Consider the following 144,179-nt stretch of genomic DNA (forward strand, 5'->3'; position numbering starts at 1 on the left):
TTACACAGTAACGTTAACTCTGTGCAATAGTTGATACGCGTTAGATATGATATGTGAACAAAGGTAATTTACTTCCCGTTATCAGAAATAAACTACTCTAAAAGGACTCTGTTGTTATTGATTTGATGTGGAAGTCTACCGGAAGTGTGTGTGTGTGTGTGAGAGAGAGAGGTTGGAGGCTTTTTGAAGTCGAATGTTTTTCATCTTTGGTATGGATGTGTGATGCATGTAAAGACCTGTCTGCTTCTGTTTTAAAATGATAACACCGCTGCACATCTCGTGCACTGATGCTGTTACCCATTACTTGCTTTGGGTTGCTTTAACATGGCTTTCGACTCACCTACCCCTTTAAATAGCCTCCATTGCTTTTATTGCTAGCTACCCACCGTTGCTTTCTGTAAAAGTTTCAGCATGATTGTAATGTAAATTATTTGACATGCAGGTCACTTTGGTTCTTTTTTATTGTTCTCTCTGTTTTTCTGTGTGAGGGGTTTGTTGGGTATTGTTAAATTATACAAAGCATGTCTGTAATTAATAGATGCACAATCTTTTGTGTTAATGCTTTCTAATAATGAATATTTGGAGCACATGGAGCTTCTCAATAATTATATTCTTTAATAAAAAGTTCTTTCCATTTATCATCGCAAAGGCCTTGAGATTAGACTGACGAAATATGAGTTCAGTTTCTGGTTACATCTCTATCAGCAGTATATCACAGTTTAAAACATGTCACTTACTGCTGCCAGCAGGTGGCGCGATGACTGTAACTGAATATTGGCATGTTTAATGTGTCAGGACTCCTATAAAAAATGCAGGGGCAGGTCAGACATTGTAAGCCTTAATAAGAACAACTTCCTGTTTCATGGCGAAATGCGAAATTTGTCAGGCCGCCTCCACGAAAAGTCAAGATCTCCGCAAATTAGCATCGTAAGATGACACTGACCAAATATGATGATGATATAATTAAATCTCTAGGAGGAGTTTGTCAAAGTACAAAGCTTGGAAATGTCAAAAAATTTGAGGGAAAATTCAAAATGGCTGACTTCGTTAGAGCTTAGATCCAAGAGACTTTTTTGTAGGTCCTGGGGGAGAGATGATCCTACCAAATTTCTATATGGTTAACCTAACCTGTTTCTTTGAATTTTTTGTAGGTGGCACTTTGTGCCAGCCGGTGACCTATTTTTCGAGGGCGCACGATGGGAAGCTCGTCACAATATGTATTTAGCCGTCATGTGTGTGGCTCGTCATGTCAAAATATGTGGTTGGTGCGTCATGTGAGGCATGTGGATCAATGCAAAATGTCAAATAAGTGCCTGCTGCACACGCATCTAAAGGGTTTATGATAAAAGTGATGCTCGCGTTTTCCAGATACTCACTTAATCTCCTGTGTAATCAGAGTTTAGTGTTAAGCGAGTATTTTGTCTTTTATCATAAATCCTTTAGACGTGTGTCCAGTAGGCAAGTATTTTGAAACGACACATTATGCACATGGATCACATGACACAACGAACACATATTTTGAAATGACGAGCAACACACATGACACTCCCAACACTTATTTTGATTTTGCGCCCCTTGGTAAAGCAGTCACCAGCTGCCATTGGTGGTGCTATAGAGCCATTTTTACACGCCCAATTCTGAAACTTATACCACATTTTTTTTACCAAATTTTTAACACGTGTGCAACGTTTAATGTTTTTCCTTTTTTTTCTAATTTTTAATTTTTGAAGTTCTCCTCATTTCTTTCCTTATAAATCACTTTTGTGTCTTGCATTATGGAGCCAATATCATGGGAAATTTGCACAAATCGAATATGGTTTAAGCATTCTGTATTATTTATGTGTAAGAGTCGTTTACCTCATTACCACTCATTCACATTCATTTATTCATAAATGCTCATTATGAGTGACAGAGCAGAGATGTGTTAAACAGTATGGTTGTGGATATCAAAGAGAGTTTCTCTCTCTCCTGCTCTCTCTCTCTCTCTCTCTCTCTCTCTCTCTCTCTCGTCTCTCTCTCTCTCTCCATGCTACAAATTATAATGAAGAACCACTGCTGTCTGATGTGCACACTTCACCTGGCAGAAAACTCTGAATCTGCTTTTAGGTATTAACATGCTAACTTTTTTAATTGCCGTAGTCTTCCCATTTATGGCCTATACACAATATTCAGTACATTATTTTGTAAATGAATCATAAAATGAATGATATGAATTATTTCAGCTGTTGTAAGCATTCTCAATTTCTTTTTTGTCTTGTTTGTCCTGAGGTGCTCATTTCGTCTATTTTGGACCACTTCTTCAATTCTTCACAAACGCCTTCTTTTTGGAACAACATGAGTGTTAATAAATAATGCAAAAGTTTCATTGGATGAGCTATCCCTTTAATAAATCCATGTGTGATGTACTAAAAGTTATATATTGTTGTGGTCTTAAAACCGTTGAACAAATTGCACAGACAAAACTCAATTTGGCGAGTCTCACAGGATCTCAGATGCTTTTTAATGACTTTTGCTCCTGGGATTTTTTTAGCTGAACTCCAGTATTTTTGTTCAGAGTAAAGGAGCAGGACTTCCCTCCGTCGTGCTTTTTGAAGCACTCCAGAGTTCTCAGACGAGAGATGAGACAGAAACAGAAATGATGAGGTTGAATTCAGAAACGAGGGTAGGTGAAGTTCGAAGGGAAAAGAACAGAGAGTTGTCGGGGTGGGAGGAGAACAGCGTGTCTGCTCTGTCTTTTGGCTTTGATGATGGACACTCTGCACTCTGTGAACGTACGGCCGCTTTCTAAACAAGCTGTCAAAAGCACAACATAGCTAGTGTAAGTTTGTTGTTAATAATCTTATTTTCTCATTGTGCAAGTGGAGATCTTGTGCACAAGATGGTTCAAGATACTTTTTGGAAATCTATTTGTATTTGTGTCAATGGAGTTATTGGCTGTGGAGGCACCCAGGGAAATTAAAGTGATACTTCACCCAAAATTAATAATCCTGTTATCATTTACTCCCCCTTCTGTTGTTCCAAACCTGTATGAGCTTCTTCTGTTGAACACCAAAGAAGATATTTTGATAAATAATGATAAGCACACACACAGTTGACGGTGCTCTTTGACTTCCATAGTAGGAAAACAAATTGTGATTATTTTTTATTTTGCATGAAATATCTCTTTGACATCCATGACTTTTACTTGTGGATGTTCAGTTCAGCTGCAAGGTTTTTTAGTGGCATTTACTCTGGAAGAAAATTACATCACTTCCACGATGTTGCTGATTGGCTAATGGCTCCTCAATAATATGTGCAATCACCTAGCAACTGCTATGATGTGTTACAATTTTAATAGTCCAAAAAAATCAGCACTAGTAAAACTATAAAATATTTATATATAAAACAGATAAAATATAAACATCTATCTATAATTATTTAGTCAGATTAGGCCATATTTTATCTAAATGGCCATCAGTTAAAGTGCACTTATTTCTTTGTTAAAAGTAACGTTATTTTGTGTATTTTGAGTAATACAATGCGTTTGCGTGGTTAATGGTTAAAAAACCACATACCGTATATTTGTTGTAGCTCAAAAAATCCCTGTCTTCCTTAAACGCACAGATTTTGTACAAACCTCATCCATCTGAAAAGCGCTCTGTTCCTGATTGGTGAGCTAATCTGTACGTTGTGATTGGCCTGAACACCTCTGAAGTCAGCAGGAAATGTGACGCTCCTTACCATGTTTGAAAGATTTAGTTGCTAACAGCATAATTTACAGGCTACGAGTCCGAAGCGGGAGGAACAATGATAATGTCGGCCTTGTCCACGTCAACAGGCCCTGGAAGTATTATTGTAGTCCAAGTAAAGAGATTCACGTTGGAGACGATAACTCACATCATCGTTAACTTTAGGGTTTGTACCTTTTGCATATCGTTAACATGTACTAATACACACTTAAACACCAAATGAAATGTAAAAACATTGAATCGGACCATTGGTGCTTTTTAATGCTAACCAGCCAAACTCTGAAAAGCCCTGTCCTTACTATTTCAGGGCAGTACCCTTTTAAAAAATACACATTTGCCCCTAAAGAGTTTATTTTAATACCTTAGGGATGCATATTGGTACCACAAAGTGAATATTATTGTCTCAAAGGTACATATTGGTACCAAATGTATACACATACAGTATATACCTAAATGGTACATACTAGGACTTTTCTAAAGCGTACTGCCCCAGTGTTAGCTCACCCTTACCCTAAACCCAACCACTTCTCAACCATATAAAACACAACACGCAAGTAAAAGTACATTCGCAGGTTTTTATTGCAGTATAAAAGTATTACAAACCATTCGCGTTGCAAACCTTGTGAACTGAAGCCATACGATTACTTTATATGAAGAACTCTGTGATCAAAACCCATAGTCAGATCTCATTTGACCTCAGTACACTTGGTATATTTTAAGTATATTTTTAAAAAATGTGACTGGTTTCGTATGCTGTGTTTATATCATATAATAAATAAATGGGTACGTTATTTGCCCTATACATGCCTGAATAGTGTAATGTGTAATAATGATGGCAGTTTAAATAGAAAATCGTATTCTAGTACATGTCATCATAGCAAAATTATACCCCAAAATATCATTTTATACCCTAATATATTTAGTTTCACCTGCTGCCGGTAGATCTGCTAATTAAGTAAAAGCATCTATTGGTCGTATTTGGTGAAATGGACAAACGACCAAAGCAATCGTATGGTTTGGAGAATAGGTTGGATAAAAAAATTAGTTCACGCATACTATTCTGATGACAAAGTTGTACGTGGACCCTCATGTATGCTTAAAAATGTAACTATATGTCTAGCTTTACTCAGGACCCCGCTTAGTGGAACGACTCAGCTTCTGCTTTTTTCCTTTTAAACTTATTGCTTTCTTTAGTGTAGCCCACACTGTTCAGTTTGACTCACCAATATTCTGAGTGCAGGATCTAATAAATCTGAAACGTCACATGACAATAAGCCATATGGCTATATTTCCCATTTTTCTCCAAATCCAACAATCTTTGGGGTTATTTAGTGAGACTAATATTATAAACATGAAAGTGGTTGGAAAAATTTCCCTATGGAGTTGTGGGGTCTGATGGCCGATTCCCGTTTCCGAGGAGCACAGACGGTGCTATGCTATGGTAGAAATCCTTTGGAAAGCCCTTTGAAGCCAAAATAAATTAGAGACGCACTCAAAAAGATTGATCTGGCTCATACAGACTTTACGAGAAACCATACGTCACTAGAGTTTCATTGCAGACACCTGCATTTTGAATTCTGACTTTTATCATTTGCAATGTTTCTAGTTGCATCTTTAGGGATTTTGCAAGAAGATTTTTTTAGAAGTGCCAGCCTGAACAAAGAGAATTTGTAGCATACATATTTTACGAGTTGGCTAATTCGTATAAATTCGTATTACGGTTATCGTTCAAAAATGTACGATGATTATAGATGGATTTCAGTCATGTGACCTTTTACATCATGCCGCCATCTTGAGGACCTACCAAGTACCATTAGGCTATTGACAAGCACTGGCTACCTTGCTACGATTTACGGATTTCTTATCTTTTACTGTCTATGATTCTTACGGATACAGTAAAGGGCTACGAAAGACAACATGTCACATCTCGACTGTCATGAAAATAAACGCTACTTTAAAAAAATCTATCTTGGTTAGGGTGTGATGCCTACTCGATCCCTGATGCGTTCTTCCAGCCGCCATCCGCTGCTACCGAACTTCCCCTATTTTAAAACATAAGAAGGCGCGACACAACATGAAACTTTGCTCGAAGTATCACCTGGAGCTCTACACATGAACGCGAGCATTGAGAACATTGTTTGTGTACACAGAGTTTTCTAAAAATAAAGGTTTTGTACAACTGACGTTGGCTGTTATGGTGTCAGCTCGTCATCTCTGAGAGACGTAAATAATGAATTTCCGAATGCGAAAGAATGAATCTCATATGAGGCTCCTTTTTCAACTAGAACAGGGATTCCCAAAGTGTGGTGCGCGCACCCCCAGGGGTACGCGAGCTGCCACCAGGGGGTGCGTGAGAGGAAAAATGTAATGGCGGTCTGTTTCTTTAAGTGGGATTTTTCCATACAATAAATAAATAAAAAAATGAACAGTAAACATTTCCTTTGTAATCGCTTTTATTTTAAATAAAAAACTATAATTAATTCGTTTTTGGTAGAAACGTAGAAGACAGCTGCTGTCTTTTTCTACGCACTGCTCTTCTGTTATGCACTGCAGCCGCTAAATGCGTGCCAACTCGTTTCATTCATTCCATATATATTATAAATATGCTTAACTGGCTGAAATCAGGGAAACTGTCAAGTGTGGGAGGTCTTATGATAAAGTTGTTATTCACGAAGGAGGAGAGGGACCAAGAGAGAGAGAGACTTTTTATGGCAAAAATAGAAATAATGAAATATGACGAGACATGGGCACGTCTAATGCACAGGATACGCGAGCAATGTGTTTTCATGCATGGTAAAAATACATAAATACTTACAAAGACACTGTAGAGAACTTATTAAAAGCTTTCATTTAATTTTGTTTTAAACTTGAGCTGTTATAATGAATCTGCAAACTATTATACACCTTTTGTGCGAACAGTAAAGGCTTTCGTGAATGATGGGTCTGCAAGTTACGCACGCATCTAGAAGGAGAGCGCACTGGTAAACATGAGGAAACTCTCATATATCATCTATAAGCTGACGGCAGTAAGTGTACGTTTTTTACCATAGTAAACTCGAATGGCATCTAAATATCACAGTGGTTAAACGCATACACGGGGAGCGCATCATCTACGCTGAGTTTTATTTTAGTTATTTTTCACAATGTCAGACCAGACGTAGCTAAGCTCAACACCCAACTTCTTAACGTCTGGCTGTTGCAACCGGCCCCTGGTTATTTGCGCATGATTAAACATGAGTCTAAAATCTTTGTAGCGTTTGTTTTTTTTTTTTTGTTTTTTGAAGTGGGGATTGGGGGTGCGCCAACCCGGTTGGGACATAGAAGGGGGTGCGCAGGAAAAAAGTTTGGGAACCCCTGAACTAGAAGATCAATATTGTTTTTCACTTGCGACAAAACAACGACTTATCCGTGCATTTTTATGGAACTATGCTTTAGGAGATATCAATCTTTACTCTCCTTCATCCTTTCTTCGCAATTGGAGATCGATACATCTTGACTGGGAAGAAGGCGGCGAGCGGACGCCAAATCATCCAAAGTCAGTTGTTCAAAACCTTCTTTTTAGTTAACTCTGTGTGGTCACAAACAATGTTCTCAATGCTCGAGTTCACGTGTAGAGACACAGGCGATACTTCGAGCAAAATATCATGTTGTGTTGAGCCTTCTTAGTGTTGTTAAAATAGCGATTTTGAGGCTCACAGGAAGGCATAGCTTCTAGTTCTTTTGCGACCACTTCAGGTCCTCAAAATGGCGGAAGACAAATGAGTGACGTCCATGACATCCATGTATACAAGACGATAACGAACCCCCACCTTAACCCCAACATCACAAGGCAAAAGCAAATTGTAAAAATTTTTATGAATGTGGTTGTACGAATTAATTAGCCACTTCATAAAATACGTACGAATTGGTATGAGATAGAGTTGGAAGTGCCTAAAAAGCTTGTATGAACTTTTTTAGCGAAAAAAGTTAAATATGTTAATATTTCAATTACTGACTACTAACCTTTTCAATGCCATTAAAGTTAAATTACTGAACCTAAAATTTAAATGCTCATTTACAAGAAGAGAGTTTTGCATCTGAACTTTTCATATACTGACCAAACCACAGCATTGTCATTGAAATGTAACATATTATCAGCAAATCATTTTGAATTTAGTAAAGAATATGCTGCTGCAAAACCACATAGTTTCTCTTTTGGACACAAGAAGGAATTGAATTGAAATATGGCACTTTTTCCCACAACGAATAGTGTTATAGCACTCTAAAGTGCACAAACAGCAATATATATAATGCAAGAGTCAGACGTGCACTTCTCTGATCAATAAAAGATTCATTTGTGGAGTGAATTCGAATGCGTAAGTGAACGTTCGACCGTTCTGTGTGCCGGCTAATCAGATCAACAGACAGCAAGATAAACAGTCTTACAAAGAGATATTGATTGAACTAATTAAACTCAATAAAAGTGTTTGTGATTGGAATCATAACCGAAAGTCAGTCGAGCCACGCATGTCTATGAATGAGACTTTCCAGAGTATTGAACATTCTGCGGCGCCAAATGAATCCAATTCGGCTCTAAACGATGTGTGCTTTAAAAAGCCACTTAAGACTTCAGTTAACAAAGAGGGATTTGATGAATTATGTGATTATGTGCTTGATAAATTGACTAATCATTGCAGACTTACAAATTGACATAACTTGAGTTAATTTGAATAGTATCATGCAATAACTACTGAAAACAGTAACCCAAAACTGCATACATTTTCTGTTCAGTGCATCTTTTGGATGAATGTTGTCAATGTTTCATGTCTACTGAAGAGGAAGAGCTCTGTATGACAAAAAAACACACATGCAAAAAGTTAAATGTATTAATTAAAGATGCACAGATGATCATTTTTCCACTAATATCGATAGCCGATTATTCAGACTTATATCTGCCGATACCAATGCCAATACCGATAGTTGGTGGTTATATTAACTTACATTAACTAAATTCTGAAGATTGAATTTTCTGAGTATTATTTATTCAGATTCATAGCATTTTCCCATTTTCTTTTGATTGTCAGGATATATCGGCCATGACTATTGGCTGCTTTTATCGACCGATACCAATTATTTACCGATATATCGGTGCATGTCTAGCATTAATGTAAGAATTATATACAGTCATGCATTATATGCCACATAAGTTCGCAGTTTACCGTTTACTCGTAGTGCTCTGCGCCAAGTGGACTCAAATCCTTTTTTATTAGTATGTATTAAAAGCACGCAAGCACAGATGAATTGTTTAACGTCATTATCATGTTTCATAAACTCTGTCTTTAATTAATCTGCATGGTTGAACTAGAAGTTTCGAGGTGATTATATTGCCTTCCTCTTGTGTTTATGCACAATTTGTTGTAGCAAATGAGAAGGAAAGAGATTTATTTTCTCACTTTTATTGCCTGTGTGCAATGGCAGTGCTGTTCCTTAGAGTAAATATCCTTTAAGGCGAGCTGATATAAAGTCTGGGCTTTTGTTGACCTCAATACGCTGAGTTTGTGCTTCTAAGAAGCAGTCTGTGAGTATTGCTCATAACCAGAATGGGAGCAATTATTCAGGAAAAATGTGCTGTGGAGGCAAAACCGGCAAATATACAGTAGCAAGACCTAGATACAAACTTTTTTGTGTGTCTTTGGTTGCATGATTCTTATTGGGGTCTCTTGAATTAATATGCACATCATTCCAAGCCTTTGTCAATATTTAATGCTCCTCATTTATGTGACAGTGATGCATTGCATCGAAACAAAGGTCTTTCCACGCTGTGCGTGCAACATTAATACCAGCCATCTAAAAAGTGTACGTGATAACACCAAAGTAGATAAACCTTAAAAGTTTATCAGCTTTCCAACGGCTGTGTAAAAAATGTAACATCATAAGTAGTTCCAGCGTTATGGATGTGACACTACAATGCTTTGCCCCTGTGAAGTTGGGGTTAGGGGTGTGCTTTCATGAATGTTTTTATGATAATCATACGCTTTTGCATGATTAACTTTGTCGTAATTCATACAAATTAGCCAACTCGTAAAATATGTACAAATTCCCTTAAGATCAGGACATTTGCAGTCAAAACTCGAAATGTAAATTTTCAGACAATGTATTTAATTTATTTGGCTAATTTGTATTAATTCGCATGACCACACCAATTTGCCCCCGTGCCATTGGGGTTAGGGGTGTGGTTTCGTTAATGTTTTTATGATAATCGTACGTTTTTGCATGATTAACTTCGTCCTAATTCATATAAATTAGCCAACTTGTAAAAATATGTAAAAATTTTCTTAAGATCAAGCTGGACATTTGCAGTCAAAACTTGAATTGTACATTTTCCAACAATTTATTTAATTTATTTGGCCAATTTGTATTCACTCATATAACCACATTCGTACATTTTTGAACAATTTGCCTTAACCCTTGTGATGTTAGGTAGGGGTGTGGTTTCGTTATTGTTTTTATGATAGTCATACGTTTTTGCATGATTAACTTCGTACTAATTCATACAAATTAGGCAACTCGTAAAATACGTACAAATTCTCTGAAGATCAGCCTGGACATTTGCAATCAAACTCGAAATTAAAATTTTCCGACAACGTATTTAATTTATTTGGCTAATTTGTATTATTTCGTATGACCACACGACTTTGCCCCTGTGACGTTGGGGTTTGGGGTGTGGTTTCGTTAATGTTTTTTAAGATATTTGTACGTTTTTGCATGATTAACTTCGTACTAATTCATACGAATTAGCCAACTCGTAAAATATGTGCAAATTGTCTTAAGATCAGGCTGGAAATTTGCAGCCAAAACTTTAAATGTACATTTCCGACAATGTTATTTAATTTATTTGGCCAATTCATATTTATACGTAAGACCACATTCGTACATTTTTGAACAATTTCCCTTGACCCCTGTGACGTTAGGTAGAGGTGTAGTTTCGTCATTGTTTTTATGATAGTCGTACGTTTTTGCATAATTAAGCAATACGGTACGAGAGGCTGTGCTGTATCGTGAATAAGTAACGCCTGAAGGGCGTTGTTAGGCACACCGCGAAGCGTACGTACGTTGCTTACGTACGAAGTTAATCATGCAAAAACGTACGACTATCATAAAAACAATGACGTTTTTATGATAGTCGTATGTTTAACAAACCACACCTCTACCTAATGTCAAGGGAAATTTTTCAAAAATGTACGAATGTGGTCGTACGAATAAATATGAATTTAAAAAAATTTGCAAGCCATCATTTTTCATGATTTTCACAAAAGTTTAATGCCTTCCAGAAAATGTTCTTCTTTAAATATATAAACAAACATATATCAGATGAAAGAGCAGACCCTCTGCTTTAAAAAAAAACTAACTGTTTCATCCTACCTTCATTAGTTCTCTTGTAATCACCTCTCAAACATGGGTAGGTTTCTTCAAAAACAGTTGGTGGATAATAGCGGTATTGTGGAAAGACGGAAAATCTCGTCATTGGCGGGGAAGCGTTTTCTCTTAATTGACGAGATATCTCGTCAATGGCGGTGAAAGAGTTACTGTCTAGTGACATATCAGGGCCATTTTATGATTAATTGATATACATTTCTTACATACTGTTACTTTAAATGACCAATTTGTAGATTTTTATCGCCTAGAGGTGAAATTGTGAATTGCAACCAACGGTTCAGTCCACAGCTCACCCCTCCCTTTTAAAACACATAGAGAAGCTACGGTAGCCCCTAGAGGACAAACATGTAATTGTCTGAGACAACATAGTCACAAAACACGCTCCAAAAAGCAATTTGTCCATTTAGGGCTACTGTAGAAACATGACGGCGACTTCAATGAAAGTAGACCCCCAGTATACGTAAATAAAAACAGATCATTCTAAGGTATAAAAACAAAACAGTTCATTATGTCAGGTTTTATACACCACTAATAATATAATTATGTATATTATATTGCATTTCTGGCAAGAGATCCTCCAAAAGGTAAGTGCACCTTTACCCATTGTACCCAAGAGATCTTTTAAAAGTTACACAATACACCTTTAAGCCAACAAATATTAACATCCAACCTATGTGGCCTAAAGTTTTCAGTTTTACGACAGTTTGAACGTTTCTTTAAAACATCTTAATGCTCCAACAACAAGATTGATTATTCTTGGTAGATGTCTTCAAATCCTCTAGATGCTACATGGCGTCCCCCTGAGCATCAGTACTTGTGTCTGGTGCATCTGTCAGGATCTGTATTCCCTATTCTGTGAAGGACAAATTAATTAACTGGTGCAAATGTTGGCAGATGGTTTTGAAGGACACATGCTCTGCCTCAGGTGAAACTACTTACTCGCAGCGATTCCCAGATAAATTCACGTACATTTCCCCCATCGCATATCTCACCCACCCCACGCACAGAAGCCCTGAAGTGTGCTCTCTAAAAAAAGACCTGCTGCCGTCTGGGTGTTTTGTGATTGAATTTCTAAAACAAAACCTCACATTTAGACTATTTTTAAGCGAATAAGATTTATTCAGGGAGCTTGTGATTTCAGGGATTTGAAACGCGAACCGGCGCTCTCCAGAGCGGCCGCCTTTCGCTTCCAAGTGCAATTACAAATAATCAGTCCAATCAGTATGCTAATCTCTCGCGTTTAAAAGCACAATTCATCAAAGTCGCTAATTCGGTGGCTGTCTCGGGTCTTTTTTTTGCCCTCTTTTCTGCGAACGCGATAACCGGTTAACATTATCTGCGCTTTATCAGGCCAGGCCTGGAACAATGGTAACAGTCCAAGATTGAATGAGCTGAAAAGGTGGCGTAAAAGACAACCATTGTGATTTTTGTCACAATGTGTTTGACGCATAAGAGGCCTATCATTTATGGCTTCCTCAGTTTAAATTTAATGAGGGGAACGACATGGATGTGCAGCTCTGGTTTAGGAGGAAATACAAAGGCGGCCGTGCTTAGTACACAGTGCATTGGAAACAAAGCAAAACAAAAGCATGCACAAGTGTTTAAGGGTTTGTATTCGAGCACAGACGGATACAGAAAAGCCTTTGGAGATGTTAAAGAGAAACAAAAGATCTAAGCGGCATGCTAAGCTAACAGCGCAACTTTATGAAAAAATTTCATGACAACATCAGCGTTTTCTTATCTGTTTTTAATCTGTCTATAATTGCCATAGTTCCTAAGAGTCCCAGTGCCAAACTATGATTTGTTTATCCAACGCTGGCAATTCGTAGACTGTAAAAAATGCAGCATTAAGTTAAAACAACTTTTTTTTGTCAATTCAACATACTATTTTAAGTTTGGGCTTATGATAAGTTGACATAACTTATAAAATCAAGTTCAAATTTTTTAACTTAAAGTAACATAAAAATATCTGTTGATGTGACAAAATACTGCATATTTTTTACAATATACGTATTTTACGAAGTGGACATTTTTGTACAATTTGCCCCAGTGATGTTGGGGTTAAAGGTGGGGTTTCATTATTGGTTTTTATGATAATAATCGTACATTTTTTCGTACAATTCACTTTGTACCGAATAAGCCAACTCGTAAAATACATACGAGTCCTCGTGAAATCAGGGTGGTTTATCAGCAGAAATGCAAAGGAGGAAAAATTCAAGAGCTTATGCAAAATCCTCTGACATGTTTTCTTGTAAATTAGCATTTTAAAATGTTAATATTTCTGAATAACCTGAGGCCGGTTTTATGCAGATTTAAAGTAATGAACAAACTCCATCGCACACCTGTAGTGAATAGGTGCGTAGGAAAAAAGACCAACAATAGGTCGTATCAGAAAGGAAAAAAACGCCCGCACACTATCATATACTTGCAATTTAAAAAAAAAAAATATTCACAACAACGTTTCGGTCTCACGACCTTGGTGAGGTATACCTGATGAAGGTCGTGAGACCGAAACGTTGTTGTGAATAAATATTTTTTTAAATTGCAAGTATATGATAGTGTGCGGGAGTTTTTTTCCATGCAGATTTAAAGTGAAAGTATTTGATGAAGTGCCGAGAGCATTCGGTTAATATCATTATCTCATTTTTGACAGAGGTGGCGTTTAGCGGCTTTTACATCTGAGCTTCTCAATTATTCTCATTGTGATTAGATTCATTTCCAAGAATCGTCTTGCACAGATTGCAACAAATAAATGTAAATGTAAAGCCAACAAGTGAATGATTACTCCTTTCTAATTGGAGATGTTCATTTGAGACGACATCTTGTATGTGGAAGAGCGGGTGGGGGGGATGCTTTATTGACACGGGTCTATGCACAAATCAAAGGTGCGAATACGCAATTGAAGCCATTTAGGAGTCAAGCACAGGTGACAAATATTCCTCTGCATTAGAAGATGCGGTGACGGGTGCATTTTTTGAATCGGAAAGTGACAGTTTAATTACCTTTGCCTTACATGAAGATGGACTGGGTCACTATGTTAGCAGATACACATTTTGCTGCTTTTCCTTTTAAACGATCCTATGAATCAGAGAAACGCTTACCACAGCAATTTTTAAACATGCTCGGCACTCACACAAACACAGAGCTGAAATCAGACGTCATTATATGTCTTTATTTTCGTAAACCCATTTACTTACTTACTGAGGTTGAATTATGTTGCTTTTACCAAAGAGCATTTGGGGTTTTATTGCTTTAAAAAAAACAGATAATTTATAGCGTATAAAACAGGGGTCTCCAACTTTTTGTGAGCAAGGGCTACCACAATGGATAAAACAAAACTTGTTGATTTTATTTAAGTTGTTGATATGTTTATCATTGTTTAAAATGTTTACATAAAAAAGCCAAGCTAATATTAAAATATGTAATAAAAAAAAATTAAAATTGAGGCTATTAATAGAATGTGCTTTGGTGGGCAACTTACAGACTCTGTGCGAGCAACCTTGTTGGAGACCATTTGTATAAAACACATACAATATGTTATACCCAGGTTTAAACAGTCAATGGCAATGTGAGTGTGAAAGTTTTTGTATGATTTGTTTTTGGCCCAGTGACATTGGGATTAAAGGTGGGGTTTCGTTATTGTTATTTTATGATAATCGTTTTTTGTACGATTCACTTTGTACGAATTCATAGGAATTAGCCAACTCATAAAATACCTACGAATCCTTGTGAAATCAGGGTGGTTTATCAATGCAAAGGAAGAAAAATTAAAAAGCTCAGATGCGCAAAGTGCGTATGACGTGTTTTCTTGTAAATTTGCATTTTTAATTAGACCCTATATATTCATGGAGCTTGATCTTTACTTAATATCCTAATGAGTTTTGGTATAAAAAAAATTATAATTTTGATCCATACAATCAGCAGATGACCCTGGGCCAGATCCAGGCCGAAGTCGGCAGCTCTGGTGCGGATCCGGCCCAGAGTCATCTCTGCTGTCTATTTTTTGCTATTGTTACAAATATACCTGTGTGACTTTGCTTATGACTGATTTTGTGGTCCAGGGTCACGTATAAATTCAAGACATTTCAAGTTTCTTATCGTGTTTGACCAGCCATTGGAAGAAAGGGGATTTGTATGACACATTTTGCAAGCAGTAATTAATTTTTTACCCTTTTGGTGACAGTATTATTACGCGCAAACAAGCCATCATTTTACCATCTAGGTTAGACCCAAATATAGTCTACGAGTAACCCACTTCTAGCAGAAATCAACTGGAATTTGGTTACATGTCGTGGCGAACGTTGGGGTAAAGGTGGGGTTTCTTTATTGTTTTTTATAATAATCGTTTTTCGTATGATTCACTTTGTACGAATTCATAGGAATTAGCCAACTCGTAAAATACATACCTTGTGAATCCTCGTGAAATTCGGGTGGTTTATCAATGCAAAGGAGGAAAAAATAAAGAGCTCAGATGCAAAACCCTCTAAGTGCGTCTGACTTTTTTTATTGTAAATTAACATTTTTAATCAGACCCTGTTCATGGAACATGATCTTTACTTAATATCCTAATGATTTTTGGTATTTAAAAAATCAATCATTTTGATCCATACAATCAGATGGCTCTGGGCCAGATCCGTGCCAAAGTCGGCAGCTCTGGTGCGGATCCGGCCCAGAGTCATCTCTGCTGTAGTGTTAATTTTGTCACCTATTTTTAATTGAGTCTTAGTCTTGTGCTAAATGTCCTTGTTAGTTTTAGTTTAAGTCAACTAAAAGTCTCATCATTTTAGTCTTTAATCAAAACACAACTCAAGGTATCTTAGTCAAGTTTTAGTCAACTAAAAATCTCGTCATTTTAGTCTTCAATCAAAACACAACTCAAGGTATCTTAGTCAAGTTTTAGTCAACTAAAAGTCTTGTCATTTTAGTCTAGTTTTAGTCAAAAGAAAACTCAATAGTCAAGTTTTAGTTAAAACATTTTTGTCTTTTTTTAAATAAATAATTTCTGATATTTCTAGTAGAGACGATTGTAGACAAAAATTAGGAGAGATTTTATCTTCATCAACAATAATGTATGTTAATTTAGTTTTAGTTAGCGTTTTGGGACATCTGTGCAGTCTCGTCATAGTCTCATCTTAGTCATGGAAAAAAAGGTTGTTGACGAACATATTCTTGTCTCGTCTGACGAAATTAACACTACTCTGCTGTCTATTTTTGCTATTGTTACAAATATACCTGTGTGACTTATGACTAGTTTTGTGGTCCAGGGTCACATATAAATTCAAGACTTTTCAAGTTTCTTATCGTGTTTGACCAGCCAATGGAAGAAAGGGGATTTGTATGAAACATATTTGCAAGCAATAATTCATTTTTTTTACCCATTTGGTGACAGTATTGTTACGCCCAAGCAACCATTTTCCATCTAGGACAGACCCAAATATAGTTTACGAGTAACCCACTTCTAGCAGAAACCAACTTGAATTTTGTTACATGTTGTTTTTGCCAAATTGAGATGTTTGATATTTCATCATGTAAGCAAAGTCAACAGTGATTGTATATATTTAATTTACTTTTGGGCTATGGTTAGACGTCTATAACATTTTCACTGAGTCCAAATTTTGCCTTGTTTTAGCCTAGACGTCTGGGCTGTGTTCAGAGACGGCTATTAGAGTTCTTTTAAACGCAAAATTGCTTGATGGGCAAAATACCCATGAACCCGTGAAGGCAAAACCACAACTCAGCATGCACTTAATATTTTAGCCCCTTATATATACACTTTTACATTCGTATAAGTTTTAGCCCAAAATGTAACAATGACAAAAAGTTCATAATCATGTTAGTTGTTTTGAAATTGTCCTCTTCTCATAGTTGTAATATAAGCAAAGACAGTCACAAAGTCAAAAGGTGAAAGTTATATAACCTGTCAGACCTCAGCTTGAATCAGACCAAAACCACAGTGAAGATGATGTTTCACAGTCGCTCACAGCATCCATAAAAACCTCTCCTCTTTCTTTTCAGCAATAAATATCATTCTTATACGTTAAGGGACATTTCAACTGATCTGCAGTGACAAAGCAACCAGAAGATAAGAACCAGACATGACATTTTGTTTTTCTCTTTGTTTTTATGGCCCCTCTCACAGTGAAACTGAATTAATTTGGAAATATTCAGATTCACTTTCAGCGTGGACAGACAGTTGGATTCATGTCACATCATTCCTGATTCCTGATCAAAACATGAAGACAAATTCCAGTGTCAGATAGGATCATTGTGTGTTTTTATCTTCAATATGATCAATACAACCAGCACGTTTGATACAATCAACACAAACCCTATTCATGTGATCAAACGCCGTCTTGTGCTTTAATGTGAGGCTGAAGTGATCAAATCTAAACATAAACGCGTATATTCCCATCAGCACCACAAGGATCTTTTAATGAAACATAGATTTCATATTTTACAGGGTAGTTGTGTTAAATGACATACATTTTCATCACTGTGAGGACATTTTTGAAGCCCACATGTAGATTTTTTCACTGCCATGGATTTCATCATCATCTCCCCACACAGACTTTAACTGGGAAATGAATTCAAACTGAATCAATACGGCACGGTGAAACGGACTTGAGCGTAAATTGGGACACTTGGGAGACAGTAAACCTAAGCTACATCAACCAAGAGGCAGGAAATGTCTATTTAGGTCACCATAAACACATACATTTATATATACATTTGTATAGGCTTATTTGCTTGAAAAGGTTTGAAGTCTTGGGCTGCGTCTGAATACTGTGACTAACATGGATAGTATGAATTTGGACGTACTACATCCGTGTTGATACATCACGTGACATACATCGTCATAACTAAAAGTTAGTCGTTAACTGAAATGACGTTAAACAAGTGCAATTTAACCACAAGGGACAGCTGTTAAATATATTTATTTGGGTGATTCTCGCGAAATTAGACTTATGAGGTGTCATGAAACATTTTGATAATAAAAGTAAATGCTATCAAAATAAGAAGCATACAGTTATAAACATCTCTTCATGTTCTATTTTGCACATGATTTCAAATGACATCATACAAACCAATTTTGTTGTTTTTTCCACATTTAAGGGGAAAATTTTCATTACCGCAACGTGTCCATGAAAAGCTTCAGTGCATGTTATACTATAAACATTTACAGTAAAGAAACATGTGGTATTTGGTGATCATTGGTAAATGTAGAGACAATAATAAGGAATATAAATGTGTCCAAGACCAATTTTCTCATCCGCCGCAACCATTTTCAATCATTGTTTAAGCCCTTAAGGAACTAACATTTTTTTTTAAATAGTTGGAAGGGACATAATTGACTGTGACACTCAAGATGGATACCAGGTAAGCAGTTCTTATTTTTTTTCTCCAGATAAAAGTTGAAATTTTGTTTGTCATAGTACCTAGACAAATTTTTAGTTCTCATTACCAAAACATGAGTTTGTAAATGCATACATTTAATTTAATATCATGTTGCGGTAATGATAATTTTTGATAATGATAATCTAAAAAATTTAAATAATTCGATAGGAAAAGTTTTTTAAATCCACAAAAAATAATGGTTATAGTAAGTTCAGACCTTAATCTTATATGTGCAAAAAAAATTGGCTTAAAGGGCTTTTTAAAAATTCTGATGCTGGACACCTTCTAACTGCGGGTTCACACCAGATGCAAGTTTAGATAACATACAACGTCAATGTGCAAAGACGCGATCAGATGCGTCCTCGCGTGGGGCGATGCGAAAGACGCGATATGGGCGGCGCATTTGCCAGAAAGCATGCACTATTCGCCTCAAACGCGTCTTCGCCCGATTTGATTTCGTGAGAATCACCCATTTGCAATTGAGCCGAGTTTGATGCGTAAAATATGCGCCTACAGCGTCTAGTTTGCCACTTGAACATTTTAAGTTTACTCGCTTCATTTACACGTGAAAGATGCGCGTGAAATTCTAGTTATCGAGACTTTCACGAGGAAATTCGCATCATGGTAGGCCTTCTGCCACTCTGCTCGCTTTCTGTAATCACGTCGCTACTAGAGAAAGCTCCTGATTGGTTAACGCGGCACATTTTTCCGCCAAAGTTCAAATTTTTCAACTTGCGCATTTCCCGTGGCAACGCTCAATTCTACCACGCCAAACGCCTCATTCGCGCCGCCAGAACTCCAAACGCGCATCAACACGTCTTTAAATTGACTTAACATTGAAATCACTCGCGCTTGACACCTCTACCGTGGCTGGTCTGAACGCAGCATTACCGCATTTGGGCATTTTTTTATAACAATAATGCCCCTCTGGTGCTCACAGGATAGAAAGTGTCCATCGAATGAACACTTCGGGATCTTGCCGGAAGTAGTAGGTCATCCGGGTCCTTTTCGCCTACTGTTTTTCGAATACTATGATGGTGAAATAATAGTACATTTACTAAGTGTAATTAAATATAGACGGTTTCAGCAGTAACAACATAAACAAGCGGCGTTCGTGGTCAACACGTAACTTCCGGTAAACTCGGCTAAGAATAAATAACAACAAAGTCCTTTTAAAGTAGCTTATTTATATAACAAGCAAAATAAACAACTCCAAACATTTGTGATTTTCGACGAGGTATTTGTTCAAGAGTTCAAAAAACCAGAAACCGAAAGTAAAGTTATGACGTGTAATCGCGTCACTGCACGTGCGTCTGATGAAACCGTCTGGACTTTTGTTTCACCTTGGCTTTGCACTTTTATACAAATGCATTTCTCTCAACACCAAACAGTTTAGTGCATAATAAAAGGTGATCGAAAAGTGTGATAGATGCATTATGTTGATGCCGGTACAAAAATGCTTCTCTAAGCTTCACGGTGTGAAGCAGCCGCTACATACCGGCGGTCTGCCAAACTGAATACAAATGCATATATAAACAACCGAGAAAAGAAGCAAGCATCATTTATTTCTCCTCTGTACCCGTTTCACAGATTCCTCTTGGCCGTTGATTAGACACCACACATTGGCTGGGTTTACACTTCCTGCAGACTTGGACCCCTCCGATCGGCCACACAATAGGATGGTTCACGTGCCAGGTAATTGGCGTCTGTGGGGGACAGGTGCTCCCACAATGCACTGGGGCTTTCTGCCGAGTCTCCTTTCACATGGCTATAATTACCTAATTGAAAAGCTCACTGGGGGGAAATAGGAGAGAGAGAGATAAGGTCTCTTTCTCCAAACCGCAGGCTGCTTTTTTGTTGACTCGAAAAACATCTATTTGTTCCCACTTGAGGTAAATATTGTCCGAGGGAGAAATGATGGGATGGGAAGGGAAGCAAAGATAGGGTGTCTATTGTAAACGAGGGGCTGAGTCAATGTCTAATGGATGGCATACAGATGAGGACACGTACAATAGGCCTGAAGGTTTTTTTGTTTTTGTTTTGGGATGTTCATTTTAAACCGAAGCTATTGATAGTTGACTTGGATGCATGAATATGATTGCACATTATGATAGAAGAAGCTCACAAATGGCCTTTTATGAAAACATTTATAGGATAACACACTATGAAATCAATCTCTTTGAGTAATTTGTCAAGTCATTATGACCACAAAGTAAAGGTTGCCAATGCTTAAACAAGAAATAATTCATGATCAGTGAACTTCACAAAGTGCCCTAAGTGATCGTGGATTGAATGCTGGCATATAAATTGCATACTCATTATTTACTTTAACACGTACCCTACTGCATGTTTGTTTAATTAGTACTTTGCCTTATAATTTAGTTGCTTATATGGAGTATTCCCAACTGCTCACATTTTCCATGTTTAAATCCATTCTGCACATTTTCCTCAAAGTATCAGCGCAGAAAGTCCACATATTTATCTAGACCTGCTAAAATGCTCAGATATGAATAATGTTGGGAAAAAATCCATTATTTTTCTTGCTTGTATCACAGAATAAGGCTCAAAAACATTAGGAAAAAACTTATGGCCAGAACAATGCTGCACCCTGGTGGATGTAACTACATATTTTTTTTATCTGTTTGATCAATTTAGATCAGAGGTTTTTCACTTTTTTTAGGGCAATGATGAACCTTTATTGGATAGAGAAAATCAGATAAAGACAAAGATATATGACAAAGATATTAAAATAATCATTTTTGGTATACACATTCATACTCATATGCTGGTAAAGGTAGGGCGGGACTTGAAGTCGGCCATTGAGAACTGATTGGATCTTTGGAAGTTGGGTCGTGTTGCTACTTGCTAATAGGCTTGTTCCACTTCATACGGCTCTGCTAGAAATGATAGGCGGATGACGTGGTACCGCGAGAGCGAGACGAAAATAGACTTCGTATGAGTTCTCTAATCGCTCTCGCGATACTTTGACGTCATCGGGCTGTCTGTTCTTGTGGCACCACATGAAGTCGAACAAGCCTAATCGCTGCGATCTTTTCCTAGGCCCCGCCCACCTGCCGTTCCTCGTGGCCGGAAGTTAAAAAAGATCGCTTCAGGAAGGGGGGAGTTTTGTGTTTTTGAAAAAAGATTATAAGGGCATATTAATTTTTAACAAACAATGAAGCTCACAGATTTGTAAAAAAAATACCCCTATATTTCATATAAAATGTACATTTTTAATTTTAATTTAATGGCGATTTTAATAGATTTAATGTGAAATCCTTCATTTTAATTAAGTTTGAATTTCTTATTATTAGCCTATTAATGCATTTTGTATAATTTCTGATTTAAATAAATATAATTCTAACAATATTTAGAAGACCTCCAGTAATACCAATACAGACTCCATGGGACCCCAGACCCCCTGTTGAAGACCCATGATCTCGATTCTATATGGTCTTGGTGTCAAGGGTGTAATTTTGTTTTGAACAGTGGAAGAGCTGTAAATGTTTTTATAAAATATTGTATAAATAGTTCTTGTAATATTGTAATTGCTGGTTTCAATTACTTGGATTTACCTCACACCCATGGTTGGGTACAATATGGACAAACCCAACCACTAATTTAAATGAACGTACACTTTAAAAATTAAACACAGCATTGGGTCAAAAAGGGACGAGCACAGCAGCTGGGTTGAAATTATCCCAGAAAATGTTTATATTTGACCCAACAATGTGTTAAAACAACCCAGCATTTTGGGTTGAAACAACCCAGCAGGTTGGGCTTGTCCAATTTTGACCCAAATCCAGCATTTTTAGAGTGTAGAAAATATCCATATTCAACCCAACTATGGCTTGAAACAACACAGCATTTGGGTCTTTATGCCAGTGATAAATATGGTTGCAATATTTTGTTTGGTATTCATGTCAAGCTTTTGAGCTATTTTGTAACAACAGTATATTTATTCCTTTTACCATCTGTCACTCCTAATTATAAAGTCCCACAAAAATTGGCTCATCACAAGACTGAAAAATGCCCTGTGGGGACATAAGCCGGTGTTTCAAGTCCAACTGCAACGATATGCAAAATATGAAGCTTGGCGTGTCAAACAATCAGAGAGGCACTGAAGAATTTAATGAAACAAATATCAAAGTTGGGTAATGTGCATAGCAAACATGCACTTGGTTTGGCTTTATTCTGGTATGCGCCCCAGTTTTCTTTGTTGTCGAATATCTAGACTTGGAAATGTCACTTTATAGAAGTAAAATGGGCCGTGAATGACAATTACTTCACTTTCTTGGCCTCCAGCTAAAGTGATATTCCTTTTGCCTCGGCACTGAAAAAAGTCTTCACAAGAAGTGTAAATGAGTAACAAAGTCATGAAGTCAAATATGTTGATAGTTTTACTTTACATGAATATCATCATTTAAAGGTCCAGTATGTAGATTTTAAGCAGCATCTAGAGGTGAGATTGTGAATTGCAACCAACAGCTTAGTGCAGTGGTTCTCAAACTTTTTCCTTTGCGGCCCCCCCTTGTGTACGGTGCATTCCTTTGCGGCCCCCCCAAAGATCATTTATGACAAAAAACTGTTCTGAAATGAATGTATTTTATAAAATGTCATAAAACTGGGGCCCCCCTGGCACCTTCTCGCGGCCCCCTGGGGGCCCCGGACCCCAGTTTGAGAACCACTGGCTTAGTGCACAGTTTACCCCTCACTTTCGAAACGCATAGAGCTACGGTAGCCGCCACAGGACAAAAACCTCATCGCCTGAGACAACAAAGTGACAAAACGCACATTATAAAGTAGTTTGTCCGTTTAGGGCTACTGTAGAAAAATGGCGGTGCGAAATGGTGACTTACATGTAAGGGGACCCACAGTGTATGTAGATAAAAACGGCTCATTCTTTTTTAGTTAAAGGCGGGGTGCATGATTTTTGAAAAACACTTTGGAAAAGGGAGTCGGGCCGAGTACCAAAACTAACCTACATCATTGCATGGGTTGTTTATGTGTGGGGCGGGTCTATCAAAAGAAGGTCCAGATTCTATTGGGGTATCAACATTGGCTTTCAGAGATCATGCACCCCACCTTTAAAAGGGACCGGGGAATTGGATCCATGCATAACGGTGAGTAAATGAGAGAATTTTTTTATTTTTGGGCAAAAACTAAATATTTTACACAAACACATAATTACATTGTCAAGTATGTCCCACATTATGTCTGCAATACATTCAATAACGGTTTAACAGTATAAATAAATTTAAAGCAAATACCGCCCCTTACGAAAATTAACCATGTTTTTTGTGTAGTAACCATGTTTTTTTTTTTTGGTGTATTGATTACTATTAGCAAGACCATTGTTTTACTACACTAACCATGGTTTAACTATAGTTTTGAAAACCATGGGTATTTTGTGGTAACCATGGTTTTACTACAATAACCAGGTTTTTGGGTTTTAACTGTAGTAAAACCATGGTTATTTTTCGTAAGGGACTTTAAAACGTATCAGTAGAAATGCACATTTCATTTTTACTTTGTGTGTAAACATCAACCCATTAAAACTTCAACTAAGGCCACCATCCAGTCTTAAGTCCAGTAAATCTGCCCCAGCAAGCATCAGCCATCATTTCACTGTTTAGGTTAACTATAAACCAGGTATAGTCTGGCTATAAGGAAAACACATCTAGATAAAATAAACTTGAATTTGGTCGTTTATGCAAAAATATCTTGCAGGATGTGTCTATTAGGTTTTCACAGACAGCCCAAATTTTGCCTTGTTTTAACCTAGACATATGTGCTGTGTTTGACGCCTATTTTAAATGCAAAATTGCTCCCCGGGGCACTGCCAGGATTTTAAGCCTAGATCTGACTGCCCAGACACGACTGGTACAGCAGTTGTGCTTTTATCCAGTTTCTGCGAATTCATTCCCGCTTTTATTCAGCCACTTCTCAGCGTCGCTCTTATCCACCCGGTGCCGTCGCTCTCCGAATCCTCCTGACAGACTTTCCGAGCCCTCTGGTAAAAAAAGAACTCACTTTTCCACAGTACGTGTGCGTGGTTGTGTTCAGCTCTATTTCCAGGGGTAACAAGAATGACCTCAGAAGATCCTCTCCAAATATGTACTGCCAGAAAAAAAGAGGGAGTCCAGATGTAAACGTTGCAAAAGTTACAACTGGAAGTTTGGCAGGTAACTTACCTGTTTGAAAGCTTGATACACAGCTTTGAAGGCTGGCTGTTTGTCGTTGTGAAACACTCCTCTGTTGCCGTGTAGGGTGACCACGCCCTCCTCCTCAGCCGGGATGCAGTTGCTACCGTAGATACAGTGGTCGGGACGATAATTCCAATGGCAAGGAAAAACAAACAGCATCTCTGTTCGGACACACACACGCATCTGTTACTTAAATATGGAAAGCCATAAAGCTACGCAAATTTTGTTTGATGTAGGAAAAAGGCGTACCTGGATTGTAATGAAAGATGATGTTAATGAGGTCTTGGTCACCCCAGGTTATATTAAGCTTATATTTCTGTAGTAAAGGCATTAGTAGCTCATCCCAGTGAAGACCAACAGAAGTCATGTCATTCTGTTTATAAAGACGGACGAAAATACACAAACAAAGGGTTAAAGTATGTAAACTTTATAGTTTTTTTTACTCTCAAGCTAAGTAAAAGATTGTAAGGAGAGCTTTGGCATCCTCTTCTGGACTAAAATTGAAATACAAGTGTACAAAATGAACAAGCAAAAGGCATGTAAGATGCACAAAGCTGTCTTTGTTTGTGGGCCTCACCTTGAACTGTGCCATTCGCATCCGGGTCAAATTCATCAGCATTACGCCTGAGTTGATGCCTGTTTTTCCGTAATACGGATGACGGGAAAAGCGACTGTACCAGGCAATCCGAGGTTCCTCGTGTTCTGGTGCCATAGCTACCAACTGAGCGGAGTTAAAACGTGCCAACGTGTCCCAGATGAACTCTACAGGCCGTAGGAAGAGGACATCGGTGTCCACATACAGTAAAGAGTCCACATTTCTCAGGATCATCTGTACAGAAGATGGAAAACGCGCATTTTTCCCAACAACTTGTGATGGATTGCAATATTAGTGAGTGGATATAAAAAAGGCCCTTATGTTAATAAGAAAGTGTTATATTTATGGCTTGTTTTATGTAAATGAGGCTGCCGCTGCCCCCTCATTTACTCATAAACCATACAGTAATACTCACTGGTAGGAAGAGTCTCTGGGATGCACACGGCTTGAAAAGCTGACTCCACTCTTCGTGGTGGTCATTCGGGAATGAAATGGGGTGAACAACATAGCTGAATTTCAAAGAAATGAAAGCTGGCCAGGAATCCAACTGTATAAGAGGAAAATGGGTTAATTTTTTCTCTCGTTACAGTTTCTCAGTGACTTTAAAGGTGCCAAAGAATGCATTGAAATAATATTTTAATTTGGCTTTATTAAGTGCAGAAATTATCCAGAGATGGTTTTACATGTCCATTTACAACCCTAGGATTTGCCTTTAGAATGAAATAGTCTGCTATTGCCTTATTTGGAAGGGTCATGAATAATAATGTTGAGCTCTGCTCTTATTGGCTGTTTCACAGAGCAGCTCTTTCAGTAGCTCTGTTTGTGTGTAAACAGACCTTATGTTTGATCCCTGTATTAGAAAAAGTAAGTTTCAGTGTTTTTTTTTTATTTGTACCGGCAAAATGTAACGTAAATTCAATAGTAGAACTTCAGGCTAAACGCTAGCATATAGCATTAACTAGCATTTAGCGCTAACTCAGCAGTCACAACTTTGCTTTTAGCATTGTAACAACATTGTACTTAATTTAATGTGTCATTTAATTTTGGGGGCGTACATCTTGACTGTAATTTCACAGTCTGTGTTATGTTGAGATTGTTTTTTTTTCCAGCTGTCTTTTGCATGCACAAGGTTTACATAAGAATGAGGAACAATCGCGATTGACAATCACGATATGTCATTACCATGTATTATTTATCTACGCCTGGGTAAATACAGTATTACATTCTACGGCACCTTTAAAAACTTCTGTGTTTTAATGCTGTAGCATTAAAGCTCTCTTAGTTTGTTTTAAATATACATTTCAGCATATAGTGAGAATTTCATAAACATTAGAATCATACTGACCGTTGCCTTAATGCTAGCGTGCAACTGATCCTCTGCAAAGATGTGAAATCTCATGGCTCGGCTGCTTAGCATGGCTGCCGTCTTGAGCATGTTGACCGCTTCTCTTCGTCTTTGTCCGCAGGCCACCACTGCAAGGTGCATCGTTGTCGCATGCTGTCCAGCAGCATTCACTTTGTGTTTAACATCCCTGCAAACAGGTCATCAGATTAAGGATTAATCCTCATAAACAGGTTACTATAAAGATAGATGGATTAATACTTCCCCCCAAATTATATCAATTCTTTGGGTAATATTTGAAGTCAAATCCAGCTGCCCAGCTATGAGCACACTTATGCAGGGTTCACACCAGACGCGGTAGAGGTGGCAAACGCGAGTGATTTACATGTTAAGTCAATGCAAAGATACGATTAGGCATCCTGTGGAGCAGATGACGCGTTCCGCGTGAATTGAGCGTTGCTGGGGGAAACGCGCAAGTTGAAAAATCTGAACTTTGGCGGATTGCCGCACCGTGTTAACCAATCAGGACCTTGCTGTAGTAGTGACGTGATTGCCAGAAGCGAGCGGAGTTTCAGCGGAGTCTTAGAAGCCACTCCCATAACGCGAATTTCCGCGTGAATGTCTCGAATGACTAGAATTTTACGTGTGAATGAAGCAAGTAAACTCAAATGTTAAAGCGTCCAACTACGCACGAATAGCGCGTGTTTGCCGCTTTCTACTGGCGGCTGGTTTGAATGCAACATTATGGCGCACGTGAAATTCTAGTCATTTGAGACATTCACATGGAAATTCGCGTCATGGGAGGGGCTTCTGCGACTCCTCTGAGACTCCGCTCGCTTCCTGTAATCACGTCACTACTACAGCAAGGTCCTGATTGGTTAACGCGGCGCGGAAATCCGCCGAAGTTCAGATTTTTCAACTCGCGCATTTCCCGCGGCAACGCTTAATTCGCGGGGAACGCACCATCAGCGCCACGTCATCTGCGCCGCAGAATGCCTAAACGCCTCTTTGCATTGACTTAACATGTAAATCACTCGCGCTTGCCGCCTCTACCACGTCTGGTTGGAACCCTGCATTAGGCCTGGTATTTTTTGGGGGGTAAGACAACTCAAGCATGCATTTTAATCTGGATCTAAGTATAAGCCTTGTTTGTAAAACTGGGCCTTAGTGTTTCAACACTCTCAGAAAAGAATGTACAAAAGTTGTACCTTTTTGTCACTGGGACAGTACCTTTTCAAAAATGTCCCATTTAAGTACAGATATGAACCTTTGAGGTCCCAGCATGTACCTTAGGAACCAATGCGCTTCTTAGGTACAAAAGTGTACTTTTTGAAAAGGTACCACCCCAGTTACAACTTTTGTACCTTCATGTACCTTTTTTCTCAGAGTGAATCAAATCAAACTCGGATCTTATTATATTTAGTTTTGCATTTAACATTACATCATTATTGCATAGACCAACATGACTTTGTTCTGCTGAACACAAAGGAAGATATTTGTAATAAAGCAGGAAACAAAAGCACCATTGACTTTCACAGTAGGAAGAAATACTACTAAATAAATGAAAACAGGTTTCAACAACATGTGGGTGCAGTAAATGCTGACAGAATTTTTATCCCTTAAAATCCTACTGGAATAAGACCAAAAACACACATCAAAATAAAAAAAATTGTTGTAATTGTAAACAGCGGATGGTTCATGTTGTTTGTAATGTAAACTTTTATTTGTATTGTTTTTCAGCAGCGATATATTATTTTTGTCCACAGTGTTACCTAACCCTAACCGCAAGTATAAATCACCTGAAACACAGGTGTGTGCGCGCGAGAGGTGTGATCTATTTCGTCAGTACCCTCCATCTACAACTCTTTCGACACTTGAAACTGCCAGCCCAGGGCACATCTATTAAAAGTACACAGGTAGGTGTGAGCACTTTCATCTACAAAAAGTTTCACAAGTCAGTGTGGAATTACACGCGCTGTTATCACGTGCGTTTCACAAGCGTCCGACATTTCCGGTTCTCGTGACCCCGTAAATAATGCATTCGAATATCCCGTTTTCATACATAATTATAAGTGACCAATTTCATAAAGAAATGACTTATTTCAGTCTGTACACAAAAAAGGCCCCTTGCAAAATGAACAGTGTTAACTATAGCAAGAATAGATTTTGTTTTGGTTTTTACCATAGTAAAACTATGGTAATCGCACATTTACCATGGTCTCACTAAGTTACAGTAACCATAGTTTAACCATGACGTTTGTAACATTAGTTAAACCTTGGTAACTATAGTCAACGTTATCAAAAACATGCTTACTTTTTACTTTCACCATGGTGAATTTCCTAAAGGAAACGCGTAACATCAACGCTAAAACTGCTACAAAAATCACTGTGGTGAAACCGTCTTTTAAACAAGCTAATTCATGCAAGATATCGAGATGAGTAAGCCAATGAATAAAATAAATCCGATTACCCGAATCTGTGTGACCCTGCTGCAGTCGCGGGTCGTCGTTTTGCTTTTGCTCTTGCTCTGTTGAAGTTCCCCACGGGCATCTTAACTTCCTTTAATCCGGCTGGATAAGTTTCTGGATCGTGTTTACTGAACACAAATATTAAAGAGAGAAGGGCGATAGCCATGCACAAGAAAAATGTACGAACATACATCCGCATTATAAACTAAGTTACACAGATCGTGTTTTCACTTGAAATGTGTACGGCGTGATTTGTGTATGAACTCGCCCACTGACGACCACCACCATCCCCCACAAACAAGATCTTCCCCATAGATCCATTGGGAGGACCAAACCTTTCTGTATGTTTTGCTATATTTTGTTTATCCCTGTTATAAATACAGTAAGAAATGTTAGTACTCTTTGCTAAAAAAAAACAACAATAGACATTTTTATGGTTTTCATTATAAACTATCTGCTGTTTGCCATTAAAACCATTACAAATGTCTTAAATTGTGTGTTTTGGGTCTTATTCCAGTAGGATTTTATGGTGATTGGTTCCCATCCACCAGATAACATCCCACAAATAAAACCCAACAGATTACCAGTATAAACTCACAAAGATCATTATAGTTTTTATTAAAACCCAATACAATTCTCATTATAACCATTAAAGGTCCCCAGTGCTTCTATTAAAGGATTACTCCACTTTCATAAAAATAAAATCCTGATAATTTACTCACCCCATGTCTTATCTAGTGAAACAATTTTTGATAATAATAATACAAAATAAGCACTTTTAAACCACAACTTCTCATCTTGCACTAGCAGTGTGATGCACCAGCGCTTTTGCATAAGCATGTCGAAAGGTCACGCGTCAATATGTGAAACGCACATTTGCGGATCCATTTTAAACAATAAACTGACCCAAAGACATTAATTAGTAACATTCCACATACAACAACATCAAAACGGTCCTCTTTCTCTACACTTGTAAACGCTAGTTTTGCATACGTCATTCGACATGCTTACGCAATTACGTAAGGTCACGCTTGCGCGTCACACGGCTAGTGCAAGACGAGAAGTTGTGCCCTATTTTTTATTTTTCTTGCCGAAAATGACAAACGTTTTGCTAGGTAAGACCCTTATGCCTCGTTTGGGATCGTTTAGAGTCCTTTGTAGTTGCATTAAAACTGTTGAGGTCCAATAAAGTCTATTAAATTGAGAAAAATCCTGGAATGGTTTCCACAAAAAACTAAATTCTTCTCAACTGAACAAAGAAAGAAATCAACATTTTGGATGACATGGGGTGAGGCAGTTTTCCTTTAAACTACTTGTAAAGGACTTTTAATGCTTATTTTAATAGTATTCAATTACATTACTACGTGATTTCTTTTTTATGAAAGTGGAGGAATCCTTTAATCTAGAAAATGGGAAAAGATCAACCCAGTAACTTAGATTTGGTAAACCATTCTCTGGAAGCATGTGAAAAATAGGTCATTGAAATTTGGCTCCCCTTGTGATGTCAGAGGGGGATAATACTGCCCCTTAATCTACAATATCCAACCGGCACTGGCATTTAGTGCAGATATCAGCTCATTTGCATTTAAAAGGTCACACCTACAAAGTGGCAATTTTAACATGTTATAATAAATCATCTATGGGCTAGAACTTCATATACACACTCTGGGGACATCAAAGATTTATTTAACATTTAAAAATCTTATGAAATGTCCCCTTTAAATGCATTAGAATAACTGGTTTCCAAGTTTTTTCAACAGGGATGTACTTTAAAAATATAAATGAATAAAAAAAGTTGCAAAAGCTTCCATTGCAAATACCATTATGAACCATATGCTGTTTGCCATTAAAACTATTACAAGATTCCTTTATGTATAGTGTTTTGGGTCATATTCGTATAGTCATGGCCTATTGGTTCCCATCATCCCACTAAATAAAACACATTACCAGCAGACCATCATAGTTTACATTAAAACCAATACAATTCTCATTATAAACATTAAATGCATGAGATGTTTGAGATGGTTTCTTTTGTTTTTTTTCTTCAGCAGAGATGTAATTTTAAAATAGTATATTTAAAATAGTTGCAAATGTTGTAAGGGCTAGCCATTTCAATGTCACAGTATTATGAATATTCAAAATATTTATTACTTGATATCTTTAGATATCCCCGGCCTTTCTGTTCTTGTCTACCAGCCAAGCAGGTTTTCTATATCAAGTTTCAGTAAAGAACAAATCATTAAATATTTCCTGGTGTACAAAACATTTGCGCTGCTAATGCAATGTTCAACCACTGAGCAATACAGAAACACTGTACAGGAAAACAATGTTTTGTTAGAAACAGTAAGACACTACTGTTAGCTTTAAAGAAACAAAGCATACCTTTGTGTTTAAATGAACTCAAATGTCCAGTATTGCAACACAGTCTCTCAATGTTTAAAGGTCCACCGTAAATAGTTTCATGCATGCTACAGAGAACTGAAACTGACAATGATGTTCATCAGACGACCTCAATCTGATGATCACGTCTTTAAGATCCCCTGAAATGAATTTGTTTCGTTGACAACGGGGGTCTAAACCTTAAATTTTATTAAGAGATATTTCCTATACTGCAATATATTTATATACCACCGTTCGTCATAAAGGCAATGAGTCAACATCTTACAAATACATTTTACAATTTTAGTCATAAATGTAATTTTTTTTTTTAGAATGAACAGAATTATATCAAGACATTTGAACACAAATCAATGCTGGTAGAACAACTAGCCGCACACGTGATGCGATCTACCGTGAAAAGTGACGAAAATATGAAATGAACAAAAACAGATAATCAAACTTTGCTTAAAACCATACCAAGTACCAGCTGGTGCTAAAAACAATCAATAAAGGAAGTTTCGTTTCGGTCACAGTTATTATTAGGCGGCTTAACCTTCGCCTTATAATGAATATTAAAGTTACAATATGCAACCGCTGCAACGGAAACGGCATTAATGCCGAAGGAAATTCATTCGCAAAAACGTTCCAGTTAATTCGACACATTTAAACACAAAAACCTTTTCAGCTTCAAGCCTAATTCTTGGGATGTAAATTACAAAACTATGCCACAAAAGTAAAGAGAAGGCCGCGCGTCAATGTCTAAATCCAAACAAACAACACTAATCTGATTCGTAATACTAATACATTATGTCGGTGCTATACAGAAATTAAAAATTTTCAATTGATTTCTTCTATTTGTTCAGTAATCATCAAAGTTTCTTACAAAATCTACAATTTCGCCAACCCGTATCCTGGGAAATCTCATGTATTATTGTGGTAGTAGTGAGAAATGGCTTATATTGCTGGGTTAAGTCTGTGTCTTCGTAAGTCTTGGCATACATAAATTCGCTCCTGTGTCTGTCCAGGATAAAATGTATATATTGAGCGCAGGACACTGGAAGTAGCGTTCATAATCCTAGGTTTCCTAGTGAGACTCCCCGTTGATCGAGGAGCCTTCTCCTCGTGGGGATGAAGATCTGGAGATCTCCTTTTCCGTGTTATCCGAGTTGGATCCGCTCTGGCTGTGGTGGTCTCCAGATGTCGCGATAGAGGAAGAACTGGAGGAGGGTTTTGTTTTCTCCTTAAAGTCTGTTATGATAACCGTCAGATCTCCCACTGTCACTTCCAGATGCTGAGCGCTGCTCCGGTCCACATTTTTTAACCTGGGCCTGTGGGGCGGAGAGGAATCAGATTAGACGGAGTGATCCTGCGTTAAAGTTCTTAAAATTATACAGATACACCTCATCACCTCATTTTCTTGTGGCTATTCTTTTTCAGCATCGGCTCCTTCTCGTTCTTGTCTTTCTCAGTCCTTTCCTTTTTTTCTTTCTTGGGCTGTGTGGGTGAAGCAAACTGCTGTGGGACTTGCTGGGCTACCAGCTGGGAAACGGGACGAGGCTTCCTGTGGAGAAAAATGATGAGAGAAAAATAGGCAAGAATGAGAGGCGAGAAAGCGAGATGTGAGAAAGGACTATGTGGGAAAGAGCAAGTTAAAACAGGCGAGCTTGGAAGCGGGTTGAGAAATCTTGCCTGCATAGAGTAATGCGACAAGAATGTGCTGAGAAACTGGTTGCTTTTCCTCTCAACAGCAGGAAGACGCAAACACTGGGAATTCAAAGAGTATCAATGCAGAACTATTAGCTTATTGTTTAAAAATGCAAACCGATTGTCTGTGTCGCTTGCTAGGGGGAACATCACTATTCCTGTTGCTCAGGGTTTGTTCAATGACAAATGCTTCTGCATTATGGGTGGTTTTCCGCATTTTGTTGCTTAATTGGTTTACTTTATATTTGGTAGACGCTTTTATCCAGAGCAACTAATACATTTTTCAGCATGTGTTCCCTGGGATTGAACCCGCAACCTTTTACGCTGCTAATGCAATACTCCACCACTGAACAGGAACAGTTACAGGTTAGTAATATGTTAATATGTTGTTGATAGGGTTTCCTTTCTAATAGTGATGCACCAAAAAAAAAAATCTGGGCCGAAACTGAAAATTCTGGATGCACTTGGCCGAAAACTGAAACGACTAAAGTTTCAAAGTTTTTGTATAAGTAGATTAATATTGTTATTAATAAGTTAATTTAATGTGTTCATTCAATTCATTCGTTTTTCAGTCCCTCCAGAAAAACGCGATTATGCGATCGCATTATTCAATGCATAATGAGCCAAAGTCCACATAATCCGCGGGGGCCGCATTTTTTAAATACGCCGCACTTTCGCATCAATCAAAAGCTGCAAACAGTTTTTGCAAGTTCACACAGTTTTTGCAAGTTCATGCAATTTTGGCAAGGTCCCGCTATTTCATGGCATAAAATTGCATAAATATCCCACATATTCCATCGCATTTTATAAGAAAACGTGCCGCAAGATCAATGATTTTTGCCCGCAACAATCACAAAAAAAACCTCCACGTTTTTCTGGAAGGACTGGCTATTGGAAAAAAATAGTGCCTTAATTTTTTTTAAGTTGCCTGTCAGCATTTTTTGAGATTTTCACTAAAGTTTCACAAAATGCCTTCCTATACATATATTAACACACAAATATATCAAATGAAAGAACAGACCCTCTGCTTTCAAACAAATAAAACGCGGAATATGTAATAGCGGAATTACATATTACCGTAAAAACTCATGAGGAAAGCATCATTAGCAGGGAAATGTTTTCTCTTATTTGACGAGAAAACTCATCAATGGCGGGGAAAGAGTTAAGTAAGCAGACATATGTGCAACATTAGAGAAAATTTGAGTGGGTCCAATCTCATTGGTCTTAAAAAGTGTGAGTCTTTAAAATAGCATAAAAAATATATGTTGACACAGTAATAACATAATATATGTTACCAAGCAACATCTGTGGTATTACTTCATATACGCTATATCGGGCATTGGTTTCGGCTGATCATGAAGACAACAAATCTGTACTCTGTGTCGGCTACAAAAATCCCTAGTAAAAATATTAACTTGCCCTGCCAATATTTCACTGGCCCCACCACAAAAAATAGCAACAAAATAAAATGGGCCTGGTTATTGTTTATATTGTTTTTAAACTATTTTTGGCACCCAGATGCGTTCTCTGGTATCGAAATTTGGCACAGCTTGATTTAATGCAAATTGATACTCTGTAGTACCATCATAATCAGGTAAAAGTATATAGTACAGTAACCCACCCAAAAGTCTAGTTACAAAGCATCTAACGCATCCAAAACTATATTTTTTCCATTGCTGCTCTCTGCTTTGGCGACACGCAAACACTCTGATTTGACGAATAGCTTCCCAGTATCTATAGTGCTGGTGCAACGTTTATGTTTTCATCCATTACCCTTGGAAGCTTTGGGAATAGCTAATGAAGTTACACATTGTGAAATTAGGGCATCAACAGCCTTAAAGTAAAGCAGCCAAGAACCGGTCATTAGCATTGATCCTAAGCCCAAGTGAAAACTCTCATTATTAGATGTTGGCCTTTTGCATGTCAAAACCCCGCAGCCGGTTGTTGATGCCTAACACCCATCATGCTTGCTGCTGTTCAGAGAAAATCAATCAATGATTTTTGTAATACATTTCCTCTCTGCTGGAAAAATAACATTAATGCTAATCCTGCTGATTTCTCAAGCCCCTTTAATAGGGAGAAAGAGATTTTGTGAAACTACTTGCTCACATGTTGCGACTAAGCTCTGTATAATCCTAGCTATTATTTCTGCCATTGCAACTTTGCGCTATAAGTAAGAGATAATGTACAGGTGGTCGGTGACTGTACATTACCCTACTTATTATATGGCTACTTACAAATAAATATATATAAATGGTCATGAAACATTGATATTACATTACGTTATGTGAGAACAAAGACAGCAGATAAATACAAAGCACACATCTAACGGAGCAATGTAGGAAAGATTTGCTTGGGAGAATGGTCAATTACAGTCATGTTGTTATTATACTATTGGTCAACCGATATGGGGTTTTTAATGGCTGATGCAATATTAAGAAAGCAATTTGGCCAATATAACACAAATGTAATAATAGTAAATGAGAGACAAACAGAAAATTGGTGATGCTCAATAAATATTTGTTATGCATAATATATAAATATACCCATTTTAAGTACTTGAAAAATATTTACAAAGACATATGCATGTACAATGAATCCAATACCTCACAGTACTGTCTGAAAAAGACGTAACGTCACATTAAAAAGTAAATAATCATTGGCAATTTGACTGTCAGACTTTGGTTTTACGGTTTTAATTACATACATTTTAATTAAGAACAACAAACTTAGGAACAAAAAGATTTATTGGCAGATGGCAATACATTCGTCTTATCCACTGCGCCATCACCACCCCATAACATCTTTATAATATATCGGCCGATGGCAATACATTTTTGTCAAATATCGGCTGCTATATCGGTCTATCACTATCTTTATAATCGGATGATAAATCTTTAGGAACAGAAAGATTAGTTGGTTGATTATAAAAGATTTATTGGCCGATGAGGATACATTTTTGTGGCCGATATACCGGTCTATCAACATCTTTATAATCGGATAATAAATCTTTAGGAACAGAAAGATTTATTGGCCGATGGCAATATTTTTTTTTTTTGCCAAATATCGTCTGCTATATTGTTTTATCACTATCTTTATAATCGGATGATAAATCTTTAGGAACAGAAAGATTAATTGGTCGTTTATAAAGATTTATCGGCCGATGAGGATAATTTTTTTTACCGGTCGATATATCGGTCTATCAACATCTTTATAATCGGATAATAAATCTTTAGGAACAGAAAGATTTTTGTGGCAGATGGCAATACATTTTTCCCCAAATATCGTCTGCTATATCAGTCTATCACTATCTTTATAATCGGATGATAAATCTTTAGGAACAGAAAGATTAATTGGTCGATTATAAAGATTTATCGGCTGATGAGGCTACATTTTGGCGGGCGATATATCGGTCTATCAACATCTTTATAATCGGATAATAAATCTTTTGGAACAGAAAGATTTATTGGTCGATTATAAAGATTTATCAGCCGATGGCAATAAATTTTTGCCAAATATCGGCTGCTATATCGGTCCATCACTATCTTTATAATCTGATGATAAATCTTTAGAAACAGAAAGATTTATCGGCCGATGAGGCTACATTTTTGCGGGCGATATATCGGTCTATCAACATCTTTATAATCGGATAATAAATCTTTAGGAACAGAAAGATTAATTGGTCGATTATAAAGATTTATCGGCCGATGAGGATACATTCTTGTGGACGATATATCGGCCTATCAACATCTTTATAATAGGATAATAAATCTTTAGGAACAGAAAGATTTATCGGCCGATTATAAAGATTTATCGGCCGATGCCGTTAAAAGTTTTGGCAAATTTTAGCCGATATATCGGCCTATCAACATCTTTATAATCGGATGATAAATCTTTAGGAACAGAAAGATTATTTGGTCGATTATAAAGATTTATCGGCCGATGGCAATACTTTTTTTGCCAAATATCTGTCTGTCACTATATTATATATTAATATTTAACTTCAAAATACATATCAGGGACTTTTTTCTAGCAGGGGGATGGTGCTTAATAACTTTAACCGTCCTCCTAAGAGTGTTTTATAAGGCCACGCTATACTGTAATTTGTAAAACAAGTCAATGTCAGCTTTTATCTCATTTACAATCAATCACATGCATCTCAAGATGTCTACAAAGACCATTTCTGTTACAGAAGTTCTCAGCTTTCCCACATTACTCTTTCACCCCAGCCAAGAGTCTCTTAGATGTGTTCATATGTGCATGTTTGTAAAATGGTGTAATGACTGTACTGGGAAGAGTTGTGTACTCATGGGTTTAAATGATGGGAGGGGACATCATGATTAATGCGCTACACTGTGTGAACATGCAGTCTCCATACTGCTCCTTCCATCGCTCCACTGCCAAGCCCCTCGTTTGACAGATGGCCCTTTGCCTCCCACCGTCCCAGATCTCCCTTCCATACTGATTTCTGCCCGTTTTTCCAAGCTTTTGCTTTTCCGCTACCTTCTCTTAAAATCCAGCACTGCAGTTCTGCATTGCATCCCTCTGGCTTTAGTTTCCAGGTCCCTTCTGCTTTCATCAAGGGCCCAGAACGGTTTCTGAATCGAAATGAGGTCACTTGTTTCTAATAGTACACACAGAAATAGCAAAGTTTATGCAAAAATGTGTCTACTGAATAATAACAGACTCTTGTAATTACTCCTTAAGGTGGCCTTTTTATGTGCCTTTGGGTTAATTTAGCAAAGGCATGCCGGGAAGGCTTTCTCAGACTGCATTAGTTTCGCCTTTTTGGGCAAAGAGATGAGCGATCGCAGTGCTGCACTTGGGAATTCTGCAAACATGCAATTAAAGTGAATTTCACACGCTGCTTTGCCTTCCTTTAAACCGCACAATGTGATAGGTCATAATGGTCGACTAGTTAATTTCTGTTTATATTTTTTATATATATTTTATAGAAGTGGTGCTTCAATTGGGATACTGATGGCATGCTGTGCAAGGTAAAACATCTTTGAATTTATTATGGTGCGCGCGGCAAAAATTACGTCAACTGGGAGTGTGCGGTCGTGCGCATTGGGTACGGCAATTTTTGTAGATGCGAGCACGGCTCTGCATCTGAAAATGACCGACCTTGAGGCGATTCTGGCCGAACAGGCAAGCCTGTGAGACGTATCTCTTTTATCAATTCATGCACAACATTGCATAAACTATTTATCTGACACTCTTAAAGTCTGGAAACCTTACCAATAAAAACAACTTCTTTACGTATGATTAAGAACTACTGGCTTATATACACTGGATGAAGAATAAAATATAAACCTTGAGATTTCTGTACTGTTTGTTCAGTAAAACTTTAATGAAATGATAATGTTTAATAAAGACATATTTAAGATTAGCATTTTATTCATGTTCTTATATTTATACAGTGAACGACTTCTATCCTCTTCTTTGTGATTGTTTTTGACTCGATTGCTTGCGTCGCCCCCTGTCGTTTCAAAGAAAAGTGCAACAGCGAGCATGTCAACTATTAACGCCTCGTCCGTTTATTGAGACGTGTGCGAGATGAGTGAAGGCTCGCGTTGCGGACCAAAGTGCGAGTATGAACAAAGCTTCAAATAGTCTTCTTTATTTTGATCATCTTTCATTTGAATGTTTTCTGTATTTTTCATTATTTATGTTACTTTTCGGTTCATATTGAAATGGCTGAACAGAAGAGGGCGATGTTCTTGTGTTTTTATGGCATGCAAGTGTCAAGACCACATTATTTATAATCTACTCATTGAAAATTTGTTTACCATGCTTACCTCGCTGTAGCGTTAATATATTGCGTTTTGATTGTGATGTAAAAAATGGCCTCCGAGTGAAAAGACTTTCAAAGTTTATTAAAACTATGATATTTGTACGGTTTTTAATTTCACATTCATATAGCCAATTCCAGTGTTAATTTATTACTCCATACATGTGTTTATAGTCGGGGTACCCTTTAAAAGCATGTCTTGAGACCCCTACAATCTGTGGTGCTCATTTGAACAATTTTTCCAAACAAGAATTCGTCTTATGCGAACACTGGCTAAGAAATGCATTCCCCAGGGGTAAGTAAACCCAAAACTAGTCAAATAATACAGGGGATTCTTTAAGACTGGTTAGTCAACTAGTTGTTCGAGCAACATAAACATGTCTCATGTGTCGCCATGTTTTTCGCAACTATACGCGCATTTGACCATAAAGAACAATTATACCAACGACTTTGTCCTTTGTTTACTAATCATTCACAATCGAAATAATTCACGTGTCATCATCACCTCTCCGACACTGACGACCATGAAGGATGATGGGTTTGAACCTCTCAGCGATACCCCAGTAGAGCTCACAGGTTAAGTCAACAAATTATAACTGACTGCCTTAAATTTGTTATGACAACACAGACATACATAACTGTCAAGTCAAATAAAACTCACATGCTCGTCTGGCGAAACAAAACATATTGTGGCTTTCCTTTGCTCAATCTGTCATCGGGAGAGGCCTTGAGTAAAATCTGGCCTGGTCTAAAAGGGGGTTTGTGTCCGTGCTTGTTGCAATTGAATGGTGTAATATTCTCTCCTGCAGAATGACTCTTTTCGCCCGAGGGCAAACAGTGTCAGTATGCTGAAATTAGATGTTTGCTGGCTAGTTTGGGGTCGGGTTCACATGAGGAGCTGAAGCTTCATCAATTAACTGTCAGTCTGTCAGCATGAGGGAACAACCAGGTAAACAAATCACTCTTTTCGAACACGAGCAAATAGAGCCAATGCTGAAGCAACACTAAAGTGATCATTTGGTCGGGAGCTTGTATCGCTAATCTCAAGCTGGGTTCGACTGAAAAAATATAGTATTTATTCATACGTAAATGCTTAAAAAAGCTACACGCCCTATCCGAATGACGTATTTGATGAAACAGCCAACAAATGTGCTCTAAATTTACACTTGTATCATTCGCTGCCATGCATACATTGGGTGCTAAATCATAGCCATATCAAAGACTCATCCACTATCCAGTGGTTGCAACCACAATTTAAATCAGGGCTGCAAATAATGATACTTTTCATAATCGATTAATCGACTGTTTTTTCCGTTTGATCGACTAATCGGCTAAAAACAAACATTTACGTAAATTTTTTCACTTATTATAGTATCAAGGCACTAAATTAGGGTATGCATGTGTAAAAGTGTACTTTTAAAAGTGCAAACACTACTACAGAGTTTTACTTATATAATCGTTTTGATATTTTAAGACTTTAAAAAATAATTTTAAATAGTAAAACATTTTTAAATGTCAAAAAATGTATATTTTTTTATGAAAAAACCCAACAACAATAAATGTGTCCGCGCTGTCGACGGTGGTGTGGGAGCATGTGACATCACAGACAACGAATTTTATTATCGATTTTTATAGATTAGATTCGATTACTAATCTAAATGTAAACCCCTTTCTTTAAAGAGCACCTATTGTCCAATTCACATTTTTAAGTTTCCTTTGGTGTGTAAGTGTGTAATAGTACGTTAACGATATGCAAAAGGTACAAACCCCAAAGTAAACAATGACACGAGTTATCGTCTCCAATGTAAATCTCTTTTCTACGGATTGTAGGCAACAGTTTACTTCCTGGAATTGGTGATGTAGTAAAGACCGACATTATCATAATTCCTACCACTTCGGACTCACAGCCTGTAAGTTAACTCCTGTTAGCAACCGAATCTTTCAAACATGGTAAGGAGCGTCACATTTCCGGCTGACGTCAGAGGTTTTCAGGCCAATCACAACACACAGATTAGCTGGCCAATCAGGGACATAGAGTTTTTCAAAACTGTGCGTTTCAGGAAAAGAATGAAATCTGGAGCTACAAAAATGTACGGTATGTTGAAAATAATGTGTTTTTTAACTATTGACCATGCAAACACATTGTATTATACCAAATACAGAAAATAACATTGTTTTTAGCAATGAAATAGGTGCTCTTTAATACCCTTATAGTTGGCTGTTTAGGAGAATAACGTACGAAAGCAGAAATAAGTCACGATCTTTGCCTCTACACAAACAAATGCTTTGTAAATGTAGCATAAAGCAGAAGTACGAGTCTTTCAGCGTCAATCAAGTAGAAAAAGTGTAACAAAAATGAATTTGCATTTAGCTTTGAGGATGCATGCATGCATTTAAAAAGCAGTCACTTGTAAATTAATGTCCCATAACTATCACAGTCAAGGGGACATCATCATTAAAACCATCATTTGTGTCTGTCTCAGAGGCATTAAAAGAGGGCAGATGTGCAATCATGCTTTTATTTATGGACACGGGTGTCCATGTGTGCACGCGCATGATGCCTCTTTTGATGACAGGGTTCTTGATTAAGCCGTTGAATGCAAATGAGTTCAGGCTGTCTGGACGCCAGCTGCTGTGTTGACCTGGACGAGTGACAGCTCCCCACCCCCACGTAAAAACACCCGCCTTCCTTGCACACGGTTTTGCAATGAAAATGAACATTTGTTGGCTCTGTTATGATACCTTAATTTAGCAACTGGGACTTACGATTCGAGCGCTCAATGATAATTTAGCTTGCATCGTGAAAAAAGCGATAATTATCTGGTGCTATCGAGAGCCAAGGTCCATCATCATCTTAATCTGTTTCTTTTCGTTTCATAATAATAATAATAGAAATGTTTACTTCCTGTCTTGATCTTATCTTAATGACATAAGGGAGGTAGACGATTGCTAACGCGGAATTGGTAAGAGTGGATTATTATGATAGAGAAGTTGAAGGTGAGAAAATACAAGCCCATTAAATGTTCCTTTTCTGATGGGGTCATTAGCGCTCTCCTGGGTCACTGCCATGGGATTGATGCATTTAGAAAACATGGGAAAGGCATTACCCAATGCTAATTGTAAAGCCGCAATTGCTTTTTGATTGCAAATAATCAAGACTATAAAATCGCTGGCCCCACAACTTGGAGATTACGGTAAATGAGTACGGCAAATGGACGTTTAACTGAACAATAATGAATCTGTGTGCAATGGCTCATTTAAACCTCCATTTGACTTCTGAAAATCGAATCAGTGCTGATTTTTAAGCCCACAGTGAGATCATTTTGCAATGCATTGATTTATATACATTACTTATGTATGCGCTTTTAACCAAAGCGACTCGCAGTGCATTGCATGACATACAAAAATTAAAGGTGCCGTAGAATGTAAAACTGCATTTACCTCAGCATAGATAAATAATACGAGGTAATGACATATCATGAGCCTCAGTCGTGATTGTTTCCCTATTCTTATGTAAACCTGCTAGCATGCAAAAGACCGGAGGAAAACGGGCCAATCTTCACATAACACCAACTTTGACATTACAGTCGAGATGTACACCCCAACATAAATTACACATTAAAATACGCACAATGTTTTTACAATGCTAAAAACAAAGTTGCTAGTTAATGCTATATGCTAACGTTTAGGCTGAAGTTCTAATGTTTACGTTACAGTTACGTTTTGCAGGTTCATACTGAAAAAAACTCAAAAAACGTCCTTTTGCGAACAATTAATTATTCCTCAAAATTCCATTTTTTGATACAGGCTCAAACATACGGTTCTGTTTACACGCAGAGCTACTGAAGGGAGCTGCTTTGTGAAACAGCCAATAAGAGCAGAGCTCAACATTATTATTCACAACCCTTTCAAATAAGTTAATAATGGACCATTTCGTTCTAAAAGCAAATCCTATGGTTGTAAATCGACATGTAAACCATCTCTAGATCATTTTTAAACTTAATAAAGCCACATACAATTTAACATTATTTCAGTGCATTCTTTGGCACCTTTAATGGAATACGTTTAGTCATAATCAGAATAATACAAGCATAAACGTACAAATTATACATTATATGTTCTTACGTAGTATTTTGGACATTACAGTCACGTGAGACATTCCTAAGCTTCATTTGTATCCGTATGTGCGTTCCCTGGGATTCGAACCTACGACCTACGCTCCGCGAACGCAACGATCTAGAGCTAGTTGAATGCTTTCTATGCGTTTTGAGTCCTGTTTTCCCAAGCAAACATAATGCGATGTACTCACCGCGTTGACGTTCCTTTCCTGACATCGCACATCATGCATTTGAACGCTTCGGCGCTGTTCTTGAACGTGCACACGCTGCAGTCCCAGTAGCCGTCGTCGGAGGAGGGCTTCGCTTGCCGCTTCGGCCTTCAAAAAGCAAAACAAACAGAGTGAACATCACACCTCGAACTGTAGGAATCTCCGACACACTCATCTAGTCTTATCCGCGTACAAAGTCACGATTCCCGCCCGGCGGGAGCGCTTTTTCATTGCTTTGATGATACTTTAGTTCGTTAAACATACAGTCCGCCATGGTGGCCACTCTGTTGCGTCTTTCTCATTCACGCACACACTCAGCCTAATAGTCTCTTTTTATCGGTTTTATCTCCGTATGGACGGCTTTCTCGGTTTGTTTTTACCTTGTAGGACTTCTCTTGTCTCCCATGCTGTGGAAAGTTTACGCGAAGCGTTGAAGGCACGGCCGCCTCTCGCGCTTCAGTCGCGATGCGCGCTCTCTCTGTTCTCCCAGGCAGGCAGCTGTCGTTGAAACTACAGCGCGGCGGCTGCGGTCATGTGACCGGGCTCCGCCAATCCGGCGCTCGTTTATTTTCTAAAAGGGGTTTCGGGGCCGTAGGGTTTTCATAAACGAGTCGTGCTTAGTGCTTTCTCAGAGGTCCACTCAGGTCAGTCACTGAGGATTGGGTAATTTCCCCCCTCCTAAATGACCTTAAAGGGATAGTTCACCCAAAAATGACTCTCATGTTGTTACAAACCTTTATAGATTTATTTGTCCTGATAAACACGAAGGAGGATATTTTGAGGAACGTTTGTAACCAAACTGTCGTGAGCCCCATTCACTTCTTTAGTAGGTTAAAGAATACTATGGAAGTGAATGGGGCTTACGAACATTCCTCAAAATATTTTCCTTCGGGTTTATCAGAATAAAGAAATTTATACAGGTTTGTACAACATGAGAGTAAATCATTTTTGTGTGAACTATCCCTTTAAGACATTTACAAATAGAAACGCCCCCTTCAGCATTAATATAACCAACATTTATTTCCACATTTTTAATTGAGTGTGAGAATTTAGGTCTAGTTGACTGAGCAGAGCTGACTGGAAAATCATACCGTATGAGCTCTTAATGGCAAAGATTGAACAATTTATTTCCATTTTAAAACAAGAACACACTTATTAAACACTTGTTAAAGTTTTTTTTATTGAACATTTCCTGTGTACATTGGCCATGTTTGGTCAGGCTTCCTAGTCGTGTAGGGAAAAAAGAATAATCTTGTTTTCAAAACGTGTATAAACACTTATGAAGTGCCTTTGTCATTTTTTGATCAGTATGTGAAACAATAGCCTTTAGAATGCAAGCTTTAAAGGGAAAGTTCACAAAAAAAAATTCTGTCATCATTTACTCACTCTCATGTTGTTACAAACCTGTATTAATTTTTTTTATGAACACGATGGAAGATATTTTGAGAAATGTTTGTAACCAAACCGTTCATGAGCCCCATTCACTTCCATACTAAGAAAAAAGAATACCATGTAAGTGAATGGTGCCCCAGATCTGTTTGGTTATTAACATTTTTCAAAATATCTTCATTTTAGGGAAATAGAAAGACACACATTTAAATTAATACTTGCAAATGTAGAAAAAAGAATAATATGGAAGTGAATGGTGCCCCAGATCTGTTTGGTTATTAACATTTTTCAAAATATCGTCATTTTAGGGAAATAGAAAGACACACATTTAAATTAATACTTGTAAATGTAGAAAAAAAGAATAATATGGAAGCGAATGGTGCCCCAGATCTGTTTGGTTATTAACATTTTTCAAAATATCTTCATTTTAGGGAAATAGAAGACACACATTTAAATTAATACTTGTAAATGTAGAAAAAAAGAATACTATGGAAGTGAATGGTGCCCCAGATCTGTTTGGTTATTAACATTTTTCAAAATATCTTCATTTTAGGGAAATAGAAAGACACACATTTAAATTAATACTTGCAAATGTAGAAAAAAGAATAATATGGAAGTGAATGGTGCCCCAGATCTGTATGGTTAGTAACATTCTTCAAAATATCTTCATTGTAGGGAAATAGAAAGACACACATTTAAATTAATACTTGTAAATGTAGAAAAAAAGAATAATATGGAAGCGAATGGTGCCCCAGATCTGTTTGGTTATTAACATTTTTCAAAATATCTTTATTTTAGGGAAATAGAAAGACACACATTTAAGTCAATACTTGTAAATGAAGGGAAAAAATAATACTATGGAAGTGAATGGTGCCCCAGATCTGTTTGATTATAAACATTTTTCAAAATATCTTCATTTTAGGGAAATCGAAAGACACACAATTAATACTTGTAAATGTACAAAAAGAAGACTATGAAGTGAATGGTGCCCCAGATCTGTTTGGTTATTAACATTATTCAAAATATCTTCATTTTAGGGAAATAGAAAGACACACATTTAAATTAATACTTGTAAATGTAGAAAAAAAGAATAATATGGAAGTGAATGGTGCCCCAGATCTGTTTGGTTATTAACATTTTTCAAAATATCTTTATTTTAGCGAAATAGAAAGACACACAATTAATACTTGTAAATGTAAAAAAAGAAGACTATGAAGTGAATGGTGCCCCAGATCTGTTTGGTTATTAACATTTTTCAAAATATCTTCATTATAGGGAAATAGAAAGAATACTATGGAAGTGAATGGTGCCCCAGATCTGTTTGGTTATTAACATTTTTCAAAATATATTCATTTTAGGGAAATAGAAAGACACATTTAAATTAATACTTGTAAATGTAGAAAAAAAGAATATTATGGAAGTGAATGGTGCCCCAGATCTGTTTGGTTATTAACATTTTTCAAAATATCTTCATTCGTTTTTAGCAGAAAATTGTTGGATGAACTATCCCGTTAATGCCTCAAAGCTAAGGACAGGATGATAAGATGACAAAGTTTTATTTAAAACAGTTTTTATTTCAAAGTTTTCTAAGCATTATAAAAAAAATGTGTCAACAAAACACAAAACAAAGCTTAATTTACATGATAGAAAGTGTAAAGTTGTACTCGGCAGGATTCATACCTCACTATCTAAATATATTGCATTTATGACAATCACCATATCAGATTAAGATAACCTTCTCTTAACCTGAATATAAATGCTTTCTTCAACAAAAAATTAGAAATTTATATCACTATATGATCCATTTAATAGGTAAGAAGGATTCGAGAACATAAAGGTATGAGTCAGTCGCTCAGCTCCTCCTCATCACTGAAGTAGGCGCTCTTTTTGATCCTTGGTTTGTGGGTGTTCTCTGATGTCGATGCTTCAGACGCCTCCTCTGTGACCTGTTTCACTCTCCTCTCCTCCTCAATGCGAGCTTGCTGATAACGGTAGGAAAAAACTTTATATTTTCCTTTGAAACTACTTCATTGGAAACAATCCTGTATGATGACTTAACTGCAAAGTATTTTTAAGCCACTACAAAATAATCATCTTATGTGGTCATAAAAAGGTTAGGGATGTAAGGATGCATTATTTATAATGGCTATATCTGCTATTGACCGATACAATAAAAAAAAAATGTTTTTTAATGTTAAAGTGGTCTTAGACCATAATTGCCTGATATATATTCAAATGATAATATATAATATTTAGTAGCGCTGTCCTTTTAAGAGTCCATGTCTGCATAGTTGCTATCTAATGATAGTAAACCTATGTCTGTTTACACATAACAATGAGTTGTTTAATAAAGGTTGTGGATAGTTATTCAATTAACAGTTTACACAAATTTAGCTTTGAAACGCAAAACAGATTTCAGAATTATGCTTGTCTGTTATGCTTGTAGTGTTTTTAATTATATAGACACAATTTTTTTTGTATCAGAACTGCATGCTATTGAAAGTGGTGGATGAAATGACCTTATTGATAACACACGAATCGACACAGAGCATTAATGCTTAACACACTCACTGACCTGGAAAGCGATTGCTTGACTTAAACTGTCCAGCGCTGGATCCTCTCCTTCCTCCTCACTCTCCTCAGGCTCTCTAAAGGGAACAAACATAAATAAATAAATAAATATAATACAATTAAATATATCTGAAGGATAAAGTAATATTAAGTACATACAGTAGGGACTTAAATAAATAATTATGATGCAACTATGATGTTATTACATACACTTATTTAACACTTACACTTCCTCAGGCTGCTGGGCTTTTTTCTTCTTTTTCTTTTCTTTTTTAGGTGGTGGTTCTCGCTCTCCAAGTAAATTTTTAGGGCACGCGTAACTCAAGTGCCCTTCATCCTAAGGGAGGTAAATAATATGATATAGAAGTGTGTATAGTAACCTCAAAAAAATGGATTATAAATATATAAAAACTTACCCCACATTCATAACACTTAGATTTGTCTGTATAGTTTCTCTTCCTGATAAATTCTGTAGCTCTGCCATTGTCAATAGCAATGCTTGCTTTTACTGTTCTCCCAAACAACTGAAAGATTTACGCGAGCAGTCAAACACAATCACCATGTTTTTATAAATAGTAAATCTTAAAGTCTGAATAGTATACTATGGTAAAACATAATACCTGTTTGTTGTTTAGTGACCGGGTACAATTATGAGCAGACTCTCTGTCCAGGAACAACACAAATGCTACTCCTTTACTCATACGTGTCTGCTTGTCTTTCACGACAGTCACCCTTCAGAAAATACCATAATTATGATCAAGCCACAGATATACTCTTGACACAAACATAATGCAAAACAATCTGTAAAGTCTATTAAAGCACACTTACTTGACCACCTTGCCATATTTAGAGCATAGCTTTAGGGAAATAGAAAGACACACATTAAAATTAATACTTGTAAATGTAGTGCATACGATATTGCAGTCAATGCTTGACAGATTGATCATTTATAATTTGGTCAACATAGCGTTTGAGCATCACATGCAACAGGACACCTTGTGCAGATCGTTGTTTGTCAAGGAGAATGGGATATTAGACACATAAACAGTGCTTTTGCTGGGTGCTAAACCTCCACTCATTGTTATTCCTTATATCTGTAAAAGACAATACATGTATTGCATCTACTGTACCTCATACAAATACGCTTACAACTAAACAAATACACATATAAAACGCATATCAAACTTACCAGACCGGCGGACTCTTACTGATTTTAAAGCATTTTAAAGATATGAGCAATAAGTGGACCTAGCACGTCATAACTAAGCACAATAAACATTTTAAATGTGTAAATCCGATTCAAAACGTAAGGGAAGCGCGACCCGGAAACCATACAGCTACTGCTTTCAAAATAAGAGTCCTTCCGCATTAAACAAACCTAATCATTTATATAAATTAAAGGGTAAACACTCATATTTTTTAAAAGTTACATTTACATTAGGTAATGTCTTACATTTAAATTTAACAATATTTTTATTAACACACGTATATACTAAACAAATTGTATTTTGATAACCTGAATTGTTCAGAATCCGGAAGTGTTTAGTTTTTGGTAGTGGCGTTTTGTTTAGAAAACGAGCTGAGCGTGTTTTACGATTTTAGCTTAAAATTAATACTTTAAATAAGTGAATTGGCTAAGAATTACACATTTATGTTACTTTGACAGGAGATATGTCAAGCAAAGGATGTGAACGGTATGTAAAGGCTTGTTTGGGCTTTCAGTTATGCATGCGTCTTCGGTATGTGCCGGTGGAAAACGGTATTGCGGTGTTTGAATTAATTGAAACCATTTATTATGAACAATTTAAATGAAAGAATACATCTATATATAAAAAAAAATCTCACATAAGACAAGAAAATGTACATTGAGGTTGTTCCCTGTTGAATGTGTTTTGCATTTAAACTTAACAATACGAAATATCCGCTGTTGCAATCTGCCAAGGTTTCTACATAAGTGCATCTGTTTTTACTTATATACTGACCATATATTGCTACACAAAATGTTTATCTTAAATGCAGTAGAAGTAAATTTGAATAAAAGTCTGGTAAATGCATGCATGTAAATGTATTTGTCTAATTTCTCTTCATGTATCCCCTTGTCAGGTAACAACATCATACAGCTGAAGAAATACTTTAAAAATTCTGAAATACAAAAAGTAAGTTATTTACTGTGAGATTCTATTAAAACTTGATATTTAATTTCTATTAAACCCTCATATCACATTTTTCTTGAATATATAATGATGATGAAATAGCAATGATTATCTAAGATGAAGTTAACCTTTTGTAAATGGGTCAAATTTGATGCTAATGTGCCTTGTATGTTTTTCTCTCAGTGGCATTTAGGGGAGACAGAAACATCAGAGGTGTATATGAGGAACGGCTTGCTTTAGAAAGAGGGGTAAATATTTATGCTTTATGGCTGTGCTGTAGATGTTTCTGCTTTAAGCTGACAATTTTTAAGATTTTCTGATGTCATGATTTTTGCCTGCAATAACCAGTGCATTTTTCCATCCGTTTAAGGGTCCGTATCCAAGAGGGGCTCCTGGAGAAAGGAGACCTCCCTTTGGACGGCCGGACGAAGAGTACAGTCGGGGTTTCGAATATGACGGCCCTCGGTTTTACCCAAATGGTGCCCCTCGTAACTACCACAGAGAAGATCAAAGGGGTTACCATGGAGACGGCCATCACTCTTTTCCGAATGAACACAGGGGCGGTCCACCTGCTCGAAGGGTAAGCATCGAAGGTCAGACATGGAGAAAGCTTACAAACTCACACTGCAATTGTAAAGCTATAATTTGCATTCTTGTAAATTAGCAGGAGGATTTTTCATACTTCAGAGGACCGAGGGATGAACCACATGCTGGCCGCCAAGTGGACTTTAGGTTGGTATATTATATATGATATACAATCTTTATTCATTTAATTCATTCATAACATGCATGAACGGAAGAAAGAAAAGAAACAGAAAGAACAAAATCTTAAAGGAATATTCCATTTTCTTAAAAGAAAAATCCAGATAATTTACTCACCACCATGTCATCCAAAATGTTGATGTCTTTCTTTGTTCAGTCGAGAAGAAATTATGTTTTTTGAGGAAAACATTGCAGGATTTTTGTAATTTTAATGGACTTTAATAGAGCCCAACATTTAATTCTTAACTCAACACTTAACAGTTTTTTCAACGGAGTTTCAAAGGACTCTAAATGATCCCAAACGAGGCATAAGGGTCTTATCTAGCAAAACGATTGTCATTTTTGACAATAAAAATAACAAATATACACTTTCAAAGCACAACTTCTCGTTTAAATCCGGTCGTGATGCGCCAACGTGACCCCACGCAATACGTCATGACGTCAAGAGGTCACAGAGGACGAACGCGAAACTCCGCCCCAGTGTTGAAAACGAGGACCGTTCCTACGTTGTTGTATGTGGAATGATACGAATTAATATCTTTGTGTCAGTTTATTGTTTACAATGGTCCGCAAATGTGCGTTTTATATATGTAACACGTGACCTCCCTACGTCACTACACATTTACGTTAGGTCGCGCTGGACCGGATTTAGACGAGAAGTTGTGCTTTAAAAGTGTATATTTGTTATTTTTATTGTCAAAAATGACAATCGTTTTGCTAGATAAGACCCTTATGCCTCGTTTGGGATCGTTTATAGTCCTTTGAAACTCCGTTGAAAAAAACTGTTAAGTGTTGAGTTAAGTATTAAATGTTGGGCTCTATTAAAGTCCATTAAAATGAGAAAATCCTGCAATGTTTTCCTCAAAAAACATAATTTCTTCTCGACTGAACAAAGAAAGACATCAACATTTTGGATGACATGGTGGTGAGTAAATTATCTGGATTTTTCTTTTAAGAAAATGGAATATTCCTTTAATATATAATATATTTTCAGCAACTTGCCTTAAATAAAAAGGTGTATATTTCTATGATTTTGGAGGAAAGAGACAAAAGAAAATATTTTGTGTGTAACTCACAGAGCATGAATTACATTTTTACAACTTAGACTTTTATGTTAAAATGCAAAAATGCTTCTCTGATAGAGACCGGGCCTAAACATGGCCTGCAACCCAGTTTGCCTACTTATAGTATACCCTAAAATTATGTACTTTTTTTGGTACAGGAAAGTATAGACATCTGTGACCCTGGACCACAAAACCAGTTTTAAGTTGCACGGGTATATTTTTAGCAATAGCCAACAATACATTGTATAGGTCAAAATTATTATGTTTAATGCCAAAAATCATTAGGATGTTATGTAAAGATCATGTTGCATAGATATAGTTTGTACATTTCCTACCGTCCATATATCAAAACTTTAAATGCGATTTCTTCAATGTACAGTGTTTATATAGACAACGGCCCTCCAGGAGCAGGATTGGATGACCAATACTGTGAAACCATACATCAATGTAAAGCTTATTTATCTAGGTTTTCAGATGATGTATACATTTCAAATGATTGGTTTTGTGGTCCAGCGTCTCATTTGAGTGCAGTTAAAGAGATTGGACAAACTTAATCCAATTTTGACTACTATTTAGTACTGAAAGTATGCAAATTGGTATGCAGAGATGGTCTAGGAATGCCGTGTTACATGAAGGTAATTTCTCCAGCAGATGGCAGAAGTGTTCCTTTTGAAAGCTGTCCACTTTCCCTTCAGCTGTGTTGTGTTTGCAGGAGACCAAAAAGCAAGCAAAGTTTCTTAATAAGGAGCATAAATCAAACTCTGAATTGTCCAACATTCTCCGTCTGGATTTTTTTTGGTTTAGCTCTAATGGAAAGACCCAGTTACTCTGCCAACGGGATGAGTGGAGGAATAATGCCAGGGGTTTTTGCACTGTTCATGAAAGGGATGGACGACTACAAAATGAACCTTGTGTTGATGTTGTGTTAGTGCATCACTAAATCATTTAAATGTTTTATATGGTGATGATGACATAGTTTTCCTAATTGGATTCATGACGTACAAAACTCTTTCTTTTATTGGAATCAGAATCACTTTTTACTTTGTGGACTTTGTATAGCCATTTCGCCTAGAAAATCGCAACTTTCAGTTTTCAGTCGGTCTTAGTACACAATGTAACTAGAGAAGAGTCAAGTTTTAAATAGGAAAAATATTGAAACTCTTTGGTTATTTTTTAGCGCGATGCTAATGGTCTAATCAGATTCAATGAATTATGCTAAGTTATGCTAAAAGTGCTAACGCCAGACCCGGAGATCAGCTGAATGGATTCCAAAATGGTAAAAATTAAATATTTAACTCTAGGGGAGCTGGAAAATAAGTATATTTTCAAAAAAGTAGAGTGTCCCTTTAAATACACAGCGAGGTCTAACCACTTGGTGGCACTGTTGTAATCAGTCATAAGAGCACACTTATGTATTTATCATGCTACTTTTAGTGTTAAAATGTCTTTTTTCTTTTATATAGTCCGTTATGGCATTTTTTGGCTAATTACTGTGATCGTGAATGTCAAGAATGCTTTACAAATTTACCTGGTTTTTGACCTTTTCAGTGCTTTAATCTGCTATGATTGGAAGTGAGAGGTTAACCTTTTTTTGGCTTTGGCTAATACCCTGACTTCATATTGGCAGTAAAGACAGACATGTGGTAATTTGCTCTGTTGGTCCGGGGCAGACAGGGTCACCTGCACTTCAAACAGATGTGAGGGTCATTAAAGTTTTGCGAGGTCAGTGTGTGCGGACACATTGTCCTGTGTGTTTGTGAGATAGGAACCTGACTGGGGTTCATGCCAGGGTCACTCGGACCAGGTGCCTCTGATTTTTTTACGTCCTGCGCAGCGGGCCGTATAAGTGGCACGTAATCAGCCCGGGCCCCGGCAGGCACGCCGGTCGGGGGGAGCAGAGTAAACCGAAGGGGGTTTTACTGCCGCTAGAACAGATGTGTGTTAATGAATGTCTTGGTTTGCGGGTGGACGACGGTGCTGCTCCGCTAAGCAGCATTGCGACTTTTTACAAGGCTCATTTTGCTCTTTGTGCAGTTTATATTGAGTTGCACTTTACAAGCAGGATGTGAAGCCTCTGGCATGATCCTTAAATGAAGCTGAGCCCAGTATGGAGAGCAGTTTATGAGGGTCTCCTCTGAGATCTCCTCTCTGTCATCGGGATCAGAGTTTTTAAGCTTTTTAAATTGCGAAAGACATGATGAAATCAAAATCGGTCTTTTGTGCCGTGCCCCTATCTTAAAGGGATACTCCAACCGAATATCAACATTACTCCCTGATTTACTCACCCTCAAGCAATTCGAGATAGATAGGTAGGGATGTAACGATTCAATCGCGATTCAATCGCGGTCCCATTAAAAATGCCTGTCTGAAATCGATTCTGAATCGCAAGGCTGCGATTCTTTGTTTTATGCACAGCTTGTGCGTGTACTACGGCATTTGGTCAGTAGGAAGTCTTTATCAATCTAAAATCATTATGAGTCTGAGTCGTTTATAACGTGCATTTAAAAAAGCAACACTCGTTAAGCAAAATCATTCAAAATATTCTTTATTATCATGAAAATACCTGAAACAATTTGAAGAACAGTGTATAAATATTCCTGTGTAGACATTTCCTGGAATAGTGTTTGCAATTATACTTCTTGTGTGGCACAAAGGGAGTTTCTGCATGAGAGCGCCCCCTGGCGCCCCCCTGAATTTCACCGTAATTCATTCAAATTCATTCATTGAGAAAACGCGCATTTGCACGGTTAATTGTTACACCCCTATAGATAGGTCCATCATCTTTCAAATGAGCACATTTGAAGCTAGTTTAGTAAATGTCCTTGCTCTTCCAAACTTTATAATGGTAGAAAACTGGGATCAGGGAACAACTTCTGACTTTAAACCCCCAAAAAGTGCATCAAACTAATAGTTAGTTGGCATTGGAATTGTGGAAGAATCGTGATGTTCATTTAAAAACTTAAAGATTGTGATTTACATTTTTCCCAGAATCGTGCAGCCCTAATCCACACAGCTCCAAGGGGTTAATAAAGGTCTTTTGCGGGTAATCGATACGATATTGTAAGAAAAATAGTCCAAGATTGAGTCGTTACGAAAGCTAGTTATTATAGTTTATAAAGTTTAATATCTGGATATTTTTCTTACAATATCGCATCGATTACCCGCAAAATGCTTTTATTAACCCCTTGGAGCCGTGTGGGTTAGGGCTGCACGATTCCGGAAAAAAATTTAATCACAATATTTTCGTTTTTAAATGAAGATCAAGATTCGAATGCCAACTAATCAGAAAACTATAGAATTTACTAGAGACAAAATATTAATTGCGGCAATCTCTTTAAAAATGTTTTTTAACTCTTTCTCCAGGAGCATAAAAAAATGCCAGACAGCTGCAGCATTTTTTTTTTCACAAAAGTTTAATGCTGTCCAGAAATGTTCTTCTTTAAATATATAAACATACAATATATCAAATGAAAGATCAGACAATCTGCTTCAAACAACAAATTTTTAAATTTACATTCATTTATATCGGAAGGTTTCTTAAGAAAATACCAAATTTTGAGCAAAAAGCTGAGATAATTGCATGTGAAGGACTTTTGATAGAGATCAGATTCAGAGTGATGATCAAAACATACACAGAATTTGAACTGTTTGTCTTAAGGGGTTCCTTCCGGGAAAGTTATAAGCCACCTGGTGGATAATAGCGGAAATACGGAATGCCTGAAAAACTCGTCAATGGTAGGGAAGTGTTTTCTCTTAATTGTCGAGTTAACTCGTCAACGGCGGGGAAAGAGTTAATATTATTAAAATTATTTTGTAAAATGTGAAAGATAATAATGATACTGTGTTTATTTTAAAATATGAAAAATAATAATGATTACTGTTTGGTTAAAAAGAGCTGTTGGAAGCCAGGGTTTCCCAAACTTTTTCAATCCAGGACCCACCTAGACAGGTAAAATTTTCTTAAGACTCACATATTTTTTAAATGTAAGTATAAAAAGAAACAAACAAAAAAATAATAATAATCCTTTTTGGAAGAGTAATTTTTATTTTCCTTTTAACTTTGTTTAAAACAAAGCAAGAGTAAAACAAGCATTTTAAAGAGGCTTACTTGGTTGTTTTTAACACAGTTTGCAAATAAAGGCGAACTACTTCTCCTTTTGTATTTACAGACAGACAGCCACATCACATGCGACACTCACTTTTAACGTGACTTTTAACGCGACACTTGCGCATCCGTGAAACCGAAACACGTGAACGTTTAAACAGTGACACGTTAAGATATAATTGTGCCTCGTATTACTTCATAAAGCGAATATTTCACGTTACATAAGTTAGATTAGCTGTGAATGCCGCTTTCTGTCATCTCTAAGTCAAGTATTTGTCTAGAAGCTGAGGTGTAAAGACAACATGAAGAAGTGCGTGTGATCTGCTGCTCTCTGCTCCGAGCGAGGGATGAGAAATGTGCAAAAAGCTGTCTCACAAATTCACCTCGTCTGTCTGCCTTTGAGCAACGGAAATTTATTTGGAGGTGTGTACTGGAGGAGTGAAATTAGGGCATCGTGTTGCCTTGTTAAGCCGGGGAGCAGACGTCCAAAGTGACCTTCGCAGTCCGGAGGTCAGTCACTGTTGACTCAATGCACGCAGCGTCTGAACCTACAGGTCATCAAAGTCGTCGGCTGTCTCTTTTTAGAGAGCGTAGTGGACAAATAGTGGATCCCTGAATACAAGGGTGCCCATGTATAACTTGCAAAGACTACCATTATCTGGAACTGTTTATGTTTTCCGGTAATTAGTTATTTTTGGGTACATTTTTGCCTGTATTTCACAGATAGTAGTTTAGGAGAGGACAGGAAAGTACAGGGAGAGGGGAACGGGACAGGCAAGCCAGGAAAGCCGACAAAGGACCTCGGGTTGCCGAAACATTTCCATGACTTGTGGAATTGATGTTGTGGAAAAATATATATTTTAAAATATTCTTCAGGCCGGCCAATCGACCAGGTCCTCCCCCAAACCCTCGGGCCCAGGGTTCCTACCCTGCACCCAGGACTTTATCCGCATTGGTCCCTGAGGCTGGAGAAGACAACCTTATGCAGGCCATCATGAACTTGGACCGGAGGTTTGTATTCAGCCAATGATTTGAAATGCCCTTCTGCCAAAAACAGATACTAGAGAGCCTTGTATATCCTTTACAGTGAGGAACGAGACCCCGTGAGGCGAAAGGCTCCTTTCCCCCCAGTACGTGATCGTTCTCCGGCCCGTCGCGACGTCCCACCTTCACCCCACAGCCGGTCGGGGTCCAGCATCAGCAGCCGCAGCTACTCGCCAGAGCGTGCCAAAGCGCACACCTTCCCGCCCCAGCCAGCGAAAAGTATGTTCAGTCTCTGTGGCATCTGTCAAATGCTTGTTTTTTATGTATGTAAGCTTTTGTTTGGTAAAATCTCATTGGTGGTATCTTGCACACAAACTGATTGTAGACAGTGCAGTGTAGTGTCCTCAAATGTACTGTTTATTATCTTTGGAAGCCTGATTGATTGATCGATTGCCTTGTTGGAATAAATTTGGACTAATTTCCGCCTTTTAATATGCCCAGCTGTGGAGAGGAAAGACTTCAAAGCTTTATTCTTTACATAAATGAGATAAACATCCGACATGTTTAATTTGAGCCAGCAAGCTTGAAAGTCGACAGTGCCCAAATGATGACAACACTGATGATGTCACTCGAATCCTATCCTCATAAAGGCTCCCATCTGCGTACATTTCCCTGTTTTTTGTTACCATAATGAGATAGCCTGTAATAAAGGCCAGAATGATGCATCCGATATTGGATGCACGTGTACCCCAAGCGAGCGTTTCCATATTGCTCTGCTCTGAAATAACTAAAAGCAGAATGAGGTCATAGGTTCTTACATTGAATGCTAATGAAAGAAATGCATGAAGCACTCTTGTGTTATTTACAAAAATGTTTTCCTGTCTTTCAGAGGAGCCGTACGGTCCAGGCCGAGCTCTAGGTAAGTAACTCTAGAGTACGATTTTTTTTATAAACATAACACTGCACTGAACACTGGGATCGAGCTAGAAGTCAGGTACGATGTGAAAACATTGTGCTCAAGACATCACACATTAGATAAGTAAGTGGCCTTAACACAATCCGGTCGAATGCGTTTTTGACTACCTCTGAGGTTGGTTTACATTGGGCTTGTTTGCTGTGGTCGGAGCTCCACTTGGATCCGAAAACCAGAGGTCTAACTTGAGACTCGAGCAGGTTCAGGTCTAAAAGTTTCACGTGTGCCTCGGACACGGGTCGGGTATAATATTCAGGCAGAAAATGTGTTAGTTAAGGTGGTAGGGTTGTGCAGGTGGGCGGGCCGGGGGCGTGGCAATCAAAGTATGCGTCATAATAAAAATATTTTTATTTAAAACACTCAAATTAAACTCAATTTTGAAGAAACTATGACAGAAAATGAACACATACTAGATTATTAATGAATTAAATGTTTTATCAACAGGCTAGTTATCCTTCAGACAGTGACGGACCATGTCTTTCTCTCATTTCGGCCATGTGGCGTTTGGTGGAATTTTTTTTTTGGACGACCTAGTTAAGGTGGTAGGGTATCCCAGCTTAGGTGGGCCGCCCGAACTGAAAAGTGCTGTGGGAAACCCTGATATTAGTGGCTTGGGTTTTGGGTGATTAAAAATAAATGCGTTGTTGCCGAATGCACCCGAGAAGACCTGAACTATCTCGCGTGTGTGCATCAAGCCCTTTTCCAACCCCTCCTCTGTTTGCTAAGAGCGCTTGCGACATCGTTTGGATGGCGGTTGGTTAATTTCTGTTGAGCCAGACTGGTCAATAAATTTTAAATGCATATTTTAGCAGTTAGCTTGGTGTCGTCGTCAGATACCAAAGGAAAATTAATGGAGCAGCGAGCCAAATTGGTTGAGAGGCTACAAGGGTTTCTTTCTGTCTGACTGGTGCATGCGTTGCTGCAGACTGCACACAAGTCAGTGTCGTTTACATTCATGTCCAGTCGGGTTAAAAAATTGCAGCTGGGTCAGCCTCGGGTCTAATTTTCTTGGTTTTTTATCAGGTTGGGTCTTTCTTTTAAAAAAATATTTATGCACGTCTGGTTCGGGTAAAAAGTGATTCTGGTCATTTTGTGTCGGGTACATATTTTTGTACCCAAGAAGACCTTTTGCCCGAGTGTGAGTATTCCCACAGTGTGGTCTGGTTTCACACATGCAAAAGGATGTAAATCACAACTCGACTTTTTAATATTTTTGTGCTATTTTGCATAACAGAGAGAGAGCGAAAGCTGCACGCTTGTTTTTCGGAGTGTGAATATCATCCGTTGATATGGTAATGGTGCTTTATGGAAAGAAACGGTCGACGTCATTGGCTAAATCACATCGCAGGTTACTTGGCTTCCTGGACAAGTGCGCACCCAACTCCGAAGTGCTTTCACATGAACCGAGCCACAGTTTTGGGTTCGGGTACCTTTGCAAGGCAGCTTTCACATTAAAAGTTTTTCATGCGAGCCATTCGTATTGCACTACACTGCCAGTGTGAAAACGACCCAAATGTGGTAAAAAAAAAACAGTTTAGATCCGGTTTACACCCGAATTTAGCGTGGTCCACTTGAGATCCGATCAACCAAAATGGATCATGGTACCAGGTACCAGCAAATCGCACCCTGCTTAGAGCTATAAACTACTGCGGTATAATCAAGCAAAGTTTTGCTTGCATAAATCATGTGCACAACTTTTATGGCGGACTCACATTTCTTTAATTTATTGTGAAGAAATGTGTAACTTTTAATCGCTGAAAAAAATCATGCTGCTTTGGAATCCCCATATTATTGCTTGCACAAGCAGATTTTCTTTCTATCAGTGAAAGGTCAGACCACAGTCACGGTAACTTGAGAGAAAGCGTTGCTAATCGCACCGTGTTTGTCTGGTTCCTTTTCACTTCCTTTGGCCAGGAATCATAAAACGGCCGTAAGTTGAAGTGTCTGATCGCTAAACCTTACCTTCTTTCGTCTAGCTAGCTTTTATTTACCCTCATTTGCTTCGCATTGCCAGATGTTTGTGAGCACATGCACGTAGACATCGTAATTATTGACATGCATCTTTGTTGCATTTCACGATACGTTATTTTTTAATAATCAGGTTTAAATGTAGTTCAAATATAAAGATAATTTTTACTTTTTGCTGCGAAAGCATGAACGAATCCAAACGAATCTGTAGGTGTTGAGCCCATAGCTCACACGGAGAAGGTCACGGGCAGACACCGCAGGCACCTGGCTGTGGTTTGCCTGAAGGGAAGAGCCTCGATCAGCGTAGGGGAAACCACCTGGTTCTGCATACCAGCTGAATGTTCGGAAAGCGAGAAGGATCCGTTCCAGCATGTGAAAACGTTTACGGCACCAAATGAGTCAAGCGAGGCCGTATTCTGTGGGGATGTTGGTGCGCATCCAAACTATAGCTGCATTGTTGGGTTATGTCCTTCAACAAATGCTTTTTGTGCTTGTCTTTCATCTTTTGCAGACAGGGAAAGGCCCCCCGGCCCCTCCGTGAATGCATCGCGAGACGGTTCGCCACATAGCTCCATATCGGCCTCCAAGGTGAGTGGTGCACCGCACACACAAGACACACGGGCAGCTCTTAAACAGATGTTCTTACCAGAACACCCTCTTTCATCTGCTGAAATAATAATATGTGTGACATGCCAGTTATGGCAAGAATCCACAAATCTTGTTCGAATTTCCACCAGTTATTTTGTCGTTTACGCCTTTGCAAAATCTGTTTGCTTAGATCAGGGGTGTTGATACGACAGCTCACATGCAGAAGGTCACAATCCAACACTACAGGCATTTTTTTCATAAAAACAAAATATCAAATGCATTATGCAATGTCATTTAAGCTCACGTAACACAAATAGTTTCTGCTTATCTCAAATCTTGAGTACCTATAGAGTAGTATGACATTCATTATATATCCAAAGAGTTCCTTTCCAAATAATCTCTGAATAACTTATTGATTTTCTATATGTGTTGTTTACATTATATGCACTTACACGCCGAATGCCTACAACACACAGACATTTGATGCAGTTTTACTTACCGCCTGCGACTCATGACCTGGTTAGGACCGCCCCGTTTTAATGAACTCCAGCGTTAAACAAACACACGCACAACTTTACTGCTACCTTGGATAAAAACTATATCTATTGTTTACATAATGCTGGGATCTTTGGGAAGCCGAACAAACCAACATTTCCCTTACAAACAACAACACACTTCTTCAGTGATGTTGATTTCGTGTCAGCTCTTGGTTGGTACTTTGTGCGTGCGCTATTATGGTTAAAATGCCCATATAAGGACTTCCACTGTACTTCCTGCATGGGAGCATGTGAGCGGAGCTAAGCGGGGAGTGAAAATATAGTCAGGTTTTTATGCAAAGGCCGGATCGATCACTCGGTCTTGCTCCGGTTTCGCTCTTAAACCCTGCGACAGAATAGAAGTGAAGCAGGTTTTTTCCGCAGCCGTCACGCAACAAACCCGCTCCACATCCTCCATGCAGGCAGTGTGTCCCAGGCTTAAGGTTTCGGTGGAAAACGGCAGGTGTAAGGAATTTTAAATTTGAGCGAGCGTGGAGGGATTTCAACGGAGCGGGATGATATTGTAGGTCAGGGGTGGGGAACCCTGGTCCTGGGGGGCCACTGTCCTGCAGAGTTTAGTTCCAACCCTAATTAAACACACCTGAAAAATCAAATTAAAGTCTTCAGGATTACTTGAAAATTAAATTCAGGTGTGTTTGATTAGGGTTGGAACTAAACTCTGCAGGACAGTGGCCCTCCAGGACCCAGGGTTCCCCACTCCTGTTGTAGGTGAATGCGGAGTGGAATTGAGCGAAGTGGTCTAGTGCAACTTTGAACTGTGAAGCGGGTTAGTGAACACCCACGTTAGCAGGAAGCAGAAATTCTCACCTCTCAGCCCCGCTCACATGCTCTGTCCTGCACTGAAATTGTCCCTAAAAGAAATAAAGCAATGTTGTTACGTAACAATATTTCACGTTTGAAAAAACTTTCCGAAACTTTGAAGTGCATTCGGCACAGAAATACTATGTCATACGTCCAACTGCTTTTTTGACGCATTGCCTATGTTTAATCTAACTCTAAAAAATTCTTAAAAACTTAGAATGCATGAAATACCTTAAAATCCCCCCCACCCCTTTAACGTTAACCAGACCTGAAGAAGCTAAAGTTCAGGTGAACGTTTCATTTTCCCTCCCGCCTTTAAAAGCATTATGTAAAACTTTTACCAGTATATATTTTTTATGGCTTTGCATTCCAGGCATAATGATAACAAAGCATGCCAGTACATTAACTCTTTCCCCTCTTTCAGATTTATCTCGTCAATTAAGAGAAAACATTTGCATAAAAAAAGTGTTCCTGATGAATTTTTATGTTAATCTGCAATACCGCAATCATCCACTAAATGGCGATTACCAATTTATGAAAAACTGAAGCCAAAACGTTATATCCTACAGACAGTGAAGGACCACAGCTCTCATTCCCGCCGTGTTGTGCGGGTGCACGCTTGTGGTGTGAAGTGCGTCTGAGCTATTCTCCGAGATGTTTTATCAACTGGCAAGTTATCCTCCAGACAATGACAGACCACGTCTTCCTCTCATTTCGGCCGTGTGGCTCGCGTGCCCGCTCGCGGTGTGAAGCACATCCGCGCTATTCTCCGAGATGCACTTGACAGCCTTTTGTGCAACATATTTTTTTTTTTTTATGACCTAGTTAAGGCGGTAGGGTTTCCCAGCTTAGGCGGGCCGCCCGAACACAAAGTGCTGCGGGAAACCCTGAGATAGGATGGAAAGTTTTTCCTGTTTTGTTTGTTTGTTTATTGTTTGTTTGAAAGGTCTGTTCTTTCATTTGATAAATTGGTATGTTTATATATTTTTATGAAGAAAATTTTCCTGGAAGGCATTTTGTGAAAATCACAAAAAATGCTGGTTGGCCATTTTTCAAAAAATGTCTTGCGAGGATTGAGTTAATATGATACAATAGACATTTTTTTCTGTCCAAATGCAACGCTCAATAAATCAATAAGTAACTGGAGATTCTGATCAATTTCTCTGTGCACCAAGGGGGTCCTGAAAAAGATTGAGGACCCCTGGCATATTGCTCTTTGCCGTATGATGAGACTAAGTGAGTTTTAAATGGCCCTGTTTGATGCATGAAAGGCAAGTGGTCCATGTCGTGTTTATTCCAACTGTAAGCACGGTTCTGACACAAGAGTTTGTGGGTACGGAGATGTGGGCCACCCAGACCGCGGCAAGGCTGAAAAAGGAGAGTGAAACACATTAGCTCGACTTGTGGCTTTATCGCGAGATCTTATCGATGGCTCTGAGCACTCTGGACTCTCCAGGGAGCACTTACAGTCTAAAATAAAATTGTTGTTTACTTTTTCTCTTTCTTACTTCTTGTGTATAGTCTCTCAGAAGTCATGACGAATATCCCGGCCTTCAGTCTGAATGTAGTGTTTGATTTAAAGAAATCGTACACCGAAAAATTATAATTTATGTATTTATATGGATGGAGTAAGGTCATGTCAAAGATTGAAATGGGATTTTGTTCCTTTTGTTGCAGATGAAAGTGCTTTCTATCTCAGTCTAGCGTTTGATCTGCTTCCATGGCTCCATTAATGGGGCATTGGTCATAACCTTGTGCCTTATATTGAAAGGCTTTGCTAGACCTGATAGCCAGTCTCTTAAGTTCAACAAACACGCCTGCTTCTGGCATTCATTGTTTTAAGAACAAAGGATGTTTTTCCCTGTGGTGGGCTCAGATATTTGACTGTAATGCTTTTGGAGATCTCAAACAAATATTCAACCCAAATTGGATTTTGTTACTGATTGTCATTGGTTAAATATTGCACAGTGTTAATGTTTCTAATTTGCACTTTGCTAATAGTCACATACGTCTCATGGCATTAAAGGAATCGTTCACCCAAACAGTAATAATTGCTTTGCACTGCGTTTTTGTAAAGAATAGAGAAAGTTGTTGATTACTGAAAATTCTGCCTAGCAAGTCCCCAGTTTTGGGGGGATGTTTTTATTTTATTTTGGAAAAAAGTAAGACTTTTAGAGGATTTAAATAGTCAACATTTTCTGTCTGTGGTTGGTTGATTGTCCTTTTGTTATGGATGACCAGTTTACCTATAATCGGTATCGGCAGATAAAAGTAAAAAAAAAAACATTGAAAGCAGCCGATCTTGAGATTATATCCTGCCAATAATTTTTTATTTATTTAGTGAAAATCACAACAAAGTTGCATTTTGTCTGCACTTCTAGGATTTCAGTACTTAATAATATGAAAACCAAAAGGGGTAAAAATCAAAACTATCGGTATCGGTAGACGTCATTTTAAGTATATTGGCACAAATTTTGTAGGGATTCGCCAATATTAAATTCTTCCACTGATACCAATAGCCGATTATTCAGACTGATATCTGCCGATAGTTTGGTGGTTACATCAACTAAATTCTAAAGATTACATTTTCTGAATGTTATTATTTCACATAATGACCATGAATATTAAACATTAAAGGGACACTCCATGGTTTTTAAAAAATATGCTCATTTTCCAGCTCCCCTAGAGTTAAACATTTGAGTTTTACAGTTTTGGAATCCATTCATTTGCTGATCTCTGGGTCTGGCGGTACCCCTTTTACTGTGGATTCACACCAGCCGCAGAAGAGGCGGCAAAAACGCGCTATTCGCGCGTAGTTGGACGCTTGAACATTTGAGTTCACTCGCTTCATTCTCGCGTGAAAGCTGCGGGTGAAATTCTAGTCATTCGAGAAATTCACGCGGAAATCCGCGTCATGGGAGGGGCTTCTGCGACTCTGCGGAGACTACACCACTCCGCTCGCTTCCTGTAATCACGTCACTACTACAGCAAGCTCCTGATTGGTTAACGCGGCGCGGAATTCCGCCAAAGTTCAGATTTTTGAACTCGCGCGTTTCCCGCGGCAACGCTCAATTCGTGCGGAACGCCCCGCGCCTTCCACGCGTTCCGCGCCATCCGCGCCGCGGCTACCGCGTGTACCGCGCCGCAGGATGCCTAATCGCGTGTTTGCATTGACTTAACATGTAAATCATCCGCACTTGCCGCCTCTTCCACGGCTGGTGTGAATGCACAGTTAGCATAGCTTAGCATAATCCGTCAAATGTGATTAGACCATTAGCATCGTGCTATGAAAATAACCAAAGAGTTTGGATATTTTTCCTATTTAAACTTGACTGTTCTGTAGTTATATTGTGTACTAAAGCCTGTTTTATAGTCGTGCGTAAGCTCTACGCCGTAGGTTATCCGTAGCCTGTGCGTAGCCTGATGCGCACCTCGCAAAATTTTTAACAGCGTGTCAGATCTACGCGGACCGCAAGCGCTGTGATTGGTCCACCAGAACCCCTCCCGTCAGGTAAAAAAACTGTGTCATAGGTATTTCCGTTTACGACGGTGAAAACAAAGATGAGCCAAGTTGAGGAGTGATTTAACTCAAACTGCATCAAAAGTCGCTGTTTATTTACTTCCATCATTGCTGGTCTTCTCAAATCATACACCACGAGTTGCTGTTTCTTCTTCGTTTGTGGGTTAACTTGCCAAGCTTCTTCTTCTTTGACGGTCGCGCTGCTACTGTGGTTACACGCGTGGTTACTGCCTACCAGCGGTCTGCACGCATGTTTGCACGTCGACGCAGATGATGGCGCAAAAGTATAAATGAAAACCGATGCGGAACCTACGCCGTAGTACCTACGCACTATAACGAGCCCCTAAGACAGACGGAAAATTTAAAGTTGTGATTTTCTAGGCGATATGGCTAGGAACTATATTCTCATTCTGGCGTAATAATCAAGGACTTTGCTGACTTTGATTATTACGCCAGAATGAGAGTATAGTTCCTAGCCATAACTGCCTGGAAAATCGCAACTTTCAATTTTCCGTCGGTCTTAGAACACAATGTAGCCTAACTACAGAAGAGTCAAGTTTTAAATAGGAAAAATATCCAAACTCTTTGGTTATTTTTTTACGCGATGCTAATTGTCTAATCAGATTCAATGGATTATGCTAAGCTATGCTAAAAGTGCTAGCGCCAGACCCGGAGATCAGCTAAATGGATACCAAAACGGTAAAAAGTAATTGAATTTTTCTGTGTTTTTTTATTGACAGGATATATCAGCCTTGACTATTGGCTGTTTTTAAACTATCGTCCGATAGTAAGAAAAATTGCTTTTATCGTCCAATACCGATTATTTGCCGATATAATGGTGCATCTGTAGTTTACTGCACTACTCATGGTTGCTAAACCGCTGTCCTGCCACATTGCCATGCTTTGAGTTCTTAAATTCAGCTTGTTTATTTTTAGCCTTTGCCTCTGAGTCATTTTTCATCCCTAGCCGAGGACCATAGGTAAAACAAATGTGGCATGGCTCTGGCCCAAACAGTTTTCAAGACCGAGTCACAGATATAAATGGACAAAGCCTTTTTATTCCACTTTTTCCACTTTGTTTTTATTCTGTCACAACGTTACGCAGCTCTCTTTTGCTTCCTTTCCACAAAGAATGCATCATTCTTCCCTACTTTACTGAATGGAGTACCTATTACCTTTCGGCAAACCACATGTGTTTAAGGTGTTTACCATAAACATGTTTCTTGTTCTTAAACATTAATCCAGTTTATTTATTTAAATAACTCCCGGGTTTGTGTGCTATAGGAGGACATGACGCCGATAGAAGGGCCCTTGGAAGAAGCTCTGAAAACAGTAGAGGAAACTTCCTCCGTCATGGATGACTTTCAGGAGCGACGAGCTCAAGCTATTGCTGCCAAGGCTCGGGAAATTGAAAAGGTTTGTGACGTGCCTTAGTATCTTTTTACTTTTTTCAGGTTTCAAAATATCTAAAGTAGTCATTTGATTTAAATACACATATGCTAATTTTATACTGAAAGTACTTTTGTATCCCAGCTTAATGAGCAGAAATAACTTGGAAAAACCTTTGAACCCTGAACTACCATGGTCATACCACTGGACCACCCCACATACCATCTTATTTCAATCGGACTTTATTACATCATTGGGAATTAACATTTTTGTGAATGAGGGTGTTGCCTAAGGCAGTGGTTCCCAAACTTTTTCAGCGTGCGGCCCCCCTTGTGTACAGTGCATTTTTTGCGGCCCCCCGAAAGAAAATTTATGACAAAAACAGTTTTAAAATGTAATATTTTAATTAAACAAAACATAGAAAATTATACCTAGTAGTGCTGTTGGTTAGTTGGCTTATTATTTTTTAGGTTTAATTACACAGAATTCATGATAAATGAATGTATTTTATAAAATGTCATAAAACTGGGGCCCCCCTGGCACCATCTGGGGGCCCCGGCCCCCAGTTTGAAAACCACTGGCCTAAGGCACCAGAATCCCCCCCTTCTCCTTTCCAAAATCCCAAAGCGCTGGAGACAAAGTTGAAAAAACCTACTGTAATTTTCCTTCCCACTCCTGTTGCTATTTTACAAGCTTATTAACTCTTTCCTCGCCATTGAAGAGTTATCTCGTCAATCTGCAATACCGCTACTATGAATAATCTGCAATTCCGCAACTTATAAAAACCGGAAGTATTGACCTAGGGCAAACAGCTGTATGTCCGTGTATGTTTTAAAGATCGCTCTACATCTGATCTCTATCAAAAGTCCTTCACAAAAATGGAATTATCTCAGCTTTTTGCTCAAAATTTGGTGTTTTTGATGAAACCTACATATATATCAGAGATGATAAAACAGAACACATAGGATGAAGGTAGGATGAAATGGATTTTTTTGTTTGAAAGCAGAGGGTCTGTTCTTTTATTTCATATATTATATGTTTATATATTTAAAAAGGAGCATTTTCTGGAAGGCATTAAACTTTTGTGAAAATCATGAAAAATGCTGGCGGTGAAAGAGTTAAAGGGGTCATGACATGATTTTTAAAAATTATTTTATTGTGTTCCCTGAGGTGTACTTATAATATTACTAAAGTGTTTTTCCCAAAAAATTACACTATGTGATGTGTCTTTCTGTGGGGAAGGTCAAATGAAAATGAATCTTAAGTAGTGATGTCACTAATTCAGCCATTTTTCATACGTTTTTCCCCGAGAATGGTTACATAAATGCTTTTGGTTTTGATGAGGAGGGCATTTTATGCTATGATAACTCATATTTCAAAAGATCAAGGCAAATTTGATTCCCAATGTCATGACCCCTTTAAATGAATGATGGGATCATTCAGAGTCCTTGCACTGAGCACCATCCTTTAGCTACTGAGGCTTCGTTTCTCTATTTGTTAGACCAAAACCTTTTCCAAATCTGACCAGCTTGACCCGACAACATTGACTCAAACATCTGCATAGGTAGAGAGCATGACCAGAAAACCTGTGGAAAATAGCAGTGGCGGCCGGTGACTTCTTTTTTCGAGGGCGCACTATGAAAAGTTCATCACAACATGTATGTAGCCCGTCATGTGTCTGGTTCATCATTTCAAAATATGTGTTCTGCGAGTCGAGTGAACCTATGTGCATCACGTGTTTTGTCAAAATAAGTGCCTGTTTAGATGCGTCTAAAGGGTTTATGATAAAAGAGATGCTCACGGTTGCCAGATACTCTCATAATCTCATGTTTAATCAGAGTTTACTGTTAGGTGAGTGTCTTTCGTGTATTTTGTGAACGAGAGCATCCCTTTTATCATAAATGGTTTTGACGCGTGTGCAGCATGCACTTATTTTGACAAAACACTTGATGCACATGGCACACAAGCAACACATATTTTGAATTTGCGCCCCTCGGAAGAGCATTCACAAGCCGCCACTGGAAAATAGTATTTACCTTTAGTACCTGGGCTTTATTGGCACAGAATTTTCTCATTCAAATAAGTTTACTCTGTGCCTAAATTGGATACAAAAACATTTCTGGGATTTGTTCGGGATTTCTTTCCGCACTTGTGATTAAATTGAATTGTTTTGAAATGCCCTCTGAAGGCACATACTTCAGTGACACTCCGGTGATGCCTGTCAGGCTAAAGCCTGTTATTTCACAAAGTGTGCGTTGTTTGAATGTTAAACAAGTGTCCACCAGATGTTTAGCTTTTCTCTCAATCTGGTCTAGCCATCTCTACGCTCTTCACTTTACCTTATTTCGATAAACATTTAGCTGGCATGCAGGATGCTTGACAGAGGGATGCATAAACGGCCATCACTGCCTATTTCCATTTCACAGGCTGGTGAATGTTTCTAGTAACTATCTGTGATTGTGTGACAAAGTCTAAAAAAAATACTTTAGCTTCCAGGATAAATTAGATTTAGATTTTTAGGCTATAAATAATTTTTTTTATATTTTATATATAAAATATTCTTTAAGCCTGTTAGTAAGTCCTTTTAAAGTGCTAGTTACCCAAAAACATGAAAATTATGTCATAATTTTTTACCCTAAAGTTGTTTCCAACCTTTATAAAGTTTATTGTGCAACTCAACACAAATATAATTGGAAAGATGTTTGTTATCAAGCAGATTTGGGGCACCATTCACTTCCATACTATTATTTTTTCCCCATTATGGAAGTGAATAGTGCCCCAGATCTGCTTGCTTACAAACTTTCTTTATAATATATTTCTTTGTGTTCTGCGAAACAAAGAAATGTATACAGATTTGGAACAAAATGAGGGTGAGTAAATGATGACATAATTTTCATTTTTCGGTGAACGTCCCTTTGAGCCAATTTAAAAGAGCGATTTAAATGTTCGTTATTCTGATTGGCACTTTGACCAGTATAATGTTTATTTTACTGATAAGCTGATGTGATTGTAACAAGACTGATTTCCTTACTACTAAAGTCTTGTAAGTAGGGCATCTGTGTTGTGATAGTTCAACGGCCCACGATGAGTCTTAATCTGGGACTGAAGCGGCAGATGCGCTGACAGGCAAACCACGCGTGTACGATTTCTTTGTCTCTAATCACGTTTGATGTTTTTGATCTGAAAACGTCAGGACAAACATGTAAAACAAGCAGTAGACTGATAACCAGAGCACATTTTCCTCCCGAAGGCCAGTACATTTCTGTGTTTTTGGACTGTTTTATATCCAGTTTTCATCTTTGATGGATCACAGACATAAGGATATGTCTCTTTGCCTTTTTCTAGTTTTATTAAAGGATTAGTTCACCTTAAAAACTTCTGTATTCTCCTTTCCCCCCGTAGTCTCTGTATTTTCCATATTGCTATAGTTTATAGTAGAGATATACCGACACCGATAACCGATTATTCAGACTATTCTGTGTTATTCATTCACAAAATGAACATGATTATTGAATATTACACTAGTGATGTTTCTTCATGATTTTTATATAGAGAGCTCAAAAATTCCTGTTCTTTTTTTGATTGGCAGAATATATACGTTTTGAAAATGAAAACATATATTGACGATACCGATTATTGACGATATATTTCATAAAAGCTCTGCAAACCCGGTTATATGGGTTACACAGCGTATCCAAAGTATTCTGAAATCATTCAGTAGCTTTTCGCATGAATATACAAAAATTAAAAATCATTATACGCAATATTTTACAACATATTGGTTTGGTTTGAAATGACATGAGATGAGTGATATATAGTAATTATAAAATACATATATATAATTTTTATAAAAATCGTTTCTTCAAATGAAGATTTATCCATAAAAAACCTTTTATAACATTCAGTTTTTAGTATATGCAGGGTATATGACTGAATAAATATATTTTTCGTATGCAGACTATGGATTTGTATAAGAAATGAGTTGTGTCTTGAATACTTAAATAGCACTGGCTTTACAATGACCCACTCCAAATTTTTTTTAAGTATAGACCCATTCCCTCTTTACCCTGATCGTCTGTCCCACCCTTCCTGAATAATTCACTGCTATATTTAGTCCGTATCAGGAATCAGCCTCCCAGTGTATAAAAATGGCACATGAAAGAATGAACTAGAACACGTAGACTCCGAAGTTTCAGCCTTCCTGTTTGATTTAGTAACAGAGGTGTGGTTCACAGGAAGTAGAGCAAATACTCTAGGAATTGTCTTCCCAGCGTTCCTTGCATTGTTATGAATTGTTTAATCTCAGTAGCCTTGCTGGGTTTGTGATTTAATAAAGTTGTAAAGCATCACATATAAAAGGACACAGTAGTAGGTGCTCAGACATTTTATAATACTTATGAATCACAGCTGATACCAATATAATTTGTTTTATTTAGTCCTTATAAAGCGACTATTCAGAAATACGTAGTAACATTCATTTTAACCCCTTAATGCATGAATGTTTTGACAATCATTATTACATATTTGGGTTGGAACGTTTATCTAACACCGATTTCTAAACTTATTTATTACTATAAAACTGTAATTATTAGAGATGTGCCGATATATTGGGCTATAATCGGTTTTGGCAGATAAAAGCCCTTTTTTCCCTTATTGGACATTAGCCGATTGTTTAAAAACTGCCGATGATCAGGGCACAGAATTGTAATTTGTACGCTCTGCACTTATAGGATTTCATAATATAAGTAGAAACGAGGCGTTAAAAACAATGATATTGGTTTCTGTGTCTATCGGTATCGGTAGATGTCATTCCAAGTAAAAAAATTATATCAGTATCGGCACAGATATTTTTTTTATTAAAGGAAAACATCACCGTTTTTCAATGTTTTACCATGTTCTTACCTCAACTTTGACGAGTTAATACATAGCTATCCTTTTTCAATGCGCGCACTTAATCTTTGTACAGTGCGTCGTGAGTGTGTTAGCATTTAGCCTAGCCCCATTACGAAGGATCCAAACGGATAAATTTAGAAGCCACCAAACACTTCCATGTTTTCCATATTTAAAGACTGTTACATGAGTAGTTACACGAGTAAGTATTGTGGCACAAACCAAAACTTGGCGATTTTTTTTTTTAGTGGATAAAAATGAGAACTATATTGTATGCCGGAAGAGCACTAATGCTGCGTTCACACCAGCCGCGGTAGAGGTGTCAAGAGCAAGTAATTTCAATGTTATGTCAATGTAAAGATGCGTTGACGTGCATCTGGAGGTCTTGCGCTGCGAATGAGGTGTTTAGCGCGACGCGGTACACGCAATTCTGCCTCATTCGTTCGTCTAGTTCGCGCGAATTACGTGAATTAAGTGTTGCCACAGGAAACACGCGAGTTGAAAATCTGAACTTTGGCGTAAAAACAAGCCACGTTAACCAATTCGCGAGCTTGCTCTAGTAGTGACATGAATACAGGAAGCGACTGGAGTCGCAGAAGCCCCTCCCATGACGCAAATTTCTGCGTGAATGTCTCGGATGACTACAATTTCACGCGTGAATGAAGCGAGTAAACTCAAAATGTTTAAGCGTCCAACTAAACGCGAATAGCAAGTTTTTGCCTCCTCTACCACGTCTGGTGTGAACCCACAGTTAGTTTGCAGTTTTTCGACTTTGCGCGCAGTAACATCATAACTCCCGACTGAAATATTGAAAAATGGTGGTGTTTTCCTTTAACAATAAAAAATGCTAAAAAAAAGCATGCGTCATTATGTTTTGCAATTTGAATTGTCATTAAACAGATGAGAAAAAAAAATAAATGTTAAGATTATGCGCTATTGACATTCCTGGTCTCTAAAGGCCCGATATTTGCATTTAAGGGTTAAACAAAAATTCTGAGAGTCTACTTTGAGTTAGTTATATCTGAACAAAAAATAAATTGATAGTGCATAATGATATTCTGCCACAAGTTGATCAATGCCCTACATAACGTCACTTGTTGAGTAGTGCTGTTAATGCTTTTATATGTGATCAGATGTACATTCCTTTAGGTCATGGGTTCGATACCAACATACTAATAAAATAAATATAAAAAGCCCTGTAAGTCACTTCGGACTAAACCATTTGCCAAATGTATAAATGTAATTAGCAGCTGGCTTCTGTGTTTTTAAAATAGACACACAGGCTAATAAGCCCCAGCAACAGAGTTTATTGGCGGAGCATTAATGAAACTAAACAGTCACAGATCGACTCTCTAACTGCAGTCTGCCTTAATTCGTAGCCTCGGGCTCCTGTGAACTTCCTCTCGCCGTCTAAATCGCTTATCCATTCTGTGCTGGAATGCTCTAATAGACTCGCTATTAGACTGATCTCATGAAACCTCTTACTTTGACTTAATGACTATTAGAGGGAAGTTCTCACACAACAACTCTGGGACTTTGTGTGTGGGCCCCGGTATTCCTGGAACCAGGTGATCTCATTTTACTAGAACCTGACTCAGATTTGGGAAAGAGCTCTCACGTGAAGACTAATGAGGAACTCGCTGCAAAATTATTCGTCAGCACAATTAGTTGTGTGCATGGGCACATTGCTTTATAGACACATAGCTTTGTAGTGGCAGGTAATTGGATGCATATACGTTATTTGAATTTTCATGATGCGCAAAGTTAATTGTAATAATTGGAAAAAAGGGATGAGCCCAGCTCGCTTTGTTGTCCATAAGCATTTGTTGTTCATCGTAGTAGCAAGGAGCTGAAGATTTAGACCCTGTCCCAAAAGGCACACTCCAGACTTGTGGACTTCCTCAAGTCCAAATTTTGATGATATCATGTAGTTCAGACTTCGGGAATCTTGACGAGGGTCCAAGTGGGCACACCGGAGTCATATTTTGGGACAGACTCGAGCGTCACGCCGGAAATGGGAAGAGAAGTTGCCCATCAGTGTGAACTCCTCCCTTCCGTCGTCTGATTGGTCTGATTTCTCTTTCGCAAGGACTTCTGGGTTGGTGAAGTGCGTGAAGCCTGCTGCAGTTTGTGGTGTTGTGTAAAACCATAAAGTAATGACAGCGCAGCACTTTTTGAATTTATCAGCGTCTCATGATGTAAATTATAGAGTTATATTCAGATATGATCTCTAGCTGTAAGTTACTTGTCCTAAGGGATTTGTGTGTGTGAGTGAAGGTAATTGCAGAGGTTATGGAGACTCCCCTGGGTCTGAAGCATTGCTTTGATGGCCAGAAGTGTTTGATTATCCAACCACAACAAACATTACAGAGCTTTTAGTTTTCAGGTTTTTGGGATGTGTTCTCATGTCTGCATGGCAGATCAGACGACGGCGTTCTCCCTAACACACAACATACCTGCCGTCTGTCCCTCGTCTTCCCTTGAGGGAAGAAAAGGTCTGACCTCACGAGATTAAAGATGCTTTCATGGATCTGTTCGATGAGATCACTGAGATCCATATGTACAGGGGAGCGGATGATTCAGCATTGATTCACGATGCTCGGCATGGATGCAAGGCTCAAGAAAGTATGGGCTGACGCATGCAACCTCTTGGCTCGTTTCAAGTTAAAAATAGAAGTTGTTCAACAGACGTTTTCATTAGTAGAGCATTTGAACATCTTTTTTAAATTGGGCATCACTTACCTGATGTAAGCACTTTCACAGCTTTTATTGCAAAATACAAACCTTTTCAATTGTGTTTGTTCTGAAACAAGAAAGTCCTATGCTGTGTTCAGGCGTCAAGCGCGAGTGATTTCAGTGTTAAGTCAACGGGAAGACGTGTTGATGCGCGTCTGGAGGTCTTGCGGCACGAATGAGGCATTTAGCGCAGCGCGGTAGACGCGATTCCGCCTCATTCACACGTCTACTTCGAGCAAATTGAGTGTTGCTGCGGGAAGCGCGCGAATTAAAAAACGCCCCGCGTTAACCAATCAGGAGCTTGCTCTAGTTGTGACGTTATTACAGAAAGCCAGTGGAGTCGCAGAAGCCCATGACACGAATTTCCGTGTGAATGTCTTGATGACTAGAAATTCACGCGTGGCTTTCAAGCGGTAGACGCAAATTAGATGCCTCAAACGTGGCAGGAATGAATCCACGGTTATGCTGTGTAGACATCAAACGAGAAGCTTTCTGTTCCTCGCTCTAGATTACTCGCGGGATTTAACTTCATGATATGTGAATTTTCAGCTTGAGCTGAATATTTTTAACCGTGGAAAATGTGTTTGAGGCGAATAGCTCATGTAAGCAGCAATCGCGCCGCCCAATGTGCATCATATCATTCGCATTGCTTCACATGAGTTTGCCTCTATTCATGTCTTTGCATTGACTGATGTGGTCTACTTACGTAAATAATAACATTCGCCCCATTATGCTACGTACACACCAAATGTGAAGCATTGCGTCCCTTGCTCTAGATTACTTGCGGGATTCAACTTTCGTGTCATACAAATATTTTGCTTTAGTTTAATATTTTGAAGTTTTTTGAGGCAAATAACGCGTGTTTGCCTAATTCGCATTATTTGCGCTGCCAAATTTGCGTCATTTGCATCGTCAGTTTGTGTCTTTTTTGCGTATTTGCGTATAGCATTCACTTTGTATGTAATCTACGTCAAATTTGCATTTGGTGTGTACGCCCCATGATGTATTTGATGAACGTCCAGCCTGATCTCACGAGAATTCGTACATATTTTACGAGTTGGCTAATTGGTATGAATTCATGCGAAGTTAATCGTGCAAAAACATACGATTCTCATAAAAAAACAATAACAAAACCCTGCCCCTAAGCCCAACATTACAGGGGTCAAGGCAAATCATACAAAAACGTACAAATGTTGTCGTATGAATTCATACGAATTAGCCAACTTGTAAAATATGTACGAAATCTTATGAGACAGCGTTGAAACATTATATATTATATTATATTAATCGTTCTAGATTACTCGCGGGATTTAACTTCACGTCATGGCAAATTTTTCATTCAAATTTTCTGTTAATATTTTTAACTTGCGTGGAAGATGTGTTTGAGGCGAATAGCGCGTTCGCGGCAATCATGCCACCCGATTCGTTTAGTTTGCATGGACCCACGCGACTTTTCATATATTCTCGTCTTTGCATTGACTTTGTATGTAATCTGCTCGCTCAAATCGTTGAATTCACGTTTGGTTTGTACACCCCATTATACTTATCTATGTCTATCTTTGTGCCTTATCCATGTGTTTGTGTTTAAAGTCAAGGGAATAGGAAATAGAAATCGGAGGATTACTTTCTGTCATTTCACTGTCGCAAACAACGAGAAAGCCTATTTTTATTACCGATTTGTGTCTGCTGTGACCCATGTAAAGTGAAGAGACATGAACATATGAGGAGTTTAGATGCTAAACCTCAGTCAAAAAAAAAAGATGCAGTAATAATATTAACAGAATGCTCTCGGCACGTATTATACGTTCATCAAATACTTCTGCTTAAGATCCACTTAATCCTGGCCTCAGGTCATTCAGAAATACCAGTTTTTGGCAACAAAAAAAAACATGTCAGATGTACTTAGAGGGTTTTGCATTTCAGCTTCTTGTATCTGAGCTATAGTGCTACATTATTGTGCTTGATTATTTAAAATGAGAAAACGTTGTGTGTGTTGTGCAGGTGTACCGTCAGGACTGCGAGACGTTTGGCATGGTGGTAAAGATGCTGGTCGCCAAGGAACCCAGCTTAGAGAAGCACCTGCAGAGCCCACTGAAAGAGAACCTGATAGAGATCCGCGAGCGATGCCTTGAGGACCTCCGACACTTCATCGCCGAACTCGACGAAGTCGTACGACAGCCTGAACCTGCTGTCTAAGGTGACGGGGTTGCATTCGACCAGCAGTTTCGTTTTGTGTTTTCTCTGAGCCTACACAAAAGACCCTCATTGTTTTTGATGTATTATGCGTTTATACACGGTGTACTTTGTGCGACAAATGCGAAAATGTAAATTTGTCATCGATGCAGTTTCATTCATTTGTTGATGTGTACATGGGAATTTGTAACCTTACAAGATTATGATTAATAAAAAATGAATTAACGGCTGGGAAAGGAAATGCCTGAGGAGGGTCTGATCATCATTTATTATGGAAGCTAAAGAAGTTTACCAAGCTCCTGTCGAAGGGATAGTTCACCCAAAAATGAACATTCTGTCATTATTTATTCCCCGCATGTTATTCTTTTTTGAACACAAATTAAGATATTTCGTACCCATTCACTTCCATAGTATTTGTCTTTCCTACTATGTCAACTGTGTGGTTGCAAAATATCTTTATTGTGTTTCAAGAGAAAAAAGAAATTAATACAGGTTTTGCAAAAACATGCGGGTGAGTAAATGATGACCGAATTTTCATTTTTGGGTGAACCATCTCTAAGTCACTTACATTCACACTCATTCTTTCTGACCAGTGAAAAATATTTTAAGAAATTTTGTGAATAATGTACAAGTTCAGCCATGTGCTGCTATTCGTAGTGCTATTAAGCTATGCATCTGACAATAATATGTTTTCATCTTTTTTAGAAGCCATTTTTTCAGCCATTATACAATGAAAACACGAAACAAGTATTTGTGTACCTTTTCCTTTTTGTGAACCCACTGTAAGGCATGTTTTTTTTTTTGCTGTACTAAATCCTTCAATTTGTGACTTCATGTTTTTAATAAAATAAACTTCCTACGTTTAACATTTGAATATAAACTCTCGACCAATGAACAAACAAGAAAATGTATTTATTCTCTCATAAATTGTTTTATTGATGTCTTAATGTTAAAGGGGAATAGTATGGTTACCTGTATTTAATGTACATGATAGAGGGAGGATCTGTTTGGGCCCATTATCATATCGTGGACAGAGAAACGTTTAAGGGAGTAGTTAATTTTACATCCACAAAGTAATTTAACAAGGCCATTAAACATGTGAATAGTGCATAAATATTTTGCATTTGCAAAACCCTTGCCAATAAAATGGCAAAAACTAAATTTTGTTCTTTAATATAATCATAACTCCATCCATGAGGCCAGTAATTGTAGTAATGAATCATTTAACATATTTGGATATAAAAAATATCAGTATTCCAATCTTAATTTAACAAATATACATTGCTTGCACCATTAAATAATTATTTAGTTAGTCTACATGCTACTCCGTAATTTCGCTTTGGGAAATAATGCTATACAATGTACAAGGAAATATTTCGAGTTACTTTCCAATATTCATACAACACAAACAAAACTGGCATGCTGTACTTTAAAAAAAAAGTCTCAAACGAAGTTTCCAGCTTTCTTTTTTATGTCCCAACTGCAAAAAGGCAGGCTGGAGAACTTTCAACTAATGTCTTAAGAAATGATGCAGTTCTTGCCCTTGTGACCTTTCTTTTTCGGTTTGGTCCTTGAGCCGAAGGCGGGCGTTAAAGCCGTGACACGGGTTTGATAGTCCTCTGTGTAATAATGAAAGCTTTGGGATCGAGGCTTGGGGATTGGCTGGCCAAGGAAGAACCCTTCTTCCTCAGACTCTGAGGAGGAAGAGGAGCAAGTGGAACACCAGTCATCTTCGTCATCACAAAAGTCTCGGAGATGGTCAACTCGGACCATGCCCTGCTGAGCGTAGCCTCCTGATGGGCTACGTTGATGACCGTGTGTGGAATGGTTAAGAAGGATCCCATTCCTGGGCTCTGGTCGGCTCGAGCTGATTATCTCAGGCACAACGTGCAATTTTGCCCGCTCCTTGGGTAAGTGCAAAGCATTTTCCGAACGCGTTTTCCGACCCGATCTGTGTTTGTGATGTCTGTTTGTGGGACGTCTCGGTTGCTCCTCAATTTGATAGGTCCTCCTGCGAGTCCTCTCGCTCATTGGTGGTTGCCTCACGGCCAGACCACCGTAATATCCCTTATCCACAACGTCATCAGAAAACTTAACTTGTTGAGGTTTGGACTGGGGCTGCGATTGGGACTTGGTCCTTCTCAGCACTGGAAGATGCAGGGGAGAGGTTGGATCGTCTCCGAAATAAGGTGAAATTCCGTCCTCTTCCGCCTCATCTTCTGCCTCTACTTCCCCAAGTGCCCCCTCATGGTCCAGCTCAGAGTTTAGACTCTTTAGGGAATTAGCACTCCTGTGAAGCATTGAGGAGTTTAGTGTGCCCATATTACTAATGTTATCACACTCTTCCACCTCTCGTTCTTGCTCTGTGATGTTATGGAGGGAGTATATAGTCTGTCTGTCTTTGGTGTCTCCATCAACTGATGCTCCTGGGAAAATAAAGGAGATGTTATGTGTGAACAAGAATTATTTGAGAAGTTTGAGAGTAAAAAATTGTCAATTTTCCTACCTGTTATATTTGAAAGAGCTAGAGAATCCATGGAGTCTCCGATGCTGTGCTCCGCCTTTCGAAGTTGACTGGTAATGCACTCCAAAGAGTCTTCATACCATTGCCTAGACTCAGACCAGAATCCAGGTCCTGCTCCGTGATCCATCTCCAGCTCTTGAATCTTTCTAGCACTAGCTGGCCCAGGATGACTGCCATAAGCAGAATCTCCAAGTCCATCCTGAGACTGGGCCCAATACATATCCGTGTGGTGCTTCTTGCTTGCCAGATTTTGCCCAATGACCTTCATCTCTGGTTTTGTCCTGTTGGGCTCGAAATCTTTGGTCATCCATTGCTCGGTCTGCCTGGTGTCCTCTTTCTGAACGACTCCACAGTCTCCGAATTTCAGGAGAAGCTGGGTCATGTAATCGTCGTGCTGGGCCCAATCTTCCACGCAATCCTCAGGGGCTTCCTGCTCTTCGCGATCTCTCCAGTAGTTGTCCTCTGTAAAATTGAGTCTCTCCAGCTGATTGCACAGCTGATTGTTCTGTGTGTTTTCACCACAGACGTTAGAAATCTTGTAGTCTGTAGCTGAATACAGTTGTGACTGCCTACACGGCTCCGTAGAGCGACTGCTTTTGCCCATTCGTACGCTACGGCGAGATTCCCGTGACCTGGCAGATTGAAAAGCCGAGTCTGAAGAGTCAGAAGCATGGACGTCCTCACCTAGACTACAGGCTTTGGAGCAGTATATCCGACCATCTTTTGGAAGAAAGGGGCAGCCGAGCAGGGAGGTCTTGCATTGGGAACAAGAGAAGCAATTGTCGGTGGCGTGCCAGTGTACACCCTCATATGTCATCTGTGCATGGTCTACTCCTGAATTGAAAGTAAACAATTATTGTGATATACCGAACTTGGTATCCATACTGTGTGTTAATGTTGAAAATCTGACTCACCAATGTTCTCCCCACAGGCCTCACAATACTCCGCATACAATGACTCGAAGCATCCGCAACAGAAGGGTCGGCCATCTTTCATGATGTACCTCTGCCCGCCTAAAATCGTCTCGCACTCGAAACAAGAGAAATGCTTCATGTGCCAGTGACGACCCTCAGCTTCCGTACATTCATCGGCAAAGATAATCTGTGAGAAGACAATGAAATACTATTAGATGATGTGAATTTACTTGTTTTATGACTTTTTAAAGTAATGGACTCACCTCATCACATGCAGAACACCTCGGTTTCAGAAGTTCTGCGTGATGTCTACCACACTGGATTTGGCCATTGTGGTAAAAATAGATGAGGTCTACCAGAAGCTCATGACAGGTAGAGCAAGTGAAGCATGCTGGATGCCAGCACGGCCCAGGGCCCGCTCTTGAAGCAAACACTGCCATCTCTCCACCCCTGATGTTCTCTTTACACTGAAAATCAAACCAAGATCTTATTAGAAACAATAGCTTAGCATTGTATAAGGTTTTGCATTCTTGCTTGAAACACCAACATTAAGTTTTAATCAAAATGGACCTCCACCTCTGTCGAAATACCTTCTACAGACCAACCGGGCATGACGAAATGCATGATCATGAGTCTTTTTATAAGTTCTGTTGCCAAAGTATTCATTTCACAGCTGCTTCCCATTATTACTACATGGCCGCTGGCCTTGGAAACAGGGGTGTTGAATATCCCGCAAATTTTCTCGGCAACGGAAACCAAAGACCCGAGACCAGCACCGCTGTCTTGTGTGGTAAAGGGATACATATGTTTTTTGAAAGTGATTAAGATGCAAAGTTATTTGTATGTGTTTATAAGTCTTCACAACAGGAAACTACACTCTGCGTTGGCTCGCATGTGGCGGCTCTGGCCCTGAAGGAGATGGTGTCGAGCCAAAGTGTTGTAAGCATTAATACTTATAATCTTTTCCATGAATTGTGCTTTGGTTTTCTTTAAGATATAATCAGGTCCATTTTGCCTGATTTTAGGTCATCCAATTCAGCATTGCTTCCAGAGAATGAAGTATGAAGCAGAAACTTCGTTTTTGTGACGCCAACCAGATGTGATAAGGTCAGAATTAATAGTCACGGAAACAACTGTAGTCTTAATTGTAAAAGTTAATCAATGAAAGCCAACATTGTTGGTACTCTGTACTTTTACTTACGTATTGTGACGTATTTCCGAGTGAAACGGAATTAGTGGAAAAAAATAGTGAACAACTATAGAAACAACACCCCTATATCTTTTTCTTCATTGGATAACTCCTCTCCTGGGGGACAACGGGATAGCACACGGGATAGTCCATCTAATGAACAGGAAGAAGTAGGTTATCCGGCTACTTTTCGCCTTCTGAATTACTATGAATTCGGACATACGCCTCGCCTACTGCTTTGCAAACTATATACAATACTTACAAATAGTTAAGGATATTCGACTTTCGGGTGAAATTTCACAATGCATCTACAGTAAAATGCACTATAACCTTTAAATGTAAACTTAATTTGACATTTCAACTCAAATGCCCTTCTTTCATGATATATCATCACTGTCGCATGAACCTTTTGCATTTTTTATAAATAAGTCGAATATCCCTATCTTTTTGTAAAAAGTGTAGTATGGAAGTAGGGGGTTTGGATGAGTTGGAAAGGGGTGGGGTTAACAGATGCTCCGCCCAAGCCATCAAGCTGACGTTGTCAGGCAAGGATCACCACAAGAGGGCGCAGTGCACTTTTTTTAGATTTTGATTACTTTTTTTGTGGGCACATTAATAAAAAAAACACTCATAGATAGATTGATTATAAAACACTGCAATATTCCGTAAAAATAAATTGTCCATTTTGATTTCATGGGGACTTTAAAAGAAAAGCTATATGTAATTTAAATAGGTCCTGTTTTAGTAATATTTTAAATTAAATCTAATTTTCTATAGATGTAATATGTGTTTATACATACATGCTCACAACTATGCTGCAGGGCTCTGGGTAGCAGTTTTGGGGTGCCCCTGCCGAGTGCCTCTTTCTTCCTCTGAACGCTAAACATGTGAAGTTCTCTCCTCTCCTCCTCACTGAGGGACTGGCAGTATCGGATCTGTGTGAAAAGAAGGTAAAAAAAATGTATTTGCTTAAATGGAAAGCAGAAATCGCTTTCATCAAAGGTTTTTCATCAAAGACTGAAAACGCTTTACGCCAATGTCGTGCGTTTCTTTTTTCCCACATTTCTGAGGCTTAAGCTGAAAAGTACGCAAACCAGCCTCTCGGGGTTTTACAATGGACTTATGGAAGTCATAAAAAAGACAAGAGACAAACAATTTGCTCTGTTTGGCACCGCAGGGGGGTACGCAACGATGCCACACTTAAAGTTCCATTTAGATCTCTATCCAACAGTTATGCCAGGAATTCGCTAAAGCACACGGTTCAAGCGCTGACAATAAGCATCATAAAAATTACAGAGGAACATTTTAGTGCTGTAAGCGTAAAGATACCCCTATGTATGCAAACTAGGTGTTTTATCAGCTTAGTAGATTTCATTTTTCTTTCTTTAACATGGCTTATACCTCATTGTCATGTGGTGGCAGCTGATAGAGAAGCTGTCTGATCCTGTGTTTCTCTCCCGGGCTGTTGACATATGGAACCTTCTCCTCTGGCAGGCAGGAAAAGTAGATCTGGACCTGACGGAGATAGCAGGCAAACGGAAAGTGAGGGGATTAGGGTTTGCTTTCAACAGCTGAAAGTTGAAACGAGACACTAGCCTCAATTGGTGCTACATCATTCAACCTGTCATACAAGCTTTGCCCAATTGTCTCCCCGACAAGGGGCGAGTGGGTGTATCATTGACTGTGACAAAGCGTTTAAACAGTGGTGTCTGTCACTGGCGACCCTGAAGGATATTTATGAGGCTGTACACCGTTAAGACACAGAGATAGAAGCCTGGTGGAATGTCCCTTGTGTTAAGTGTTGCTATGTAGATAAATGCAGACTGTTATTTTTGTAGCAGCGGGGTTGGGTGTGTGGGATTGATACGGGGGGCTGTTATACAAATTGCCCTAAATTCCCCTTTCACTTCTACTAGTGCTCAGAGGTATCCATTTTTGCCTTCAAGTTACAAAGTTTTTCCCGATTTAAAGATTGCAATGCGTTTCATGGAACTGAAAGGAAAACCTAATATAGTTTGAAAAATTGGAGGAAGGTGGGGGTTACAAAAACAGATATTCCAGACCCTCTTTCACTCGGGACCCCACCTCCACCAGCATTGCTTTTTTGTGTGAGTTTGTGTATTGCTGCTGGCCCTAAGACACAAGCTTGGTTTTGTTTGCATTCTCAACACAGTGGGGAAGCTGGTTTTCTAAATGGCAATTTTTTGGGGTGCTTAAATGACACAAAAACTATTTTGCCAGTTTAGACCATCACACCAAAGTAGAAAAGTGGTGATATAATTTGTTTTATAAACTACAGGAAGAGTTGTGTGGTTTTATATATCAGTTATACTTTAGCTCCCCTACTTAAGGGATAGTTCACCCAAAAATGAAAATACTAGCTGCGTTTCCATTACTGATTTGCGCAAAACTTAAGCGTATTTTTTATAGGACGACAAAAGACTACTGAGAAAAGACATGTTTCCATTACAGATTTGCACAAAACTTTAGCATTATTTTTTAAAGGTTGACAAAAGCTACTGCGAATTGTCGCGTTTCCATTACAGATTTGCGCAAAACTTGAACACTGTTTTCTAAAGGTTGACAAAAGACTTTTGCAAAATGAGATGCTTCCATTACAGATTTGGGAAAAATTTTAGCGTTATTTTCTAAATGTCTACAACAGACTATTGGGAAATGATGCGTTTCCATTACAGATTTGCGCAAAACTTTAGCGTTATTTTCTAAATGTCTACAAAAGACTGTTGGGAAATGACGCGTTTCAATTACAGATTTGCGCAAAACTTTAGCGTTATTTTCTAAATGTCTACAAAAGACTATTGGGAAATGACGCGTTTCAATTACAGATTTGCGCAAAACTTTAACAGTATTTTCTAAATGTCTATAAAAGACTATTGGGAAATGATGCGTTTCCATTACAGATTTGCGCAAAACTTTAGCGTTATTTTCTAAATGTCTACAAAAGACTATTGGGAAATGACGCGTTTCAATTACAGATTTGCGCAAAACTTTAGCGTTATTTTCTAAATGTCTACAAAAGACTATTGGGAAATGACGCGTTTCCATTACAGATTTGCGCAAAACTTTAACAGTATTTTCTAAATGTCTACAAAAGACTATTGGGAAATGACGCGTTTCCATTACAGATTTGCCCAAAACTTTAGCCTTATTTTCTAAATGTCTACAACAGACTATTGGGAAATGACGCGTTTCCATTACAGATTTGCGCAAAACTTTAACAGTATTTTCTAAATGTCTACAAAGGACTATTGGGAAATGATGCGTTTCCATTAAAGATTTGCGCAAAACTTTAGCGTTATTTTCTAAATGTCTACAAAAGACTATTGGGAAATGACGCGTTTCCATTACAGATTTGCGCAAAACTTTAGCGTTATTTTCTAAATATCTACAAAAGACTGTTGGGAAATGACGCGTTTCAATTACAGATTTGCGCAAAACTTTAACAGTATTTTCTAAATGTCTACAAAGGACTATTGGGAAATGATGCATTTCCATTAAAGATTTGCGCAAAACTTTAGCGTTATTTTCTAAATGTCTACAAAAGACTATTGGGAAATGACGCGTTTCCATTACAGATTTGCGCAAAACTTTAGCGTTATTTTCTAAATATCTACAAAAGACTATTGGGAAATCACGCGTTTCAATTAAAGATTTGCGCAAAACTTTAACAGTATTCTTGAGGTATTCTTGATGATTCAGCATGCAAGCTAAAAGTGTAAAAATCATGAATATGGTAGTAAGTTTTAGTAATGCAGTGGGTTTTTAAGCATTTCTCCATTAATGACTCTGCTTTCTGAAGCCGGTCTCTGCGGGGAAATAAAATGCAACAGTTTGTACGCTGCAGGGAGGATTCAAAGCAATTACTGCTAATGCTCATTCCTCACCTTCTTTCTGATCCAGGAAAATATGGCAACTTTTCACGGTGTAAAACGTTTTTCTTTTCTAATTTTCTTTGCGCTCACGTTAAAGGGATAGTTTACTTAAAAATGAAACTTCTGTCATCATTTACTCAACCTGTGTACATTACAAACCTGTGTACATTTCTCTTTTTTTTGCTGAACACAAAAAAATTAAGCTAAATTTTGGGCACCATTGACTTCCATAGAATTTTTCTTTTCTACTATGGAAGTCAATGGTGCTCCTGTTTTCTGCATGATTACAAATATCTTCCTAACAAAGAAATCTATACAGGTTTGTAACAACATGAGGGTTAGCAAATATTGACAGAATTTTCTTTTTTGTGTCAACTATCCCTTTAATGGTCTCTTGATGGTTTTTAGCTGCTATAGAGTTGGCCGCTTGACAAAATCCTTTCCAAAGAGTTATGCATGCTTTCCTTTTTCCGTAAATTTACAGCCTGGTTTATGCAGCCTATCAACACCCTGTCAGACATTTAAAGGGTCCAAGCACATGTCTTCAATGTCAAGGTTAAGAGATCCAGACTGAGCAGAATCAAAGACTATGCCAGACATTGGCTGTGTCAGCATGTGAATCTATAAAGAGGCGTCTGTCCCCGAACGAGGTTGCGTGCAGCTGTGATTTTGGGCTGATGAGGCTGAGATGCCAGGGATGTGTGTGCTCTCTAAACCTCAGATGAACTCATGGTTTGATGCTTTCGAAAATCTCATACCCAAGTGTGAAGGCAACCATCAAACTTCAAACGGCCGGTTTTACATCAGACACCTAAATTAGAAACCACTTTGAAAACCTGGAGAAGTGAAGAGTTTTGTAATCCTTGCGTAGGGGTTGTTTAAAATCACTGGTTTTGCTTCTAACAGTGGCGGCTCGTGACTGCTCATCCGAGTGGCGATTTATAGTTGTATCTCGGCCAACAAACCCAACATTATTTATTCAGCTTACAGATGATTTCAAAAAATTGACCCTTATGACAGTTTTTTTTATGGTCCGGGGTCACAAATTTTAAACAATAAAGGAGATATAATGCTTTAAGCTTACCTGATCAGGTCGTAATCCGGGTGGTACCCAGGTGTACTCTTCTAGAGCGCATCCAGAGTCGTCATCAGAGGTTGAACTCCTCTGAAACCCATGTGCCACTTTGGTTCCTCTCGAGTCCATCTCCGGTGCCCGGGTAATGGGCCGGATACCTGATGTAGTCTCCAGACTCATCAGATGGGGGCGCTGTTCATGTTAAGAAAGAATGTGTTTTATTATATAACGCTTTCAAAAAGTGTGTTAACTGACAGGTTTTGGAATGAAGGCGGTGTTGTCGTCAGTTTTCCATAGTTATTTTTCTCTGTCTTACGTAGATTTTTATTCAGTCGAGTTCAATTGAATCGTTTATTAATTTAAGAAGAACAGCTTCGCACACCTGTAAGTCCAATCATGAACAAAAATAAATAAAAGGTATCCCGCAGACTATTAGCTTGCAAAAGATGAAAATATTTATAAAAATAGATAATTGAACATATTTATTAAAACAAATAATTGAACATATTTATTAAAATAAATAATTGAACATATTTATTAAAACAAATTATTGAACATATTTATTAAAATAAATAATTGAACATATTTATTAAAATAAATAATTGAACATATTTATTAAAACAAATAATTGAACATATTTATTAAAACAAATAATTGAACATATTTATTAAAACAAATAATTGAACATATTTATTAAAATAAATAATTGAACATATTTATTAAAATAAATAATTGAGCATATTTATTAAAATAAATAATTGAAAATATTTGTTAAAATAAATAATTGACCATATTTGTTAAAAAAAACATATATGTTAACATATATGTTAAAAAACATATATGTAAAAAAAAACAAATAATTGAACATATTTATTAAAATAAATAATTGAACATATTTATTAAAATAAATAATTGAACATATTTATTAAAACAAATAATTGAACATATTTGTTAAAAGAAATAATTGAACATATTTGTTAAAAGAAATAATTGAACATATTTGTTAAAAGAAATAATTGAAAATATTTGTTATAAGAAATAATTGAAAATATTTGTTAAAAGAAATAATTGAAAATATTTATTTAAAGAAATAATTGAAAATATTTATTTAAAGAAATAATTGAAAATATTTATTTAAAGAAATAATTGAAAATATTTATTTAAAGAAATAATTAATTTTTATGTTATAAAGTTTATACCCAACGTTATAAAAGATTTATAAAATATGTATTACTAATAAATATTATAAATATTTTCATTTAATAAATATTTTCAATTATTTCTTTTAACAAATATTTTCATCTTTTGCAAGCTAAAAGTGTGCAGGATACCTTTTATTTATTTTTGTACATCGTTTATTAATTTTAAACATATGGAATTTTGATGTTTTAAAGTTTATACCCAAAGTTTACCATGTCTACACATTTGCAATTCAGAAGATTTTTAAAAAACATATTTTGTCATAAAATTCTGTACTCTTTCAAATTTATTCAAATCATATTTACAATTAAACTTGTCACTCAAAATGTTATTCCGAGCAGATCATGTCTTATGAAAATGATCTATAGTCAATGCAAAATAGACGCTTTTTCCCAGGTGAAGTTAAACGTTCAAATGTTGACTCAAAAAAATATTGGATTGTTTTAACCCATGGTTGGGTCAAATATGGACAAGCCCAACCATTGGGTTATAAATAAACCTATGCTGGGTTCGTTCAACCCATGGTTGTGTAACACTAACTAAGCATATGTTTATTCATAACCCAACAGCTGGGTTTGTCCATACGTGACCCAACCATGGGTTTAATAAACCCATCATTTTTGTCTAGTACGTCTTATATAATTTCCTCGCTTTTTTTTCCTTACTTTTGGATAAAATCCTAAAAATTAAGTCCTAAATGTAAATGTTTCTGTACACATTGTCCTTAGTGGAAGAATGTGCTACTCAAAAAGTCTTAAAAATGGAGCTGGAGGGTAACATCCAGTGCAGATATGGGGTTTAAGGTGCTTTCAAGAAAAGGATTCTTTTGTCCACATGGGCCTTGAGGTAGAGGTCAGCCAGGAACTTAAAACGAATGGGAAACCGTGCTTTGAAATGTCATCAGAATCTTGCCTTTCAGACCGGGTCTTTAGCAGCAGATAAGATGTCAGCGTATACGTAAAGCAGAATTTAACACTACTATCTTTTACTCCAGGCCTTCTTTATCTTGATGCTTAAGGACTTCAGAGCCTTTTTGTCAGATAAAATGCTTTAGGTTGCAAGGTGTTGAACTCTCCTACTTGATGTGAGTGTTTTGACTTGCAAATGAGCCTGATAGTGTGTGAACGCCCTTGTTTGGGTTGAGCTTCATCATGAGTCGCCCCAAGTCACAGGGAAAGTCTTGACCCCCCCACCATTAGCCATTATAGGAGACATTTAATCATTGGGTATTATGTCCAGATATAAATAGTTTGTTCTAAAAATCGATCCAACTTTGTTATTATGAGCTTTTAATATGAGACTAAAAGATATACGTTTGCAACCCAAATGGAGATCGATAGCTATGGCTATGCTAAGATTTTTCCTGTCCTCTTAATGGAAAATGTAATTAGGTCTTTGCCTTGATCACAGTCTAACTCAGTCAAATGGAAATGCAAAGTCATTTCCCACATCAATGTAACCTCTCTTCAACACAATCACCACAGATTGAATGATTATAAACGTTCAGGTGTAGCCACATACACACATATTGGATTGCTTGAACTCCTTGATCCTTCAAAAAAGCATATGTGCACCAAGTTAAGGGATATATAATGATTTTTAATGTTCCTTTAGCTCAGCATGAATACACAAACTGGTAAGAAAATATATTGAAACTATCAAAAAAATGGTCCCTAGCTGTCACCCTTTCCATACGGACCCCAATATTGGATACCCCATAAAGAGTGCATAGTATCTCAAAGGTACATATTGGTACCAAATGTATACATATCTGTACCGAAATGATACCCAGCATTGGATCAAAAAGGGACGAGCCTAACATTTTGGTTTGTAATCTAACCCATGCTGGGTTGTTTTAACCCATTGTTGGGTTAAATATAAAAAATCTGGGTTAATTTCAACACAGCTGCTGGGTTCGTCCCTTTTTCATCCAACGCTTGGGTTGAAAATAACCCAGCATTTTTTGAGTGTATATATTAGGACCTTTTTAAAGGGCACTGTCCCAGACAGTTTGGGACCATTTTTTGAGTTGCTGTGGTAAATCTGAATGGCTGGAAATTAATTAAATAACTACATAAAAAAACAGGCCTTTCCTCCACAATAATTTTTTTTTAATTCTTTGTAAATAATATGGTATATTTTTTTCTACTGGAAAAAAATATGAGGGCCAAGTCTACTGACAACCAACCGCTTCCTTTAACTTTTAAGTTAAATTATTGAAATGTATAACTATTTTAATTCACATAATAATAATCTTATAGGATCAGCAATGTCTGGCTCTCTTTCAAGGTTTTTTTGTTTCTCCCAAGGACTCTTCTCAATGGGTTTTTTTTTCCTGGGAGTTTTTTCAACCCCTTGGGAGTCCGCTGACATTAGCTTAAATTAAAACTATGTTACATTACATATACAATACATGATTACTCAAACAATTCAAAAGTCATAAATAGTTATTTTTTTGCTGCCCTGAAATGCAATGTATTTGTTAAAGTAGAAGTTATCGCGGTAGTATGTTACGTTCAGGTCAGAAATTGAAATTTACATGAAATGTTGCTGACTTTAGTAAATTAATTGCATATTTTAATATATTTGCTACAATGCAAGGTAGTACAGCCTCCCAAATCATCGATTTAAATTTTTGCTCCAAATGGTTCAAAAATAAAACATTTTTTATTACACAAAATTATTTTTATTGTTTTGACAGTTGATCACATTGCATCAATTAATATTAAACAAACCTCCCTAAAAGTTATTCAAATTGTGTTGTTAAAGGGATTGTTCACCTAAAAATCCTTTCATTATTTACTCACCCTCAAGTTGTTACTAACCTGTATAAATGTCTTTGTTCTGATGTACACAAAGATATTTTAAACAATGTTAATAACCAAACAGATCTGGGGCACCATTCACTTCCATAGTATTATTCCTTAGTATTCCATTCTACAATGGAAGTCAATGGTGCTTACTTGATTACATCTTCCTTTGTGTTTGGCAAAACAAAGAAGTTCATACAGGTTTGAAACAGCTTAAGGGTGAGTAAATGATGACATCATTTTCATATTTGAGTGAACTATCCCTTTAACGCTTAAAAAAAAATACTTTTTTTTAATAATCTGTATCAATCCCTTTACCCAGAGTGCTTCCCTGCCAGCTTCGCCTTCCAAAAATGTTTCTTTGAGAGCAGGAAACGGCCGCTCTGGATTCCAGAGCCAACATATACAAGCCCTCACGTTACACCTTGTCACTCTCTGGCACTGGCACAATGTGTGGCTTTGTGGCAAAAACAAAAACAGAAGGGATCTACCCTGCCCTGTTTTCAAAGAACGCACACTCCGAAGGGAAAGGAACATTCGGGAGAGGTCATTTTTTTTAAAAAGAAATGTAAACACATGTTTCTGATCTGACTGGCACCTGAGAGACTAATGTGAGTTCTTAAATCAGATATGGCTGAAGTCAAATATGAAATACTTCTGAAATAAACAAAGACTGAGCTTGGATTAGCCGTTCCACCTGAGGGTAAACTTCAACAAGCATAGACTGTAGTCGAGCCGGAGGTTAAAAGCCTTCTTAAAGAAAAATAAATGCAGGGAGCTAAGTAAATACGGCCCGTTACAGTAAGCACCGCATTTATACGCTTGGTGCAGAGATCAGCCTGAATGACATTTTGACATAAATCCTTTTGGTTTTCATTTTATGTCCCTGGGCCATAAAATAATGGTTTTCTATGGCAGATCACTCAGTATTAGTTGAAATGAGATCCTTATATTTTAAATGGAGCTTATAATAAATTCATTACTTTTATGTACGGTTGCAAAGCTCGGGAATTTTGGAAATATTCCCAGTTGGAAAATGTAAGGAATTAAAATGTTTAATTTGGGTAAAGCTCTATCACAAACATCAGACTCATCTTCATCCATGTGCCACAATTCCCATATATTCCTATTGATTTTCCATGGAAAGTCTCAAATTCCTAATTTTTTATGCGTAGATGCTTATTGCCTTAGATGTGTACTCATGGCTTTGCCCTTGATGGCTGAGCTACACCAAAATGAATCAATCTCTGCAACATTAAGGGTCAGTTTCCCAGACAGGGTTTAATCCAGCACTAGGTCATATTAGGACATACAAGTAAACAAACCTTACAAAAAAACAACCGTGGTGTGCATCTTGAAACAAAACAATGATGTACTGATATACGTTAAGATATATCAGTGCAAGATGTTTTTTTTATAAGCTCTTAAAGTTTTCATTTGTGCACTTGGCAGATGCTTTTACGATGCACATGCAATTGAACCTATGACTTTCCACAGCTAGTGCAATGCAAACCTGATATATTTTATATATAAGGTGCAAAAACTTTCGATATAGCACACAGATTTCCTCTCCAACACCCATTTTTCAACCTAACCTCCCAGATCCCATAACTCTTCACCACACGCTCGAGTCCTGTAATTTTAACTGCTGCTTTCTGTCTGTCATCAGATACTTATCACACCAGTTTGACTGTGTATGAAGTCAAACAACTCTCTGGTTTCATATTTACAGTGTGAGACCAGTTCAGACTTGATCTCGTTTCAAGAAGCATCTTACCTCTGTGTAATGCATCCTGCATTGAGTAAAATGCATCCTGCAGCAGTGCTAGCGAATGTGAAAGGGTCCTGCATGCATGTCCTCAGTGAAATCAACTCCAGATATGACCGAATTCTCCACAACCACCCACAAACACGCTTCTTGTGTCTCTAAACACAGTCAAATGAATGCATCGGTGTGTGTGCCAAGTGGCATGACTCCCCATAGTAAGGGGGAGAGTCCCCTCGGGCCGGCCCCCTTTACACTCAAGTCCCTCCCCCGGCACTTCAAACGCCATCCACCCCCATCCCAAAAAAACGCATTCTTCCCAAGAGAGCCGTCCACATCCCAACTCTCTGTCCCTTTCATTCAAAGTCAAGTACATCCTGGAGGAGTTTGTACGGCGCGTATTGGGATTTCAGTTGCATGAGTTGCATCAAAGGTCTGTTGTTCTCGACCAATGGGCCGAAGTTCCTGTTATTTCGGATGCATTTGTCATGTCAGGCGAAGTACAAAGGGTGCTCGGGAAATATATGCATTAACATGACTAAATTAAACAACCGTACCGTAGTGCAGCCAATGTCATTGCACACAAACTTAGTCGTTGCTATAGATCAACAAGTAAGCACTTCAGGGTGTTATATCCATAATACTTCGTTTAGTGTATATTTAGATTTGTATTTATTATCTTACAGCCTGTTTATGTTGGATGCGACCCATGTATTGAGTTTGATCTCGGTTTGTTTCAAACTTGATGTGCGTATTTGCAATTAAAATCAAGCTGTGTATATTTAGCCAGTTTTTACAACATCTAAATCATTTACATAAGCTCCAATGTCACCCCCCATTCCTTTAGACAGGACCTGGTGTGTTGACAGTGTCCATTGCCCCAATGGCCATCTCTCACCTCCATACTTCAACTGAATACAATGACCCCATTGTGTTGATTCTGGATAATCTCACAAAGGAGAAACCAGTGATGCATGGACTTAACCCTAAACATCAGATTATAGGCTACTTGTTGGTTATTTTTTCGCGTTTGGTACGTTCAGGATTTTAAAGCGTCATTGCTGTGGTGCAGCTTCGAATGAGAAGTGCACCCTTCCCATGTGAATCTCTGGTTGGTTTAGTCGTAGACCGATGCAGACTACTTCATCACATTCCAGTCTGAATGTCAGATTGGAAAAGCTAGAGAGAATTTTCCATAAAGCTATTCTTCTACATCACCGGTTCCCATCCTTGTTCCTGGAGGACCCCCAACGGTACGCATTTTGGATGTCTCCTTAACCAAACACACCTGATTCAACTCGGATAAGCGGGGCATCCAAAATGTGCACAGTTCGCGGTCTTTGGATAAAGGGGCCGGGAACCACTGTTCTAGATCAGAGAGCTCTCGTTTTAGACCGCGAGATAAGATAGCAAGAGGAGAACGCCAAACAAAACTCATTCCTCTTCTGGTTTTCGGCAGAGGCTTTGAAGAACAACTTAAGCATCTCAGTTAACCTTTGTTTGAAGATGCTTATCAGGAACATGTTCGAATGAATTGTATGAGAAATATCAAGCACCTTAGGAGGTGTAGCCTGAATGAGTAACGAAGAATTCCCAGGAATTCTTTGGAATCACACCCTGTTGATTTCCAATGTTTGTCTAGATGAACCACTACTAGCGGACACTACCCAAATGATTTATATAAAGAGTGAGGAAGCGCAACCCTTCCTGTTTCCCAAGTCGAGGTATATTAAACCAAGCACATCTACTCTGTCTTAAAGAAAAAGGAAAGGTACTTGCGAAACACCTAAGGTTCACATCCTCCTCTTCCCATTGTAAAATATAGGGCGGTCTTCCCGGGCAAACCATTATATGCGACAACGCATATTTCACCTCATTGCAACGCCAATTGACAAGTGTTTAAGAATGGATGCTGTCCTGTTGCATTCACATGTCAGTGCTACCTAACTAATGATGCTTTTTCTCTGTGACCTTTGATCCCCGCGCACACCCCGTACCCTCTGTACCCTCATCTCTCATAGTGTTTAGATTGGTTCTCTTCTGTGCTACCGAAAAGGCTTTGAATTAATGGATTGTGACACCAACATACAGCTGCACCGAAGAAAACAAAATGCTTGCATTTTTGATCATGGTGCATTTGGTAATTCACATCCTCATTTTCCTACCATAGCATCTCTCACACCGTATGTGTCCTCATTCATACTATCAGCGCTAAAAACATCACGACAGTTCACGCCTGATAGCTGCTGTCAGTCACTGCAGGTTTGATGTCTTTAGATCTGCGATTTGGATTTGAATGATCGTAGGATCACAGAGGTGCGATGCATCTGTGGTGTTAACAAATACACTTTCAGGGCATTACTGCGAACTGACAGACTCGCTCAGACATATTTGTACTGGCTGAGCAGTTTTGTTTTGCATGTGTAAAGGAGACTTTTAAAAAAGCACGTAATTAAGCCCAAATGTTGGAAGGTTATTATATATTAGAAATTTATGTTGCTTGACCTTAAATTAAAAATTAAAATTGACAATGCAAATATAAAATGACAGGTTACACGCAACAGATGCATATTCCAAGCGGTTTAAACTTTTTTTGACTAGTGAGGAGTTGCTATAAATGATACAAAAATAAGGTTGACTTAAACTTAAAGGTGCACTGTGTACATTTTAGAAGGATCTTTTTTAGAGCAATGCAATATAATATACATTCTTATATTATCAGTGGTGTATAAAGATTTTACATTATGAACTGTATTGTTTTATTACCTTAAAATGAGATGTTTTTGTCTACATACACCATGGGTCCACTTACATAGGAGCCTCCATTTTGCGCCATCATGTTTCTACAGTAGCCCTAAGCGGACAAACTGCTCTACAAAGTGTGTTTTTCACTACGTTTGTCTCGACAATGACATGTTTGTTCTGTGACAGCTAATGCAACTTCTCTACGTGCTTTGAAAAGGAGGGGTGCAATTCGCAACCTCACAACTAGATGCCGCTAAAGTCATCACACTGCACCTTTAACTTTATTTTAATAATTTATAGCAACTCCTCACTAATAAAGAAAGTTCTAATTATTTGTAAATTTAAGTTGATTGAACTTAAAAAAGTGCAACAATGATTTTTTTTACGGTGTACGTTTTTGACTAAAAAAAATGTAAATACAGTGCATCATTTTTGCAAGTTTTACATGAAATTTTAATCAATTGAAACAATTAAAATTCCATTTAAAATTTACTTTAAAAAGTGAATGCAAAAATTATGCACTAAATTTTTAAGTAAATACAGCCTATTATTTTTAGTCCAATGCCTAGTTTGTTATATTTACTAAAATAATTAAAGTAGTTTCAACCAAAAATTATTAATTTAATTTCCTTATTACACATTGTACATGATAAAACTGAATTTACTAAATAATATGCTAATTTAGAATTACCATTTGTGTTATTTTTACTAAAATTTGGTTAAAAAACAAAATTACTCATTTAATCAAGTTAAATTTACAAAGCCACAAAATCATGTTTTACAGTATATGCCTACCAAAAAGTCACCTTCTTGCAAATCAGTTGGGTAAAACATAACATTCCTATTTTTTGTTTTCAATTTTACGAATATTTATGTTGATTATCAAAGTTTCATGTAAATAAAAATTACTAGAGTGACTCTTTCATAATACAATCAAATAGACGTAATATAACCCTATCAAAAAATGACTTTCTTAGTAAGTATTTTTGTCTTGTTTTGGGTACAAATATCCAAAAATGATCTTAAATTAATATCTTAAATTAAGATGCATCTTTATGAGCAAAATCACCTAAGAAAATAAGTCTACTTTTAGACAAAAAAACCAAACATAAAATTTAAGTGAATTTGTGCGTAAAACAAGCAAAACAATTTGCCAATCTTGAACTTTTTTCCTTAAACACTTAATTCTTACAAATTCAAGAAAAGTTTTATTTCCCCATTGGCAGAATTGTTTTGCTCATTTAAGCACAAATTAACTTTTTGACTTATTTTCTTAGGTCATTTTGTTCATCAAAAAATACATCTTGATTTAAAAAGTTTTAGATATTTGTACTGAAAACAAGACAAAAATACTAAGTAAGAAAGTCATTTTTTGAAGTGTACATACAAATATGTATACATTTGGTTCCAATATTTACCTCTGAGATACAGCGAAAGGTTGGTACATATTTTGACAATTTTTTTCTGACAGTACAGTTCACATTAAACTAAATTTCACAGGCACTTGTGTTTTCCATACAGTGCAGAAAGCATTCGCTCCCCCTGTGATTCACCAAATTCCAATTCACACCCATTATCAATTCATTCACACTCAGCCCATGACTCTACTGAAGTCCCTAGCAAAATCTGAATTTGAATTGAATTGACTATTCGCACCTGGAAACTGTCCTACAAACAGACATTAAAAGTCTCACACATGGAAAGTACCGCATCCATCAACAATCTTCAGGGATAAATGCTTTAGTGAGCGCTTTTCTCACTGTTGTGTTAATATTCAAAGTCACAGCACAGTTAAAGACGCAAGTTGGTGTGAGATATCTGGTCATAAAAAGAAAAGCTTATGTGTGCCAAAGCATAATAGCCAACGGGTGTTTTTTAGACACCTTCACAACAGAGCAGGGTTGTAAAGCCTAATAAAAGGCTGTACGTTCTGCTATAATCACGGTCTTGAATAGCTTGCGAGTAAAAGAAAGGTCAGATTAGCTGGCATTACCATCAAACTGTTATGTGCAGGGACACGTCGAGTGATAAAATGCTCTTTTAAGGTTTTTACAACGAGCTAGACTTGAACCTTGGCCACAGTTTCACACTATGAGCCAATGTTACATGATTTTTTTGCAAAACTGTCTGAGAATTCAAAAATTGTCTTCAAAAATGTATCTCATATAACTGTAAAAAAAGCTGGGTAATTTCAGCTCATGCTTGCCTTAAATATGAATAAACCCAGCTGTTGTTTTTAAATGAACCTTTGTTGGGTTGTTTCATCCAACATGGTTTGAATGTTTTTTACCCAACCCAACATTTTTAGAAAAGTTGTTGGGTCAAAAAAGGACAACCCACCTGTTGGGTTAAACTAACTTAAAAATGTTTATGTTTAACCCAACAATGGGTTCAAACAACCCAACATTTTGAAACAACCTAGCATAGCTAAATTAGGTTAACGATTGGTTGAAAATAACCCAGCATATTTTTATTGCTAAAATGGTGGGTTATTTCATCCCAGGCTTGGGTCAAAAAGAGACTAGACTGTTGGGTTAAATGAACTATAATGTTTATATTTGACCCAACAATGGGTTTAAACAACCCAACATTTTGAAACAACCTAGCCTAGCTAAATTAGGTTAGATTTGTCTGTTTTTGACCCAACAATGGGTTGAAAATAACCCAGCATATTTTTACTGCTAAAAATCTTGGGTTATTTCAACCCAGGCGTGGGTTAAAAAAGGACCAGACTGTTGAGTTAAATTAACTCAAATGTTTATATTTGACCCAACAATGGGTTTAATCAACCCAACATTTTGAAACAACCTAGGGTGCGTTCCACTCCAGTTTTAGACTTTGTCAAGTGGACGAGGGAAGTTTGTATGGATTTTGACCGAGTACACTTGTACACTTGTCTACTTGTACACTTCATGCAGCTCCATATCCCACAATGCATCATGATTGTGACGTCACTTCAGCAACTCGCGCTTTGCACATGGAGAGGGCTGTCTCCACTTTCCATGGGATCAAGGGCTTAGGGGGATCCATTTGAACCTCCTTCAAGTGTTTCAGCAGTAGTGGGCACTCGTACAACGTAAGCAATGAAGTACATCCGAGTGAACGAGACTGAGGGAAGTTAGCGAGGGAAGGTCATAAAAAAACAAACTGGAACGCAGAGCTAGCCTAGCTAAATTAGGTTAGCTTTGTCTGTTTTGACCGAACGATGGTTTGAAAATAACCCAGCATATTTTTACTGCTAAAAATGTTGGGTCAAAAAGAGACAAGACTGTTGTGTTTAATTAACTATAATGTTAATATTTGACCCAACAATGAGTTCTTCAAACAACCCAACATTTTGAAACAACTTAGCATAGCTAAATTAGTGTTGTCTGTTTTTGACCCAACGATTGGTTGAAAATAACCCAGCGTATTTTATTGCTAAAAATGTTGGGTTATTTTAACCCAGGCTTGGGTCAAAAAAAGACAAGACTGTTGGGTTAAATTAACTATAATGTTTATATTTGACCCAACAATGGGTTCAAACAACCCAACATTTTGAAACAACCTAGCATAGCCAAATTAGGTTAGCTTTGTCTGTTTTTGACCCAATGATGGGTTTAAAATAACCCAGCATATTTTACTGCTAAAATGTTGGAGTCTTTCAGCCCAGGCTTGGGTCAAAAGTAACAAGACCGTTGGGTTAAATTAACTATAATGTTTATATTTGACCCAACAATGGGTTCAAACAATCTGGCATAGCTAAATTAGGTAAGCGTTGTCTGTTTTTGACCCAACGATGGGTTGACAATAACCCAGCATATTTTTACTTCTATAAAGGTTGGGTTACTTCAACCCAGGCTTGGGTCAAAAAGTAACAAGACCGTTGGGTTAAATTAACTCAAAACTGTTTATATCTGACCCAACAATGGGTTCAAACAACTAGCATAGCTAAATTAGGTTAGCTTTGTCTGTTTTTGACCCAACAATGGGTTGAAAATAACCCAGCATATTTTTACTGTTAAATATGTTGGGTTATTTCGACCCAGGGTTGGGTCAAAAGGGACAGAACTGTTGGGTTATATTAACTATAATGTTTATATTTGACCCAACTGTGGGTTTTTCAAACAGCCCAACATTTTGAAACAACCTAAATTAGGTTAGCTTTGTCTGTTGAAAATAACACTTTTTTTGAGTGTACTGACATATTAATGTATTGCAACATTTTAGCTAAAAGGTTTTATTTCCTTAAAATCTCCATTCAGTCTTAAAAACCCGAACTGAACTCGTGTTTACGGTTCTATACTGTAATTAAGACCGTAAAAGTACTGTAATTTGACTTAGGTGTGACTGCGTCATAAAGGTATACGGTATAATGTTGAGAAGATTATAGTAATGAAGATACGTATATGCACTGCGCGGCAAGCACTTGAAGAGTCGGGACTGAGCTTGGCTTCTCATCCGCAGAGACCAGCTGCGTGTGTGCATGCATTTAGTTCATAATGGGTTCTGTTTTATTAGAAGCCTCCTTGCCCTCTCCTGCCTGCTTAATTTGATATTGTTAACTGATACATTCCACTTTAAAAAAGTAGAGAGGTCACAATAACCTCTACAGATGTCAGCTCGTCTGCAGAAGATAGAACGGGGGTTTATTTTTATTGCCAAAATATATTAATTTCGAAATTTTAAGTAGTTTTATTTGCATAAAGAAGTCTCTGAGACATTATTTTAGTGCCATAAATGCATTTTGTCTAGATGTTTATTTTAAAATTTTTTATTTCCTGTTTTTCCCAAAAAATGACTTTAGCAGATTTCATTATTGTATTAAAATTAAAGTAAAATCAAACGGTACTTACATGATGTATTAGTTTGCAATTGTCTTTGCATTACATGAAAATTTAATAAATAGTTCATAATAAGTAATTAAAAATAATGTCACAATGCAAAAACCCTTTATTTCCTTTATGCAAAAATGATCCCATCCGAAAATGAAACCCAAATATGTTCTTCAAAGCCACACAAAACGAACACAAGGTTTAGATGCTGGGTGCATGTCGAAGCACATGCGATTTCTCAATAACTTCCAGCCGACTTTTCCAATGACCACCACCTTTTTATATGCGTACATGTATATGTTGTGCATATGTGCATTCATTACTCTTAACGAGAAACAAGACATGCAACCACAAACTCATGTGTAGTTCGAGCCGAGGTGGTCTGAATAGTGCCTCATGTAGAGAGTTTAAGACCACCCAAGCCCGACCCTTATCAAACTCCAGCGGGCATCTACCATGCACAACGACCCTTTACCTCCACGTATCCTAATTACAATTGTACCGAACGACCACAGAACATCTGCTGCTAATGCCGTCGAGTGTGATTATTAGGGAGATTTGACTCCCAGGCCGACACGCAGAGGAAGCGCAACAGACAGGGCTAACAAGGAGATGTACGAGCACATGTGATTTGTTTTTATTAGTGAAAGAACACTGCAACATGTTGAAACGATGAAGCTGATATGTTTTGCTAGTTCATTAGCTGTGTTTTTTGGCCATGGATCCTGCCGCACGGTTAATTGGGTGCTGATGAAAATATATTTAATAATGTTAACATCACTTTGATGTCGCTTGCGGCACAAAGTATGTTTGGCGATATCCAGTCAGGGGTTGGTAAGCATTTTGCGGACGTATTGCATTTTGTCTGCTACCGATGTGCTATATTAAGAGAGCCAAATTCGGACCTCAGTCATTATGTTGATAAATTGTGCAACACTGAATACTATCTTGCATCATTCTCATTTGGAAGGTAATTACTGCCCTCCCAGCAGGGAAATGTAAGCTTGGGGTTTGGGCAGGGGGCTGCATGCAACGGTAATGACAATAGACCCCTAGGGCATGTTGGTTATTAGGGCTTAAAACACACATATGTTCACACACAACGCCCTGTTACACAATCCATTTCTTTTTCACATAATTCATTGCCACTAACATGACAAGCTCACCTTAGTTAATGACAAACTCGACTGTACTTTCACCGCAAGGCTGTTTTGAAGAGCGCTGCTTTGGGGTGACTACGATGACGTGTAATTCAACACTTGGAGTTGATATAGTAATCCTCACATAATGGGCCTCTGTGTAAGGGGCCAGTCTCCGAAACTAATGGTATTCTGTTCCTTAAACGGCGAGAAAATTAGATTTTCTTTTTTTTACTTGTATTTGCTGCGGTATGAATTATACTGTGACTTTTAATGGTTTTTAACGTGAAAAAATCATCTTGCGTCTATAATAAAGATATAAATTATTACCAGTTTCTATATTTTTTAATGTTCGATTTTAATGACGGTGCTCAAGTGGTCTACCGTTTGCTATGGTTACCTCCTCAGGGAATTTCTGTACACAATGGTCTGTTTGCCATTAGTTGAATATATGTACACCTAGGCTATGTTTACACGACAACGATGTAGTGAGAAACGGAAAAGTTTTATGAAAAGTTTTACGTACACGTGACAGCACCGTCCAAAAATCTGCGTTTGCACAGATCCTAAATCTGCTGTAAGGTATGCTAGGCCAGTAGATGGCGATGTTACATTGTAAAGAAGCACTACAAGCCTGCATACATACGCATTCATCACACAGCAATAGATACAAACAGTCAAGGATGCAAAACTATTAAGGTAAATATAAAAAAGTGTGCACACCAAAGCATTTACACCGGCGGCCGGCGTATATTTAACATTTTATTCAATGGAAGCGCTGTGCTTTTTTAAAAACGCTAGCAGCTGGCTGGTTTTGTCAGAGCTGAACGCTGGTGCTCTGTGGTTTATCCGCACTGAGCGCCGAGAGTTTAAATATTTTCAACTCTGGGTGAAATGCATAGCTCGGCAATTCTCACTCGGTTGTCCAATCACAGTGGAGGAGGGGTGGGCAAATATCACAACAACCAACCTGCGCATCATTCAACGACTGATAAAGCAGACTGTATATAGCAACACAAGCGCTCAGCTGAAAAAGCTGACAGGCAGCGCCTTGCTTTTCAGCCATGTTTAAACGCTTTGGTGTGTGCGCCCCCTAAAACGCCAAAATATTGTAAACTTTCTTGGCGAAGCTCGCAATCCTGTTGTTTGCCATTGTTGTTTTGCTTATATTCACGTATGCCTATAGACCGAATTAACAAATGCGCTTGATGTAATTATTATCAAAGATTTGTGTTTACGCAGTTTACATGGAGAAGACAATATGTCGTTATCGAAAACTTTGTGTACGAAGTTGCTCGCGTACGAAGTTGCTCGCGAACGAAGTTGCTCGCGAACGAAGTTGCTCGCGAACGAAGTTGCTCACGAACGAAGTTGCTCGCGAACGAAGTTGCTCACGAACGAAGTTGCTCACAAACGAAGTTGCTCACGAACGAAGTTGCGTGCGTACGAAGTTGCGTATAAAGTTGCTTAGGAAGTTGCATACAAAGTCACAGCCAAACTGCATAAAAACTTGTACGGTTTAAATCATTTTACCCAGTTTCACATTTGCGTGCGTACGAAGTTGCGTGCGTACGAAGTTGTGTATAAAGTTGCTTAGGAAGTTGTGTACAAAGTCACAGCCAAACTGCATAAAAACTTGTCCGGTTTAAATCATTTTACCCAGTTTCACATTTGCGTGCGTACGAAGTTGCGTGCGTACGAAGTTGCGTATAAAGTTGCTTAGGAAGTTGCGTACAAAGTCACAGCCAAACTGCATAAAAATTTGTACGGTTTAAATCATTTTACCCAGTTTCACATTGGTTTGAAAAATGTTGGATGCGTACGAAGTTGCTTGTGTATGAAGTTGTTTGCGTACAAAGTTGCGTAAGACGTTGCGTAAGAAGTTGCATAAGAAGTTGCGTAAGAAGGTGCGTAAAAAGTTGCATAAGAAGTGGCGTACAGAGTTGCATAAGAAATTGCATAAGAAGTTGCGTACAATCTTGCGTACAAAGTTGCATAAGAAGTTGCGTAAGAAGTTGCAATAAAAAATTAAATACAAAGTTGCTATACAAAGTCACAGCCAAACTGCATAAAAACTTTTAAGATTGAAATAATTGTCGTATAACAACCCCTTAGTTATAATGTATTTTTTTGCAGTTAGTGTTTCACTTTGGTTTGAAAAATGTATTTTTCCCAAAATTTGCTTTCTGCTTTGTTGCCCTTTGTCACTTTGAGGATGGACCTAGCTGATGGACCTAGACATGGACTTTACAATATCTATATGCGCAGCAGTGACATGAATTTATTCGATGTACTGCAAGATCCAAGTCGATGAATCTGTTCTTCAACCACAGATAAGCAAGAGAGAGGAAATGAGACGGATAGAGATATTTCGGTTCATTAGGCAGAGAAGAAGAAATGGGTCACGGGAGTGGAACGTGTAATGAAGTCAAGTCTCTCTGAGGAGCAACTAGTATATTATTGAAAGGTAAAACCCTCAGCTCCCAAACAGATGTCTTAGACCCTTAGGGGCTTCTTTAAAGTTTCTCAGCATAGTACATTGTGTGCACGCACACACAGGTTTTGCCATATTATGGACTTCTCATTGACTTTCACTGTTATTACACAAGGATAATGATGCAACCCCTAAACCTAACCTTCACATAAACCTTAATGCAATTATTAAACTTTTGTGTACCGAGAACTCCCTAACAACCTGTTTTACTGTATTTTGGACAACATAAGTCCAAAGGTCTATACACACACATATATTGTGTGAAATTTAGCAATTTTACGGGATTAAAACCATAAAAGCAGGACGAGACACAACAGCAAGCTGTTGCATGTTGCATTTCACAGCTGAATGTGTTCGGATAATGAATCGTGTCATGATGTTTTCTCTGTTCCAAGAAAAGCAATCCTTCTGGTTCCGGGGTTCATTCATGTTAACACACAGCGTGACTCTTTACAACCTGTTACCAATGCGAACGATTAAACCCCCAGACCTTTTCTGGCCAAACAAGCGCACAATAAAATCCCTGTTTGGTTGCTAGTTTTCATTAGCGTGAAAGCCCCCAAGCATTCATTAGCAAACCCCATAGTAAATGTCTTCCGTCCCACAACCCACTTAAGGATAAATCTATTTTAGCGAGTGTGTAGGTTCTTCTGTGATGAATTATACTTTCTTTTATCCAAGCCTAATATACAAAGACATACAGTTTTTACGAAATGTGCAAACACGGTGGCACCCATAAAACATTTCTCTGTGGGTTTTGGATATAGACCAACCCTGCATGGCAGACCAAACAGGACACGCAGCTTAAGACCTGGGCCGAGGAGGCGATAGCCACTGCCAAATATTTGTAAATGAAATGTCACACATCTGCTCTCCGTGTCCTACTTAAATCATCTCAATCATATAAATTATGCATAATAAACTCCATATTGTCCAGTGAGGTCTTAATCTAAACAGCAGTATTTCGGCATCATGTCACCTTTTTAGCTGTCAGGTTGATCATCTCGGTGGTTGTCGAGGTGCTCTTATCTCCATGCTCTGCTGAACGTCTGCCGCACGCGTCTCACGCTTTGATTATAAGGGAGCTGCCGGCAGCCGTCTGCCCGACCGAGTGAAATCATTACCTGCCTTTAATCTCCACGTCTGATATGGCTGACATGGGTAATTACTGCGCTGCCAAATAACCTTGCTTTTACAAAAAGATGTAAAAAAAAGTGCAAATCAAAATGAATTACTATGATCTCTTGGGCTTTGCAAAAGACTTTTGACTCCTTGTTGTTGAGTTAACTATTTATCGTCTCCCTAAGGGTTGCTGTCTGTTTAGATTTTGGGAATGTGACGTGTTTTAATATCAACCCGCTGTTCCGCAACTTCAATAGGATGTGGTTGGTGAGCGAGCCAAGGCTCAGAAACCAGTCAGTGAGCAATTACAGTAGAAACGATTCAAGCATCTCCCACACCGAGACAGATAAGTGTCCTGACCCACAAGCTGTCAGCTGTGGCGGGTTAATTTGATTTTCTCGGTCGCCTGCGCTCACATGATCGACCTTCCTCAGTTCTCGTGATGTTTAAGTACAGCCTGTTATGGAGGGGATTTTTATTATGGAGCTTTGGATCCGCAGTTTTTGCACATTGCATTGTGGTGCTGATGTGGGCTATGTATGTTCGAATCTGGGTCACTTTATTTGTTGCATTTGTCATGATCATTTTATTTATTTTTTATTCGGGTGGCTTTAGTACAAATAACAAAATACTTAAAAAAAAAAAAAGTCTACGATGGCATTATGTTTTCTCAAAATAATTGTGCTTGGTGCTTTCAAACGATTAATCGCGATTAATCGCATACAAATTCAAGTTAGTCTAATATATGTGTAAATATATTGCACACACATATATGTATACATTTAAGAAAATGTTTCTTTATATATAATTTTTTATTTATTTATATATATAATATAAAATATATAAAAATGTGTGCTGGGGGAAGATTAATCGTGATTAATCGCACACAAAATAAAAGTGATTTTTTTGCATAATACGTGTGTGTGTACTGTGTGTAATTATTATGTATATTTATTTAACCACACACATATACATATATACATTTCAGATTTTTTTTATTAAATATAATTTTTTTAATTTATATTAATATATTAAAATATAAATAAATGTATATACACTTGTAAATGTTTCTTAAATACATATATAAATGTGTGTGTATTTATATAATTACACACAGCACACACTCATATATTATGCAAAAAAATCACTTTTATTCTGCATGCGATTAATCACGATTAATCTTTGCCCAGCACTAAAATATAAATAAATACATATACACATGTAAATGTTTCTTAAATATATGAATGTGTTTGTGTTTATATGTACATAATAATTCCACACATATATTATACAAACACAAACTTTTATTTTGTATGCGATTAATCGCGATTAATCGTTTGACAGCCCTTACTGTACTATAAACAAACATTGAATTGCATTGCCTTTGACAAGTGCTCAAAAGTCAATATATATATATATATATATATATCTGTCAGAAAAAAGGCTGTCCCTATGGCTGGTACCCTTTCAAAAAGTACACCCAAAGAGGTCATATTAATAGCTCAAAGGCACTGGTACCAAATGAATACATATCTCTACCCAAATGGTACATATAAGAATGTTTTAAAGGGAACTGCCCCAGTGACAGCTTTTTGACCATCTGGAATATCATGCAAATCCATCAAGAAATAGTTTTGTATCTGTATCTTCTCTGTGGACCCCTTAGAGTACCTCCACAGCCCCGCTGATTGAAAACCCTATCGTCTGGCTGCATGCTCTGTGATGTTGTTTTCGCTGGTATCTGTGGAAATATCCATTGTTTAAAGAAGTGGTTTGGATTGGTCGCCGGGCTGAATGCCAGCTGGCCGGTATCAGAGTCTAACTGTTTGACTCTTTAGCGCAACTAAAGAGCAACTTGTCCCTATCCATGCTTGGCAGCGTTCAGGGGGCGAGCTGATAGAAAGCTGCCAAATGTGTTCGAGGTGTGGGGTGATTTGCATAGTGGAGCACACGTCAGGGTCTCTGAGCATAAATGGGGCACTGTGAACCCACTTTGCTCTCCGCTAGTAAATCAACACGGTATATACAAGCACTCCTCTGAGCATAACCTGTGGGCCGGATTTGGGGGTTAGAATCGCTCTTTCTGTCCTTCTTGTAGCTACATGAGCACACACAGACTTGTACTCCTACACAAATATCCCTATTCACATAGCAGGCAAATTATTTATCGTATAAATCCCAAACATGCTCCTTGTTTTAAAAGCCTAAACTAAGGCGGTGTTGTTTGCTAAACATGCAAAAACCTGTTTAACATTTATATTGTCTACCTACCTACTAACTTCTCTACTGGGAAGGGTGTATACAAAATTGTTTCCAAACTATCTCATTTAAAATGCAGTCAACGCCAGAATCAGTCCATAAATGCTGACCGACTTCAAACACGCCATCCAGGAGGAAATATCACATCATTCTCTACATTCCAGTCAGCTGAGACAGAGCTTTACATGTGGTCCTAATGGCTCATCTATTAACTTGAGTCTTTACATAACAATCTCAGATCTCTATTTGGGTGCCACATTTGGAAACCTGCCACTTTATTTCCACTCAAGTCACCTGAGACCCCCTAGGGATCCGGTTAACTTTGACTCCCGCACACAAAATTCCAATCTGTTAAAAAACCATCACAGATATTCTAATAATGGATTTAATGGCTTTAATGGGGATTGTAATGGTGCCTGTGGGTCTCTACTGGTAATGCTTTGTCTTTTATTGTTGGGATGTTATCTGGTGGATGGGAAACAACCAATAAATCCTACTGGATAGACCCCAATTAAGGAATTTTGCAATGGTCTTAATGGTAAACAGCTGTTTGTGACATTATTTGGCGCTGAAAACATTTTTTTTTGTGTGTGTGTGTTTGTGTTGTTTACTTTTTCAGCAGGTCATGACATTGCTTAAGTCAAGTAACTTATATGATAATAAATACATCTAGGGCTGAACAATGTTGGTTAGTTAGTTGAGAGGTTATGTGTAAAATTGATCCGTATAGAGATTGTTCTGCTAGTGTATATGCTCATTTAAATGAATAGTTCACCCAAACATGAAAATTCTCTTATCATTTACACACAACTTGTATGTTGTAACAAACCTGTATTTATGTATTTTGAACACTAATGAAGATATTTTGAGGAATGTTTGTAACCATTCACTTCCAAAGTATTCTTTTTTTCCTACTATGGAAGTAATGGGCTCATGAACGTTCCTCAAAATATCTTCCTTCGTGTTCATCAGAACAAATAAATTTATACAAGTTTGTAACAACATGAGAGTGAGTAAATTATGACAACATTTTCTTTTTGGGGGGGTAAACTATCCCTTTAACGCTGTCTTCCGGTCCGTTGCCTAGCAACGGCACTGGAACAACTGACGAGGCCATATTCTCCTCAAGCAAAACAACCGCTAGGTGACACCAACACCTAGTACAACAAATGCGCTCTTCTCGCTCAAACTCTGACATAGTGCTGAAAAACAGCTTTTCATGTTCAATTTCACAACATAAAACCAAAAATGTATACACACGCGAAAGACACGGTAATAGGTGCGTCACACAAACTTGAGGCAAATGCGCGCTCAGACCAATTACACAGCACTGAAAATGTTCCCAACATGGAAATGATCCCTAACGGCAAGTGTTTAACAAGTAACAGTTTTACCTTAGGGTCGAAACGAGGAACGCGCCCAGTTATAATAGATTTATTATAGGAAAGGCGGGTCGTGTTTGCGTTACGCGTCTGGCGACAAACGGCACCGGGAATGACAGGAAAGAAGTCACTTTAATGCCAGCCGTGTCCTGATTGACAATGAACAGCTGAATGTGAGTACGCACACATCTGGAGACCCACAGGGGCTTCACACTACATACTCCATGCTGTACTGTGCGCCTTTACGCACCAGTTGGTCACTTTAAACATGGTTGCAATTGAACACTCGTAGGTTTAGTTGGAGGTAGCCGTATAACATGAAATTAATGTTCATCATCATTCCAATTTAAAGCGCAAAAAGTTAGTAGATAAGTTCACACAGCACTTAAACCAACATTAACCAAGGCTAGTTTACCTATCTGTAGTAAAACCACTAATGGTCTCACTATATAATAAACTATGTTTATTTGCAGTAAAGTTATGGTTATACATATGATAAACGTGGTTGCTACTTTTTTATATAATAAAACTATGATTACTTTTCCTGAGGGACTCCCTGCGCATTTTGGTGTAGTCTACTGGAAAACATTATTTCTATATTTCTTACAAACATCCCAAACAGCACATTACAATATGAAAAAGCATACTTACACTGAAGAAAAAGGTGGATTCAAGGTGATGAGCTGATGTATTCCTGAAGTTATTGGAAAATATTCACAAATGCTGTCATTTGCTCGAGTCCCGATGACTGAATATAAACCAGCGCGCTTGGTAGCGGGCGCGTTGCGTTTCAGTATCCAAATAACGCGAAGCAATGGGCCAACATAGCGGAGACGCAGAAAGTGAGTTTGAATCCCAGCTGCGTTGAGTAAACACGCAGTCTGTAGCCCCGCCAGTTAAAGACCCTGTGTGTTCACAGCGCTGAAATGACATTAGTGTTGCTCTTCTCTTATTGGCTGAGACGCGCAACCCCCACCAGCCCTTCCACAGACGGACATTCTTCCTTCTCTCTTTCCTTGGGGTTTAAAGTAAATTGAACATCTCACATTGATTGGTGCAATGTAGTAGGAAAGTCCCAAAATAAAGCTTTCAGTTTTATAATTTTTTATAGATGCTGACAGCTGAATAGAAAATCTTATTTAGTGGTTTAAAGGGAATTGTATTGGTTTTAATGGACACTATAATGATTTCTGTGGGTCACTGGTGGTAATGTGTGGGGTGCTGTTGGTGGGATGTTATTTGTGACAAACAAAACTAGTAAATTTTTTGAAATCTGAAGTCATCTGATGGTTGAATAAATAAGTTACAATAGGATAATATTTGGCCGGGATGCAACTACTTAAAAATCTGAGGGTGCAAAAAATCTAAATATTAATTATCTAAATATTAATATTAAAGATCTAATTATGTTTTTTGCTTCAGATTTTTGTTCCCAGAATACTTTGCATGAGGTGTTATTTTATAGTTTTATTTTGTAAAGACAAATATGTTATCAGTAAATAGCAAACATTTAAATCTACAGTAAGTTACTGGCAAACAGCTGTCAGTATTACTGTGTGCCCGTGCGACTTATAACTGGTTTTAATGGTCCAGGGTCACATTTGCCGGACAGGCACTGATAGACCACTGTTAAATCCTACTCGAATTAGACCCAAAACACACTAAATAAGGGAATTTTATAATGGTTTTATTGGTAAACAGATGATGGGTCTAGATAAGATCCCACCCTCCTTTCAGAGCGCCAAAGCCACACCTCCTCCAAAACACATAGACTATGTTTTAGCTATTTCTTGGTCCAGACGTTTTTCTTTATAGCCGTTTCTAACATTGTCTGTTTTTGACACCATTTTTCTTGAGTCAATTTTGTCCTTTCAGGAGGATAGTAAGGTTGTTGCTGTTTGCTTTCCATTCTCGCTTGGTCAGCATGGTGTAATACCTCTTTAGCCCAATGGCCAATCAGAACTAGCCCAGTGATCTTAACCCTTATACAAAACTTTTGGTTTTATAAATAAATCTTACTTTAAGATTGACAGCTGATGAATAATGTACACTGATTCAACCCACTGAATAAACAACCAGTGGCAATAGTTGAAAAGTAGTGAAATTCTGTGGGAAAATCACAGACTTGACAAAACCCTTATGATGGGATACACACCTCTAATGGTGCTTTTTCATTGCATAGTACCCCACGGGTCAGGTCGGGTCAGCTCACCTTACTTTGGCTTGGTTAGCTTTTCAGTCGAGTTTAGTAACACTTTAGAGTGGGTGGGATTATAGGCGTGTCGTTATATTTGCACTTCCTACTCCTGTGACATCATACAAGTGAGAGCGTCATTGGAATGCTATATGTTACCATACATTTATTTATTTCTCAGTCTGCCACAAAATTAAAATTGACCACCACAAATAAATGTTTGCACATCGTGTTTATTACTACCTGTCTCACATGACAGTTTTTGTACACACACCTCATTTAAGTTGCATAAATGCCACGAATGTGCCGCCACAAACCGCAAGTCTGAAAAACACTGGTATGGTGTTCCTGATTCTCAACCTGTGGGTGTTTTTCATCGCTAAATCGGAGTTTGGGAACTTACAACAAAGCACAGATGACAACAGGTTTGCTCGAGGCAGCGCAAACATGAAAGTAAAGCTAATCTTGCTTTTAGCATGACGCTCATCGCGATTCTCAAAGACCAATCAGTGATCTTTTGAGTTTTTTTTTACGTTTCAGTATCAGCTCAGCTTGCTTGGAACCCTGACCGAGGTGGTAAAAAAAAGTAATGGGTACTACCCAGTGGAAAAGCCCCCAAAAGTGAGCTGACCCAACCTAAACCGTGGGGTACTATGCAATGGAAAAGTGCCATAAGTCTGTGCAAGCAGGGTGCATATTTTGACAGGCAAGTAGGACATCCTATCATTGCATCCGGACCAAATGCAATGATTGGATGCATTTTTTTGCTCCTTCACCTTCCTCAGTAAATACATATTTGAATAAATATATTTAGACCACTTAACTAACTGATTGCTATCAGGATATGAACAGAGCCGATCCTCTCTATACGCAGGCTACGCGAGCTGCGTAGAGCCCCGCACCACAATTTTATAAACGCGATGACAGGGCCCCCTCACAAAGTTGCTTAGGACCCCCAGAAGGCCAGGATCGGCTCTGGATATGAAAAAAATGTTTCAGGAAAAAAGCGCCTACACTATGTGAATTAAGAAAACAAATGCATATCCTAAATTCATATTTATATGACTCATTTAATACCTACCTAATATCCAGCCAGTTGTGTCAACTACTCTGTCATGTCTATCTTGTCCATCATCTTGCTTTACTGTGAATGTTTGTACAGAGACATTCACCTTACAGCTTCACACAACACAGACATCACTTTTCCTGACACCTTGACAAAACCGGCTCTGCGGCCCTCTGCCGCAGACAGACCGGGCCCCTGACCTAATTCACTGGGTCTGCCCCCAACCCACATACACAAAGACAAAAGAAACTCATTTCTATTATGCATTTTAATCTCAGGGGTTTATATGCTTTTTTCACTTCAAGTCTGCACACGATACACACGTACATACGCACACTTCCAGCAATTGAAAATATAAAGTCAGCTTCTAATACAAAGTCAGCTTTTCTCTCTCGCACCTCTTTCCACCTGCTCTTCACATACAAGGACCCCTAACAGCGCTTCAGGCCTTTATGTATTCCATAGTCAACCGAAACACTAATCCTATTTACAGTGGGGTATAAAAGGTAAGACTATACGCATGCTGGGAGAGAGGGGAAGTTCAGATTAACCCGGCAGAGCACACAAGGGTCAGGCGGCTCAGGCCGTCCCCAGCTGACGTTTTGTGCTTAAAAACGCATATGTTTGCAGGACATTGTCATATTTAACAATGATGCCTTCATTTACAACAATGCTAGGGTAGATCTAATCTCAGGTAGGAGCTTGTCTTAAAAAACAAATCCGCCGAACTGTTGTGCATTTGGTTTCTGTAAGATTGTGGCTTTAAATACTAAAAACTTTTTTTTATTAGCTTTTTATATAAAGGGAATCGTTCTTGCTTGTTCAAAACATGATGCTATAATATAAGTGGATGCCACAGCAATACTCCTTCAATGTAAATCTATGATTTTTTTCTCAAATTTGAAAATCATACACTGTCAGAAAAACAGTCCCTAGCTGTCACTGGGGCAGCACCATTTAAAAAGTACAGCTTTGTATCTACAGAGTTCATATTAGTACCTCAAAGGTAAGCACTGGTATAAAACTGGTGCATACCACGTACCTCAAATGTATACTTTTTTAAATGGCACTGCCCCAGGGACAGCTAGGGACCATTTTTTGACAAATTTTGACAGTGTACACCTGATCGCTTTGAAAAGTAAACTTTAACTTTAAGGTGGCGTGTACAACAAAACGGTATAAACGCGGCTGCAAACATCAGGCGGAGGTCGACTGTAAGCGCTTGCCAGTAGGCGCTTACCAGTAGGCACTTGCCAGCTTTTTTTAGCTAAGCGCTTTGGTTGCTTTGATACTTCTGCTTTGTTTATCAGTTGTTGAACGATTTGCCGGTTGTTGTAATATTGGTCCCACCCCTCCTCCACTGTGATTGGACAGCTGAGCTTTACAGCAAAGTTGCTGACAAAATTTGCCAGCACTTCCAGTGGAAACAATTAAAAACATACGCCGGCCGTTGGCGTAAACACTTTTGTGTGCACGCTACGTTACACTTAAGGCCAAAGTATAGTAAATTTTTCACATGTACGATTTTTGAAACCCCCTCATACATTGTACGCGTTGGTCGCTCATGCACCTACATGAGAATGTATTTTGTAGCTCAGGAGGTGCATTGCATTTTTGTCACAATGCGCATGCGTCGAACGTCTTTGTACATGTATGAGCAAATAAACTATTCTTTGCAAGGCTGTGCGTTCGACCGAACGTACACGTAAATCAACAGACTACAGGTTTTATGGTCACTTAATAATATGTTTGTTTATAGTATGGGCCACACTTGATCCTTCATCAATCTTGCTAAGAATTTAACCTCTGACATAGGTAGCAAGTTATCTTAGTGCGAAGAGTTTAGACACGGATCTATTTAAATAGCCATGACTTGTTGTTTAACACGCAATTTAAACTTTTTTTAGGGGTGATACACGGTAAAACACTCTTCGGCGCTGTTGTTGAATTGATACTTTGAGGCTTAGGTTTTGACCCGGTAATTTGTTTTATAGCATGCGAGAGGGTCAGATTCATAGACGTTAAGATGACTCATGTGTTATGCAAAACGAAACCCAATAGATTCTTTTCATCGTTCATTTCTGAAGTTCCACATATTCCACCCGTGGCAAGAATGCATGGCAAGAAGTCATTAATGTTTCATTAAGGGCGTAGGAGGGGGTGTTAATTCTTAAGTCAGATGAGGCACTAGTTACCCACCCTGCTTTCTGTGTACCCCACACACTTACACTTTGCCCTTTGGCCAAAACAAAGAGCCTGTTGATGTGCAGAGGAGACGGTCTCTTGTTACTGCAGGCAGGGTAGAAAATGTTTTTCTATATACGATGAGCTCTGATGCAGCTGAGCTGTCCCGGTTTTAATTTCCAACAAGATATTAAATATGTGATATTCTCTTCTGTATTTATTTCTTAAGCATCTGAATTTAGTAACTCAGGATAAAACACTGTCAAAAAAAAATGGTCTCAAGCTGCTGGCACATTGCCCTTTAAAAGGTCTTAATATGTACTCGGTAAAGACATTTGGTACTAATATGTACCTTTGAGGTACTAATATAAATCTGTAGGTGCAAATGTGTGCTTTTGGAAAGGGTATCGCCCCACTTACAGCCACACTGTCAGTAAAAATTATCTCAAGCCGTCACTGGGCCAGTACTCTTTAAAAGGTCCTTATATGTACTATATATGTACAGATATGTATACATTTGGCACCAATATGTACCTTTGAGGTACTAATATAACTCTTTAGGTGCAAATGTGTACTTTTGTAAAGGGTAGGGCGGCGCCCCAGTGACAGCCAGGGACAATTTTTTGACCATTTATTTCTGACAGTGTTAAACTTTTTTAAAATTATATATATTAGATTTGGACATTTTGGTGAGAACATGACATTTCTCTGATATTCTTGAGTTTTTATTTAAGTTTAAGATCTCAGATGGTGAGACTTTTTTGAACACTATATCACCCATAAATTGTAAACCGTAAGTATGATCACTTGGAAAGTAACCTAAAAAGTTTGTCTCCTCTCTGTGCTGTAGTATTCATGACCATAGCACAAACAGCAGAAGTTTAATACTGAGGGTTTGTGGTTTTGATAAAACGCACATCTATTATTCACTATTTTCGTAAATGGAAAGTCTGTTTATCCCTGTGTTCGCTTTAATCCGTTTTATTAGTTTAGTTTCTTCGGTTCATCCCTACTGAGTCGAGCCCTAATTAGATTCCTGCTGCAGGATCTAGACTTACTCTCAAAACAGGTCAAGCACACTTAAGTCCTTCGCCTGATCTGTCCATCGCACAAAGTCAATCCGCTCTCTCCTTTGCCCTGTTAGCAAGGCTTTAATTAGCGTTGTTCTCTGGACGTAATTGACAGAACGGAAGTTTCCCCGTGCTTATAGAGTCAGCTGCTCTTTTGAGGTCCGGATACAAATGATTTCTGGGGACTTAAAGTTAGCCGCTAAGAACCGAGCCAAGTATATGAGAACTTCCTTCAATTAGCTATTATTATCTGTGCGGTTTATGAACAGTCAAACATCTGAGACCAAGAATTGTTAATGTAAACATATGAATAAAGTTCAACATGAATTCTTTATTTGGCACGCCTGCCTTTAAGGACAGCATGCATTGACACTCCATAAAAGATGGTGATTCATGTTATCCCACGATCTACAAATGCTCTTAAGACTGTCTTTTATGATTGAATGGAGAAAAGAAAATGTAACCTTTTTGAAGAAATAAGTTAAAAGTTTCACATTTGTACAAATGTAGAATCCTAAATAATTTGTTTAATAATTTGTGAACCTGCCTGTGAAAACCCAGCAAAAGAAATTTTTGGTTTTCAACACTGTAAAAAATCCTTGTTGCACTTTAATTTTTATTTTTAATGAACATGAAATTACAATTCATTTAAACTTTTTTGACTAGTGAGGTGTTGCTATAAATGATAAAAAATAAAGTCAAAATAACTTGATCTAATTCAACTTTATTTTTATACTTTATAGCAACTCCTCCTCACTAGTCAAGAAAGTTTAAATTAATTGTAAATTCAGATTGATTAAACCTTCAATTTAAGTGCAACAAATATTTTTTTAAAGTGTACATAAAATCATAATAATGTAAAGAACATTTTGTTAAAAATAACCTTGATATTTTTAAAAGGCACCTATGGTCCGATTCACGATTTTACATGTCCGTTGGTGTGTAAGTGTGTATTAGTACATGTTAACGATATGCAAAAAGGACAAACCCCAAAGTAAACAATGACGCGAGTTATCCTCTCCAACATAAATCTCTACAACAAATACACGGATTGTAGGCAACAGTTTACTTCCTGGGATTGGTGGTGTAATAAAGACTGACATTATCATAATTCCAGCCGCTTTGGACCATAAAGATTTGAAAGATTGCATTGAGAGCGAATCTTTCAAACATGGGAAAGAGCGTCACATTTCCTGCTGACGTCAGAGGTATAAGTCACAACGTAAAGATTAGCTGGCCAATCAGGGACACAGAGCTTTTCAAATCCGTGCGTTGCAGGAATAGAGTGAAATCTAGAGCTAAAAAAATGTACGGTATGTGGAAAATAATGTGTTTTTTTTACCATAAACCACGCGAACACATTGTATTACACCAAATACACAAAATAATGTTGTTTTTAGCAATGAAATTGGTGCTCTTTAATATTGACTGAGTTTGTGAAATCAAAAATTTAAATCAAACCTAATTCCGCAGATAGTCACATTTGTTTTACATCCATAATTAATTCTAATATTTGTGTATTTATTTATTTATTTTAATTTTTTGAGTTTTGGAATAGACTTGCTATTATTGACATAGATTACCCTGAAACATTATATTTTTGTTAATGTATTGTATTTGAAGGTTTGATTTTGGGTGTCGTGTTTGTGGTAAAATGAAAATCAATCAATTTTTGTTTTGAAAAATCTTGAAAGTTTGTCAGATTTTGAATCAAATTTGTAAAGCAAACCAGATGATTTTATCAGATGTTTTATTTAGGTTCACACTTGGAACCCCAATGTATTTCTTTTGAATTAAACCCTATTTACGAAATGAGTGTGTGACTATATAGTGTGCAAGACCAGGCTTGATAGTTTAGCTTTTTCTGTTTTTCTGGTTCCACTCGAGTTCAACTGAACTGCTGTGAAGTCTTTCACATAATGAGCACAAATTGAGTTTTCATTTCCAGTGAACTCAGCAGCGAAGCATTGCTGGAAGTGTTTGTTTAAGTATTGTGAGATACAGTTGATGGTCACGCGTCATTTCCACAATTTCAATTATAAGAGAGAGTTTGGCAAACTGATGAGTGGTTTACACCTGATTCACCCTTGTTCTTCAGGTGACCTTTACTGCCATGTCAAAGCTTCATTTAACCATAGCTTCAGCTCGGGAGGTTAATGCTAGATCTCTCATTAACATTATTGTCTCTCGTGAAACTCTTTAAACCAATATTAACTCACTGGATTTTAGTTTAATACTCATGAACCAGCTAAACAAACAAACTCTGGGTGAGACCATCGATACTTGGAAGTTCGACCGGAAATATGCAAGATCATCGATTGGAATGTAAAACAAATTGTGGGTGGTTGCGGACAGGACCGAGCAAATATCTAAATTGTTTCCTGCTTGGCCTTGGGTGGTTGAATAGCCTGGTCAGGGAAGATAGGGGGAGGGCTCATCTTATGGGTCTATGTTTACTGTGAAAACTGAGAAACAAACAGTGGAAAGTTAACTAGATGAGGGTGGATTTCTTTCTTTAATATGGCAGTATAGAAATAGTTTTGGCTTACACGCCCTGTTTACACCTGGGATTAACACCGGTCTTGGGTGATCTGATTGCATGTGGTCAGTTAAGACAGCTTGGGAAATTGGGAAAATTCCAAGTTGGAAACACAAGCAATTCAATTAAATTGTTGGGTCTGCATCATCTTCATCCGGGTGCCACAATTCCCATATATTCCCATGTAATTTGCATTTGTTTAGATCTCATAGTAGTGATGAAGTCATCTGTGATCACTGTTGGATCACTTTATTATTGCAAAGCACAAAAAGTTCTCAAAAATACTTGAATTTGAGTCTTACCACAGACATGATGATTTGAGCAGTATGTTCATTGTTATTTCCGCATCTTGGAAATATGCTTGCTTTGAAAGATCTGTGTTATGTAATTATCAAGCATGTAGTTCTTGAATACATTATCCAGTTCTTTTTTATTTTAAATGGTACATAACCAGCAAACGTTAAAACTTTGTTTTGGCACTACGAATTCTTATTTCTGGCAGTAGCCGCTTATCTGCAGCATGTGTAGGTTGATGGTTCCTCGGTTTGGGAAATGAGCCTGCAGTCTTCTGGGAGTGAAAGCTGTTTTCACATCTCAGCAGGGAGGAAGTGAAGGGCGTCACAGAGCTCCAGGTTGTCCTGTGGAATGTCACACAGTCGTATAAGAGCCAAGGGCAAAGCTGAGGCCTGCGAGTCCGGGATAGGATGGAGGGAATGGGGCAATAATGTAGCTGGGACCATTCAGATGTGTTGTGGGGGATGTGGTGTTTGGTTTTGATGCTCTCAAATAACAATATTACATGAAGAAATTGTGTTAATTGTGTAAATTGTGTAAATTGTGTTAAATGGGAGGAAGTTTCAAATACATTTGTGCTTTTTTATATATATATATATATATATATATATATATATATATATATTAAACATAGCAGCATCTTTTTTTGATAGATTACAATGTCACATCCAAGAAACAACCCAATGCTTTTTACAAAGTTCTGCTTTTAAGACAAATATGCATTTGGGGAACTCAGCCAAAGACCATTTTACGGTATGTGACTGTGGAGATAAAACATACATCATCACGCTGTACCAGTAATAACAGCCAAATCTGCATTGCACAAACAGTAATCCTTAATGTTGTTTTTCAAATTGGTGAACTTTGCAATAAAACATGCATATAGGCAATATAACACGAGCAGTGTTGGGGAAAGATAAGGTAATGCATTAATGCATTGAGGTGTTAGTGAGACCAGCAGGGGGTGCTCACCCTGTGGTCTGTGTGGGTCCTAACACCCCAGTATAGTGACGGGGACACTATACTGTCAACAAGCACCGTCTTTCGGATGAGACGTTAAACCGAGGTCCTGACTCTCTGTGGTCATTAAAAATCCCAGGATGTCCTTCGAAAAAGACTAGGGGTGTGCCCCGGCATCCTGGCCAAACTTGCCCATTGTCCTACTAATCATCCCTCATACTAATTGGCTATATCACTCGGTCTCCTCTCCACTAGTAAGCTGGTGTGTGGTGGGCGTTCTGGCGCAATATGGCTGCCGTCGCATCATCCAGGTGGATGCTGCACATTGGTGGTGGTTGAGGAGATTCCCCCGTTCATATGTAAAGCGCTTTGAGTACTGAGAAAAGCGCTATATAAATGTAAGGAATTATTACAATATTAAGTTACTCCCCCGAAAACTAACTAATTGTGTTACTTAAGTTTCTTTTCATGGAAAGTAATGCTTACATTACTTTTAAGTTACTTTTGCGTTACTTTTTCTTACTTGGCTGAGGCTTGATCTCTTTCAGGCCTTGCAGGTGTTTTTATGATCGCAAAAATGTCAAGCTCTGGCCTGACATCTCCGTTTCTGATTCAGTCCGAAACGCTCAGGCGCACAAAGTGCGTAATTCTACGTTAATATGTTCAGTTTACTTCAGTACATTATTTTTTTTTAAATTGAATTTATTAAACAGAAAAGTAGCTTGTATTAATTTTTTTTAAAAGTAACTCAAATATTAATGTGTACATTTATAAAGTAATACGTTACTTTACTCGTTACTTCAGAAAAGTAATATTATTACGTAATGCGCGTTATTTGTAATGCGTTACCCCAACACTAAACATGAGTGCTAAATCCATGTCAGGTTTTATTTTTTCCACATCAACAGTTCTGGGCTGCAATGGATTAGTTAATATTTAAGTAAGAAGACTAGTTGATATTAAAGATTTACATATTCATTTAAAAATTGTAATCGTCAGACCTAGCAAAGTATAAAAAACTTGCGCAAATACTTCAAGTTAGAATGAACTTAAGGCTGCTCAAAATCCAAAACAGATTTTAGGAGGATTGCATCCCCCTTCCCTGACAAACAGCTTCTCTCATGTTTCTGAGATAAGTCGGCCCGTGAGACTGTGACCGACTCTAATAAGCTGAGGTGAAGATCAGGAGGAAGTCTAAATCTCCCCATTCAGTCTCTCTAGGTTTGAGTTTCTGCCCCTCCGCCAACCTGCTCCCCTGACCCGCCGGTCACAGGACGCTCTTTGGAGAGGGCTTTGCTCTCGGTGTGAAAGCTGGCAGCCGTGAAATTGGGAACCCTGAAGCGCTGTCCTCCTGCTGTACCTGTGACCACCCGCAACCGAGAAGTGAATCAAGCTCATTGACATTTGTTCAGTCGTTCTTTCTTTCCCTCTCTCCCACAAATGACACACTTCATGTGGACTTGCGATCTCTTGGACTTACAATGGCTGCTGCGTGCACGTGTCCATTAAAGGGACACTCCACTTTTTTTGAAAATATGCTAATTTTCCAGCTCCCCTAGAGTTAAACATTTGATTTTTACCTTTTTGGAATCCATTCAGCTGATCTCCGGGTCTGGCAGTATCACTTTTAGCATAGCTTAGCATAATCCATTGAATCTGACTAGACCATTAGCACTGCGCTAAAAAATGACCAAAGAGTTTTGATATTTTTCTTATTTAAAACTTTAAAAAACTCTTCTGTAGTTAGATCGTGTACTAAGACCGACGGAAAATTTAAAGTTGTGATTTTCTAGGCCGATATGGCTAGGAACTATACTCTCATTCTGGCCTAATAATCAAGGACTTTGCTGCTGTAACATGGCTACAGGAGACGCAATGATATTACGCAGCATCCGAAAATAGTCCCCTTAGTAACATTCAATGGCAGGGGACTATATTCAGGCAGTCCGTTATATCACTACGCCTGCTGCAGCCATATTACAGCAGCAAAGTCCTTGATTATTACACCAGAATGAGAGTATAATCCTAGCCATATCTGGCTAGAAAATCGCAACTTTAAATTTTCCGTCGGTCTTAGTACACGATGTAAATACAGAAGAGTCAAGGTCTAATCAGATTCAATGGATTGTGCTAAGCTATGCTAAAAGTGGTAACGCCAGACCCAGAGATCAGCTGAATGGATTCTAAAACTGTAAAAATCAAATGTTTTACTCTAGGGGAGCTGGAAAATTAGCATATTTTTTTTAAAGTCCCTTTAAGTCCACAAAACCATACCCCTTTTGTCATTTTGGGTTTCAAAATGGGGCACATGCACTGTAAAAAAAATCCGTAGAAATTACAATGTTATTGCAGCTGGGTTGCCGGTAATTTACCGTAGATTAACATTTATATTATTTACTGGCAAGAGTTTGTTCAAAGTTAAATAAATTTTAAATATTAACAAGTCTTTATCTTTACAGAATAAAACTATACAATAACAGCCTCATGCAAAGCATTCTGGGAACCAGAAATCATCATCAACATTTTTCTGTTTTGTGCTTGATGCTGTTTTTTTAGTTTTATTCTGTAAAGACAAAGACTTGTAAATGTTTAATGTTCATTTAACTTTGAACAAAATATTGCCAGTAAAAAACATAAATTTAAATCTACGGTAAATTACCGGCAACCCAGCTGCAATTTCTACGGAATTTTTTTACAGTGTTTTCTGGGTCCCCACTTGGGCGAGCGTCACAGCAGCCTTCTTCCCAACAGTCAAAATGGCGTTGCAGGAAGTTGTGGACTTGTAGGAAGACTGTGAGTGTTTAGGGTGCCATTTTGTGTATTCTTTATGTTACCTTCCTCTCATCTTTCTCTTCTCTTTGTATTCCTTCATTCTCAGGGAAATAAACTATTTCAGTCGATGCATTATTTTGTGATAGACCCACAGCTGTCCATCAACCCAATGATGCAACCCTGGAGCTGTGAACACACACGTTTGAAGTCCAATGTAATCAAGGTTGTACATATAGTTGGGCTTCTAATGACAGGTAAAAGAAAACAGACTTTGGAGGCTTTTTGTTTGGTTAAGTATGTGATGCGCACAGCTGTTTTTTAAATAACTGAAATGTAGTGCTGGAGTATTTTCCCCCCTAATTGTCGAGGCGCAAATGCAGGCTGGCAGTGCAGCGAGTTTTGTCGCCATGTTGTTAATAGTCAGTTCCTGGAGAGACATGTGTTGAGCATGTGCCAGGCAGACTCTTTCTTCACCTCTAGGAAAAGCTTTACGCTGTGGCTACAAACGGAAAACACTTTACATGGAGCTTTGCTGAGGCCGGCCCTTTCCCCACGTCCCTTAAGCAGAAACCGCATTAAGCAACCACATCGCTTACTGTCTTTTTGTTTTTGTCTGTCCCTCATACTGACTGTGTGATAACCATTGCTCAATCTGTTGCTTAATCCAACTATATGTCTGCTTTCTGTGAAATCATGGGTCTTTTTCACACATATATCATTTTTAATGTTTCTCCCTCTCTGCATTATCCAGTTTCACTATGCTCTCATTTACTTATTCCCCCTTTGTTGAGTACAGTGGACAGAGCACCACATCTACATGAGTCTACTGTAGGTTTTAGCTTTAACCACTAAGCCACAGGTCTAATGTGAAACCTGAAATTTGTTTTTGTCTTTTTTGTGGCAATTCAAGCATATAATTATATTGCATAGAAACTCTTTATTTCACATACAGTATAATTATCACATTAAAGTCAAACCGAAGCAATAGCAAATGTGTGGTTTAACAATAATTTTTTGTTCTTCTGTGGCATGCCGCAAATTTTTTTCAGAATTATGTCCACTAGGCGAGATTATCACTTGTGGCGTCAGTTTAATCACTCCTCAACTTGGCCCATCTTTGTTCTTATCATTGCAAGTGGAAATGCCTATGAAGGAATGCGATGCAGATTTTTTGTTAAAAATCACAGAATTTGCGGTCTGCGTAGAACGGACGGATTGTTAACATTTTGGTGAGGTGCTTGTCAGCCTACGCAGAGCTATGCACAGCCTACCCATAACTACCTACGCACGATTGTAAATTACACTTTAGTTAGGAATGCACTGATACAAAATTTCTGTACTGATAACAATACATACCGATTGTTTAGATTTTTATTATGTTGTGAAATCCTAGAAGTGAAGACCGTACAATTGTTTGTCATTGTCACGGAAAATTCATATATTGATAGTTCTGATGAACATTTCTGCTTCTTTTGAGTGCCAGGAAATAATCTGCCCTGATCATCGGCTGTTTTTAAACAATCGGTAGAAGGAGAAATTGCTTTTATTTGCCAAAACGAATTATAGGCCGATATATCCAGGCCATTAAATTGATTGCGCCAGAGAAACCTATACAAAAATGACATCCAAATCCCAATTCTAACCCCAATTCCAAGTGACAATGTTTTAAAAATAGGGAAAAAAACTGAAAAACCTATGCATAAAATGACATCCTAACCCAAATCCCAATTCTAACCCCAACTACAAGGGACAATTTCTTCAAAAATAGAAAAAAAACTGAGAAATATACATAAAATGACATCCTAACCCAAATCCCAATCCGAACTCCAACTTCAAGTGACCATGGTTTAAAAAATAGAAAAAAACCTACAGGATACATAAAATGACATTCTAACCCAAATTACAATTCTAACCCCAACTTCAAGTGACCATGTTTTCAAAATAGAAAACAAACTGAAAAACCTATACGTTCTATACGTATATGTCCTTTTATGGACATCCTAACCCAAATCCCAATTCTAACCCCAACTTCAAGCGACAATGGTTGAAAAAAAAATAGAAGAAAAAACAGAAAAACCTATACATAAAATGACATTTTACCCAAATCCCAATTCTAACCCCAACTTCAAGCGACAATGGTTTAGAAAAAAATAGAAGAAAAAACGGAAAAACCTATACATAAAATGACATCCTACCCAAATCCCAATTCTTACCCCAACTCCAAGGGACAATGGTTTTAAAAATAAAATAAAAAACGCAGAAACCTATACATGAAATGAAACCCTAACCCAAATCCTAATTCTAACCCCAACTTCAAGCGACAATGGTTTAAAAAAAATAGAAGAAAAAACGGAAAAACCTATACATAAAATGACATCCTACTCAAATCCCAATTCTAACCCCAACTTCAAGTGACAATGGTTTAAAAAAAATAGAAGAAAAAACGGAAAAACCTATACATAAAATGACATCCTACCCAAATCCCAATTCTAACCCAAACTTTAAGCGACAATGGTTTAAAAAAAAAAAAAAAAAAACGGAAAAACCTATACATTAAATGACATCCTACCCAAATCCCAATTCTTACCCCAACTTCAAGCGACAATGGTTTTAAAAATAAAATAAAATAAAATAAAAAAACGGAGAAACCTATACATGAAATGACATCTTAACCCAAATCCCAATTCTAACCCCAACTCCAAGGGACAATGGTTTAAAAATAGAAGAAAAATTAGAAAAACCTATACATGAAATGACATCCTAACCCAAATCCCAATTCTAACCCCAACTCCAAGGGACAATGGTTTAAAAAATAGAAGAAAAAACTGAGAAACCTATACATTAAATGACATCCTAACCCAAATCCCAATTCTAACCCCAACTTCAAGCGACAATGGTTTAAAAAATAGAAGAAAAAATGGAAAAACCTATACATAAAATGACATCCTACTCAAATCCCAATTCTAACCCCAACTTCAAGCGACAATGGTTTAAAAAATAGAAGAAAAAACTGAGAAACCTATACATAAAATTACATCCTAGCCAAATCCCAATTCTAACCCCAACTTCAAGCGACAATGATAAAAAAAAAAAAAAAAACGGAGAAACATATACATGAAATGACATCCTAACCCAAATCCCAATTCTAACCCCAACTTCAAGCGACAATGGTTGAAAATAAAAATAGAAGAAAAAACATAAAAACCTATACATAAAATGACATCCTACCCAAATCCCAATTCTTACCCCAACTTCAAGCGACAATGGTTTTAAAAATAAAATAAAATAAAAAACGGAGAAACCTATACATGAAATGACATCCTAACCCAAATCCCAATTCTAACCACAACTCCAAGGGACAATGGTTTAAAAAATAGAAGAAAAAACTGAGAAACCTATACATAAAATGACATCCTAACCCAAATCCCAATTCTAACCCCAACTTCAAGCGACAATGGTAAAAAAAATAGAAGAAAAAACAGAAAAACCCATACATAAAATGACATCCTACTCAAATCCCAATTCTAACCCCAACTTCAAGTGACAATGGTTTAAAAAAAATAGAAGAAAAAACGGAAAAACCTATACATAAAATGACATCCTACCCAAATCCCAATTCTAACCCAAACTTTAAGTGACAATGGTTTAAAAAAACAAACAGAAAAAAAAACGGAAAAACCTATACATAAAATGACATCCTACCCAAATCCCAATTCTTACCCCAACTTCAAGCGACAATGGTTTTAAAAATAAAATAAAAAAACGGAGAAACCTATACATGAAATGACATCTAAACCCAAATCCCAATTCTAACCCCAACTCCAAGGGACAATGGTTTAAAAAATAGAAGAAAAAACTGAGAAACATATACATTAAATGACATCCTAACCCAAATCCCAATTCTAACCCCAACTTCAAGCGACAATGGTTTAAAAAATAGAAGAAAAAACTGAGAAACCTATACATAAAATTACATCCTAGCCAAATCCCAATTCTAACCCCAACTTCAAGCGACAATGATAAAAAAAAAAAAACGGAGAAACATATACATGAAATGACATCCTAACACAAATCCCAATTCTAACCCCAACTTCAAGTGACCATGTTTTCAAAATAGAAAACAAACTGAAAAACCTATACGTCCTATACGTATATGTCCTTTTATGGACATCCTAACCCAAATCCCAATTCTAACCCCAACTTCAAGCGACAATGGTTTAAAAAAAAAATAGAAGAAAAAACTGAGAAACCTATACATAAAATTACATCCTAGCCAAATCCCAATTCTAACCCCAACTTCAAGCGACAATGATAAAAAAAAAAAACGGAGAAACATATACATGAAATGACATCCTAACACAAATCCCAATTCTAACCCCAACTTCAAGTGACCATGTTTTCAAAATAGAAAACAAACTGAAAAACCTATACGTCCTATACGTATATGTCCTTTTATGGACATCCTAACCCAAATCCCAATTCTAACCCCAACTTCAAGCGACAATGGTTTAAAAAATAGAAGAAAAAACAGAGAACCCTATACATAAAATGACATCATAACTCAAATCCCAATTCTAACCCCAACTCCAAGGGACAACTTTATCAAAAATAGAAAAAAACAGAGAAATATACATAAAATGACATCCTAACACAAATCCCAATTAATGATAACCCCAACTTCAAGCGACCATGGTTTCAAAAATAGGGAAAAAACCCTGGAAAAACCTATATATTAAATGACATCCTAACCCAAATTCCAAATTTGATTAGTGGTTTTTGCATCTGAACTCTTCATATGTTTACATAAACATTTTGGACTTCACAAAATTGTGCAAACCTTATATCTATGATGCGTAAGCTGTTTTTCATTCAAACCTTATGGTGTTTCTTTTCCAAACCAATTATGCAACCTCTGTATGGCCCTCTCTTCAGGATTTCACTTTCACTCTCCATCTTTCTTTTCCAAACTAGCTTGCACAATTCTTTGGAGTGGGCCTTACAGAAGTCGATCTGTATCTGCACGCATCAATCTGTTGAGACGTGCTCTTACCCTTATCTGTCCTTCTGTGTCATCTCTCTCTCTCTCTCTGAATCCCCCAAAACACGCACGTTGATGTTTGACAAACCTGTAGGAATTTAAGTGCCGCTCATCACTGTAATTGTTGACTGATATGCAGCCAAACCAGAGGTTTATAAGCACAGAATTGTGACAGACAGTGCAAAGATTCACAGTTGAAAATATGATCTATGTGACCCTGCCTGTAAAACCCAGCTAAGGTTGTGATTTACTGTTTAGGTATGGGCTAACTGAATGCTATTTCTTATCTAAATATATATTTTAGCTGATATATTCTTCCTCAGTGTGTCTGCCTTTTTTAGCAGAGCATACCAAGACAAAATGCAATGTAGCGGTATGATAAACGAGTGTCTATATGTATGTAAAAGTGTCAGCACTTAAAGTGAGATGCCATTTTTAAGAGCTGAGAGAGAGAGAGAGAGAGAGAGAGAGAGAGAGAGTTTGGGTCCCAAAGGACTTTTTACCAGTTTCTCTCTCAGACTGCACCTGTCCTTGCCATCAGGATCTTTAATTAATCACAGAGGTCTCTCTCTCTCTCTCTCTCTCTCTCTCTCTCTCTCTCTCCTGAATTTTCTCATTGCCATTTCTGGCCTGACAGATGGCTCACATACACACAAAAGTATTTACAGAACTGTAATACTAGAGTTTTCTGCCTATACCACAATGCATGACAGTTCCTTATTAAACCCAGATTTCTTCAATTGTATGATCTTAAAGATTAAGTGTAAACAAACATCAACATTTTGACAGATTCCAGAGTCGGAAGCAGATTTGCGTTTGAGGAGTTGACTTTTCTAGCCAGTTTGGAAGTGGCTTGAAGTGGGTTGTCAGCTTTTTCGTTTCCACAAGCACAGTGGATTTGCACAACGCAGCATGGCATCTCTCACCATTCCCGCAAATATGTAAACAGAGACCTGTGCCAGCGAGAACAGCTGAACATTTGTGGAATATCATCTGTGTCCCTTCGCAGAAGATGGTGCACGCTGTAAAAGCCTTGTGGATGCATTTCTGAAATGCAAATGACTTAAATCACTGCCAGAGTCTTTTGTTTCAGTGACTGGGGAATTATGGGAAATTCCCTAAACATAAAACTTTTGTCGCATGCATTAGTTGCATTCTTTTGTAGAGAATTTTGCCGCCTTTAAAACAAGTGTTCGTGAAATGCACAAAATCCTGATTTTGAGATGTGGCCAAATCTGATGATCAGAACTCGTTACGTATTTCTGAAGGAGGAACTTCATGAGCAAAGAAGACATCAGCACGTTTTTAGGACAGTAAAAACAGGGATGAATTTATATTCTGGGCAGTAATAGTGAAGTTTGCGCAAGAGATGGAGTAGTCAGGCGAGATAATGTTACTGCGTGGCGCGCCGAGGTTGAAGTGCTGCAAACTAAGTGCTCTTCCGCCATAGAATATAGTTCTCTTTTTTTTATCTGCTTAAAATAATTGTCACGTTTTATTTTGTGCCACCATACTAACTCGTGTAACTACTCATGTAACAGTCTTTAAATAGGGGAAACATGGAAGAGATTGGTGGCTTCTAAATTCATTCCTGTTTGGATCCTAAGGAATGAATGGGGATAAGCTAAATGCTAACACATTCACAACGCGCTGTACAAAGATTAAGTGCACTTATTTGAAAAATGATAGGTATGTATTAATTTATCTAAGTTGAGGTAAGAACATAGTAAAATATTGAAAATTGGTGGTGTTTTCCTTTAAGGCCGAAGTATAGTCAATTTTTTTTTGCATACGCGAGGGTACGCGTACAGTGCATGTGACACAATATTTGTCATTAGCAGAGTGTGTGCGTACTGTATTGTGCCTACATTGAACACATAAACCGCGCATCCACCTACAGGAGAATATACTATGAATTCAAGTCCCACCCTACATTCACTCGGATATACGTCAAGACTGGGAAAATAAGACAATCACTACTTCCGTTTCATTGTGACTTTTGGCACATCAGCGCTGTTGGATTAGACTGCCTAGATCTATGCATGCATAGTAAGAATTTACAGTTTCACAACTTATCTTAATCTTGTTTGGGAGTCTTCCCTTCATGATTCATAGATATTGATCCATTTGTTACCTCCGTCTTCATGCCAAGCTGTAAAAAATCCCAGATGTGGCTGTGCCGAATCCCACAAGCCTTCCTTTCCTGATGTTTGAACAAGGGAAGGGTTCATACCCAAATAATTACAAATTAATAACAAAATGCAACTGTGTAAAATTATTTCGACCTCCTCGAAGGGATTGATCAGAGTTGTGTGAATGGTTAATATCATAGCCAGGGAGGATTTGACACTATTTTGTGTGTTTTTCTTGATGCACTTGAACCAAACCCCAAGCCAAATTATTATGCATGATGACTCACAATCATAATTGTGATACTGTGGTTCTGTTTTGTATGCAGCACTGAACTGTCGTTGACCTGATGTGGGTGCTAATGATTAAAATTAAAATGTCAGATTTGACTCCAGGCCCATCTCATATCTGATTCAACAGGTGACACAGAGTGCAGATTGTCACTTTGTGTTTGCTCCACTTTAAGATCTCACCACAAGGCCCAATTGGTTTTCGGTGCATAACCTCTTTATAGATTGTAAAATTTTATCGTAACGCACTGCCACCCTACCCACATAACATAATTGATGTATACACTTTTATTCAAGACGTTACGTATTCAAGCAGGAAATGTAATCTTTTGCAATGTAGTTGATGTTATTTGCTTAAAGCAACACTATGTAGTTTTTTACCTTTAAATAATGTCTCCAAAATTATTTCAGTGATAGAACAACTTTTAACTGGACAAATTGTACGGTTGCTGCAACCTGAGCAGCCTCCTAGCTGCTACAAGCACACTCTGAAAGTGGCGGTGGAGGGTAGAGCACACAGCCCCGCCCCTCCCCCTGCCTGCAGAAGAGTGTCTGATACAAGGCACTGTTGCGCTTTTCAACCACATGGGGGAGCTGTAAGTCATTTTTACATGGAAACTACATAGTGTTGCTTTAAATCTTTCTGTTTTCTTAGCATGTCATGCAAGCTAATTCGACAATAGGGACCATATGAAAATTTGTGCGAAGAGTTTAGGAAGTACCCTCAATTAAATATCTGTACTATGAAAACATACAAAGATGTTTACATAAGTTTTAACTCATGGCATCAGGCCTTTAGATCTACAAAACTGCTCCTTAAGGCTGAAGTATGGTCCATTTTTTACCCAAACGCGAGGGTCTGTGCACAGTGTGTTGTCATTATTACAGTGTGCGCGTACTGTATACGCATCACCCGATTTTTTTAAATGTCGCAGGGTTTAAAAATCGTCTAGGTCGCACATGCATTCTCCAATGTGGTATGTGGCCCAGTAAATGCATTGTATTTTGTCGCAATGTGCATGCGTTGACAGTCTGTGTACACTTACAAGTCAAATTAACTATAATTTGCAAGGCTAGCATGTGACTGCGCACGTACATTCACGTAAACATAAAAAACAGACCATACTCCGTGCTTTACAGACTCCTGAAGGCCAGGAGAGGTACTGCATGTGTCCAATACCTATGTACACGTTTGAGTTAAATGAAGTATGCTTTACAAGGCTTTGCGTGTACGCATAAAAAAATTAACCATACTTTCATCTTTACACCATGAAAGATGCATTTTAGGCTACTTTGTTCTGTTAAAGGTGCAATGTGGGACTTTAAGAAGGATCTCTTGACAGAAATGCAATATAATATACATAGCTATATTATCAGTGGTGTAAGGCTGTACATAATGAACTGTATTGTTTTTAATACATTAGAATGAGACGTTTTTATCTATACACACAGATAAACTTTTATCCCCTTACATGGAAGTCGCCGTCAAATTTCTACAGTAGCCCTACATGGACAAACTGCTCTATAGAGACTATGTTTTCTCAGATGATGACATGTTCAGGGTTCCCACGGGTCCTTGAAATCCTTAAAAGTTTGTGAATCTGAAGGGGAAAATATCAATGCCCTGGGAAGGTTTTGAAAATTTACATGCATAGATACAGATAATTGAAAGTGCTTAAATCTATTTTATGCAAGAAGTTTACTGGAAAAAATCCATATTATTCCCTGTGTAGTCTAGGATAATGTCATAAAAATTCTAAACTTTTAAGCACACGTGCTAAACTGTTCACTTTAAATGCTTATATCTTCTGTATGCGAATGTTGATTCATACCAAAATGCTTTTTGGCATAGTTGTGTTTGACACATGAAAACGTCTTGGGTAAAGTATGTAACTGTTGTTCCCTGAGAAGGGAACGAGACGCTGCATCTCCCTTGCCATACTTCCTGCGTCCGTGTAACTCCGTCTTTGGCAATATTTCAGATAGCGATATATTTCCTGGCTCCCACATCATCCTGTCTTTGTCGTTTAGCCTCATCATTGGTTAAATTTGATATACACATTCAGACACACTTACCCCTGGAGGCGTCCCCAAAGTGTCACCACAGTGACGCAGCGCGAGTTCCCTCAAAAGGTAACACGATGTAACCTTGCTCTCACTTGAAATGTGTCCCCACATTTAGTCCATGAATTTGAGGGTATTGGACCTGGAAAGTCCTTGAAAGGACTTAAGTTAACTAAGGTGTGGGAACCCTGTATTTTTGTCCTGTGGTGGCTACTGTAGCTTCTCTTTGCGTTTTGAAATTGAGGTTAGTTGCAATTCACAATCTCACCACTAGACGCCGCTAAAAACTAGCACTGGACTTTAAAAGTAGTTTTGAAAATCTTTAAAAACCTTACAGTATTTTATATGTAGGTCATAGCTATTAAATTTTTGACAAGTATATATATGCAGTTTCCAAAATCTTCCCATAGTTCCACTGCGATCTTCCCGTAGTTCCACTGAACTAAATGATTTATTCAAGGCTTCACAAAATGACGTGTAGAGTTAATAATAAGTTCTTTGTGAGCTGGTATGAAGTGGTATGTATGCAGTCATACTCTCCGTGGTACGGCTAAACATTTTGACACATAATAATACCACAATCTCTGACTACACAAATCATTTGTCACGATGCCCCTATGAAATAAATCCCGACGGTCTGTGTCATGCCAAACGGACTGGCAGCCAGGAGAATAGGTGGGACCTCTGGCGCCTTTCGGATTCTCTTTATGCCGGCCCTTTATCTAAAATAGTCATGGTGCCATAGATACCTACATACTGGATTTAAAATATAAACTGCGCCGCTGGAAAAAATATTAAACTGCGGAATGCTTTAAAAGGCAAGAACTGTAAACACAATGAGCTGTGGTACAGTTTTAAAACAGACTCCTTACAACATGGTGAATCAATAGAGAAACCTCACTGGCCTGGATCGGTTTAAATCTAAGTCTCAGCTGTGAGAAAAAATGGCCCAAGGGATAGAAAACCCTAAAGGTTTCATTAGGAGCACGGTACAAGAGTGTGGATGTGTTTCCAATCTCCCCAAAAATAAGTTTGATGAATAATGCATTTCGATAAACTGTAGGAAAATCGAGAGAAGAAAAGACAAAAGAGCCAAAACCCACAAAAGATGTTTATCTGTCGCCAACATTCCGCATTACCTCGCCTGATGAATACTACATAAACATCCTCTTATCATACGAACAGAAGGGCTCTTATTTTCAACGTACTTACAAAGTCATTGTTTACTTAGACTTAATGACTACAGCCACGGCCCGCACACCCCTCCATTCCTGAATCACAAACTAGATGCCCTTGAAACAAAGAGATACACATTCCACTGGGAATAATAATCCCGTAAGAAACCGCAAAAATTTTGCCGTGGGCTCCCCTGATGTTGCAATGCGTTATGGGGCTACGGTTAAATACAGACGTTGTTATGAGAGCCTGAGCAGAACGAATACTGCTCAGTGCCAAAGCTTAAACTATGTTATATATATAAAACATATATGTATACATTTTCCCCTCACCTCGGCAAAGTGGAGATCGTCCAAGAAAGGACCTAGGTGAGGGGAATCTGGGTTTAACCATGGTAGGCCCTCATGGTCAAAAAAGGCAACCCGGCTGAACATATGTGAGAGAGCAATTTAAACAAAGGATAAACAGATCTCGGGGCATTCGTGCGTCTCCTACTTGTCTGAGATTCTCCATCATTGCTGCCATATAAAAGCATTGTACGTGTTTCGCCGCACTTAGCTTGACAGTTAAGGAATACACCATAAATCACTTGTTACTCATTACTATAATTAATAACGCTTTGACGAGACTCTCAGACTTCAGGGTAGCCCTAAAACCACTTGCGTGAGATGGCGAGAGAGGAGTGCCAATATGAAATTAAATCAAAAATTTATTTTTTGCCATCAGCCATCTTGTTCTTGTCTGTAGCATTACTTAACAACTAAGATGATAAAAAACAAATGAAGAGTTTGATTTCAAAACGAAATCCATATTGATTAATTTGGGTAAAAATGTGTTTACTATACCAAGAAAGTGACAAGATGAAAACCGCTATTTTCTGTTACAAACTTTCACATAACATAAAATAACCTAAACATTTTTTAATCCATAATTAGATTTTCAAAGATTTATAAAAAAAAACTGATTATTTTTCCACAAAATGCAATAAAATGCTATAAATCTATTAAAGGTGCAGTGTGTAAATTTTAGCAGCATCTAGTGGTAAGGTTTCAAATTGCGCCCAACGGCTCAGTCCACAGCTCATCCCTCGCTTTTAAAACGCATAGAGAAGCTACGCTAGCCACCATAGGACAAACACGTCATCGTCAGAGAAAACTTGGTAAACAAAGTTTGTCCGTTAAGGGCTTCTGTAGAAAAATGGTTGCACAAAATGGCGACTTCCATTTAAGGGGACCCTCGGTGTATGTAGATAAAAACGGCTCATTTTAAGGTAATTAAAACATAATAGTTGGTTATGAAAGGTCTTTATACACCACTGATAATATAGTTATGTATATTATATTGCATTTCTGTCAAGAGATCCTTCTAAAAGTTACACACTGCACCTTTAAATCAATACATAAATGTGCATTCATTTTTGCCATGTTATATTCATTTACATTAGTTGACTAGTTGTATACTGGTTAAAAAAATAAACATTAATGGCATAAGAACACTGTCATTGCTGCTGTTATACTGCGTCGCCGCTTAACTTTTTTGACAGCGATCAGCTGTAAAATGTTTTGGTCCTGCTCGACTTTCATTAAAAATAAAGGAGAGTTATTCATAAGATCCTCTGGGGTCAGTGTTATAGCATGACAGAAGATTGATGCTGTCCGGTGAGAACAAGCAACAGACGACATTTTTTCCATCTCCCGAGTGCCTCTCACGTAAATTATTTGATTTTGATGGATTATGTTTCTTTCCCGTCACAGAAAACCACCACAGGTTTATCAATGCCATCAAAGTATTATTTTGTTTTTGTTTGTTTGTTGATCATGAACTACAAAGTAGATGAGGAAAACTAGGATTCTGTGTGTATTCAACGCGCCGCCATTGTTGTTTACAATGCGTTAAATGGTGCGCAGTGATTTGTTGAGCGGATTTATTGCATTCTGCAGAGGCGTTTATCGCATTTTGGGAAAAATGCGAGAAAAGATAACAGAATAAAATTAAGAATTTTCTTTTTTAATACTGACCTGATACAATACTGATTTTGGCGGTAACTAATAAAAAAATGGCGTTTATCGCGTTTTGGAACCAAACTCTTCAAACGTAGGTTTATTCTGACAACACACGCATTTCAGATATAAAGGTGCTTTAAAGGGTCTTCACAGCGACGCCATAGAAGAACGTAAAAATGTACTAGACTTTGGCCTTTAGAAGAAGCGTTTCCTTTGGATAATCTAAAAAACTACAATGAACCTTTTTTATATGCCAAAATGATTTCACTGAAAACCAACACACTCACGGTCTCATCCTGTGTTTTTGAACATCCACAACTGTGTGTTTACACGGCTCTGTCTTTTCTCAGCAGGACCGTGCCCCCAAAAGCTGCAGGGTTCCCCACGGAGACGACCCCTAAGCTGCTAAAGTCAGAGGTCGATGGTCCCGGAGGGAAGCGTTGGCGACACCCCAGCGGTTGGGCAGACAGAGGCGTTCAGTAGACAAATGGGGTCTGACTTCATCATTAAGGAGGTTTCTGTGTAAGAACAACATTATGCACACCCAAAAAGCGATTAGGGCGAAACCATGTTTGGGAACAAATTCAAGTTTAATTGAGGATACTTATCTTATTTAAAATATATTTTTATTCATCATCTTAAATAGCATCACATAGTATATTTATTACATTTACTGACAAAAATGTAGGTGGAGCTTGCCTAACTCACTGCCACAATCGTGTGGTCACTGTGCGTAGTTTCCAGGGTGTTTTGGGTATAGTTTCTAGACCCAAACATGGTTCCAAGCTGTCACTGGGGCAGTACTCTTTAAAAAGGTCCTAATATGTACCATTAGTTACAGATATGTATACATTTGGTACCAATACGTATCTTTGAGGTACTAATCAGCTCTATGGTACCAATATATAAATCTGAGGTACTAATATGAACTTTTTAGGTGCAAAGGTGTACTTTTTAAATAAGTAAGTAAATGCAGGGTACATATTTTGAATGTTTTTTTTTTCTGAAAGTGTAGGGTATTATGGGTGGTTGCTTATTGATCCAATTTAATAGAGCAAACAATTAAGTGTCTTGTTTCCTAAATAGGCCTTGCGTCCATTGACGGTTTATTAATCTGCCAGGCAAAAGTTAGTTTTTAAGTTATTGTCCAAAGCTTAATTATTTGTGTACAATACAAAGGCAATAAAGAAAACAAGAAATAAGGTTAGAAGAAATTTTGCTACCCATGATCCCAAACACTGCTATGTCTAACTGTATAAGTTGAAGAACATTCACCCCCATCACCAGAAACCTGTTCTTCTAGTGTCACGTAATTGGATTAGGCTGTTTGGTTCGTGTAGTGTCACAAGCCTAATGGACGCCTGGGCACCATGATGGATGAACATTGCCAGCAAGGCGCCTATCCATCTGACACACCAACATGCATCATCTATTAGTCTCGTTTTTGGCCACTCATGGCCACTGTAACCAAATGTGTGGCCACAGGGACCTGCATATCACAAGGTGCATCTTTAACCCTTTAGTTTAACTCTTCAGCTTAAATCGTTTAATGTAATTGCATTTAGGATTTAATTACATTTCACATATAGGAAATCTGCTTGTTTTGTGTAGATGCTTAAGTAGACATCTAGATGTTTAAGAGCAAAATAAGTTGGCATGATTAATCACGTGGAATCTGAATCAGAATATAAGAATTAGAATTACTACGGATAGAAATAGTTTTTTTTTTTTGGAAAAGTACAAATTCGAATAAAGAAATCCTTTATTATGAATAAAAGAAATCACTTACTTTAGTTAAATTAAATTAAATAGTTTTTTAAAATGTACTTGTATGTAAGTTGCATTAAAAGTGTATTGTTAAATTTTAAATATGACTGTAACATTACTGTTACATATGCCAAGATTTATAACATTAATTAAACATGTTTATTTAAATTTTTTATACAATTTTATTTAAATTTCTATTTACTGTTTGTATATTTGTATTTAATTTGAAAAATGATTAATGACTTTAATTCACCGTATCCCCCAGAGTTAGATTAGTCCATACACACTTTTTTCATCTCCATGTGTGCCGTAACGCTGTCTGATGCCCCCACCGCTAGCCTAGCTTAGCACAAAGACTGGAAGTAAATGGCTCCAGCTAGCATACTGCTCCCAATAAGTGACAAAATAACACCAATCACTCCGCCCAAGTAGCAGTGCTTCACCTTCTGAGAATATAGTTGCCAGTATGTATACGGTTAAAAGATAGCTGTGTCTCATATGACCTTGTTATTTGTACACACTGTGACTATACAAATCACAACACATAAATAGGAAAATGTTTGCGTTATTTTGTCACTTATTGGGAGCAGTATGCTAACTGGAGCCATTAACTTCCAGTCTTTGTGCTAAGCTAGGCTAGCGGTAGGTGCGTCAGGCAGAGTTACGGGACACATGAAAAGGGTATGTATGGACTTATCTAACTCTGGGGGATACGGTGAATAAGCTAAAGTTCCAAAAAGTTGCCGTGTTCCTTTAAACTACACTGTAAAAAGTAAAAGTTAGATCAACTTACAAAAAACCTCAATTGGTAACGCCAAAAAATGTGAAGTTTTTTACTTACATTTTCTTACAGTGATAAATTTGAGTTGAAAATGTATAAATATTTTAGGTGAACCTAATTGGAAACATACCGAGCCCCTGAGGTCACATTGGAGTAAAAAAAATCTAAAGTTTAGTTTCATGTGCTCACGTGAAACTTTCATGTGCTCACGCAAAACCTTCATGTGCAGAATTTTTTTTACGTTTAGTTTTGTGTGCTCGTGTGAAACTATCGCGCGCACACGTGAAACTTTCGCGTGAGCACATGAAACTAAACTTTATTTAATTTTTGCTCCATGTCCCCTTAGGGGCTCCGTAGAAACATAAAAAATTCACATTAAATTTTTTTACTTAAAGTGAGAAACTTTTAGTTTATTTAACTTAACTTTTTAGGTGTTACCAATTGAAGAAATTGAAGCAGCTTTCACTTTTTACAGTGTAGGGATTCACCAAACAACATTCTATGCCGGCACCGATATTCAATTACTTCTTTTTATCGACATATAAAAAAAGTTTAGCTTTTTACTTCTCGTTTTAAATTATTGTGTTAGGAAATCCTAAAGTGTAGAGCGTAAACTGCAGTTCTGTTGTCGTTGTCACCCAAATTCAATATAATGACATGATATAAGTTATGATTCGTTTTTCCGCCCCTTTTAATTCCCAGGTCATAATCTGCCCTGTCCATCGTCTCATTTTAACAATCGTCTGCTGTCCGATAATGAGAAAAATATTGGTGCATCCCTACTTTAAACTTCTTTTACAAATGTATATATTGATTGTTAACTCTTTAATGTATCTTTAATGTGTGCATACACACTTTATCCACAACTTATGATTTTAATATATCTACAAAGTAAAAAATCTATATGTAATGTCCTAAATCTTCAGCCATTTATTCAGTGGTCAAAACGGGTTCAAACGGTCCTCTTATTTACACAAATATTGTTCTGCTGTGCTCCACACGTAGGCACAGCCCCAGGGAGGACCCAAGCACCCTAGCCCACCTTCCCACCCATTCCCAAACTCTAGTTATTTGTTTACACTGTGGTTCACAGATACTTCAGCCCTCAGGCTCATTTAAAACAGCTATTACTAACAAACCATTAATTCCCAAGGACTGTTGGTGTCAGACTTTTCTAACCAGAACATGCAGGCCACCACTTCTTGTTTGCGTGTGTGTTTGTTCCAAAATACTTTTGAATATTTATGCATTTTTTCAGTGCAATCAAGCTATGCATTTTATCAGTATGTGTGTTCCCTGGGAATCAAACCCACCACCTTTGTGCTGCTAATCCAACTGGGCTAAAGTCTGTTGGTTGCTGTTTTGTTTGTTAGTGTACCTCTGTATCTGTGTGTTTATATTTGGAGTAGGCTTGAATTGTATTTTCCCCATCAATCGACCTGTCAAACAAGAGGTGACATTTTTATTAGGCGCCACAACAATACAATAACAGAAGAGGAGCATCATTAAACAATGACTGCAATTAACCTCATTTGCTTGAATAATCATGGGAGGGTTTATCTGTGTCAGGGCTGAAGGGCTTTAATAAGGACGTAAAACTGTACTTAAGCCCCCACTACAATGCAGGGTAAATGCAAATATGTTATACACCCAAATATGGGCAGCTTTACGTACAATTTAAATTAATGATGCCAAAGGATTAAACCAGAATTTATCGTCTCATTACAGTACTTTATTTATTTGGTGTTGGGAATGCTTGTCTTGTTAGTTTTTGTTTTATTGTTTTAGCAGGCCAACAGTGTTGTGTTTTTTTATTGTTAATGTTGAACCAGGCCTAGGAAAGGTTTTGCACATTCATTTCAGAAGTCCTAATAAATGACCCTGGGTCACAAAACCATATATAGTATATGTGCAACAATAGCCAACAATATATTGTAAAGGTCGAAATTATCTTTGTTATGCCAAAATCATAAGGATATTAAGTAAAGATCATGTTCCATGAAGATATTTTGTAAATTTCCTACTGTAAATATATAAAAAATATATTTATCATTTGTAACATGCAACACAGTCTCACGGGAAGTCGTGTTATAGTAACGAAAAATTTTGATTAATTTATTCGTGTTTGATGACACGAATTTCCGCTGTTTTTCGTGTCTCTGGAGACGAATGTCTTTTTCGTCCTTCCCAGCACGAATTTCTATTTCTATTAATGGCTGTTCGTGTCTGTGGCACGACTTTCTTTATCGTGTCATTTTATATTTTGTTTTCTCATCGTTGTTTTCTATTTTTTGACCATTGTCGCTTGGGGTTTGGGTTAGAATCACTTTCTGCGACTTCCTAACCCAAACCCCAGCTCTAACCCCAACTCCAGGCGAGAATAGTTTTAAAAGTGGACGAAAAACATGTAGAAACCAATGCAAAAAATAACATCCTAACGCAAACCCCGGATCTAACCCTAACCCCAAGCGACAATGATTTAAAAATAGGAAACAACGATGAGAAAACAAAATATAAAAAAAGACAGCGGAAATTCGTGTAATCAAACACGAATAAATTAATCAAAATTTTCGTTACTATAACACGACTTGCCGTGAGACTGGGTGGTAATATGTGTTGCTAATGACTTCATCTGGACAACGTTAAATGTAATTTTCTCAGTATTTAGATTTTTTCTGCACCTGCAGATGGCCAAATATTGTCCTATCCTAACAAACCATACATCAATGGAAAGCTTATGTAGTCAGCTGTCAAATGATGTACAAATCTCAGTTTTAAAAATGACTAGTATGACTACTTTCGTGGTCCAGGCTCACACAGTCCTAATATAGTCCTATTGCTGGATATGGGCAGTTAAAAGACAGAGGCATCTGTGGGGTTACAGATCAATACAACATTAAAACCACTATGATGAAGCACTGTATTGAACCTCACTGATTGATTCAAAGCTGAGTTAGGTCAGAACCCCATTTATAAATATATATATACATATATACATATATACATATATATATATATATATATATATATATATATATATATATATATATATATATATATATATATATATATATATACACACACATATATATATATATATATACACACATATATATATATATATACACATATATATATATATATATATATATATATATATATATATATATATATATATATATATATATATATATATATATATATATATATATATATATATATATATATATATATACACTCTAAAAAACAAACGGTGCTATATAGCACCAAAACAGTTGCTTTGGATCGTAACGATAGAAGAACCATTTTTAGTGCCATATAGCACCGGTGAAGAACCAGTGAAGCACCAGTGAAGCACCTGTGTAGAACCATTTAGTGCTATGTAGAACCATATGTGGTGCTATATGGCCCCTATATGGTTCTACACTGGTGCTTCACTGGTGCTTCACTGGTGCTTCACTGGTTCTTCACCGGTGCTATATGGCACTAAAATGGTTCTTCTATCGTTACGATCCAAAGCAATTGTTTTGGTGCTATATAGCACCGTTTGTTTTTTTAGAGTGTATATATATATATATATATATATATATATATATATATATATATATATATATATATATATATATATATATATACATACACATATATATACACACATATATATATATATATATATATATATATATATATATATATATATATATATATATATATATACATATATGTGCATTTATCCAAAGCTAATTACAGGGTATACATTAAGTTTTACTTAAAATTTTAAGCAATTGCACTTAAAAAAATTGATGCAAAAATGATGCACTATATTTTTAAGTAAATCCTTTATTTTGTTACAGTGAAACAGATCTAACTTTTTCATATACATTTTGCTCTGTTCAAACCTAGTGTTTGAAGATGATTGACAGCAATGATGTACAGCATGTAGATTGACATGGGAACATGGATGAAAGAATATGAAATGAATAGAAGGATGAACTGGTAAATCCTGACTTGCTAGGCCTGAGATTGATTCTCTGACTCAACCTCTGCTGAGAAAGGTTTAAGGGTTGTTTTTTTATGTTGAGATTAAGAATAACTGGCTGATTAATGGGCCGAACATGCTTGTGTTTGTAAAACATGCCTTTGGCTACTCGTGCAAAACTGTCTTCAAAGGCTCTTCTCTATTTAGACGTCTTGCTGGGACTTTGGAAAAGGACACATAGATTAAACTCACATTTTTCTAACAATTTAAACACTTACCCCTATACGGTAGATATATGAGGAATTCAATCCAACATAACAGTAACAGCGTATGCTGCAGACTTTCTCCATACCCAAGAGAAGCCAGGTATATTTACTGTATGAAGTACAGCTGCTCTTTGAATCATACTGTATATAAGTGGAAAAATGAATTTCTTTTGCTGTTTTATTCTTGGAACAGGGATGGAGTGTTGAGGTCTTCGCCAAAAATACACAAACACAGATTCATATTCTCTATACGTTATTGTGAGTTTCTACTCATGGGGAAAAGAAAATGATATAGTGCTAATCAAACCTAAAAAGACAACAAGTTGTGAAGAATAAAGGTACATGCTGGAAAACAGGGCACTTACAAAATAAAACAAATTGTACACATGCAATAATTCGCTTTTTACTTAATCTAACCACACTGTCAGACAAAATGGTCAAAATATGATCCCTAGCTGTCACTGTCAAAAAAATTATATATTTTAATATAAAGAGTTCATATTAGTTCCTCAGAGGTACATACTTGTTACAAATCTATACATATCTATACCTAAATAGTACATATTAGGACTTTTTTAAAGGGTACTGCCCCAGTCAAAACTAGGGAGCATTTTTTTCTGACAGTGCAGTATTAGAATAATAATTATTGTCTATACATTTCATTTTTTTGCACTTTCAGCATTATATATCAGCTCAGACTTTTTCACAGTATGATGTTTGACAAACTTCTTTATAAATACACAACTGTATGTACTTTATCTTAAGTCCGGTATACACTGCACGATTTTTGGCTGTCCCAGATGAAAGTTTGCCATTGTGAAACAGTCGTCGCGATTTCTATCATCGTGGCTCGTGGCTCTTTATCCGTGGTCCTATGTCGTACAGTGAGAGAGATTCAAAGACGGCCATTTTCCCGGTCTTGCAACCAAAGTTAGTCTATGATAGTTTTCTGATAGTGTCAGAAATTCAACATGATCATCGCACAGTGTGTTACGACGTGCTTACTCTTATTTGTTTATTAGTAGTGTGTGCTAATGCCATTGTGCTAATGTGTGATGCGGCCATCACAGCCTACGATTCAATAAGCGTCATAATCGTACAGTCTACATTCATTTACCATTGTCATATCCAAGCTTAAATGCTCCATGGCGCACAGTATGACAAGGTAGTGATCTTATAGGATGGCAAAAATTGTGCAGTGTATTCTGGGCTTTAAAGGAAACGTTTAGATTTTCTTGTCCCTACATATTGCTCAATGCTCAATGTCTGTCTGTAGCTGCATTTTTAATACCCTTCAAACTGTGCAAATAAAAGTAGCGAAGTGAAAATGCGCCCAGTAGAAACACAGAAATTTTGCATGAACTCCCATATATTGCAAAAAGTTTTGCAAGTTCAGGCAATTCTCCAAAAACTGCATATCGCATTTTCAGGGCATTTTACGTGCGTCTAAGTCACATGATCATATGCCGCGGTATGAAATTGCGAAACGATTTGGGAATTGACTGCTTTGTATACTTTCCAGTCACTCCCCCTATATTTTGATGTCATCTGCATGTCAGTCTGCGCAGCGCTGTATGAAGTCGAACACACCCATCGCAATGATTTTGGAATGACTTATCATAAAATTATGTATTAGTCGCATAACATTGGTAATAGGAAACGGCATCATTTCGCAATAGTTTTTTGTTGACATTTAGAAAATAACGCTACAGTGTGCAAATCTGCAATGGAAATGCAGATTTAGGGGCTAATCACACCAAAAGCGCTTTAAACGCAAGGCGCGACACACTGCCTTTTTTTAAAAAAAGAGCAGTGCGACGCGGCTTTATATATTGCTAGGCAACCACCGAGTCAGCTGTCTTGTCAACCAAATATTGAAGCGTGAGCGCTCTTTTGCTGTTAAATGTCATATTAGCAGAAACTTTAAAAAGAGGGCGCTTGCTCTGACCTTGTTTGAGGGTGAGAGGTGCACAAACACGCAGGAAAGAGTGAGCGACTGGAGTCCGGTTCTTTAAAGCAACTGTAAACACCCCTCACCACAACGCTCTCAGTGCTCCCACAAAAGCGCGTACTGCGGCTGGTGACAAAAACCGCATGGTGCTCGCGCGCATAAACAGTGCACAAACGCTTACTGCCCATAGAATATGCCATAAACGCTTTTGGTGTGATCAGCCCCTAAAAGATTTATATAAAGCTATAACAATAGCTTAACAGGAACTATATTTCAATCCACAGCAACAGACAGTAACATTCTGTTTATTTTAATGTTCACAACATAAATGTAGACGCTTTAGCTCTTTAACGTCAGCTGGATTTTGATTGGCTGTCAAGGTTTTCATCACTCTGAAAGTGATCCCGACGTTATTGTTCCTCTGTTTCTTATTATAGTTGCATTGCAATGCAAGAAGTACTTGGATACTATCATCCATTGTAAACATCCATTGTATCCCTCTTTGTTTATCTGTATAAATCTTTCACAGACAACTAAAATGGGGCCATTGCTGTCTTTGACTATGCCCCCTGTCTCAGCTTTACATGCCGAATCATCAGCTCGCACTTCATTTGGAGTTTGTTCAGAGCCCTGAAGCACTCGGCAAACGTTTGATGTGAGTGTGACAGAAAATCATTCCTCTCTGCTCGTGTTTTACGAGCTCTGCGCTCTTGACTATAAAACCAAAGGCTGAGTTGTCCAATAGGAAACAGCCTCCCAATGGGATCATAGATGGCCTTGAAGGAAATGGAGGGGAAGAGATTAATTCTTCTGGTGACGTGGTGAACATAACTCTAAAGGATGAATCTGTGGTCGTCAAAGTCTGCTTGTATGTTTCTTTAGTTTGTGTGGTCGGAAAGCACAAAACCACAAATCTGTAGTGAAACACGACCACAGAACACTGTTGACCCTAGTTAAAAAATTTTTTAAGTGTATTTGTTAGGGTCAAATTTAATTTCCTTCCTCATATTTAATCTTTTTCAGAATAGTGTTGTATTGCAATATTGAATTGAATGTGTTTGCTTTTAGGGCTTTTGGCAGGCCCATGCATACACGTTAAAAAAATTATTGGTTCAACTTAAAGTGGACATGTTATGAAAATCTGACTAAAAGTGCTATAATTATGTTCCCAGTGCTTCTATCAACCTAGAAAATGTGAAATAGAAAAATCCAGTAACTGTTTTTGGTTAAACCATTCTCTGCAAGCATGTGAAAAAATATGTAATTGACATTTGGATCCCCTTGTGATGTCAGAAGGGGATAATACCACCCCTTAATCTGCACTATCCAATCACGGCACTGCCATTTAGTGCAGAGAGAGAGAGAGAGAGAGAGAGAGAGAGAGAGAGAGAGAGAGAGAGAGAGAGAGAGAGAGAGAGAGAGAGAGAGAGAGAGAGAGAGAGAGAGAGAGAGAGAGAGAGAGAGAGAGATAATAATTAAACAGCACAATGAGTTTCAATTTTAACAAACCAGCATTATGGCAATCAGTGTTTGCATTTCATTAGCTCATTTGCATTTTAAAGGACACACCCAAACACGGCAAATGGTTGCTCACACATACAAATGGCAATTTTAACATGTTATAATAAATTATCTATATGGTATATTGAGCTTAAACTTCACATATGTTCTCTGGGGATATCATTTATTTATTTGACATCTTTAAAAATGTCTTGTGAAAATGTCCTCTTTTTAAAAAAGTAAGTTACCTGGTTGCCTTAACATTTTTAGTTAATTCAACTTAAAATATTAGTTGAGTAAAAATTTGGGGAAAAATGTATTGTCTCAACTAATATTCTTAAGTTGAATTAACCTTTTTTTTTTACAATGTAATCTTGACACAAAGTTCCCAAAAGAATGCCATTCATATAAACTATACATTTTACTTTTGTTTAAAATTGCTTTCAGCTACTAATAAAATGGTGTAACTTTCAACCTTTTTTTGAAAAAAAAAAAGAAGCCTGAAAAGTATTCTTTAAGATAATGATAGAAATGCTATCACTGAAAAAAAATGATTCATTCAATTTTCTTAATTTTTTAAGGTAAGGGGTTGCAATAAATGTATTTAAGCTACTTTTAAACAAAAAAATTTTTGTTTAATTGTATCTTAAATAAATTGATTGTGACCACTTACCTTAAAAAAATTAATAAATTGAATGAATCATTTTTTTCAGTGATGCTATTTTGTTTTTACTTGGACACGTAAATATTTGTAAGAGAAAGCTTGATGACAAGTCAAGTCATCTTACATCATCCTGGCCCCCTACCAAAAAAGTTTGCTCACAAATCATTTG

At 37.7% G+C, this 144,179-nt stretch overlaps 5 protein-coding genes across 7 annotated transcripts; 1 reads left to right on the forward strand and 4 right to left on the reverse strand.

The window, feature by feature from the left end:
• Positions 1-23,520: 23,520 nt before the first annotated feature.
• On the reverse strand, positions 23,521-31,583 carry gxylt1b (glucoside xylosyltransferase 1b). Its single transcript, XM_065289802.2, has 7 exons — positions 29,153-31,583; positions 26,686-26,872; positions 25,756-25,887; positions 25,323-25,574; positions 24,995-25,118; positions 24,734-24,906; positions 23,521-24,659 (listed from the first exon to the last, which is right to left on the reverse strand). The coding sequence occupies exons 1-7, from the start codon at positions 29,347-29,349 to the stop codon at positions 24,498-24,500; spliced, it is 1,227 nt and encodes a 408-aa protein (XP_065145874.1). The 5' UTR covers positions 29,350-31,583; the 3' UTR covers positions 23,521-24,497.
• Positions 31,584-31,722: 139 nt separating this feature from the next.
• Positions 31,723-43,893, reverse strand: yaf2 (YY1 associated factor 2). Its single transcript, XM_065289803.1, has 4 exons — positions 43,735-43,893; positions 43,337-43,462; positions 32,938-33,090; positions 31,723-32,857 (listed from the first exon to the last, which is right to left on the reverse strand). The coding sequence occupies exons 1-4, from the start codon at positions 43,758-43,760 to the stop codon at positions 32,614-32,616; spliced, it is 549 nt and encodes a 182-aa protein (XP_065145875.1). The 5' UTR covers positions 43,761-43,893; the 3' UTR covers positions 31,723-32,613.
• Positions 43,894-44,547: 654 nt separating this feature from the next.
• Positions 44,548-48,654, reverse strand: zcrb1 (zinc finger CCHC-type and RNA binding motif 1). The gene is made up of 8 exons (XM_065289801.2): positions 48,504-48,654; positions 48,310-48,408; positions 48,143-48,171; positions 47,935-48,046; positions 47,731-47,838; positions 47,542-47,651; positions 47,319-47,391; positions 44,548-46,725 (listed from the first exon to the last, which is right to left on the reverse strand). Exons 2-8 carry the CDS (start codon positions 48,391-48,393, stop codon positions 46,588-46,590), a joined length of 654 nt encoding a protein of 217 aa, XP_065145873.1. The 5' UTR covers positions 48,394-48,408; positions 48,504-48,654; the 3' UTR covers positions 44,548-46,587.
• Positions 48,655-48,844: 190 nt separating this feature from the next.
• pphln1 (periphilin 1) lies at positions 48,845-76,863 on the forward strand. The gene is made up of 11 exons (XM_065284976.2): positions 48,845-49,008; positions 49,418-49,470; positions 49,651-49,715; positions 49,838-50,047; positions 50,132-50,199; positions 56,275-56,409; positions 56,486-56,661; positions 57,272-57,301; positions 59,835-59,911; positions 66,074-66,205; positions 75,806-76,863. Coding segments are annotated over exons 2-11 (1,089 nt in total). The 5' UTR covers positions 48,845-49,008; positions 49,418-49,469; the 3' UTR covers positions 76,001-76,863.
• Positions 76,864-76,917: 54 nt separating this feature from the next.
• On the reverse strand, positions 76,918-108,221 carry prickle1b (prickle homolog 1b). Of its 3 annotated transcripts, none has more exons than XM_065284973.2 (8): positions 91,380-91,524; positions 85,602-85,784; positions 82,026-82,139; positions 81,425-81,559; positions 79,699-79,902; positions 79,436-79,622; positions 78,504-79,355; positions 76,918-78,423 (listed from the first exon to the last, which is right to left on the reverse strand). In XM_065284973.2, the coding sequence occupies exons 1-8, from the start codon at positions 91,413-91,415 to the stop codon at positions 77,516-77,518; spliced, it is 2,619 nt and encodes an 872-aa protein (XP_065141045.2). In that variant the 5' UTR covers positions 91,416-91,524; the 3' UTR covers positions 76,918-77,515. The 3 variants fall into 3 exon arrangements, with proteins under 3 accessions (XP_065141045.2, XP_065141047.2, XP_065141046.2); XM_065284975.2 differs by lacking the exon at positions 91,380-91,524 and adding an exon at positions 107,974-108,221 and having other exon boundaries at positions 76,919-78,423; XM_065284974.2 differs by lacking the exon at positions 91,380-91,524 and adding an exon at positions 103,539-103,878 and having other exon boundaries at positions 76,919-78,423.
• Between the last annotated feature and the right edge of the window lie 35,958 nt (positions 108,222-144,179).

This window comes from Paramisgurnus dabryanus, chromosome 1 (genome assembly GCF_030506205.2).
Source record: "Paramisgurnus dabryanus chromosome 1, PD_genome_1.1, whole genome shotgun sequence".
In the NCBI taxonomy this organism is placed as follows: Eukaryota; Metazoa; Chordata; class Actinopteri; order Cypriniformes; family Cobitidae; genus Paramisgurnus; species Paramisgurnus dabryanus.

Excerpts from the sequence above, each read along its gene's own strand:
- gxylt1b (XM_065289802.2), bottom strand. The coding sequence starts at position 29,349 with ATGCGGATGTATGTTCGTACATTTTTCTTGTGCATGGCTATCGCCCTT. Across the intron at positions 25,888-26,685 it reads ACGCTAGCATTAAGGCAACG|TTGGATTCCTGGCCAGCTTT; the intron begins GTCAGTATGATT and ends CCTCTTATACAG. Across the intron at positions 24,907-24,994 it reads CATCTTTCATTACAATCCAG|AGATGCTGTTTGTTTTTCCT; the intron begins GTACGCCTTTTT and ends GTGTCCGAACAG.
- yaf2 (XM_065289803.1), bottom strand. The coding sequence starts at position 43,760 with ATGGGAGACAAGAGAAGTCCTACAAG. Across the intron at positions 43,463-43,734 it reads GACAAGAGAAGTCCTACAAG|GCCGAAGCGGCAAGCGAAGC; the intron begins GTAAAAACAAAC and ends TGCTTTTTGAAG. Across the intron at positions 32,858-32,937 it reads AATAGCCACAAGAAAATGAG|GCCCAGGTTAAAAAATGTGG; the intron begins GTGATGAGGTGT and ends TCCGCCCCACAG.
- zcrb1 (XM_065289801.2), bottom strand. The coding sequence starts at position 48,393 with ATGAGTGGAGGTTTAGCACCCAGCAAAAGCACTGTTTATGTGTCTAAT. Across the intron at positions 47,652-47,730 it reads CTAAGTGTTATGAATGTGGG|GATGAAGGGCACTTGAGTTA; the intron begins GTAAGTTTTTAT and ends TACCTCCCTTAG. Across the intron at positions 47,392-47,541 it reads GCCCAGCAGCCTGAGGAAGT|AGAGCCTGAGGAGAGTGAGG; the intron begins GTAAGTGTTAAA and ends TGTTCCCTTTAG.
- pphln1 (XM_065284976.2), top strand. Across the intron at positions 50,200-56,274 it reads GGCCGCCAAGTGGACTTTAG|GCCGGCCAATCGACCAGGTC; the intron begins GTTGGTATATTA and ends AATATTCTTCAG. Across the intron at positions 57,302-59,834 it reads CGGTCCAGGCCGAGCTCTAG|ACAGGGAAAGGCCCCCCGGC; the intron begins GTAAGTAACTCT and ends CATCTTTTGCAG.
- prickle1b (XM_065284973.2), bottom strand. The coding sequence starts at position 91,415 with ATGCATTTTACTCAATGCAGGATGCATTACACAGAG. Across the intron at positions 81,560-82,025 it reads TGCCACCACATGACAATGAG|ATCCGATACTGCCAGTCCCT; the intron begins GTATAAGCCATG and ends CTTTTCACACAG. Across the intron at positions 79,903-81,424 it reads TGCAGCATAGTTGTGAGCAT|TGTAAAGAGAACATCAGGGG; the intron begins GTATGTATAAAC and ends TTTGATTTTCAG.